The sequence below is a fragment of the Melanotaenia boesemani genome, chromosome 9 (assembly GCF_017639745.1).
Source record: "Melanotaenia boesemani isolate fMelBoe1 chromosome 9, fMelBoe1.pri, whole genome shotgun sequence".
In the NCBI taxonomy this organism is placed as follows: Eukaryota; Metazoa; Chordata; class Actinopteri; order Atheriniformes; family Melanotaeniidae; genus Melanotaenia; species Melanotaenia boesemani.
The window spans coordinates 15,000,196-15,130,963 of NC_055690.1; the positions used below are offsets into that span (position 1 = coordinate 15,000,196).

At 38.1% G+C, this 130,768-nt stretch overlaps 15 protein-coding genes across 22 annotated transcripts; 9 read left to right on the forward strand and 6 right to left on the reverse strand.

The window, feature by feature from the left end:
• Positions 1-2,199: 2,199 nt before the first annotated feature.
• On the forward strand, positions 2,200-3,129 carry LOC121646137 (odorant receptor 131-2-like). The gene has a single exon (XM_041995009.1). The coding sequence runs from the start codon at positions 2,200-2,202 to the stop codon at positions 3,127-3,129; it is 930 nt and encodes a 309-aa protein (XP_041850943.1).
• Positions 3,130-6,514: 3,385 nt separating this feature from the next.
• Positions 6,515-8,584, reverse strand: LOC121646257 (diablo homolog, mitochondrial-like). The gene is made up of 6 exons (XM_041995154.1): positions 8,296-8,584; positions 7,963-8,062; positions 7,715-7,840; positions 7,402-7,512; positions 7,180-7,276; positions 6,515-7,041 (listed from the first exon to the last, which is right to left on the reverse strand). The coding sequence occupies exons 1-6, from the start codon at positions 8,412-8,414 to the stop codon at positions 6,836-6,838; spliced, it is 759 nt and encodes a 252-aa protein (XP_041851088.1). The 5' UTR covers positions 8,415-8,584; the 3' UTR covers positions 6,515-6,835.
• Positions 8,585-12,957: 4,373 nt separating this feature from the next.
• On the forward strand, positions 12,958-13,937 carry or95a1 (odorant receptor, family 95, subfamily A, member 1). Its single transcript, XM_041995153.1, has one exon. It carries the CDS (start codon positions 12,958-12,960, stop codon positions 13,894-13,896), a length of 939 nt encoding a protein of 312 aa, XP_041851087.1. The 3' UTR covers positions 13,897-13,937.
• Positions 13,938-15,172: 1,235 nt separating this feature from the next.
• On the forward strand, positions 15,173-28,958 carry p4ha3 (prolyl 4-hydroxylase, alpha polypeptide III). Of its 2 annotated transcripts, none has more exons than XM_041995701.1 (13): positions 15,173-15,250; positions 16,996-17,150; positions 17,255-17,478; positions 19,637-19,786; positions 19,866-19,917; positions 20,212-20,369; positions 21,276-21,452; positions 23,080-23,144; positions 23,279-23,438; positions 23,529-23,591; positions 24,020-24,088; positions 25,605-25,701; positions 26,991-28,958. In XM_041995701.1, exons 2-13 carry the CDS (start codon positions 17,054-17,056, stop codon positions 27,059-27,061), a joined length of 1,383 nt encoding a protein of 460 aa, XP_041851635.1. In that variant the 5' UTR covers positions 15,173-15,250; positions 16,996-17,053; the 3' UTR covers positions 27,062-28,958. The 2 variants fall into 2 exon arrangements, with proteins under 2 accessions (XP_041851635.1, XP_041851634.1); XM_041995700.1 differs by lacking the exon at positions 15,173-15,250 and adding an exon at positions 16,524-16,716.
• Positions 28,959-30,579: 1,621 nt separating this feature from the next.
• Positions 30,580-47,814, forward strand: c2cd3 (C2 domain containing 3 centriole elongation regulator). Of its 3 annotated transcripts, none has more exons than XM_041994821.1 (33): positions 30,580-30,781; positions 31,409-31,678; positions 31,756-31,913; positions 32,299-32,477; positions 32,563-32,690; positions 32,777-32,909; positions 33,022-33,174; positions 33,254-33,401; positions 33,488-33,597; positions 33,814-34,020; positions 34,114-34,229; positions 34,339-34,457; positions 34,835-34,966; positions 35,077-35,523; positions 35,994-36,145; positions 36,695-36,938; positions 37,466-37,649; positions 37,739-37,922; positions 38,236-38,408; positions 38,494-38,629; positions 38,778-39,046; positions 39,660-39,737; positions 39,827-40,441; positions 40,545-40,889; positions 40,978-41,116; positions 41,197-41,261; positions 41,348-41,553; positions 41,645-41,775; positions 41,856-41,990; positions 42,078-42,268; positions 42,450-43,188; positions 43,305-43,413; positions 47,581-47,814. In XM_041994821.1, exons 1-33 carry the CDS (start codon positions 30,730-30,732, stop codon positions 47,719-47,721), a joined length of 6,588 nt encoding a protein of 2,195 aa, XP_041850755.1. In that variant the 5' UTR covers positions 30,580-30,729; the 3' UTR covers positions 47,722-47,814. The 3 variants fall into 3 exon arrangements, with proteins under 3 accessions (XP_041850755.1, XP_041850758.1, XP_041850756.1); XM_041994824.1 differs by having other exon boundaries at positions 40,638-40,889; XM_041994822.1 differs by having other exon boundaries at positions 33,874-34,020.
• A 595-nt stretch (positions 47,815-48,409) lies between these two features.
• Positions 48,410-52,888, forward strand: LOC121646636 (mitochondrial uncoupling protein 2-like). Of its 2 annotated transcripts, none has more exons than XM_041995750.1 (6): positions 48,410-48,887; positions 49,005-49,212; positions 50,016-50,219; positions 51,589-51,708; positions 51,783-51,963; positions 52,035-52,888. In XM_041995750.1, the coding sequence occupies exons 1-6, from the start codon at positions 48,762-48,764 to the stop codon at positions 52,144-52,146; spliced, it is 951 nt and encodes a 316-aa protein (XP_041851684.1). In that variant the 5' UTR covers positions 48,410-48,761; the 3' UTR covers positions 52,147-52,888. The 2 variants fall into 2 exon arrangements, with proteins under 2 accessions (XP_041851684.1, XP_041851685.1); XM_041995751.1 differs by having other exon boundaries at positions 48,412-48,887; positions 51,607-51,708.
• Positions 52,889-54,563: 1,675 nt separating this feature from the next.
• LOC121646252 (vacuolar protein sorting-associated protein 37A-like) lies at positions 54,564-56,579 on the reverse strand. The gene is made up of 4 exons (XM_041995148.1): positions 56,389-56,579; positions 56,129-56,300; positions 55,936-56,009; positions 54,564-55,680 (listed from the first exon to the last, which is right to left on the reverse strand). The coding sequence occupies exons 1-4, from the start codon at positions 56,494-56,496 to the stop codon at positions 55,261-55,263; spliced, it is 774 nt and encodes a 257-aa protein (XP_041851082.1). The 5' UTR covers positions 56,497-56,579; the 3' UTR covers positions 54,564-55,260.
• Positions 56,580-57,578: 999 nt separating this feature from the next.
• camkk1b (calcium/calmodulin-dependent protein kinase kinase 1, alpha b) lies at positions 57,579-66,455 on the forward strand. Its single transcript, XM_041995069.1, has 17 exons — positions 57,579-57,642; positions 59,902-60,238; positions 60,317-60,364; positions 60,436-60,489; positions 60,574-60,625; positions 60,710-60,843; positions 61,046-61,082; positions 61,170-61,191; positions 61,301-61,389; positions 62,595-62,794; positions 62,897-62,950; positions 63,031-63,104; positions 63,370-63,457; positions 63,527-63,655; positions 64,144-64,247; positions 65,643-65,693; positions 66,050-66,455. Exons 2-17 carry the CDS (start codon positions 59,984-59,986, stop codon positions 66,129-66,131), a joined length of 1,473 nt encoding a protein of 490 aa, XP_041851003.1. The 5' UTR covers positions 57,579-57,642; positions 59,902-59,983; the 3' UTR covers positions 66,132-66,455.
• Positions 66,456-77,267: 10,812 nt separating this feature from the next.
• On the reverse strand, positions 77,268-82,602 carry ywhag2 (3-monooxygenase/tryptophan 5-monooxygenase activation protein, gamma polypeptide 2). The gene is made up of 2 exons (XM_041995610.1): positions 82,348-82,602; positions 77,268-79,566 (listed from the first exon to the last, which is right to left on the reverse strand). Exons 1-2 carry the CDS (start codon positions 82,432-82,434, stop codon positions 78,910-78,912), a joined length of 744 nt encoding a protein of 247 aa, XP_041851544.1. The 5' UTR covers positions 82,435-82,602; the 3' UTR covers positions 77,268-78,909.
• A 2,661-nt stretch (positions 82,603-85,263) lies between these two features.
• On the forward strand, positions 85,264-88,279 carry si:ch211-105f12.2 (RIMS-binding protein 2-like). Its single transcript, XM_041995010.1, has 6 exons — positions 85,264-85,378; positions 85,971-86,152; positions 86,501-86,657; positions 86,991-87,112; positions 87,216-87,287; positions 87,391-88,279. The coding sequence occupies exons 1-6, from the start codon at positions 85,264-85,266 to the stop codon at positions 87,454-87,456; spliced, it is 714 nt and encodes a 237-aa protein (XP_041850944.1). The 3' UTR covers positions 87,457-88,279.
• A 2,826-nt stretch (positions 88,280-91,105) lies between these two features.
• Positions 91,106-99,295, forward strand: LOC121646624 (dehydrogenase/reductase SDR family member 11-like). 3 transcript variants are annotated; one of them, XM_041995730.1, is made up of 8 exons: positions 91,106-91,191; positions 94,154-94,311; positions 96,258-96,467; positions 97,046-97,140; positions 97,819-97,948; positions 98,661-98,753; positions 98,834-98,899; positions 99,030-99,295. In XM_041995730.1, exons 2-8 carry the CDS (start codon positions 94,180-94,182, stop codon positions 99,069-99,071), a joined length of 768 nt encoding a protein of 255 aa, XP_041851664.1. In that variant the 5' UTR covers positions 91,106-91,191; positions 94,154-94,179; the 3' UTR covers positions 99,072-99,295. The 3 variants fall into 3 exon arrangements, with proteins under 3 accessions (XP_041851664.1, XP_041851665.1, XP_041851662.1); XM_041995731.1 differs by having other exon boundaries at positions 94,166-94,311; XM_041995728.1 differs by lacking the exon at positions 91,106-91,191 and having other exon boundaries at positions 94,069-94,311.
• A 2,838-nt stretch (positions 99,296-102,133) lies between these two features.
• On the reverse strand, positions 102,134-105,476 carry proca1 (protein interacting with cyclin A1). Its single transcript, XM_041995048.1, has 4 exons — positions 104,917-105,476; positions 104,689-104,821; positions 104,096-104,230; positions 102,134-104,000 (listed from the first exon to the last, which is right to left on the reverse strand). Exons 1-4 carry the CDS (start codon positions 105,422-105,424, stop codon positions 102,320-102,322), a joined length of 2,457 nt encoding a protein of 818 aa, XP_041850982.1. The 5' UTR covers positions 105,425-105,476; the 3' UTR covers positions 102,134-102,319.
• A 4,745-nt stretch (positions 105,477-110,221) lies between these two features.
• On the forward strand, positions 110,222-113,242 carry zgc:174895 (uncharacterized protein LOC100126024 homolog). Its single transcript, XM_041995856.1, has 5 exons — positions 110,222-110,435; positions 110,567-110,660; positions 110,936-111,082; positions 112,526-112,621; positions 112,703-113,242. The coding sequence occupies exons 1-5, from the start codon at positions 110,313-110,315 to the stop codon at positions 112,843-112,845; spliced, it is 603 nt and encodes a 200-aa protein (XP_041851790.1). The 5' UTR covers positions 110,222-110,312; the 3' UTR covers positions 112,846-113,242.
• rab34a (RAB34, member RAS oncogene family a) lies at positions 112,884-117,721 on the reverse strand. Of its 2 annotated transcripts, none has more exons than XM_041995853.1 (11): positions 117,499-117,721; positions 116,229-116,325; positions 116,043-116,134; positions 115,888-115,956; positions 115,614-115,715; positions 115,459-115,523; positions 115,278-115,329; positions 115,119-115,200; positions 114,527-114,617; positions 113,760-113,867; positions 112,884-113,677 (listed from the first exon to the last, which is right to left on the reverse strand). In XM_041995853.1, the coding sequence occupies exons 2-11, from the start codon at positions 116,301-116,303 to the stop codon at positions 113,610-113,612; spliced, it is 804 nt and encodes a 267-aa protein (XP_041851787.1). In that variant the 5' UTR covers positions 116,304-116,325; positions 117,499-117,721; the 3' UTR covers positions 112,884-113,609. The 2 variants fall into 2 exon arrangements, with proteins under 2 accessions (XP_041851787.1, XP_041851788.1); XM_041995854.1 differs by having other exon boundaries at positions 115,888-115,953; positions 117,499-117,720.
• Positions 117,722-119,452: 1,731 nt separating this feature from the next.
• On the reverse strand, positions 119,453-130,587 carry tlcd1 (TLC domain containing 1). The gene is made up of 4 exons (XM_041995732.1): positions 129,943-130,587; positions 128,881-128,963; positions 123,521-123,603; positions 119,453-122,571 (listed from the first exon to the last, which is right to left on the reverse strand). Exons 1-4 carry the CDS (start codon positions 130,149-130,151, stop codon positions 122,167-122,169), a joined length of 780 nt encoding a protein of 259 aa, XP_041851666.1. The 5' UTR covers positions 130,152-130,587; the 3' UTR covers positions 119,453-122,166.
• Positions 130,588-130,768: the final 181 nt, after the last annotated feature.

The following is a 130,768-nucleotide window of genomic DNA, read 5'->3' on the forward strand; positions in this document are numbered from 1 at the left end:
TGCGGCCTAGAGTGTCCTGGTGCCAAGTGCACATGTGGGCACTCTTATGTCTGAACAAGGTGTTTGTTATGGACAATCCATGACGAGCACAGAAGTCCAACAACAAAACACCACTCGGATTCAGACCAGGGGGGCCTTTCCTCCCATTCACGCCCCTCCAGGTCTCGCTGTCATTGCCCACGTGATTACAGATTCATATCTACATTTTGGCGTGGATTATAATAAACAGTTAGTCAATAAAGTTTATTTATGCACTACCAAACAAGTAATCAGAGTAAAATAAATATATTATCAGCACGTGGTAAATAGGAAGGAAAAAGAGGAAAGTTGTTTTCCCACCTCTTTTAACAGTTTAACAACCAATAAGTCTACTTCCATCCATAAACATTCAGCAACTGAAAGTGGACCGGATTAATAATTCATTCTGACAGATCAGATCAGATGTTTATATGAAGCATTTTTATCATAATTGGACTGTCCATCTGATTAAAAGTGGTCCATATAAATGAAAGAATATCGTCAAGGACAGCAGCTTGGCGCTAATCTGCAGTATGCGTTTGTCTTCGCAGTTCAAATAACATTTGCTTCATTGTAATTTAATATTTATCAGGGTATTTATTGCAAATAACTTTAAAGTATATTATGTGGAGCAAAAAATACCAAAAATTTTAATCCTGAAGATCTTAAAAGTTTGATGTGTTCTCTGTGTCATAGAAAAAACTGTTACAGCAGGACCGACAGTGTCTAACTTCTATTCTTTGGAGTAACATTTGATGTGTCTTTTTAAGGTCTTATTTTCATCTATTCTCAGTGGTGAACCAAAATCTGGGTTGAGAAAGAAGCAGCGATGATGACACTAGAAAGCTGATGTTGCTCTTTGATGTTTTGTGTTAAACGTTGTCACATACAGCAGTCTCCTTGAAGCTTCTCAGGGAGATCAACAGATTGTTCTCGACTGAAATGTTCTACATCTTAACACTTGTACAGTGCTTCTCTTCTGCATTTGACAGAAATAATTGCATTGACCTGCATGTCTTTTTAAACATCCACTTGTGCAGCCATTGACAGCTTTTGTTAGCATTGTTGTGCATTGTCTTTTTAGAGAACCCTGTTTAAGCCATTTTTGATCTCCATAACTGTTGGATATACATCACCTCCCGGTCCTGAGTCACGCCTGCATCCATAGCCCTCATGATCAACCCGAGGAACCAAACGTCTCCTGTCTGCCTGCTCACGGTTCCTACCAGTTCACCAGAGTATTCTATTCCTGCAGTAAAACCTTTTGTTTCTCAGCCTTAGATCCTTGTCTGCTCTTTTGGTCCACAATCATGCCCTTGTGACAATAAATTTGCAGATAACATGTCTCTGTTTGGTGTTTTGCAGAAAAAGATCAATGATATTTTTTGTGCAGGTTTTGGTGGTCATTTTTCTCTGCATCATGTTGCACATTGTGACCTTTTTCAAAACAGTGTTTCCAACCCAGTGCATGCTACATCTTGTTTACTATGATGAAGCTGTCAGATGCCCCCCAGAGCTGTGTTCCACATGCAGCATTATGCACTGTATCCTCATCATTCATGGCATTAGTTCTGTTGTCTGTATTGTAATGTTCTCTGTGTTCTTTGCATCAGCCTCTCTTAGCTTCTAAAAGTAAAATAGGATGCGTTCAATGGAAATTTTAATCTTGTATGCATGGCAGTATCATTTTAATTTTTAACCTACAGTATGTTTACTGCATAATTTTAAAGAAAAGGCTCAAATTAAACTTTATACTTAAATACATCTACTGTGCTAAAAAGTATGGCAATGGATTGCCATTCATTCCTTGGTTATGTTTCAGTAAATCAAGGAGTCCAGTGATATTGTTGGTTTACTGATGGTGTTTACAGTGATGACTATGTGTTTGGTGTCCCCTGTGACTTAATGAAGCCTCCATAAAAAGTTGATGTGCAACCTTTTCTCAGATGGCTGCAAAGAGTTCAGCAGAAGATGTTAACTGTTTTGCTTTGCAAGGACGATTTGGCAAACTAGATCTCTCCTGCATTTCTGTGTAACCCATTTTGGTTTTGTGTTACATAGTATCTGAGCAATTCATTATCTTTTTTGACACAGTTCAGTCAAATTATTTAAAACTAACGTGTCTTTGAATTTAGTCAGTTTCTTTAACACTCAGATGTTTGCTAACAAGAAAACAAACATATGGCATCCAATTATTCACTAACTGCTGGTGGATTGTTAGTGAGACAGATCAACTATAGGGTGGTTTTAGTTCAGGTCTTGGTCTCAGTTTTTCTTTGCATCAACATTTTTCAAATCATAGTATTTTTCATGAAAGATTCCTTCTACACAACCATGCGCTACATCTTATTTGCTGTTATGTTGTTGTCTGATTGTCTGTGTTTAATAATAACTGATTTCCTGCTCATTTTGAGTTATTTTAGTATTACCATCCAAACATGGTGGTGTGTTCTTATCGCTATTGTTTCATCTGTGTACACTTTTGTCACACCACTTACTCTGACAGCTATGAGCCTGGAGCGCTATGTGGCCATTTGCATGCCCCTGCGGCATGCAAAGCTGTGCTCCACACGCAACACTCTTCACCTCGCTCTCATCATCCACGGCCTCAGCTCTATTCCCTGTACTGTTACTCTCTCCATTTACTTTGCATCAGCAGCTCGTGCAGTATACACTCAGGGCATAGTATGCTCTGTGGAGATCTTCATCTTGTATAGCTGGCAGAGCTACCTCAGATCAGCTATAGGCCAGTTTTACTTCTTAATTATGTGCACCATGATTATTTTCTCTTATGTTAAAATAATGAAAGTGGCCAAAGCAGCTTCAGGAAAGAATAAAAAGTCAACAGGTAAAGCACTCAGAACTGTAATTCTTCATGCTGTCCAGCTGCTGCTCAGTCTCATCCAGCTCTGGTGTCCTTTCATAGAGTCTGCAGTTCTTCAGATTGATCTAATGTTATTCATTAATGTACGATACTTTAATTACGTAACTTTCATTCTCGCTCCAAGATGTCTGAGTCCTCTCATCTATGGCCTGAGAGATGAAATGTTTTTTTGTGCACTGAAGTACTATGCTCTGTGTGGCTTATACAAGAAACAATCATCAGGTTAAAGGAAATGGATTTAATCCAATTTTTATTCCAATATCATACAAAGTTTTCATTTTTAAACAGCAAAAGCTTGCAATTAAGACAGGTTTATGGAGATGTTGATATAAAATGTTTTTTTAAGAGCTTGCTTGTGATGAATATGCTGCATACTTTTGATTACAAAATAATTAACTATACAAAACATATGAGATAATTTGTTATACTTTGAACTGTCTTAAAAAAAGTTATTATGCTTCACATAATATATCAGTGTCTAGTGCAGCTTTTGACTCATTTGCTCCATTTATTCTCTGCAAGGTTAGAAAGTTTGACATTTTCTGACTGAATGACAACATGTCTCTACGCCTCTACCACATGCACTGCTGGATATTTGGAAAACAGTATTTTTAACCTTCGGCCTTTGGAGATGAAGATGGCCTGTTTCACTTGCACTGAGTGATCCTCAGAATGCATGTTGTACATTCATGTGTGCATATATGTTTATTACTGAATATATGTTTATAGCAGTATATATGCTCATCTGCACAGTATCTTTCAACTTATCTAGACTGTTGCCCACTTTTAATCATTTTTATTAAATTATTTTATATGATTTTATCATCACAGTGTCTTTATATGGTTTTGTTTGCCTATGTTTTTTTTTTTTTTTGTACTTTTTATAGCTTCTTCTGCACTCCACTGTAATGCTTTTAAACTTTTATGTAAATTACTTTGAACTGTCTTGTACATGAAATGTGCTATACAAATAAACCTGCCTTATAACTGCAGAGTTCAGCAGAAAGCGTGTTATTTTACACACACCACTTCCAGAAAAGTTCCAACAAAATCTTGAACCTATAGTTTGTTAATGCTACCTTTTTAACAGACACTAGCACAAAGGGAATTGTTTTTATTTACCAACTCCATTGTTTATATTTTTCTACAACAATAAATGCCAGAAATGAGCAGTACACTGACCTTTATTTTGTCTACATACACAGTGTCTAATTTTTATTCTTTGGGGTAACATCTGATAGCTTTTGTTAGCTTCAAAATATAAATGGCAGATAACATGTCGCTTGTGGTTTTTTGCAGGAAAAGATCAATGATTTTTTTTCATGAAGATTTTTGTGATAATTTTTCTCTGCATAATGTTGCACATTGGGGCCTTTTTCAAAAGAGTGTTTCCACATGAGTGTATGCTACATCTTGTTTACTATGATGAAGCTGTCAAATAGTTAATGTTAATCATGTCCTGCTCATCTTGAGCTATTCCAGAATTACTATTCCAGTCTAGTTATGTACAATTCTCTATATTGTTCTGCTTCTGTGTTAGTCCTAAGTCACACTGGTTACTCTGAAAGCAATGACTGGAGCGTTATGTGGTCATTTGCATGCCCCTGGTAATGCAGAGCTGTGTTCCACATGCAGCATTATGCACTGTATCCTCATCATTCAAGGTATTAGTTCTGTTGTCTGCATTGTAATGTTCTCTGTGTTCTTTGCATCAGCCTCCCTTAGCTTCTAAAAGCAAAACAGGATATGTGCAACGGAAATTTTAATCTTGTATGCAAGTCAGGTATAATTTAAATTTTTAACATACAGTATGTTTACTGCATAATTTTAAAGAAAAAGCTCACATTATATTTATTTAAAATAAAAATGTTAATTAAATAAAATCTGATTTTTTCTTTGCATTGTTTTTTACAACCCCAACACTTAATTTATTTTTAAAAAATATTTAAATAAAATAAAAACATTTTTTTTTCTCAATCTCAAGAGGATATTTCATTTCAAATGATTAATATTTTAGGTCTTGATTGTTTGTAGGAATTAAATTGGGATTTTTAATGTCAGGGAGAGACTTTCAGGGTTGCAGTCTGTGTGCTGCATGAGGCCTAAGTCTGACCTGCAAAATTCAACAAAACAAATAAAACAAACAACCCATCATTCCACCAGTCTAAATGAGTGTAGATACAGTTGTTAGCATAAAAAAACTGATAATAATAAAATCTTTCTGTAACTGCATGTGTGTGTATCAGCAGTAACAAGGTGTCATTGTTACTAAAGGGAAGAAGAAATATAAAGAAACACAAATAAAAATGTTCAGTTATCATGCCTATATAAAACTGGGATTGATTCATATTGTAAAATCGTTTATATAAAAAAGTATCTTTCAAATTTCTATAAAACTTAAGGAAAAGGATACAACTTCCTCAGAATATGTTGGTGTAGATTCTCAGATCCAGGTCATCTTAAAAACATGAATAAAGGCAACTTGATTTCTCTTTCTAGATTCTTGAAGATGATTTATCGCTCATCCGAAAGAACAGGTGAAATAACTCCAAGCTGTTATGGCTTCCTCACAATATTTAACATCTTCAAGCATGAATATATTACAAAAGACATAAAAGCCATTGAAAGGCAATTCGAAAGGTTTAATACACAGGGAGCAAACTCACTACAGCTCAGTGTGCTAGCTTGTAGGCGGATATTTTCTTGTCATTACTGATGATTATTTCAGTTAGAATTGAAAGAACCTGTAGTGAATTAACAGGGAACAAACTCTTCTTTAACCGTTTAAGTAGTTTTTTTTTTTGTTTGTTTTTGTTTTTTTTCAGTGGTAAAACACATTACAAATATGAAGAAATAAATTAATCTTGAACCGTAAATATAAATTAAATCATTCACCTCAACTGGTGAAAATTTGCCCTTGGTGGTGATAATCTTTGATGAACAAAGCTCCAAAATCCATCTCTTACACTGAGAGAAGTATTACATTATGATAAAATGACCCTAAACTCGGCCCACTTTAACTCCTACAAAATTAAATCACACTTAATGTTAGAAAAACTCATTCAGCTCATAACTGTAGGTGCAAAAACATTCATGCTAATGAATTAAGTCTTTTAATTCTACTTTTATTTGTTTTCATCATGTTCTGTTACGCTGTGTAACTGTTTGGAGATTGTGGAGGTTTTTAAATTTTTTTTTAGTTGTTAAAGCTTAATAAGTTTTGTTTGCATGGTCCAGCCTGACCCGGTCTTTCTGTCTTTGTTCCCTTTATTAGAAATTTATCAACCATTAGAACTTAAATTAAAATGGACATGGCCAGCATTTGTCTTTTTTCTCTCTATCTTCATAATCATCTTTTCTACGAAGACCAAGATATCACAGCATTTTTAAACATGAAAAGGCAACAAACGTGAACCTACAACATACATAATCAAACACACATATTCATTCTGCTTTTCTTATTTTTTATTTATTTATTTTTTTATTTTATTTTATTTATTTTTTTTGCTGTTTTGTTTACAGTGAAAAATAACAATACAGAAAACAGTTTTATAAAAAGAAAATATCTTTGTTACAGCAACACATCATTTGTTCTTTTTTGTGTTCAGACCACTCTAAAACCTGATGTGGACAAACACCACTGACACACCACATTTACTGTGGATTCCACTGTTAAATTTGCTGCCATTAACTAATCAAATAAATAGTTTTAAATAATGATGAAATTGTAAATAATCATAAAGTGCTTTTTGGTTAAATTTCCATTTTGAAATTATATTTCCTTTCGTAAATACAAATATATACACAGTATGTACACATTACAGGCTACAAACAGAAGTCAAACTGGGAAAACAAACACTGTAGATAGATCGGTTTGCAACAGAAAACTGTTCCACTTTTACATATTTTTCTCTAACACTATTTATTTTCGCCCTAGTCTTCTCGCAGATAAGCCTCATGCACTTCACGTTCTTCACTACCCTCTAGGAAAGCAGCATACTCTGCCATCCTCTGGATCTCGTCTACTTTAGTCTCGGCCAGCTTCTTTTCAGCCTCCTCTGACCTTTTCTGTGCCTCTTGAACCTGCGACTGAGCCACCTGAATGTTTGCTGTGATGGAGATGGACGCCTGCTGGGCTCCTACAAACACAGACAGGCAGACACACATTTAGTCAAATTCCTTAGACATTACTACAGCCATTCCCCCACTTTTAGAAATACAGCCTTCAATGTTTAAAGAAGTCTGAGTAAATGATTGCAGTCATGTAATTTACTCACCTGAACTGTATGCTGCCTCAGCTGCCACTTTACACAGGTTGACAGCATTGATCCAGGTTGATTCAAAACGTTTGCATTCAGTCAGTCTCTCAGCAGCCTGTTAGATGAGACACAATTAAACAAATGACTTTCTTTCTTTTTGAAGAAGAAAATTTTCATTAGACTAATTCCTTAAAATATATTTATGACTTCTTTCCAAAAACATTTTCGTTGGACATTAACCTCTGAACGCCAGTCACTGATCGCTTGCTTCAATGACTGCTCCTCTGCAGGGCTCACTTTTCCCACAGCTGCCAAATATTGTCTTTGAAAAGCGATGCGTGAGTGCACAGCCTATTGACAAACACAAGGAGGAGAAAAAATCAGGAAAGTGCAGGACACCATCTGTTTTAACAAAACTGTTTAAATAGATTTATGTTTGACACTAGCCCAAGATCTTCTGCAATAAAATATCTTTTTAGCCATTATACTGTTTTAACTCAAGTACTGAGCAGGAAATATGTGCATATTTGTGTCACATTTAAGGAAAACAAACCTTCGAATAGTCTGTCAGGGCGTCAGTGAGAGCCAAGGTGGCCTGAGAGAGGAAAGTACTTGAGCTGTCTGTCACCACTGAGGCAGCTCTCCGGATCAGTGAGTAGTGGGAGAGGTTTTCCATTTGCTAAAATCAGAAGGAAAAAATATTTTAGCACCTCCTTCTAATTTTTCTATTTACACTCAGTTATAAAAGAAAATGTTTTTCAAGAGATGAAACATGGCAGTTGCAAATAATCATAGACTCACCCAGAGCCCATGGCCAACACTCAAAGGTGCTAAACTGGTGTATGAAGGTTTTGTCAGATCCCCAAGCTTCTGGACTCCGGGCCTCCTGCCATCAGAGCCACTGCAGAAAAATAAAAACAATATATAAGCAGGGTTATAAAGTACAAATAATGAATGATTTTTTTTTAAATAATTAAATAGCAATTTTCTTTTTGCTTTGTATTTGAGTTATAACCTTATGGCTAAAATTACAGTCATAAAATTGGACAAATCTTCAGGTAAATTAAACTTCAAGTAGCATGAAGAGAGATTATATTTGTTTATATGTATCATTGCTTTTCAGCCATAACTTACCTAATAAAGCGAACAGAGAGCGTTCCTCTCATTTGCAGCAGCGAAACGTCCGTGTGATTTTGCATAAGTCCTCCAGCAGCATGTCTTGCGCACACTGAACACTGACGAACAGCTTGCATTTTGCAGATTGTTTAGCTTTGTTTAGCACTTACAGACTGCTTTTTTTTTCTAACTGCAGGTTTTCTAAAATATCAAGCTGTTAGCTGTAACTCACTGTTTCCTTGTCTTCGTAAAATGAGAGAAATAATCTTGTTCGCAGCCAGAAAGCTTGAGGTCTGCTCAGTGAGTATCAGCTGTTACGTCCTGAGGGTATTTGTAAGGCCCCAGCTCCTTTCCATTACGTAAAAGTTATTGATCTGTTGACATGCCTGTAAAATGTACTTGTTTGGTTTTATCTGCAAAGCTCTACTGATACGTGCAGGTTAGAGAACCTGAATGTGGTAGTTTGACCCACACTCTGTTTTGCTCTGTGAGTGTGTGCATGTGCACAACAGACAGGGTCAGAGTTTGTTTGATGAAATTAAGGCAATTATTTAAGATATTTCAATTACATAGCTAAAGTAAAACGGGATTTATATAGAAATCCCTTAACTTATGAAGACTTGAAACACTTCAAGCTTCAGTTAACTTCCAGCTGATGCAACAATCCGAAAGACGTAGATCATGTGGTGCATCTTTCTACATTAAACAGCTTACACACACTTTTGGGTTTGAAGACTTTGAATCCTCAATGTGCTGCAGCTATTATCCTTGATGGACAGTAAGTGATAAGTATATTTTGAAGATGAGGCAATTTCACTGCATACTGGTGGGATTTGTGAAGGGCAGAGGTTGGAAGGGGGAGTCAAAGTTGGTCCACATCTGAAACACTTCATATGAGGTAACGGGACAGAACGGGCCTGCCTTGTGTGAGCTCTCACAAATCAAGGTGGTATCACAGTACAATTATGATAATGCATAATTAGTGCAACAAGCATGCTGTGGGATTTAAAAGTATAAAGAACTGGCACTGAATCATACTACATAATACATGCTACAATGTGACAACTCAAATAGTTGAATATCTTTGGGTCATCGTGTGTTATTTATGGCTACCTGTAAAGATGGTAAGAGGGATATATCAGATGCACATTTTATATGTCACACTTCTTTATAATGATTTGTAAAGAACACACTGGATTAGGCCGGCTTGTTTGGTAAATTTGTGAACTTCTAAAAACCTTTTAGAGTGCAGTGCATTGGCAAGATCATAGTTTCAAACTTGTAACAAGTATATCTTAATTGAAATGTAATTGAACAACATATGCACCAATCTCTACTTGAATCATACTTTTCTAATATTTTCTTACACAGAAGCAGACATTACACTTTGTACTACTCTTGTATGAAAAGTGCTTTATAAATAAAAATTTGATTGGATTTGATTTAATACATTATAGAAATTTGTTTGCTGTCTCATTGAGCTGTCATTTGTAACGCATTGTAAAAATAAATAAATATTCCTTGAGGTTTTAGTTCCGTAATGATTAATAAGCAGTTGGGAGAGAGTTCTCAGACTTTTAAATAGTACTCTTCTAACTTCTCTACAGCTATAAAATCCATCTTTATAGATTTCTTTTTTTTTTTTTTCATCAGTTGGGTGAAAAAAAAAATATTTGTCTTTTCTGTGGTATTTGTTTCATTGAAATCCCTGTTTAGGTACAGGCATGTATTTAGTCTGACAGCCAATGAATGACCTGCTTACTGAGGCTAAATTTGTCAGCGATCACAGGAGAAAGCTTTGTTTAGAAAAGATTTTTTCCACTCCCCTGTTGTGCTGATTGCTGACGCAGAATTTGCGTAAAGAGCTGATGAAACTCTCTGAGCAGCTCTCAAAGGTGGGAACTTGTTTGCCAGTCAGATGAAAACTGCAGATTACAAAACTGAGCTCAGCTTCATGTTAATGATCAACTTATCTGTTAAGGACTTGTCAGCACCTGCTCTTGAACTGTGCTAGAGATTAGACAATACTTCACTACAGCTCTGCACACTCATTCAATCAGCTCAGACCTTTCTTGATGGATTGTGTCATCCTTCTAAAACAAAACAATACCTGTGTCCATCCGTTGTTATCCCTGACCTTAGTACTGTTGTATAAGAGCATGACACTGGAACAGTGTCAGAAAAGATAATGTAGTACATCAAACACACCAGGTGCTTGGTGTTACGTCATTGTTTCTCATGGTGTTTACCATCTGCACTGATCTCCACAAACATCCAAGCAGTCGTGCAAGTGCAAACCTGAATCCTCCGGTCACAGCATTTACAGATATTGTGCTGGATGGATTTGGCTTCATCCCGGTCTGACAGCCTTCTGTCTGTTGTGTTAGCTCCTTAGCTTTTTTTAAATATGCAAGCCATAGAAGCAGGAATTAATTTAATTAACAGTTTCATTGATTTAGTGTAGTGGCTTTGTCTTCTCTAAAACTCTTTACAAGTACTAATGCAACAATAATGAGAGAGCTCACAAAATCACAAAAATGTAAAAAAGACACAACAGGACCACATCTGTAACCAGAGGAGGCAAAAAAGAGATATCGGGGTTAGAAACAGGGGCAGAAGAAGCAATAAGCTTGACACTGCAACAATGGAAAGTCTCACATTTAAATTCTAAAAATAAATTTTAAGAAAAACTTGTTATTAAAACTTGTAATTAAAAGAAAAAAAAAAGTTTTAGACAGATGTTACCTGCATATGATAATATACTGGTTGTCATCCCCTCCTATCTGCTCTTTCCTGTGAATTACCTTTAAATCAAGGCCACAAGCACCCAACAATGGAAAATAAAAGAAAAAGAAATAAGGTCTGTTTTCAGAGGTCTGCATGTTTTATTGAAAGAAAATGACTGAAACTGATTAAAAATGACTGTGATTAATAGAAATGCTTCTCCTTCCACAGTCAAGCCATGGTGCTTACCACACGCCTCTCTGCAGCTTTTAGAAAAAGACTGTAAGACAGAGTCAAATTTAACTGTTGTTTATCTGTTATTAGAAATTAAACTCTTTACTTAGCAGGGTTGCTAATTTGCTGCTCTGAGCTACAACTAAATCTACCAACCAACCAAGTTTCTCATCTCAAAACTGAATTTTGAAATAAAATATAGTGGAGAAGAAAATTAATTTTCAGTTCATTTCATGGTGAATAATCTAATCTTTCTCTGTTTATTAGAAACCTTTTTATTAATGAATATCACATATGCATTGTATAGATTAAATACTGTAAATTATTTATAGTGTTTTATTAAATATGTCATTTTTAATTACGCATTTTGATACTTTTAATGAATGAACGTCTTAATGAATGTGTAAATGTAGCCTAAATAAGTGATAGACTTCATTAATTAATGACTGTAAAATAAAATAAAATAAAATAAAATAAAATAAAATAAAATAAAATAAAATAAAATAAAATAAAATAGGACATCCATGGACTAAGTCTGAGAAACCCTACACTGACTATCTGAATCCTGCACATTGCTTTCTACAAGCTTATGAAATATGAAGCCAAATCTAATCTGGTTAAAGTGCCAAATCACATTTCTCAGTGGTTGTTAATGTTCATTGGAGGAGACAAGGCTAGAACAAGTAACCCAGCTGTGTTAAAAATGTCCGCTCAGCAGAATAAGAACAGTGCCAGAATCAATATGACAGCTCCTGCTTTAGTTAGAACTAGGTCAACGTCTCCAACACACCTTTAAACGCAAATGTTGTTGTTTTAGATCCCTGAAATCACCACTACTTTGATGAACTTTACTGATGAAGAAAATACCAAAAAATACTGTTTTTAATAATACAAGAGGAAATACTGTAAACTAGATGTACACTGAATAAAAATTGTTTCAATTTAAAATTAATATTGTTTTATATTATTATATTTTTTTGGTTTGTATTTGAATGTTTTCTTCTTATTATTTTTTTTCTTTTTTACTTACTTTTTCACTCTTCGGTTCAGTCTGGTGACTAAAACGATCCATCCCTGCCTTAGAATAAGCAGGTAATGGATGGAAGAACTTAGTTGTCAGTATGAGCTATTAAATATCGTACAGTCTGTTTAGTGTGTGATTGTTTTGAACAATACAAGTACAGAAAGTAAGAAAACAACTTGTTTTGTTTGCTTGTGTTGAACAGACAATTAAGGCTTCAAAAACAAAGTTTACATAATGTTGTTACTTATTTGTCTGCTTTGCTTCTTTCTGTGAACCCTGTGTTAGACCTTCTACCCCCTGATATCTGCAACTAATGAGAAACACAGCACTTAATGACGATAGCAATCCATCTCTGGAGAAATCACGTACATTTAAACATACGGAAATGTGACCAAATCCATCAGATAAGAAGAAAGTTTTCCCTGACACGCTGCTCGCTGCAGACATGCTTCATAATGACAAGACAAGATATCTGATTTCCTCTTTGGTGAGCATAGTATTATGAAAGTAAAAATGTGAATTAATCTTGCTTTGATGGGTGACTACATTTATTTTTGCCTGGCAATTTATTAATGTGACATGCATTTATAGATTGTATGCTGATCTTTTATTTGAGATGATTAAATTATGTCTTTGTGTTTAAATGGAGATGTAAGTTGTTTTTCTTAAGCAGATGCACTCCAGTCCACAGCTGCAATATGCAAAATCTGACTGAACTTCCTGTCAATGCAACTTCCCAAAGAAGCCTCTCTGTAATCATAAAGGTGTGTGTGGTTATCCCCTTCTTCTGCATCTTCCTCTGCTGCATTTTTGTCATGCTGTACATCTTTGCCTCTCACAGGCAGTTCATGGACAGTTCACGTTACATCCTGTTTGCACACATGCTGATTAACGACACCCTTCAGCTCCTCTCCTCTGTGATGCTCTTCCTCTTTGTTATGGGTCGAGTTAATTTTGCCATTGTGTACTGTGTCCCCATGCTCCTCATATCCACTGCCACTTTCCAGAACACACCTTTAATCTTGGCTGCCATGTCACTGGAGCGTTATGTTGCCATCTTCTATCCCCTGCACCGCCCGACTGCCTGGCGCTCAGACCGTATCTGGATCATTGTTTTATCTCTGTGGTCCATCAGCTTCGTCTTCCCCATCATTGAGTATTTACTAGGAAGGCAAGATCCTGCAGTGGATGTTTTCTCTACCCCTGTGGTTTGCAAAACTACTGCTGTCAACTCATCTCCAATCCAGAGACTGTTCAGAGCTGCTGTAAATGTGCTTTTCTTTGCAGTGGTTGCTGTTATCATCCTCTTCACCTATGTGAGAATCCTGCTGGAAACCAGGAAGCTGCGGCAGGACAAGGTGTCGGTGAACAAAGCCATGCACACCGTGCTGCTGCACGGCTTTCAGCTGCTTCTTTGCATCTTGGCCTTCACTCACCCTGTCACTGAAATTCTCATAACGATGAGCTCAAACTGGCTGGCGGAGGACAGCGCCTTTTTAAATTACTTCTGTTTCATCCTCATCCCTCGTTTCCTCAGCCCGCTCATCTACGGCTTCAGAGATCAGAGTCTCAGGGCCCACATTAGCAAAACATTCCACTCCTCCTCAAAAAAAGTCAGACCTCATGTTGGACACTGATTTAGTTCACACTCAGATATAAAGGGCACACAACAGAAGTTTGTTCTGAAACACCTGAGACCCATACCACCTCTAATCAGGTTTTCACACTGAAATTATGCTTATTTATATGTGTAAAATATGAAAAAGTGAAAACATTTATATGAATTAAAAAAAAAGACTGAGGTTCCTCAAAACTGAAAAGGTTATGAAAAATTATTAAAATTATTAAAAGGCACAACAAGTACAACAACTATTTGTTGTTTTCTGGGAAAAATTATACCACAAATCTGATTTTGCCATTTGCTCAATACTTGATTTACATGTTAGAGTTCCTAGATGCCACTGAACACATAATTAAACCTGTTAATATTGACTGTCAATAGCCTCCACATTTACAGCAACTATAAGAGTAATAATCCATGAACCTTATTCTAAGTAAAACTTGAAGCTGATGGGAGCTTGAAGAAAAAAGTACAGTTAAACTGCTTTCAATACGAGTATTTGTTATTTGTGCTACAATCTCTATAGAAAACTGATCACTTAGAAAGACAGTAAAGGCATGTGTTTACTTTATTTTCTGTATATTTTTCCACTCAGAAAAAGCACTGTGGATTTCCTTCCACATCTCTTACAATAAAACTACAGAGAATCTGTGGAAAGAAGCTGAAAACAACCCCCTAATATTGCTGTGTTTGGTGCTTCAGTCAGCTCTGTCAGGACCATTACAATATTTATATATATATATATATATATATATATATATATATATATATATATATATATATATATATATATATATCATTAAGGTAGCAGATTTCAGAAACTACTTAGTTCCTTACTGGATTTAGGTGGTATTAATGGAATTATCATAGATTTTGGGCTTTTTCCTTATTGAAATCTTCAAAAACAAGAATCTTTAAAACAAGAGAACATTTTATACCAGGTCAGCTACATTCACAATTATTAAAAATCTGTTACTAAATTGCATTTTAAATGGCCTTAAATATAGCTTAGTGTAACCTTCAGAAAGCTGTTAGAATATTACCTTCCACTTTTTCTCCTCTATATTAACTTAAATGAAACTTATTACAGAGCATGAACATATTGCATATCTAAATACTTATTCTAATCTCTATAAAGATCATATGAAAAGACCTCTTGTTGGCATGGCCCTAATTTTTTGCAGACAAGATCAACAGTTTTGTAGGTCTGAGTCTGTTAAACATAAACCAGACTGAGGCTGCAGATCTGTACCTGCAGAACAGACAAACATTTCTCTGTTTTTACTGAATTTGAGGTAAATGAAGGTTGGTGGCTGTTCTGGATCTTATCCTCTTGTACTGTCAGTAAACATGAAGGGCTGACGATGCACGTTTGATTATTAACTGTTTGTGCAATTTTAACTCTTGGTGATCCAGTTATTTAAAAGTCTAAACTTTTCTATAAGTCTTCCTTGCTGTATAAGTTTGATATGAATATCACTGGAGGTTGTTTAAGATGTTGTTTTATTGCATACTTATATAGTTTTCATGTTTAGTTTTAATTTATTTCTTGATAGATAAAAATCATGTAATAGTATCTTATAGATTGATTTTTTTGTGAAGAATTTTGAATAAACTGTCAACATTTCCATGAATTAAGCAGTTCCTACTTGTAACAGCAAGTGATTAAATATTATCTACTTTTTAGACTTCTTTATAGATTTTATGCATTAAGATTTTTAGCACCATATTGATATTTTTACATGATGAAACTACACAACTTTGGCTTAATTATTACATCACTAACCTACTTCCTTTGAACCTGAGGAAGTGCAAACATTTTACACATGAAAGATTTTCTTTTTGTTAAAAAGATATGTTTTAATAACATCTATGCTCTCTGACAATACTGAAATATGTGAAAATCCAATAAAGTCCAATAAAAAAAAATTGGTAAGGCTTTAAGCTGATCATGCTATCATATTCTCACAATAAATTAAAAATTTTCCCCTTTTATTGCATGATGTTTTCAATGTGCATTTTCTTTTTTAACGGAAGAATGTTGGCCAGTGGTTACCTGCAGTGTCATATTTTCATTTATTTAGTTAATTATTATCTAATAACTTTCTCCATATCTCAACACGAATTTAAAATAATGAACAGTGACTATAACAAGATCCACTTGACCGCAGACTTTCAGCGCTGCAGTTGGGTTGTTGTGCAGAATCTTGACCAGCAGATGTCGCTGTAAGCCCAAACTTTATTAACAAGCGCGCCTACTCTTGCGTGTTTTGAAAGCAAACAATCCACTTACACTTATAATCAAACATTCAAATACATTACTTTGGAGTTTAAATAAATAAAAAAGTCAACTAATAAACAACAGCATGCAAATGCGTAATTTATTTAAAAAGAAATTCTATATAAAATAGATGCTCTTTTAATCAGAACCAGCTTCCACACAGCTCCAAAAATCTCCTTTCAGTACAGAGTTAATTGTCGCAAACTAAAAGATCTGAATGAATACAGGATGCAGGTCAGTCCCATAAATTAGCTGTTTTCAGATCAGATCAGATGAAGGAGCCCTGCATGTCATCAGAGCTGCTCAGAGGACAGAGGGGCGTTCAGAAAGCAGAGAAAGCTGCAGAGGAAGAGGTCTCTGCTCCGCGATGAATTTTCCTGCGCTTGCTTATGTTATTTGCTGTATCGTGTTTGTTGCAGTAATTCATAAGTCTGTGGGAGAAATGTACACATCGCTGCTGAATGTAAAGCAGGCGATCAATGTTGAACGAAAACTTATCGATTACCTAAAAACTTACATTGACCACGAGTTGGAGAGACTGGAGGACATCAAGCGGTGAGTGATGGACACGCTGGGGATAGACTCAGTCCAGTTCTTTTAGGATTGTTTAGTATTTGAATTTTCAGGGGTCTTAAGACTGTAGTCTTGATTTTGCACAGGAGAAACAGTGAATAATGATGAAGGAAGTGTTCGTGCACGTCTGGCTTTGGGAACATAATGAAGAATCCTCAGCAAAAAAAAAGAAAAAAAAAAGCATAAACCTAATGTAAATTTAATTATTCTTGAATCTGTACCCTCATTTTCTAACCACATTCCCATCACAATCTCACACAGCTTTTATGCCAAAGTGTCTGACTTGCACACAGGGCTTTACAAAGGTCCCACGACTGCAATGTCTAACCCGCTGGTGGCCTTCACCCTCATCAAGCGCCTGCACTCTGAATGGCTGAACGTTGTCTACAGCAATGAAGCCCTGGAAAATGCACAAGGTTGGCTACCCATCTTCTTCCCTCACAGACACATCTGGTTGTGATATCTAAACACACTCCTCCTCACAGCTGTCACTTCCAAACCCACCAGTTCTGCTGTCCAGCCCTCAGGTCCGGTTACGAGGAGGAAGAGGCTCATCTGCCCAAAGTGGAGGACCTCCAGGGGGCTGCACAGGGACTGATGAGGCTGCAGGATGTTTATGCCCTCCAAGTTTCGAGTCTTGTGAGGGGCCGTTTCCAAAGATTAACTAATGGCGAGGCGATTGATGTCTACATGCCTGCGGTGTCTGTCTCTCTTACCGGTGATGACTGCTTTCTGGTTGGGAAGGTGATGCACAAATTGCTATTCACTTAGGACCCACTCTACAGAAAAAATCCTTTCACTCAGATATTATTTTATGATATAACCATGTGCTTTCTACAACTTTTTGTTTTTAAATATACAGCTAATATAAAACTTGTGTTGCAGCCAGTGGAAAAGGGGACATTTCACTGCAGAAAGGAAATAAATATATCATCATGTCCTGGAAGCAAACATGCTGCATGTAAAAGAGAAAAAGAAAAAACAAATTCTAATCCTAAACCCAATCTCCCCAAAAGACCATCTGTGGTGTAGCTGAAAGTTTTGCCACAGCCTGTATAGTTCCTCAACCTAAACATCATGAGATATCTGTGGATAAAAAGGGCTCAAAAAGGGCACTGCATTCAAGACAACCAAGGAACCTTACAGCATTTGAACCATTATGCAGGAAAAGCAATTATAAAAATGGTTATATAAAAGAGGAGCAGTAAAGTAACTAAATACATAAGCATGGTGCTTGAGTAAATAAAGTGTGCCAGCAATGGGTGTTTGTAACATATTTTCAGAAGAGATTTTGTAAACACATTCTGTTCAGGGTGAGTTTTCTAAGAGGAATAAGCTAAAACTCTGAATGCAAGGACAGTAAATGAAGAGATATTTGGAACTTGTATCTATGTAAGTTTCCCTCCCTGATTAATTTTCCATTCCGAAGGTCTATGGTAGTTTTATCCCAGATCTGTCAGTCACTGTGTGGTGGGAGCTCAGCCAGTCAGCCTGGAAAAAGTGGGATTCTTCCCATTGCATGTCTGGTAATCCTTTCATGTGAGCATGAATATGCTATATGACAAGTATGGAAGAAAAAAGATTTCCCCACAATACACTCTACTGTTTTTGTACAGTGGTGGTGTGTAAGGACAGGGCACTGTGGGGAATAGACATGCTCTTGTATGGAAAATACATTATCTTATTCTGCAGGAGTAAAGAGTGAGATTATCGGAGATGGCTTGTGAACAGACGTGCTGAGTTTCAGGGTGTTTGCAGTAAAGGGGCTTTTATGTGGTCGTTAAAGCGCTCTTCAAAAACAGCTGGTTTGATGATAGATGCTTGAGGCTTGTCAGTTTTTACTAAAGAGAAAGAAAGAGATGTTTGAGGTGAGAAACAGCTTGACATTTCTTAATGGCGGAGTGTTAACATTTTTAAAAGTTTATTGTTGCTTCTTCTTTTTCTTTTTTTTTACAGCTCCCAAATCAATGGTATAAAGTGAAATTTTATTTGTGGCATGTCTGCAGAAATCTGTAAGGGCAGGAGCCACATTCCACCTGTTTGTTTTTACCAAATTTATCAAATCAATTCCCTTCCAAACTGATTTCCAGCCAGTTTAAGTAGCTAGGGGATTGCAGTGAGTGTTTGTATCTTCATCCACACCAAAGCTCTTTGAGGAGTGATACAGGCTTCAGCTAAATAAGATGCTTAAGATAAATCTAAGCTGTAAGACATAAAAAGGACCAAAATCAGAGAAATGAATTCTCAGCAATCTATCAATCTAACTTTATTTATAAAGCACTTTTCGTACGAAGAAATTACATGACTCACAATGAGAAAGGAATAACAAATAACTATCAGAGTACTGAAAATTATAGAAAAGCATCTTCCAGTTCACATTTAAGTTAAGTAGCAAACTATCAAAACTTTCATTTAATTCTTGGGCTCATTATGGACCTACATTCAGCTGAAAAATGACAAGGAAACTCAAACATCGCCCAGGAACAAATATCAAAAACAGTTTCCCTCTCTAAAGGAGCAAAACTAAATAGTTAAATTAATTCAATAGACCTTCAGCCTTTAAAGTCTATTTATCAGTGTTGGCCATTCACTATGTTTCACTACTCATTTCAGCTCATTTCAGTATTCTTCTGTCCAGCCATCTGTACAAATCACTTTTTCCCATTTCCTTAGAAAGGAAAAAAATAGAAGCCACACCACGATGTAAATGATGCCAGCTGAAAAGCATGATGGAAGAAACTTGTTGGACTCTGGCTCAAAGTTGGCCTGACTGCTGTAATTGTTACTTTAACTAAACTTATCCCTATGACTCAGTGCCTAAAGGTTGTAAAAATTTGCAGGGCAGAGACCTTTGAATAGCCAAAAAATGTTACAATGGTAAAAGGAAGTGGTTTCATTGCAGGTGGCATATGAGCAGGAAGACTATTATCACTCGGTACAGTGGCTGGAGGAGTCGGTTCGTCTCTTCAGGGGAGCAGGAGGACAGTGGAGCCCTGAGAATGAAGGAACTTTAGAAGATGCTCTGGATCACTTGGCCTTCTCCCACTTTAAAGTAGGGGAGCATTTAGGGAATGCAAGTTTATAAGTTTTTTGATCAATTGCACTATGTTTAATTCCTCTCATTGATTCAGACAGGAAACGTCTCCCATGCTTTGAGCGTGTCTCACGAGTTACTGCATCACGGTAAATCTTTCACTCCCTTTTGCCTTAATCCCTTGTCTGCTGTTCTGTCTTTGCTTCAGTGACTAAGAATAACTTGTCTCTGAGACTATTTTACATGCATGTCTTCTCATTTTTTAAAAACTTATCTTTATCTTTATCTTCTATCTAGTTTTTTTCTAAGCCGTTTTTCTTCTATTTTTGTAATCTTTTATGGCATTCAGTGTAGATGGCAAAGTAAGAATTTCATTGTTTGTGGAAACTTGTTTCCTTACTGGGCAAATGACAATAAACACTTTGAATCTCGAATCATCTCAGATCCGACAAATGGACGAGTTCTGCAGAATGTTGAGAAGTATGAGAAGCTGCTGGTTGCTGCAGGTCCACCTAGGGGTGATAGGATGAGGAGACCCACCTCCACGTACTTAAGAACCAGGGAAACGTATGAAAGACTCTGTCAGACCCAAGGATCTCAGGTACTCCTCAAAATGCAGGATTCTGGATAGATGTTGTTCATGGTGCTGGTCTTCCGTACAGACAGACATAACTGCACAGGGTTGGAGAATAGTCTGGATTCACTACGTTATTACTCTGACTTGAGGGAAATTTCTCAAAAATTTAGAGGTTGTTTTCTCCCAAAGTAGAGAAGAATCTAGAAGAAGCTAAGAGAGACAGAGGAATGTAATTTGAAATATGTAGAATAATAGATTACCGTGTTTGTAATATAAGTTTAGATCCAGTGAGTCATGGGGACAATTTTCATTACACCCTTAATAAAAAAAATCTCACTTTTCTTACACCATCTCTTTATTCAGTTCCTCCTCTTTCGGAGACAAGCTCTATAAGCTGTTGACTAAATGCTAGCTTCTTCTGATTGTTCACCTTTTGGAAGCCTGCATAAAAAACTTGTAGAAATGTCAAATTACGAAGTAATTAAACAAATATTAGAAACGCTGTAGACAAAGACCCTGAATTCTGACCTTTTGTCTCACATATATTACTTTTAGCAATCACTGTTTAAATTTCCCATTTTCCCATTAGCATTTAACAGTGTCTACAATCATGCTAACATGTTTTAGACAGTGCTACATGCTAATATGCTAACATGCTGAAGTTAGCATATGATGCTGGTTTTTTTACATTAAACTTCTGCTTTACTTAGTATTTTATATACTCTATCAATTTGCTAAGTTGTTGTCATAAAATGTTTCTTTGCCCAAAAACAACTGTAATTACTCTAAACAGTTATTCTAAATTCATTCTTGCTTTTAAGCCAATGTGTGGGGAGAACCATAAAAAGAGTTATTGCATGTGAATTAAAAATAAAAAAGACCCTTGTTTGATCTTGTTAATAGACTTCAGATGTCTTTTCTTCCTGACAGCCAATGCATTTTGAAAACCCCAGACTATTCTGTGACTACTTCACCAATGACAATCATGCACTGCGGCTGCAGCCTATAAGACGGGAGGTTCTGAATCTGCAGCCGTATGTTGTCCTTTACCATGACTTCATCACGGACACAGAGGCAGAGGACATCAAGAATCTCGCCCAGCCTGGAGTAAGTGCTTGTTATCTTGGCTGAAACAACCTACACTACAGTTCAAAAGTTTGGGGTCACTTTGCCATGGGATTCAATAAGGAAGTGACCCCAAACTTTTGAACGGTAGTGAATGTGTCCCTAATTTGTCAGATATTACCCAAATGTTTTTTAAACCCATGTTTGTTCAGTTTTTCAACAAGCAGAGAAGTTTTACATACAGTTGTCTTGAATTTAGCAGAATGGAAAAGTGTAGGTTTCAGTTTGTGCACATCAACACACCCATTTAAAAAATTCTGTTTAAGAGTTTAAGAGGCCTTGTGATTATTTTGTTCCTATGAACTACATTACGTTTTTGTGACTCTAATGTACACTACCGTTCAAAAGTTTGGGGTCACTTCCTTATTGAATCCCATGGCAAAGTGACCCCAAACTTTTGAACGGTAGTGTAGATTTTTGTTGTTTCCACTTTTCAGGGTCCATGTTGTTTGAGATTACTATGTTCATGTGGTTGCTCAACAGGAAATTATTAGCTATTAGGAACTTGGATTTGGCTTTGTTGATTTTACAGATAATTATTATTTTTAAATGTTGTTAAACTTTTTTTAATTTCCTTTTGCCTCCTGGACATTTACTCAGATGATGGTTATTGAGGCTAAAATTAAATCATAATATATAAAAGCCTGTCTTAAAGCAGAGAGGTGCAAATTTCTAAGAAACTGGGTGAACTGACTGAACCCTGACCCTAAACCATCTCTGAACCTCATCTAAAAATGTCATATAACAGAAAATCTGCAGTGTGTTGTCCTCAGCACTCTCAGTCTGCTGACTCAGGTACTTCAGTGAATATTTGGTGGCCTAACTGAGCTGGTGCCTCTATAGTTTCTGTGAGGTTTTGGCTTTGTTCTGTGAGCTTTCCATTTTGCTCAGATAGAAACCCCTGTACTTATTTAATCATTATGTCAGCTTGTGGGCTGATTGAAAACAGACCTGTGGTGCTGAGCACCATGGTTTTCATTTTGCTTTGCTGGATGCACAGAGCTTTTGACTGTTTACATGTCTGTAAACAGTTTTGCCATTTCATAGCATTTCTTGATCTTTAATTTACTGATGTGTCATGTAATGAGTTATTTTATGTTTTTGTTCTATAAGGTGCCATTTTATAATGTACCATCAGGGATTTTTACTTAAAATTTATTGCAATCAAGGAAATGATTTTAAAATACTGTTTTTGGTTTAGGAAGCTTTAAATTAGTTTAAGACCTAAATACATTTCAGATCTTCTGGTACATTACAAATCTCAGACATCTCAGATCATCTAGGTTTGGTGTCTGTGAGTTGGAATTAAACACAAACAAGCTGCTTTTAGATTTTATGCATCATATATGTAGAACAAACTCCCAAAAAAAATCAGATCTGCAGCAATTCCTAATTTTTTAAAGACTTTTTTTCATTTGATACAACTGGTTTGATTAATTACTTTTACTTTACCTTATTTTTTATTTTGATTTTTCTCAATTCTGCATTAAATTTAGTTTAATGCATTTTATGTTCTCCCTAAAGCACTTTGAATTGCCTGTTTGTTAAATTGTGCATTTGCTGTTTTAACAATCACATTATTACAAAGCTTTTCTCTGTTTTTAAAAAGTTGAGGAGATCTGTGGTGGCAGCTGGAGAAAAACAAGCAACAGCAGACTATCGAATCAGCAAGAGGTAGAAGCTACTTTTAAAACCTTTAACACTACGACTACAGCTTTTTTGATAAATAAAAACATATTCAGAAAGTTAAATATGCAGCTGCAGCTTTTTGCAGAGTGTATAATAGCAATTGATCTGTATATTTATAGTGCATGGCTGAAGGGCTCAGCATGCTGCATTGTTGGAAGGCTGGACCAGAGGATCTCCATGCTAACAGGTCTAAACGTAAAGCATCCATATGGTGAATACCTCCAAGTGGTGAATTATGGAATTGGTGGCCATTACGAACCACATTTTGACCATGCTACAGTAGGTTCATATTTTTTTGGTTCCTTTTTTTCCCAACACTGATTAAATTAGTTATTTTGAAGATTTCTTTGTTTCATTTCTTTAAACCAGTCACCATCCAGTCCTGTGTTCAAGCTGAAAACTGGAAATCGTGTGGCAACCTTCATGATTTATGTGAGTGAAGTCAGTCAGCAGCTAGAAGTTCTTGGCCAGGTTCCTGTTGGCTGCTCCAAAGTCTAAATTAAAAACAAATAGATGTTGTTGTGCCTTGAATGCTGAAAGAACTGGCCCAAGAAACTCTGAGTGGGTCTGATCTCACAGCCCACATTTATATTTTGTACATGTTTTGCCCACAAAGTACTACATTTTATTTGGGTCTCTGACCTGCTGACTGCTTTTCTTCTTTTACAGATCTTAATTTTTTTCATTTAATCCTGTCTGTGTAACCCATGCTTATTTTTTAACTGATCTAATTGTTTTAGAATAAAGTAAGGAGTAAATCTGGAATAATGACCTCTAGCATGGTGCAGCAGACAGAATAGATTGTAATAATCAGAGCACAAACAGAAGACACAACTCTGAATAAACATCCTTTTCCACAGCTGAGCCCAGTGGAGGCAGGTGGTTCCACAGCCTTCATCTACGCCAACTTCAGCGTCCCTGTCGTGGAGGTAAACACACTGTGATTGTCTTTTTTGTAGCATTTTGTAGTTAATGGAGCAGCAGTGGAAGCTTTAACACTCACTTCTTGTTTCTTTGTACTGTAATATCTGAATGTCATAAAATGACAACAAACTATACAATTAAATTTTGCAGCATTACCTGTTGCATTTATATTTTATAAATTAAAAATAAATACTAATTACATATTTTTTTTATGTAATTAGTATAGCTGATTTTAAAGGATTTTCTTTTTTAGTTAATTTCTTTTTTTTATTATTAAAATCAATCTGCAGATGTCATATGTTTTCTGCAATTATTACATTTTGATGTATCTAATTATAATCAACAAATGAAGTCACGGGTTTTTACAAATGCTTGACAAATTATAAAGGCTCAGTTTTGCCAACCAACTGCTTGCATCACCACCCCAGAATGGGGATATTTTCAGGTGATAAAGCATTTTAGGCCCTGCACCCTGTGGTGGAAAGGAACAGACATCCTTTTGGACCAGCTTAAACAAAGCATTGATGATCGGCTGCTGCTAGGACCACTTTGAATGTGGTTCTGCTTCTAAACCCCATTTCCATTGTCTGGAGAGCTACCGCAAAGTTACACGATTGTGTAAACATCTGTTCCAACAATGGTTTTCTAAACTTCCATCTAATTTATTCCAAATTTCTGTACAGAAAAATAGAGCAAGGAAGCAGTTTGTCTTCTTCAGAGATCAGTTTGTCTCTTTTTCCCTCTAAACTCAATCAGCATGTTTACATGAAGCAAATTATTGTGAGTCCGACCAAAAGCTGACTTTTAAAATGAATGTAAACATGTTAATCATAGGAAATAATAGGAAAGAGAAGTTTTAAAGCATACATACAGACTGAATGATTTCCACACTTGTATGCTCAATTAGCCTCAAAGGGACCTATGTGATTTGCAAGTTCCAACTTTTTGTTGGCCTAAGTCCTAAACATGTCAGAAATTGCAAGTCATTCAGACTATGTCAACTCATGGCCACTTAAAAGATTTACACTTTTTTTTATCAGAAGTTGTTATTATGGCACCAAAAGCACTGTTACTGTGCTAGTACTTTAACTTTATAACCATGTATTTTCTTTGTGAGTCACCATAATCCCACCCCCACCCAATGATGTTAATGTAAAACTTGGTGCTGTTCATAAACCAGCTGGTTATGAGACAGTTCAAATGCAATGAACTGGTTTAATATAAATCACTGAATCCAAATCAGTGAGATTTCTTTACTCAAAAAAAAAAAAAAAACAACCTCCAAAGATTATTGTTCGTGGGAAATGCTTCTGCAGTGTAGAAATTGTCCAAGACAACAGAAAATGATCATACTGTTGTCTTTGATCGTCTTTTACAAGCAGAAGTTACAAATTTTTCTTGTCTCATGGAAAAGAAAAGCGGCTACTTTTCAATATCAAATTACTGAGAAACAATTAAAGTACTTTCTTCTTCAGTTCAAGCAATTTCTGCTGTTTTTTTTTTTTTTTTTCTCTCTCACAGAAAGCAGCCATCTTCTGGTGGAACCTGCACAGAAATGGACAGGGAGATGTTGACACTCTGCATGCTGGCTGCCCAGTGCTTATTGGGGACAAATGGGGTAAGATGCCCTTAAAGAGAATCAAAAAGTCATCATGATCTGCTTCTCACAACACTTACCCAGCATTTAGCTGTCCTGATAGGACAGGAGCTGGAGCACATCTGTGCTGCATTATACTTTTTGACATGTTGCAGAGTGCAGTTCAGACACTGGAAGCTGAACATCTGCTGCTGGTTGGCTCAGACCATCAAATGTGTCTATGGAACAGTTAAACTAACAGAGGGATATTAATCATTAGAAAGCACTTGCAGAGCTATTTAGTGAAGGTGCTGAAACAATAAACTCTGCTGGCCAAAGAAAAAAGTTGCCACCAAAGAAAAAGGTCACACACTAATATTTAGTTGGACCGTCTTTAGCTTTATTTACGACACACATTCGCTGTGGCATTGTTTCAAATAGCTTCTTCAATGTCTCAAGATTTATTTCCACGTGGTGTTGCATTCATTTTTCACCAAGATCCTGTATTGATGAAGGGAGAGTCTGACACAAAACCTTCTCCAGCACAGCCCAAAGATTCTCAGTGATGTTAAGGTCTGGACTCTGTGGTGGTCAATCTATGTGTGAAAATGATTCCTCATGCTCCCTAAAAAACCTCTTTCACAATTTGAGCCTGATGAATCCCCCACAGGCTTGTCCAGTAGGAACTAGGCATGATGGCAGCATCACCTCATCTGCTTCTCTTCTTGCCCTGATGCACCCATCACTCAGGAATTGAGTAAATTTGGACTCGTCAGACCACATGACCTTCTTCTATTGCTCCAGAGTCCAGTCTTTATGCTCCCTGGCAAATTGAAGCCTTTTTTCTCGGGTTAGCCACACAGATTAGTGGTTTTGTTATGGATACACAGCTTTTCAGTCCCAATTCCTTGAGTTCCATTTGCATTGTGTTTGTGGAAATGTTCTTAGTGTCACTATTAAACAGCCTTGGGTTCTACTGTTTTCCGTTTTGATTTCACCATCACTCATGAATTTTTTCCAATCACATTTCTTCCTTCAAGATGATAGTTCCCCATTATCCTTGCAGTTTTTAATAATATGTTGGACAGGTCTTAACCCAATTTTAGTAGTTTCTGCAATCTTTTAGATGTTGTCTCTGCTTGATGCATGCCAATGATTTGACCTTTCTTGACTAACTAACATCTTTTCAACGACCATGCAAAAGAAACAAAACAAAAAAGTATTTAATTGCAGAAAATGTGCAAGGTAGGAACATTTTTATTCAGATATTAAAACAAACTTGTGTTTTGAATTTTAGAAACAATTTCACTTTGTATGTATGTGTATTTCAGTGGCAAACAAATGGGTCCATGAGTATGGCCAAGAGTTTCAACATCGCTGCAGCCTGAATCCTGATGAATGACGGGTGAAGTTGAGCTACACAGAGTACAAGCCTTTTCAATTGTGAGGTGCACTTGTAGGCAGAGAGGAGGTGGCAGCACTGGTGAACACACAGACAGGGGAGGTGAGACACACGATGGGGTAGCCTGCATCTTGGATTGGAGCCCGGCCCCATGGAGGCTGGACTGCATGGTGGACACTGCTGCTGTGGAAATGGAGGTGGAGGCAGTCAGCCTCTGGAGGCTGAATGCTGACAGTGGAGAGTTTGTGCAGCTGCAGAGAAGCCTCTGCCTTCGCACACTGTTGGCTGTAGTAAACTGTGTGAGGTTGTTTACCTGCTGCCTTCTTAAAGCCTGACATCTGATCCAGGTCTTTTCCAGGACAGAGCACACTGGGGTGTGTCATTACAAATCAACAGCTGGGTCACAAAACTTGATTTTAAAATGCCAGGTTGACAAAGATAGTTGCTATCCTAGGATGAATCACATGCCATCTCAATTGAAATATCTTTTAAAAAGAGCTGTCTTTTAAAGCGTGATAGTGCAGCAGGGAATTGCTGATACAAGCTGATACAGAACATCTGTATCAGGTTAGATAACACAATCTTGTTTGTTGAGGTTTAAATCTGAGTCTCTTGTTTCGCCATGCTGCTGATTTTCTACAAACAGCGCAACATCGTCAGATCTCAGCTTACAGTTCATACTGAGTCAAAGGAACCACTGACTGTGAGCTGATTGGACAATGTGGTCATCTTTGTCTGTGGTAGACTTGCTTTGTTTGATGCAGTATAAGTGATGGATGGAACAAATGGAGCAAATGAGTCAGCCTCAGATTAAGCTTCAGTCACTATTCCTCATCTGTGGTCTGTTCTTCTGTGCCCTGCATTATTTCCAAGCTGTTTGAACTCTCACAACCAGCTCTGTCTGCATACTTCAACAATGTCTCAGATAACTGTTAGAGAAGCTCATAATCCATGTTAAAACAGTGAGGTGGGTCACACAGAGTGTTAAAATTCCCTATATGAGCAAGAAACAACACCAGGCCTCTCTGTACAGCACCTTTGGGGGATATCCTGCTGCTTGAATGGCAGCTATGGATTAATATTATTACCTTCACTCATAACTCCAGGTCAGAGTGTCTCTCCATTCACACACTGACACACTGACAATATATGAATGGTGAATGTTCTGGATATCTATTGCACATTCCTGCAAGCATACTTAACAGCAGGACTTTACAGTTTTCCTACAGCCAAGCAAAAGAGAATTGTGACTTTTTTGAAGCACCTTTCTTTTTTTCTTTTTTCTTTTTTTCGCAGCTGTTAATACAGATATACGATTAGATATACTATCTGTTTATTACTATAATAATTTCTCATTACTGTAGAGGAAAAAAATGTTTCAACACATTTTACCACTATTTGATTTTATGTGCTATGCAAGTCAGTTTCCTATTGGAACTGTACAGCAGAAGATTTTTTTATACAATCTGATTTGGAAGGTAATAAATTAAAAGGTCTAATAAACCAGTTTTAGGTCTATGTTTAAGCCTTAGTCTTCTTCAAAATCTGAGTGGCATTATTCTTTACTCTTGCAGCACACTCTTAGCAGCTTTCAGGGTTACCACAGCAAACATGGCTGGAACTTGTTGCTGCGCTCAAGAGTTGTTCACACTACCCAAAGCACACATGGCCAGATTATAGGTCATTCTCAGGACAATGTCAAAGACATGCAGTATTTCTACACCTTGGAAAACAGTCTATCATGTTGCTGTATTTCTAAGTAATTAATTATTTTGAGATCCTGTAGATTCTTTCTACCTTTACTGTTAGTGAGTTGCTGTACTGAAATAAAAATACATTTGTATCAATTACTGACTGATAAACCAGCTAGTAGCACAAAGCAAATAAACCAGAGGGGGGGTGGTTCCCTCTCAGGCTAAAAAAACTCAACTACTCAAACCACTGATCTGTCCAACTACCTTGGACAGATCAGTGCTTCCCTCTGCTGGTGATGTAGCAGACAGCCGGGTGGTATCCATATGATGCCAAAACATTTCTTTTTCTCACTTTCACCTAAATATGAGTGCTATTTATTTTGGCAGGTTTTTTTAAGTGAACTTTTAATGCCATTTATCTGTGATTATGTATGTGTCATAAAATGTGTCAACAGGTTTTTCTTTATTTATTCTACTTTCTGTGTCATGTATTTTTAATTTGTGACAGAAGATATCTTGGTCATGTATTGTGTAGGAATGACTTTGTGTAATGAAATTAGTGGGTGGATGGCCTTGTGTTAAATTTAATTATCTAACAAAAGTGGAAATTTATTGAAATTGCCCACTGCCTTAGACATTCTCTGTTCTTTTGACATGAATCCACATTATGCTTCTCGGATCTTGTTTCAGCTAAATTAACTAGCTTTTTGATAACTTTATTATTTTATTTTTCTTTTTAGAATAAAAAATGTTTATTGTTGAACTTATTTTGCTGTAAATTAATTTTCATGACATTTTTGTCAAGACTGTGATGGAAATAAACTAAATCCATTAATTTAAGTTAAACTTTGATTTACATTTATTGAGTAAAAAGCCATACTTTCTGACCCACTCCATTTATTCAGTAGCTACTTTTACCTATTTTAGAGTGTTGGATGTTATGAAATCATTAAATACAGTTGAATAAATATCTTTTTGTAGGTCTAGTTGTTGTATTTTACACACATATGAAATGTGATAAATCTTTTCATTGTTTCATGTTTCATTTGAATTTCTGTTTGAGGCCCAGATTGGCTAAAAAAATGTCCATTTCCTTACGAAACAACATGAAAAGTTCCAAAAAAGAGAAATGCATTTCCACAGGGAAGAGTTTTTTCTACGCTCATAAATCATTCACAGCCTCTCAAAATATATTTTGTGGTTTCTGACTATTATCAGACTAAAACTCATAGCATTCTAATAAATTAAGAATTTTATATATAAAAAATTAAGCTATTTTATTATTGTCACGTGCACTTTTATTAATTACATTTATTAAAGAGTACTCCAATAAATCTTGTGTCTATAATCGTTATATTGCTTCTTTTACGTTAGTTTTGAGGCTGTAGTTTATTGTGCTGTACAACAACAGATTATCTATATCACGGATGTGATACTGAATCATTTTGGACTTACTTTAATGCATACGATCAAACTATATTAGTTTTAGCAGGGTATATAAAATGCATTTTAGTCTTTATATACTCATTCTCATTTAGCAAATTTCTGTCAGATTCGTGCTTTACTTTTAATAAATGCACTTTAAGATTAACCTTTTTTAGGTACAAATTTAAGTAATCATGATAATCGACGACTAATTTTTCAAATCATCGTGATAGAGCTGACGAGTGCCATTTATCCAGATATAACTTGATCTTGAACCACCGCCCATGTTGAACTCAATTTCCCATAATGCCTCGACACAATGTCGCGGCAACGGAAGCGGGACAGAAGTTCCTGGTCGTACTTTGTTGCTCGGAGACAGTTTTCCGCGCTGCCGCTTCTTAGTGACAGTGCGTGTGTGTACGCCCAGTTCATTTAGCTCTGTTAAAAGGATTAATAGTTCGCTAAAGTGATAATAAACATGCCTGTTGATGGTTTAGACAGTGCTTTGGCCCGTCTGTCATTCACAGTCTGCATTGAATGAACTGAGGAATGAAGAGCAGAAAACAGAAGCCTGTTAAAGTTGGAAGCAACAAAAGAAAAGGTAAACTTAGCTTTGGTAGCTGCTAATGTTATGCTAATTATAAGTAACTGCTAATAGCAGCTGTCAGTTTCATGGTAGCCCAGTCCCATATTATTAGCTTATTTCATCCTTTCTCTCGCTGTGTGTTGCATTTGTTGCGAATGATGATATACCACAATATGCATTTATTTGTTTTAAATGTGAAATTTATACAGTACCCATATTTGAGCCACAGTTAAAAAAGTTACCATGGATGCTAACGTCAAAAGTGCAGTCAAATATATTTTATTTCGGTTTAGCTAAGTATTTGTTATTTATCATGTTTCACTAAGTTGTGTAGTTAACATACTATGTTACTGTGTTTACATATGAGTTGGACGAATCTAATTTAATTACTATGTGTTTCTTCATCATCAACGTTGATGTGAACAAAAACAAGCTAAGAGGACTTAGATGGTTTATTAAAGATGAAATCATACTGAGCACAGTAAATTGCATTGGGTAACTTTTAGCAAAAATCATGTAATGGTAATTTTTGCCAGCCAGCTGATTGTTGAAGGCCATTCCATCATAAACATACCTCTGATGCTAGAATTTCAGTGTTTTTACATGATCTTTTCTTTGTTGTATCCAAAATAACTCTTTCAGCCCCCAGTGATGTGCCCCCCTCTACCAGCCTCCCTCCTCTGGTTGAGGGCCAGCTGAGATGCTTCCTGTGTGTGACAATAAGCCGAGTGTTGTGGACAGTCCACAAGCCTCCTTCCCCAATATTTGTCAGATTGCGCTGGTGGGGAGAGTCATCCAACGGGACTCACTTCTTTCCAAGAGATGGATCACAACTCTCGCAAAAAAGTATCAAGACCACAGCTCGTTTCGCCATCCGCTGTGGCCCAAAGCAGTTCACTTCATATCTAACAGGTCACTAAGAAGACGCTAATATATTTGAATTTGCTTTGATGCAGTCTTTAAAGCTTCAACTCATTTTTGTTTAATAGATATGGGCTCTTTGGTGCTGGAAGTTTTGACAAAACCAGATCATTTACCAATAGCTCGGGCTCAAGTTGCTGGCATCTCCCGTCTGTCTCTTTCACAACCAATCAGTGGATTTTACACTCTTGTGTCTCCAACATCTGAAAAGCTTGGAGAGTTGCAGGTGAGTGGAAATTTGAATTCATCTTTAAGTTTCTGCAATTAGACTTTTAAACAAAAATGCAAAGTTTCTAATGATTCTACTTTTCTGTGTTTTCTGTGCTAAATACTTGTTGGTTACCACAAAATAAATCAAAAGCCAGCTGCAGATGTATTATGTGGCAGATTTATTTTTCCTTCAGGTTCCAAAATTGTGGCATTGACAAACAGGGTGTTTAAACTCCAGCAAATTGCTAAATGAACCCTTAAAAATGTTTAGAATGTTTATAATTGTTTATCTGCACTACTGTATGACATTTAAAAAAAAAAATCCTTCCATCTCCAGTGTGGTCCACGTCATGATTCTCTGAAGACAGTCCTCATGTTAACCTTTTGTTTTACCCCTACAGGTTTCCCTAAATTTGGAGCCTCTGACAGAAGCCTATGACAGCGTCAGCTCAGGTCCCGCTACAGATGTGAGTGTTGAGGGTCTGCAGGTCCCCACACTGACTGTTCCCACACAGCACAGACCCTGTTCAGCTGGAAGTGGAAATGAATCAGCTGGGAGCAGTGGTGGAAACACACCAAGGTTAGTAGAAATCATAATCTGATATTCTTACTGTGACTTCTTGTTTACAATAGTCAAATTATATATCCTTCTGCAACATTTTCAGAGGGAAGGACCATTTGTATTTCCAAAATGGCCAGAGGACAAGAGACAAATCCCACAACACTCAAACTGATATTAAACCTTCTACTCAGGAGTCTTGTCAGGGAAAAACAAGCAGTGATATAATCTCAGGTTAGTTGCAGCTACACGGCACAAAATGATCCTAAATGCTCAGTTTTGACATTGTCTTATGATATATCCATTTTCTATTACCTCAGTCATTTTAGAGCGAGGAAACAAGCTGAGGAATGCAATGGTGGTATCAGCTTTGAAATGTGACATGGACTCTGCTCCAGTTCTCAGAGATACTCCTCTTCCTCTCCCAAGGGACAACATTCAAAGACCTGCCAAGTCAGTGTTTCTTAAAAAAAAAAGATAATATATATTATTTTTTTTATTCATTCATTCATTCATTCATTCTAGTTACAATGACATAATGAACAGTCTTAATTTCCTCCTGCAGGTCATATCCTCCTGTTTCTGGTGCTTTTCTTCAAGATATCCTTCATGCTGATTCTGTTCTGAAGCGTTCTGATGATGTTGCTTTAGTCTCAGATTGTGACTTTGACTGTCCTGCTGACATGGACAGGAGAGCTGTGGATCTGCTTCTTGGCAGGTATGTGTACACAATTACATCTGAAGTTGACAAGAGTAATTAAATGAGCTTTTTCACAAAACTTTCTCCTCTTTTTCAGCTCTATCACATCTTCGTTGCCCCTGTTGGACATACAAGGCTTCTCCCCTGAATCTTTATCTGGCCACAGCAGTGTGTGTGGAGATAGTGAGCTCACTGACCCACTGTATGACCAGAGCTTACTGGAAAATTTGTTCTACAAAACTCCTGTGAGTTGATGACTTACTAATGTACTTGGACTTGCTTTCTACTGAGCAATTTTCCAGCAGATCATTAATAAAAGCTATTATTTTAGACCATAGATTCACAACCAGGCAACAAGAGTGAGGAACGACGAGGAGCAACACCACCAAGTCAAGATCAGCCAAACCATGAGACACAGTCTAGACACAAGATTAGTAACAGGTAACAGCCTCTACATACATTTTGAAGTCACACTGTCTATATATAAAAAAAAAAACACTTCCAATGAATACTAATAAAAGCAAATATGAAAAACACGCAAGGCACCCAGAACTTGCTAAGCAAACAATAAAAACAAGAAAATGGCCAAAATGCAGCCATAAATTACTTCTTATGTCTTTAAAAATAGATTTTAATGAAATTTTGGGCTGTGTGCAGTTCTGTTTCAGGTCAGCAGCCATCTGCAGAGGGTGCTGGTAGTAATTATCCTCCCCTTAGTGAGGAGCAGCTGGCTCAGCTGAGTTCGGTTCGACAGGCCAGAGTGACCATCAGCTCGCTGACTGTGCCTGCAGGCAGCTCAACTGCTTCACCCAGAAAAACCTTTTATAAGAGGAAACCTCCTCGACCATTAACCAGCAAAAAGTGGTGGGCAAAACTGTCAAAATGCTGTTAATTTGATCTAAAAATAACATTTGTTGTTATTTGTAACAATTTGTGACAATTTTTCTCTTTTGCCAGCACATATTTTGTTGAGTACATGTTTCCGATGAGTTCTGCCTCCAATCAGCATAATCGCAGCAAAGCTGGAGATGGAGAGGTGACCAGAGCAGTTTCTAGTAAAGTCTCAGGAGGCGGTAAGGCCTGTTCGAATAAACCTAGACCCTGTTTCTGATAGTGTTTTATGCAGGTTTTTGAGTGATGTACATGTGATGTTCCATGTTGTTGTTTTTTTGTTGTTTTTAGTGGTGAAGTTCCACCACCTCTCTGTGTTTCCTGTCCACTTCAATAGAGCCACTGTTAAAAAGTGGTGGGACACTGATCTGATTTTCAAGATTTATTTACGGAAAAGTGACCAGAAGAAGGTAAGTAGCTCTGGATTTAATATCACTCATTCCAAATATTCAAATATTGGTGAAATTTGTTGGTATAAGAATGACTTAAATCTGTTTATTTGGATCCCCCCGACCAGAGAGATTGGAGCTATTAGATTAGTTAAAACTTTATTCTGTATTGTTCTTTCAAATTAGAAGAATACTACTGCATCTGTAACCATTCGCTATTGTCACTCACATTTCATTCATTTTAACACGTGCTTAATAAGCTGCACAAGAGAAAACTTTTGCAAAAATCAAATCGGTAAAAGTTGAAGAAAACTTATTCCTTTTCCATTAACTACTTATAAATTTAGATCTAAATTCAGTAAGACTGAAGTGGTAATGACTGATGTGTCTTCTTGCAGCCTCTTGCCATTGGTAAGGCTGTTTATCAGCTGTGCTGTCTGCTGCAAAATGACCAGCTGAGTCAGTCTGTCATCTTGCCTGTGCAGAAGTTGGAGGGGAACAACAATACACAGGAGATTGGACCTCTCAAGGTATTTCAGTTTTTTTGTATTTTGTTTTATGATCCAGGAAATAAAAATTATAAGTGACCATGGTGAATGTGACTTTTGTCACTTTTTAATATCTTCTTTTTTTTTTGTAGATTTCACTAGAACTTGAATCACACAGCAAAGGTTTCTTTGAAAATAATAAAAAATTGTCTTGGAGGGACACATCACCATCAAAAACTCCCCCCAGTCCAGAGAAGAAAACCCTCACAATACCTCAACATGTTGACCCCGGCAGCAGGGAGTTATCAGCTCACTCTGTAGAGGACTCCAGGCTACATGTTCGGACTCCTCAGAAACCTTCAAAAGAACCTTTTTCTCATCCTGGTAGAACATCGCCTCTTAAATCATGGCAGCAGGTGGAGGAGGAGCCTGAGGTCCTGCTGCATGCCTTACTCATGGTGCCAGATGGGAAGAACTTCAGCTGTGGTCCCCTGCAGGCTCCAAATGTGTACTTGAACTGCAAACTGTTTTGGTGTGATGAGACGGCAAGATCTGTAGTGAGCTGGGGTCAGACGAACCCAACATTCAACTTTGTTCAGGTTAGTTCAGCTGTTCCAGTTAAAAAAAGGAAAACCTGTACTCCAAAGCTGGTCTGTCAGCTGAATATTTTTACTTAGGAAGCCATCATGATAAACTCCTACAATGCAAACTGATTTTCTGAGCTTGTCTTCTCAGCATAACGGTATGTCACAAGACTTTTTTTTTGATCAGGCATTATAAAGACGAAAATCTTTCGACTTAAAAGTTTCCTTGTTTTGTACACAATTTTTCTTTGAACTGTCAAACCTGGTTACCAGTTTTATTTTTATGTGACATTTTATCTACCTGCCACATACATTAGTGTATTTTCCTTGCTGCTCTTCGGGTCAGATGTTTCTCAAAAAGAAACCAAAGTTAATGCAAAGTATATTGTTAAAAGCTTAAAATAAACTAAAACTGAAAAAGAAAAAGAAATTTAGATCTGGGTGCATATTGACTTTTTGTTTGCTTTTTTTCTTTATTGTCTTAGGTAACACCTGTGGCTTTAACAACTAAACTTCTGGAACGAATGAAAAACAATGTGATGGTAATCGAAGTGTGGCAGAAAACTGGAAGCTCTGGGCAGGATCGACTCCTCGGTCTTGTTAAATTACCTCTACATCAGTTCTACATGTCATATAGGTAAGTCATGAAAATCATTTTTCTATTTTAACTTGAGGTTACTGGAGAAAACAAATACCAAATAAATTAGTATTTGTCAAATAGTATGAAGACTCCTGACAAATTCATCGTAAATATTCATATAATCAGTTGATTATTTGTTTGGCAAAAACTATCTGCATCTTTTATCTCAAATAACATCATTTTATACAAAGGTACAGAAAATACACTGGTTCTGACTTCTCACATGCCAGTATATTTTGTTTTTCTCACTTCTCTATAATATTTAATGGAATGTTTGCAAGCTCCTCAGATATAAGATGCTTAATGCTCGATTAAAAATTATACATCTTATTACAATAAAAGCTCTAAAAACTGCAGAAACAGTTGCATTTGATTGGAGCAGGCAAGAAGCAATCCAGGTTTAATATGCTTTTAATTACTTTGTCCTCTAGGGGGCGCTGTAGTGCACTTACCAAGTCCCACATACATTTAGTTCTTCTCATTCCGAAGAATCACCTCAAATGCACAACATGTAAATATGAATCGATATGTGTCTGTTCTCTACAGGGATCCTAAAATCACACAGCTCCTCCTGCAGGCACAGTACCCTGTTTTAGGGGTGGACTGCTACATGCCCGTCATTGATGTCTTCTCAGGTAGCTGTAAGGGAAACCTCAGGGCTGTTTTGGCTATGGGCCGATCAGAACAAATAGTGTCCCTCCAGCGCACTAGGGATGAAGAGTATGGCTCTTTGTCTCATTTTGTGAGACCAGTTCATTTGCTTGATCATCTGCCTCATTCTCAAACAAAGGTCAGTGTTAAATGTCTGCATCATTTTGTTTGTCACAGATTGTTTGTTGTAGAAAATGTCACATAATGTCACACAAAATGTCACATTTCACTATGTAACACACATGTTACATGGTGAAATCATAATGATTTGAAGAGACAACAATGGTGGATTTAAAACGTGTACACATGCCTGGTAAGATACCACATTTTTGTGTTGTTAAAAATGAATGCTAAATGGACTGTACACATCACTTTTCTAGTCATTTTGACCACTCAAAGCTCTTTTACACTGCAAACCATATTCACCCATTCATGCACACAGCACTTCTGATGAGTTATTTAGGTGTTTTTCCCTATCACACACATTCACATACCGATGAGCACATAAGAGGCAACGTGGGCTTTAGTATCCTGCCCAAGATACTTTGACATGTAGTCTCATGTCTGAGCCACAGCTGCGCTGTAATTGAGACTGCAATAAATCTACAGTCTTTGAGTACTCAGTGTCCTATTTTATGTCCTTTCACCTCTGCCTTTGTCTGTCAGGTGAAAACATCTCAAGTGGAAATGATGAGAGAGCATGTGTTCATGGTGAGAGTGGAGAAAGTCAGTGGACTGACTCCTCTGCAGTCCACAGTGTGGGGTGAGGCTGACTGCTACGTCCAGTACAGTTTCCCTTGTCAGGAGGGGGACATTGCTGCAAAGGTGGACCAAAGCCTCATTGAAAGCAGTAAGGCAATACAAGCTCAAATAAACCAGCAATCCAGGAGGTTTGTGTTCTCCCTAAACCACCTGGTAACTTTAATATTATGTTAACAGGTGTGAACCTGAAGCCATTTCGCAGCACCACCACCCTTTGTGTTCCTGACCCGGTGTTCAGTCACACAGAGACTCATGTCCTTCTGGCTCCTGAAGGAGTTCCTGTCCAGAGACTGCTGCTCAGCTCTCTGTCCAGTCAAGGCCTGACCAGTGGAGGAGGTGTCCAGTTTGAAGTATGGTGCAGGTTTGTAGTTGATATTTTCAAGGCCACCCTAGTAAAGTTTATTTTAAATGTGACATATTTCTAAGTTAAAATGCTAGTTATAAACTCAAGATACCCCTTATTTGGCTTAGTGGTATTACTCTGACCTTAGTGTTATTATTTAGCTTCAGCTGTACAAGGAGCTTCATAAGGTCCAAGGATATGATGGGAAGATGCTAGTTTTCTGAGGATGCAAAACTAGTTTTATTTGTAATTTCATTTTACAATGATCCTTTTATATGTAGCTGCAGCATGATGGTTTCTTTTGAATGATTAATATAATGTTTCTCTGTAGATATTATTATCCCAATGTCAGAGATCAGCTTGTGGCCCGCGGAATGCTCCCTCTGTCCAAACTTTGTGCCATGGTCACTATGCAGAGACAACATCCCAACGATGCTCAGATGTTCTCCTTGCCCCTGATTCCCAGGACAGACGATCCCACAGGATTTCACGCTCAGCCTTCTGGTAAACACATACACTCATGTAAAAGCAATAATAATGGACACGTTTTATTACCTGAACGTTGTGACTGATGTGATTTGTTGTTCAGGATTGCTAGATGTTTGCATTAAGTACAAACACAGGCCGGTGAGACCTGAAGGACAGTCTGGGAGAGGAGCTGCTTCCCGGATTGTGACCCTCGTGGTTCAAGTGCACAGAGCATCTGGGCTGAAGGCAGCAGCGAGGTACAGCATTACCTGACCTTTGGACTTATGTAACAAAAACTACTGAAATAAGTTAATGTCATAAGTTAGTTCTTTTCATCCTTAGACTATATGTAAATTTTTAATGTAAGGTCATTTTTTATTTGTTGCATTGCTATCTCTCGTTCAGGGTCATGTCGGAACAAGACGACAGGTTCAGCTACTTTGTCGGAGTGGGGGTGAACCCTTTTGTCACAGTCCAGCTCTCCTTCTTGCCTGAGAGTGAGAGGAGATGTACCCGCACAGCAGCCAGAACCTTCTGCCCTGAATTTGACCACCACATGGAAGTATCCTGTGATCTGCTCCTTCACATGAGTAGTGGAGAAACCTGCAGCCTGGCCGAGCAGCTGGAACAGGCATCTGCTGTCTTTAATGTCTGGAACAGAGACGATCACAAAGGTTTGAGAGGGCTTAATGCACCACATTACATTACAATAACAGTTGGGCTTGATGACTGATACTTTGATTGGAACTCTAGTTTGTTGTTTATAGAGTGGGCAGTGTTGCTTTTCTTACATTTACAGCATTTCTCATTCATTATTTGTGGGTATATTTGTATCTTCTTTTACTGTAGAGCTGCACACAGACACACATTACATCGGCCTTTCCTCCCCTTATATACAAATACACTAAACACACTGTTGCCACTTAAACATTTTGTTGCTTCCTTTAGCAGCTTTTCAAGCTGATCTAAAGACTTTTTTTAAAGAAAATCTCAAGTGAATAATCCAGCTGCCCCTTCCCACCTTACACATAGAGAAGATAAATTTGTATAAAGTTAAGAATAGCAGCAGAAAAGCCAACCAAGTAGAAACACTTGTGTGTGTTTCAGTGTTGGCTTATAAACAGTTTTCTAGTGTTCGGTATATTCAGTCAACATGAATGAGTTTGACAGAAACACTATGGGTAGCTCAGGCATGTCCTTGGTGTGTTTTCAATCTTTGAATTTTGTCAAACTTTTTATTTGTGACATTTGTTTTTGATAGTCTTTTTTTCCTGTACATTGTGACAGCAAATATTTCTAAACCTAAAGAGGTGATGTTGGGCACAGTTAAAATACCACTGGCTGATCTCATCCATAAAAGAACAGGTATGTTGTTTTAAACCAACTTTGGGATTAATCTTTTTTTTTCTTTTTATAACATTAAGTCATTGGTTTTCTTTTTCCTACACATACAGGTATTTCTGGCTGGTTTGGCTTGCATTTAACTCTTGAAAGAAGTCCTTCTCAGTACCAGCACATCTTGGTCGGTGGCCTTGAGATTTCCATCAGCTTTGCTCACCACTCAGATAGGGAAAGGATCATTAAAGCGGCTCAGGGTTTGGGCTGGGACATGCCTTACAACACTGTGACACTACAGGATGGTGAAGAATCCTGGGATGAAGGCATAAGAAAACTCTCTCTAACTTTCTCAATGCCTAAAGCTTGGATACCTGTCCACTGTTTGCTTCTTCCTGGTTTCTCTGAGCTCCAGCGCTCTACCTACTGCTACTTCAGATACAAGTTCTATGACCAGGATGCCTTCTGCTCTCAACTGAAACACCCCTGTGTTGAGGAGGGTGGTGAGGATGGCCAGGCCACAGTGAGTTTTGAAGGAAGTAGAACTGTGGAGCTGAGGATCACTCAGCCTTTAATGTGGTATCTGCGAGAGGAGAAGTTGGAGGTTCAGATGTGGGTCACTTTCACCAAGAACAAAACCACAAGGCCGAGTGACTCAGACCGACTGGTGGGCTCAGCATTTGTCGATCTGTCTACTCTTGCAAAGATGTCCAAGCAGAAGCTGACTCTTAGTGGTAAGTGATTATTAGTGACACTATCATTTTAATAAGTAATTATAGCTTTACTAAAATCATGCCAGTCTGTGCAGCAATGTGTAATAACTTCATGATTTCACAGGAGTGTACCCGCTATTCATGCGCTCAGCAGCAGATCTACAAGGTGCAGCTCTCAGGGTGCACATCACCCTGACAGAAGGTTCTGTTCCCACAGGGATGTCCACTGGACATGACATCCCAGTGGACTCTGACAGTCAGGAGGAGGACTTCATAGAAGAGGTAGAAGCAGCAGATCAAGTTTCCTCCCCCAGTACACCCAGAAAATCATTCTCACCAAGCAGACAAAAGAAAAAATCCTCCAGAGTGACTCCAGACATCGCATCTGTGCAGCATGCCGAGATGAGCTTAGATGACTCTTTTCCTGTGACTGTGGCAGTGGACCAGGCCATGCACCTCAATCTGAAAGGTTTGCATGTGACTTGATCTGTTTTTTTTTGTTTTTCTTTTTTACCAACATAATATTAAAAAATTATTATTGGTGTTTTTTCTTACAGGCTGTCCTCTAGCAGAGCGCAGTGAAGGGATGCCATGCTGTTGTGTTTCCTACGTCACTGCTGACTCTGCTGAACCAGTTACCACGGCTGTTGTATCCAACACTGACTGCCCTGTGTGGGACCACCAGCACGAATGCAGGTCCAGTTACATCACACACCTCAACTTGAGCTACTGTAACTTTCTGAAAACAATCATACATATTTGTTCTGCGCTTCCAGGCTTTCAAAGGAGCTGCTGGTTGATCCACAACAATCTCTTGTGTTCAAAGTCTGGCACAAAGGAGGTACAGGATGCTGTTTTACTTCAAAGTTTTTTACTACTTTGATGTTTTTGATCTATTTTCTCCCATGTGTTGTTTTGTGTCCACAGAATTGGAGAGAGTAATTGGATTTGCCTCCGTGGACCTGTCTCCTTTACTCTGTGGTTTCCCGTCAGTGTGTGGTTGGTACAACATCACAGACTTCAGTGGTCAGTGTCACGGCCAGATTAAAGTGTCCATCACTCCTCTGAGGGGAGTCCAAGACCTACGTGGGCTGAGAAGAAATGCAACTGAAGAAGCTGCCAAAAACTCATCAGTAAGAGTGCTGCAGTTTTATACTCGGTGTTTTACACCTGATGCCTTTTAAAAAACAATGTGAAGCAAATCAAAATGTATTTGATTACCAGGTTTTGTTCCAGACTGTTCCTCTCAACTATCAAACCACTGCCATGTACAGCAGCTTTCCCTCCCACATCAGCAGATACCCGGAGCAGCAGATCTCATCACCTATCCACACAGACACGCTGTTCTCTGAAAGGTTGTTATTCACACAATTTAATTCATGTTTGAATATTCAGTTATCACTGTGTTTATCTGTTAATAAAACTATTGTCACAGGCCTAGTGAGAGTGATCGCCATTTTGAGCACATGGACAAAGTACGGCTTTACCATCAGAGTTTACAGGGACATGCATCTCCCTCAGTAAATGAAATCAGTCCCTCCAGTTCATCAGTCTTGTTTTCAGCACTGAGGTATTCAAAATAGCCATTTTTTAAATGTATTAATATTTTTTAAACCAAAATTTAATAAGAGCTTCAAGACTGACTTTGTTTTTACAGGAAAAAGCTCAGCGAGCTTGACAACATTCAGAGGTACTTCAGTCGGAAGCTTTCTACTCCTACGTTCCCATCTCTGGCTGAGCAGGAATGTCTCGTCCAACAGGAGGAACAGAGGAACTCAGAAACTGACACGAGTCAGCTGCTTCTTAAAACCAACCAGTTAGTTGGAGAAGTCAACAACATCATCAGCGGTGAGCTTCTCTCCTAAAGGATGGTTTATTTAGTTCTTGTTAGTGATCACAAGAGCAGATATTACCAGGGCTCAATCAACAAATGCTGCTAAACTGTGTTAAAATGTTACTTCACAGATCAATAAACTGTCAAACAATAAATTTTTTATCACTGTTTTAATTAATTGCATTTTTAACTCAGGTCTACAAGGACACCACCTGGAAACAATTTCTTCTAACGCAGAGAACAGCTCAGAAACCTCACCTGTAGAACACAGCAGCCCTCAGATCATCTCTCAGAGCATCTCCAGTCCACACAGAGTGATTGACGATTCCCTGGATGTTGTATCTCCTCTGCCATCCCTCTCCACAGAGAGGTCTGAGGACCACACAGACTCAGAACCTGAGGAAGAAAAGTACAGTCAAAGCAGCAAAGTTATCGTGATTGAAGAGGAGCACGAAGACGAGACAAATGTCAGGGAGGACAGAGAAGCTGTTGATGATGAAGAGAAAGATGAGGATTACGAGGAAGTTATTGTAAAGCCAAGGCCTCTAAATGAGGTGACCTCATTAACAGACAAAACCAGTCCTTGGACCAGCATCCTGTCAGTCCCGGACCTGGTTTCTCTGGAGAGCATGGAAGATCTGAGTGAGGATGAGGATGAGAAAAGGCAGTCAGTGAACCTGGAAACCTGCAGCTCCTGTGGGAAATGTCAAGAAAGTGATCACCATCACAGCTCTAGTGGGACAGAAGTAGATGCCTCAGACTCAGAAGGAGATGGTGAAAGGACGATAAGAGCTCCAGATGAGATGCAAATAAACAAACCAGACAGCTTCAACAAAAGGTCAAGTGACCCAGCTTCATCACCAACCACGCAGCCCACCACTGACACCCACAATGGCTCAGGTACTCTGGATAATGAGGATGCACAGCTTCAACTGTATCCTTGATCTGTCCTTGCTGATTAATTTTTTCTCTGGCTGTCGTATTTCGTTTAGCTGATTTTTATGTTTCTGGTGGCCATTTTTTATGTTTCTTTTAACTTCCTGTGCAAAGCTCCACCCCTGTGGATGTCCCCAATTTCTTCCTGCCCCCTCACCAACTGGAGGCATCATTGAGAGCCATTCGTTTAGCTCCCTCTTTCTCTCATACATCCAGCAACTCGGTACGTATTTGTTATCAGCTCTACTTTTCATTTTCACTCATTCAAGGATTCAAGGATTCAAGGATTCAAGGAACTTTATTGTCATACCAGCTCACATTTACATGTTTATGGTACGAAATTAGAACTGAGGTCCCGGTTTGAGCCATAAGAAGGAGGGCAATAAGTGAAATAAAATAAGACATGAAGAAAAATAGAAATATAGGCTAAATATAAATAGAATATAAGCTAAATACAATAGAATATAAACAGCAAAATTTTTTAAATAAAAATAACAGTAAACACTAAAGAGCCCAGTTTGCATGTGCAGCCTAGATAAATATGTGCAAGTATGTATGTGCATGAGGTAGTGATAGTCCAAAGTATAACATTTCTGATATTAATATTAATGATATTGCACTTATATGGACAGCAGGTAAACATGTAAACATGTGGACAGGAACTCCCCTGGGGGGAGTAAAGTGTTTGCAGTGCAGGTCTGTTTGTCGGAGGGGGGGTGGGGTGGGGTGGGGGGGGTGGATTCAGTTGGGGTGGGGATGGGGGGGGGTGGGGGCAGGGCAGCAGGGTTTGGGCTGGTGTTCAGAGGTGGGGAAGTAGGGTGGGGTCTACAGGGCATGGCAAGAGTTCAGCAGTCTGACAGCTTCAGGGAAGAAGCTGTTCCTGAACCTGGTGGTCTTGCTCCTTATGCATCTCAGCCGCCTGCCTGAGGGGAGGGGTTGGAAAAGTCCATGTGCTGGATGGGTGGAGTCCTTCATGATGCGGAGGGCCCTCCCCCTGCATCGTGCTGTGTAGAGGTCTGAGGTGGTGGGAAGGCTGCTCCCCATAGTCCTCTGTGCAGCCTTTACCACCCTCTGCAGAGCCCTCCTCTCAGCGGCGGTGCAGTTGCCGTGCCACACAGTGATGCAGGTGCAGAGGACGCTCTCCACCGCGCAGCGGTAGAAGCTCCTCAGGACAGCGCTCCCTAGTCCGGCTCGCCGCAGCTTCCTAAGGAAGTAGAGGCGCTGGTGTGCTTTCCTGACCAGCTGGGAAGTGTTGGTGTTCCAGGTGAGGTCCTCGGTTATGTGCACACCCAGGTACCTGTAGCTGGAGACCACCTCCACAGCTACTCCTCCGATGTGCAGGGGAGGAGTAGGGCGCTTATCCTTCCTGAAGTCCACCACCATCTCCTTGGTCTTCTTCACATTGATGCAGAGGTTGTTTTCTCTGCACCACTGCACCAGGTGTTCCACCTCCTCTCTGTATTCCGACTCATCGTTGTTGTTGATGCGTCCCACAACCGCTGTATCATCTGCAAACTTCACTATATGACAGCTGGGATGTCTCGCCGAGCAGTCATATGTCAGCAGAGTGAACAGGAGGGGGCTCAGCACACAGCCCTGAGGAGAGCCAGTGCTGAGGGTGATGGAGGAGGAGGTGGAGTTATGGATCCTGACAGTCTGAGGTCTGTTGGTCAGAAAGTCCAGGACCCAGTTCCCCAGTGTGTTACTCAGACCAAGGGTGGAGAGCTTCTGGACCAGTGTCTGTGGGATGATGGTGTTGAAGGCAGAGGAGAAGTCCAGGAAGAGCAGGCGGGCGTATGAGTTTCTGCTCTCCAGGTGGGTGAGGGTTGTGTGGACCACTGATGAGATGGCGTCATCAGTGGAGCGGTTCTTTCTGTATGCGTACTGATGTGGGTCCACGGTGACGTTGATGGAGTCTTTGATGTGGGCCATAACCAGCCTCTCGAAGCACTTCATGACTACCGGGGTCAGGGCTATGGGTCGGTAGTCATTCAGGCCTGTCACTGTGGGACACTTTGGGACGGGGACAATGGTTGCAGTCTTTAGACAGGTGGGAATGGATGCCAGCGACAGTGAGGTGTTGAAGATGTCCGTCAGCACCTCAGCCAGCTGGTGTGCGCAGTCTTTCAGTACACGCCCTGGGATGTTGTCTGGGCCAGCAGCTTTGCGGGGGTTGATTCCTTTAAGAGTCTTCTTCACATCAGCAGTGGACACACAGAGGGGCGTGTCACCAGGTGGTGGTGTTAGTCTATTGCAGGGAGGGGGGGAGTCAGGGTCCTCAAAGCGAGCGTAAAACCTGTTTAGTTCGTCTGGCAGGGAGGGGTCCTTTGGACATTGTGCATCCTTGGTGTTGTAGTCTGTGATGCACTTTATGCCCATCCACATGCTCCGGGGGTCGTTGGAGGTGAGGTGACCCTGAATCTTCTGAGCGTATGCGGCTTTGGCCCTCTTGACACCCACCGTCAGATCTTTTCTCGCCGTTCTTAGTGCTGATGCCTCACCTGCCCTGAACGCAGCATCCCTGGTTTTCAGCAGAGCTCTCACCTCAGCATTCAACCAGGGTTTCTGGTTTGGATAGCAGGTAACTGTCCTGGTGGTGGTGACATCATCAGTACACTTGGAGATGAAGCCGAGGACGGAGGAGGTGTAGTCCTCCAGGTCCACCTCTCCCTCACACATAGCTGCCTCTCTGAAGACCTGCCAGTCTGTGCACTGGAAGCAGTCCTGGAGAACAGAGGCTGCATCACTGGGCCACACAGTGACAGTCTTCTTTGTTGGCCTGATCCGTCTCAGCAGGGGGCGGTAAGCTGGCGCCAGCAGGATGGAGATGTGGTCAGAGAGGCCAAGATGGGGGCGAGGAAGAGCTCTGTATGCACCACGTATGTTTGTGTACACACAGTCCAGAGTGTTGTCCCCTCGTGTGGGAATGGTGACGTGCTGGTAAAACCTGGGCAGAGTGTCCGTCAGTTTCACGTGGTTGAAGTCTCCCGCAACCACGTAAAGTGCCTCCGGGTGCGCAGTCTGCAGTGAGCTGATCGTGTCATGTTTATGCGATTTTTTGGGGGGAAAAACATGAGTTAGTCAGACCAAAACTATTTTTTTAAATATAAATATATAAACACCATAACCACAATCACAATTCTCAAAGCCAGACTAACAAACCCAGACAGTCCAGTTAGCGTTCTAATTGCTCCTTCATCTGTAAGTTCAGCTAGACTCAAACTGGCCTTGGTACTGTTAACTCTTACACAGGCTCCACTTTTCCTGTCTCAGGTTTTGACCAGTACATAATATATTGGTACTTAAAAAAAAAACAGGAGTAATCACAGGGGATAATGTAAATTATTATTTGCAAAAACAATAAAACATTCATACACTACCTTTCAAAAGTTTGGGGTCACTTTCCTATTGAATCCCATGGCAAAGAGGCCCCAAACTTTTGAACGGTAGTGTATACATCTATAAAGCTGTACACTCAACATAGTGCTGATTGTCAGCTAAACTGTTTATCACTGATTTGAGTGTAAGAGGCAGAAGGCCAGCAGGAAGATCCCCAATGCTAACAAGCTGAACGCAATCATATTGCTACAAAGCATAGCAGTGCCATACATACTTTGGTCAATGACTCCATTTCCCTCATCTACATGCATCCTGGGACAAAGATGGTGGCCTAATTAAATAGGCAGTTAGAGCTTTAACTGTATTTCCTGGGCATCAGTTTACAAATTCTTTAAAAAATAGCTGATAATAAAATACACTGAAAAGGTTATAAGAGGGAATCACGAGGAGACTATCATTTAGTGTGACATATTAGGAAGTAAGTCTAGTAATGATAATGTTATAACACCTTTAAAAATAAACACAGTGCCACATGTTTTTGCATAGTCAGCAACACCAACAGAAGTATGAAAATGAATAAAGAAGATTTCTGAAACTTTTAGGATGATTAAACTCTAAAATGTTTGAAAAGAGGGAGGATAAAGCTCATATTATCACTTCTCACTTCACAACAGTATGAAAACATTTACAGCAGTGGAAACAATGCAGATCATAACAGCTCAAAAAACAGCACAACAGCAAGAACAGCATGCTGGGAAATCATCAGATTACACCTATGACGTGTTACAGAACCGGTTGAAACCTGTTCTCTCTCTGTTGCTGATCAAAAGATTGTATGTCCTGTATTTTGTAGAAACCAACATGTTTACATGAACGATAACCAAAGAAAGGCTTGTTATGTTTGAGGTGGGACTCTGGAGTTACTGCATACCTGAACCACACAACTTCATGAAGTCACGTTTGTTCTTAGTCCTTTGTTGAAAGTACTCCATATAGTCTGTAGATCATTCATTTTCATGTTGTTGTTAAAGCTGCAGTGTGATCTTTGCAGGGCCAGAGTTCTTCAGGTCAACACAACGTCCCCTCTCGCAGAGGTCCTCCACAGCGTCCCAACATGTCACCGTCCTCCATGAGGAAAGAGACGGAGAGAATAGCGAAAATATTTGCTGCTAAATTTGATGAGTCTCATTAGACACGTCTGCCAATCAGTGGTTTTAAACCACAACAATCATGTAAATAAAAAGTGATATTTTGTATTCTTATAAATAAATTTGAAATTTTTCAACACTGGATGTCTTTTTGTGTTTTGGTGAAGCCAAAACATCTATGGCTATTTTATAATTATGAAGGAAATATACATATATATATATATATATATATATATATATATATATACATATATATATATATATATGTGTGTATATGTTTATGTATATATATGTATATATATACACACACACACATATATATATATACATATATATATGTGTGTGTGTGTGTGTGTGTGTATATATATATATGTATATATATATATATATATATGTGTGTGTGTGTGTGTGTATGTTTATGTATATATATATGTATATATACACACACATATACATAAAATCTGCAGGGTTTTCTTCTTGGATGTGAAAAACTCAAGTAAATAATCGTCCTGGCTGGAAGGGAAGAAGAAGTAATGTCTACAACAGTTCTGCATCCTCCATAAGATGTAATGCTTAAATTTGGCTTTGCACCAACCGTTCAGCTCAGTCTGGAGCATAAACAAACTTTAAGTTAATGACTAGTGTTGATACGTTGATGCTGATCTGATGACAACAAAACTGGGGGTTGTGGTTTTTTGAGCACGTGAATCCCTGCAGGCAGTCGGGCAGACAATATGTCACGTTTTAACATCCACTACTGCGTGTGTCGTGTTTGATTTGTAGGTAGGACTTTCAGGAAGAGGTTTTTAACCAGTCAGCTGGTCCACTTGCCCCCAGGTGTTAATATGCGCAGGAAGCGGCTTTATTCTGATCTCAGTTTCCATCGTTTTATCCTCAGTCGCATCATAGTTTACGACGAATTTACGCGTATGGCACAACACGAGGACTCTGCTTTCAAAGAACAAACTTCCTTACCTGAAAGCTGACGTCGACTGAAAGTCTTAATAGAGCTATGTTTGGCTGAACCCGCAGGATGAAAGCTGCTTTATTTTTCTTTGTGAGTTCATCTTGATTCTTCCTGATCATGGTTGGAGGAGCAACCTCAGATCTGGCACCAACAGCGGCTGTCAGGGTTTTTTCAGCTGGAACAGCTGGTTGTGTGGCTGATCTGGTCACTTTCCCCCTGGACACCGCCAAAGTGAGACTGCAGGTGAGAAACAATGCCAGACCCGTTGACTGATTGCATGTTTTAGATACAACCCATAACCCATGATCACATTAATTTAGGTGGAGAGATTTAATTAGGCCCATTCTTATATTACTTTAGATCCAAGGTGAATCCAAGCCCTCACTGGAAGGTCAAAGGGCAAAATACAGAGGTGTGTTTGGTACCATCATCACCATTGTGAAGACTGAGGGGCCGAGGGGCTTGTACAATGGGCTGGTGGCTGGATTGCAGAGGCAGATGAGTTTCGCCTCAGTCCGCATCGGCCTGTATGACACCATGAAGCAGCTCTACGCCTGTGGATCAGAGAGTACGTCAGTTTATCAGACTTTGTATCTTCCATTAGAGCTAATATTAAATTTCACAGCACATCCATAGAATGTCTTGTCAAGGATAGCTGCATTAGTAAATATGATCATTGCAAGTAGAATTCTTCTCTTGATCTACTTAGCTTATAATTTCTTAATTAACTGCTCAATAAAACAGCTGTGAAACCTAATATTTTGATAACTTGAAAGAAATATAAGTTAATGTAAGTTTGTTGAAGGGAGGTTCAAACACTGCCACCAAGTGTCAGAGTGTCATTATAAAGAAGAAGATAAAAAAAAAAGAACATCTCTATTCTGTAATTACCAACCAGACTCCCTCAGTGCATAGAAATGCTGGTACTTGTAAACATAGAGCTGCATGGTATTAACTTGTTTGGCAGAAAACACCTCCATGATGTAAGGTACAGGGCAGATTCCTCTCTCTAGAAAAGGATGTGTTTATGCTGCAGGCCTCCTCAGGTCCGGCTCTATCACCGTTATGTCTTTAACCCTTGTAGCAAGAGAGACTTTCCTTTCTGCAGGCTAGGTTTCCATCCTGATCTGCTTCACTTGAGATAACTGCACATACCTTCTGTAAAACCCTCCATCTTTGCCTTCATAATTATGTTTTTATTGTCCTCCACTGTTACACCACTGCTTCTAAACATTTAAATGATGTTAGATTTGAGGAAAATACAGTTTGTAACAGCTACATTTTATAGGCAGAACATTTCAAACCCAACACTGTCATTACACCCCTGTCACCTCTGTGCTGTGTGTTAACTTGTGGCTGCTTGTGTGACAGATGTTGGATTTGGCACCCGACTGTTGGCAGGCTGTACAACAGGGGCAATGGCAGTTGCTTTTGCTCAGCCCACCGATGTGGTAAAAGTCAGGTTCCAGGCTCAGATTCGGCTGCGTGAGGGCAGCAACATGAAGAGATACAGCAGCACTACTGATGCCTACAGGACCATTGCCAGAGACGAGGGCTTCAAAGGACTGTGGAAAGGTATCAGTTCACATCCGCTGTTATGACTTGACAAAACTTGCATGATCTTATTCATAACATTAGTGTTTGGATATAGTCAGTTTTTTTTCTTTATTTTTACATAAGTCTTTTTACATATGTTCTATATTTTTGTGCCTCTGGCACAAAAGTGGGTTCAGAAGTTTGGCACATGTTGAGTCTGAAGTGAGAAAATATTTACATTGGAGCCTGGAGGTGTGAAACTGGAGTAGTTTCTTTAGTTTCTTCTCACGTGTACCTGAACACCTGCTGCCTTCTAGGTAAAGTGCTGTAGATAAAAAGATAGAAAAAAGTTTTAAACAAATTTTAGATTCTTCAGTGTTATCACTTTTTGATTTTCTATTAGTTTAACCCCCTAACATCTGAATTTATTTACAATTATGTAAAAAACAAACAAACAAAAAAAGAACTATTATGTAAAAACAAAATAAATACAGGAAAGAAAAATCAGGAAAAAAAGAAAGACTAGAATAAAATGAAATACAATCAAATATAAAATAAACTAATAACAATTAATAAAAATATATAAAAATGAAATAAATAATATAAAAATACATAAATAAGAGTGAATAAAAACAACTAAATTAAATAAATTATTTAGCCAGAGGTGGTTTGTTGCAAATTTGTGACAACAGGTGTCAAAGGGTTAAAAGTCTTTACTCTTTGCTATTGCATTAACACACATTAATGCTCTAGATGAGAAAACTGCTAAAACTTCTGCTTTACAGAGATGTTTCTAATCACTCATGATCAGTTAATAAACGCATGTGGTTAGCAATACCTGGCTGCTGCTGACCCTCCTAAATCCAATGGAAACCATATGGATGTACTTAGTTTTTCACACACTGCTTCTGTAGTTTGGTTTAATTTTATTTATTTTTTAAAGAAATAATACATCATTGAAAGAAGACGTACTTTCATTTTTTATGAAAGCCAAGAATCTAATGGCTGCATTTCCTTTACTTTGCACTGCAACTCATCCCAAACCACTCCAGTGTGTTGAAGATGGATGATTAGATGCAGCATCCCCGTCACTCTGCATTTTGCTCTACAGAGCCTGGAGGTGTGTTTTGGAGCTTGCTGACAGACAAATGAGCACAGACCACATGGGATGGTCCGTAGTCATTCATCCTAACTCTTGGCCTAAATTTGGAATAATTTCTAACGTTGCAAGGTCTCCTCACACCGTCACACGTTCTCCTTCTGGACTCACACTGGCCACCCAACTCTCATCTTCTTATCGATCTCTGTCTAAACGTCATGACAGTTCTTTGATCATTTTCACTGTTTTCATTTTCTTTTTTCTTTTTGTTTTCTTTTTTTGCTGTTAATGTTTGTTATGTGAATATAGCAAAACTTGTCTCTTCAGGCTGTCTGCCAAACATAACTCGTAATGCCATCGTAAACTGCTCTGAGCTGGTGACGTATGACATGATCAAAGAGTTCATCCTGAAGAACAACTTGATGACAGGTACGTCCCATCTGTCAATCCCTCCACTGTCAATGTGGGTTTAACTACCAAACCACATGCTGTGTTTCCCACAGATGACATGCCGTGTCACTTCGCTGCAGCGTTCGCTGCTGGCTTCTGCACCACGATTGTGGCGTCTCCAGTGGATGTGGTAAAAACCCGCTACATGAACTCAGTGCTGGGCCAGTACAGTGGGGCCATAAACTGTGCCTTAATCATGCTGATGAAAGAAGGACCCTCAGCTTTCTATAAAGGGTAAGCAGTGTATTTATCTAAAACAACTGGAACAGAATCTGCCATCTGATCGCCTGATTCTTTTTTTATAGCTTCATGCCTTCATTTCTTCGTCTGGGCTCGTGGAACATTGTGATGTTTGTGAGCTACGAGCAGATTAAGAGAGCTGTGATAAGTCTTCAGCAGACCCGGGACCCTGTTTGACAGCCGCAGCTGTTGTGCCATCAACAACAGCCAACCTGTTCATCCTCACCTGTATCTCACCAAAGAGCTCTTAATCCAAAGTGATACTGAAGGGAAGACTGATGATTAGATTTAGAGTAGAATAAAGTTAATGTCAGTTTCTTACAAAAATGTGTCAAAATGTCTGCAGTGAAATCTGATGTTGAAGGGATTGTGGAGCTTCCTGTTTCTTAGCTCCATCTTCGGTTGGAGGTAAATACTTATTGTCTCCAGACCAGGCCATGATACTCATGGTACACAAAGTGAAGAAAATTTAAAAGATATATACACAATTATTAACTAATACATAGGTCAAGTTTAGCTCGGAAATATTTTGATACATTTTTTGTTATTTGAACAGTTTACAAAACATTTAAGTTACAGTTATATCATGAATAAGAACTTAAAATGAACACTCAATGTTAGCTTTATTCACATCACTGTTTTTTTTTTTTAACTTTTCTGCTTCACTCTGCTTACTGTAATCTCATATTAGAAAAAGTTCTGCTATATGTTTTACATTCAAGAATTGGTTGATGTGTTTACATGCACAGTTAAGTTGAGTTAAAGCTCGGCTGGGACATTTCATTAGACTACTGTCCTCCCAGAATACAAGTGAGGAAGAGAAATATTTGCTGAATGAAGTATATCTGGTCCTGTTAAAAAAAAAAAAAACTGGTGATAAGCCTCTGTTTAGCTTCTTTACATTGGGCTTTTTCCAGTTCACAAAACTGTTGACATTCGGATTATTTTTGATTTTACAAATGAAATACACCTTACTCCTAGTTATTCTGTTGGACCGAGTTTCTTCTTTTTCTTTCTCTTTTTGTTCTTTTGTGTACTGATTTCTTTTATTAATCCTGAGATGGGAATTATGGAGCATCTGCTGAACACAGAGTCTGTATATACACATGTATAATTTAACTTTCAACCACATTATCCTGGTGTTTAGTCAAACTTTGTGAAATTCTGTTTTGTGCAACATTACTCGCTACTGAGAAACATTAAACCCATTTAAGAGCTGGAAGCTTGCAGATATTAAACTTGTCTCCTTCAATCAGCTGTGTTTGGTTCATATTTAACTGTAAAGAAGCACAGGGAGCCCTCTCAGTTCAACCTTTAATATGTATTTATTTATCTGCTAATTCATTTTTTGAAAACTTTTTTTTTTTTTAACTTAATGTGAGTCACAAAGTCTAAACAAGCAGCTGAAAGCTCATTAATCAATTATCAAACAACATAAATGTAATAAACTGGAATTATTTCTGTGGTTAAAAGGAATCAAAATTAGTACATCAGCCAAAAATCAGCCATATTCATTCATTCCCAATAAACCGCAGTGTAACTGCTCTACAACCGGATGTTGTTGCAGGTACTCTGCAGGATAATCCTGTTTACATGACAGCCATCAGGGCAACAATATGAAGACTTAGCTCTAACCATGAGATCTGAGTCATGAAAAGGTCTTCCAGGCTAAATATGACCCAGGCTCACTTCTTAAACCAAAACTCAATATAAATATTTAACTAAATCTTTGATTTTAATTGTTTTAAAACAATGCCAATAGTATCAAAATAATAAGTTTCTCCACAAGACAGTGCAGAGACATGCGACTGAGGTGACAAGCACAAAACCGCTGACAGTTGACAGACAGGAAAATTGCCCAGTTTGAATCTTGTGGGACAAAAGAAGCTGCTGACAAAGATGTAACTGAAGTCTGTGTTGTAACAAAAGCCTGTGAACAAGCTCCACCTTGCTAATAATCTCCTGTAGCACGCATGTGGTTTCTTCATGGTTGAGTTGACATGGCAAGCTGTACGTGCCACCTGGCACCCTGGCTAACCCTGGGGTGTGATCAGGTGAGCCAAAACATAAAAACACTGAACAAGTGGTGAATTTTACTGGATTAAGTTGTGGACTTTTATCAACAGACTTGTGAGTAAATGTGAGGAGGAACAAAAGGAAAAGACAGTTGAGAGTAAGGGAAGAGCTGTTGGTGCTCCTTCGCTGACCTTGGCAGGAGTCTCTGCAAACAAATGACCGGAGGTATCGAATGTCAGTGAGCAGTTTGAGGTCACTGCAAAGGAAACACTGATGTATCCCGATCAGACTCAGCTGCTTGCAGTGGGTGACTGTGCTTGTCACCAGTTAAATAGATAAGTAATCAAAGACCATTAAAAAGATGTTAATGATGCATTTTGCTTTGATTAAATTGTGGCTGTTTCAGATAACATCCAGGATATTCTGCACTGCGGTGTTACAGTACATGTCACATATTTCTTATATCTCTTTTCCATCTGAACATCCACCTGTTACAAGAAAAGAATAAAAACCTGGTAGGATCTTGCTGTGCTAACTCTACTGGTAAAAAAAAATGTGTGCAACACATAATGGGTTCATGATTACACACTCTTTTTATTTTTGCTTAAAGTGAGTCACACAGTCAAAACAAGTGGCTGAAAGCCATTTTTTTTATTGCCTGCCTTTACTGTATACTGCTTAGATAACATTTCAGCTACACATGATGTTGCAATAGTTCCATAATATGCACACATAGCTCAATAATTTGATTCTCATGGTTCTGCTAACACAGGTTTAGATGATTCAATGTTCAAACAACACTTGCTTTTGTCACATTGTTCATTGCTTAAGCACCATTTGTCTCCTTCTGTCTCTTTAAGTGCCACATGTCCAAAAAGTCTGTTTTTATTTAGTCAGCCGATTGATCTAAAATGGCAGAAGGTACGAAATGTGCTTTATGCGGATGTTCTTAAGTAAAGGAAGAAAGGAAGGACAAAAATAAAGAAAAAAACAGTGTTCTTTAGGTGAGAATAACTCTCTTCAGACTGTGATCTTTTCACTTTACAGATTCTACATGCGCAAACAAGAATAAACCACAGTGAAGAAAAGGGGAAAGAGCTCAACAAAAAGGCAGAATATGACCTTTAATTTTGAAGGTTGTTTTCTTGGCGATAACTAATTAAACAATTCAGGATATGTTTTGAATGACACTTTTGAGTCTACAATGACACTGAGATAATTAAATATATTTTTCCGCTCAAAAATTCTTTGCTTATTAGTATTTTGGTTCAGGTTTCACTGCTGTTGATGTCTCCTCTGCTCCTTCAGCGGCTGAAGGCGAACAGGTCTTGCTGACCATCTGTGACTTCGTCTTATGTGCAGAGATTCATCATCGTCAGACCAAAACGGTGTGTGCTGGAGACACAGCGCAGCATTTATGTGACCACCAAGTGGCAGTAGAAATGGAGGGTGGAAGAAAGTGGGTAAGACTACAGCTGTGGTCAGACTGCAGACTGGATGGATCTGATCAGGAAAGCCCATGGAGAAATATTCAGGAAAAGCCTCACTGAGAGTTGTTGTTTCTTCATCTCTGGTTATCTCCTGGAGCTTATTCACCAGGACCAACCTGATGTGATGGAGCTTCCGAGAGCTGAGAAAGGAGTCCAAAAAATCTGCCAATGTAGTCTTTCCTTCTGCAAACATCTGGAATAGCAGCTGTAAGAACAGGGGGGGGGGGGGGTTGTATACATACATATATATATAAATATATATATGTATACATACATATATATATAAATATATATATATAATTTATTATATAAGTTTCACCTTTATTTATTACCCTTAAACAGAAAAAAAGCTTCTGTAATTTGTGGAAACAGCAGATTACACGTCTTGCACATTCTTTTCTTTTATTACAACAAAATAACGCAGTAAAATGACAAATGTAAAACAGAACCGTCTCCCTACCTCAAACTCCTCTTCTGAATGATTGATTCTCTGCTGGAGGCAATGTTGAGCATGATGAATGGTATTTTTTTCGGCTACAAAGGATTGAAAAAAACAAACAAAAAAACAAAAAAAAAAAATACATTCATGATGTTTATAGAAATAACTTATGAGTGCTGGTATAAACTAAACCAGTGTTTGGTTTAAAACTTACCAAGTTGCTCTTGTTTGGCTTGAGTAATGCTTCTAAGTTTTTCCACTTCTTTGTACTTCATTGCAAGTAGCATCTTTGTATCACTAAATGTAGGTTTTTGGGAGATACTGACTTTTGCCAGGTTTTGATTTGAAATTAGCATATTCTCAGCAGCCTGATGCAGCCTCTGAAACTGGAAATCACATGAAGTTAAGTCATTTTATATATATATCCTCTACTACCACGTTTAATTTTTTTTTATATATTTGTTCTTGACTAACCTTCTCGCTGCCTCGGACGATTTGGGTTATTTTTTCTTCGTTTTCCAGCAGCTCTCGCAGCTCATTGGTCGTCTGAGCACCGAGCTGCAGCTGCGCCGGGAGAGACATGACGACCGTCCGCTGCAGGTGCTCCGTTTGCCGCCTCTGTTGACACCTGCTGCGTCCTGCAGCTTGGGCAGGTAGTGCTGCATTCAAGGACGGTCGGAAACCGGCAACAATCTTGACACGAGAGAGAACTCTATTTCCGAAATATTATATTCTTGTTAAAACAAAAAAACAAAACAAACAAACAAAAAAAAAAAAGCCTGCTTGGCTACTGAAAAAAATATTTACCATTGTCATTGATGTTTTTTATGTTTATTTTATTAAGAGTTTAGAAATTATGTGATAGACTTTAGGAACACTAGTGCAAAACCCTCGCCCATGTTTTGTTTGTTAGCCGAGCCTGAAGCTAAATAATGTAAAAATTTCAAGTTGAAGGGAAGTCTAGAACTTACAGAGAACAACTGTAGACCTTTTCGTGCTTCTCTATGCCTGGGTGCATAGAGAATATTTGTAGTATATTTGTAAATGTGCCACTTAATTGGGCATTAGTGAGTCCAATGCACTGCCACTCACTGAAGGATAAATAATTGTATATATATATATATATATATATATATATAGGCTATACATACATTGTACATTAGTTTGCCTCAGTGATAAGAGCGAAAGAAAATTATACAGCTTTGTTTTGTAGAGTATTTCTATTATATAAACATGATAACATGTTATTCTATAAATATTTTTATACAATAGATCAAAACAAATAAAGAATTTCACATTCTGCTTTAAACATTTTTTTTATTGTAATCCTCTTGAATGAAAAGATAATCATGTTTACCAGCATATCTGTATTGTATCTCCTGATAACATGCATGACATTTTATGTTATTTATTCATCGTAACATTTATTTTACAAATAGGTGAATCAAACCTTCAAGCAAAAGAATGGCATTGTACAGTGCATAGTGTTGGATAGAGAATGTGTTGTTGACTGACCACAAGGTGTTACATCCAGCTCTGACCAGCCTGTCAACATGGCCACCCTCAGAATAACTCTGCCTCATCTATATGTGGCTGAGTTAATCCCTAAGACACACTGTGCTGATATAGTTGCCCGTCACTGAAAGTCCTGCAGACTGAGAGGATTTTCACCTCCTGACAACATGCAGATTCTCCAGAAAAGCAATGAAAACAGGACACCTCCACATTGTGAGTACAGAATTTCTCATGTTGCTTGTATTTTATTTGTGATAAGTTGACAGAGATTCAGATTTGTGTTAGGCTTTTAGCTGCTTGCTAAAATCTCTTGCTGATTAGTTTTATAAACACCTTTTACAATTTACATGCCACAACAGGATAGATTTTTAAATATTATGTGTGTGCATTCAACAGTTGTCCTGTAGTTTGTGTAAATGTGAATTTACAAGCCTGTTAAAGCTTTCCACTAAGTTACATAAGAGGCTTTTCAGTTCTCTGTACTGTATCTTAGGAAACAGCTAGTCCTGCACTTAGGAACCTGTATGTTATCTACCATTAGACTGTTTCTACAGGGCAAGATTAATTTATTTATTTAATTTCTGTCTATGATTCTTTTCTTGCTCATATCTCCATATTCTCTGGTTTGAGCTACTTTTTTTTAAAGTCCATTTGAGCTATTAAGGTATCCAAAAACTGTCTCATTTGATAAATATATTATAGCAGGCAAAACATTACCTGCAGACCTTACAACATATATCTAACTTGCACGAATCACAAGTTTTCTTTATTATTTAACTGACTGTTGTAACTCCTGCAATAGTTTCATCATCTTGTGTTTTCTGCCTCAGTTGGTTTACATAGACAGCAGCACTATCTGTAACATTATTGGTAAAACTTGATCTTTTCCTTGCAATGTTACATAAAAATTTGTGATGGGAAAAAGATTTATGACACTTTAGTTTAATTGTCATTTGTAACATTAAACAAAAAGATGATTTCATGGTAAGTGTGTTCTGTTTTGTGTTAACAAACAAACAATGCATTTAATGCATGTACAAATAAAGTTAAACAGTAGATACATGATGAAGTCATTAAATGTGATCTCCCAGGTTGTTGCACATATCATTTAAGTGTAATTGTAGTTTACACCAACATGACAACACAGTTCCAGTGAGATCAAGCATAAACACCTTTGTGGATGCTTTTTTTTTCTGTGTTAAATTAAAAATACCATTGGTTATGTAGCATGTACTGGTTCTTAAATTTCAAATAATTTAAGCTTCCTTGTTTGCACCACTACCATGTTGTTAGGTGTTTAAAGAAGAATATCCTGTCTCCCAGCAACCTGTCACAATGCAAACCTGCTAAGGAAAATGTGGTATCACTCTGACTCTTGACATTGAAATGCCCTGGAGTGTCTTACTCCACATTCCATGAGGTTTGAGAAGTAGAGGAAAATTTTATCACAATCTTTGACTCTTTACATTTTCTCTAATCTGGACAGTATTTACTACTTCATGCTCAGTAAAACACATATTTTTAAATCATACATTGCCACTTCTTGTCTAAAAATGTCAATTTCAGTCCTCATCCTGAAAAAAAGCAGTGGTTAGCTGCACATGTTATCCTTAGTGTGCAAAATCAGCCACAAAGTCAGGTTATTATTATGGAAATGTGCATAATGGTGATTCTTTGGGTACAAGAAGAAAAGAAGAACGCATTTCAGGCATTTCTTTTGTACAACATCTGCTAATGTAGATTTTATGATTTACACACCTTAAAATGTCAGGACGTGCTGAGGAAAATTAAAAATGGGAAAAAAAAGAGCGACTTGTTCATACATGACAGCAGCAGAGTGCAATGTTTACAACTGACTGAGCTACATCTACTTATTGTGCCCATTAAATGACCTGATAACATTCAATGGAGGACATTTACGCTAACAGGGGTATGAAGGGAACAAATCTACATATTGTTTATAATTACGGTAATAGGAGGTGGTGGTGTCATGATCTGGGATAGACTGCATTTAAAAATATATATGTATCTACCTCATGTATATAGGGGGTGTCTTTAAACATGGTATAATGTCCTACCATGTTCAGAAACAGTAGCCAACACTCTAATTTAACCACTTATTTTGCTGCTTTTCTCATTTTATGATAAATCAGCTGAAAAAATGATCAGACTTTCAGTTGGTTTAGTTACCTGTAAACAATCTTAAATGTAAAATAAAATGACTCATATTCACATAGAGGATGTAAAGGTTGACTCTCAAGCTAACTTCACCTCCAGTGAAAAAGTTCTTCTTCAGCTCTAGTGTCAGATTAATAAACCCAGAGGACAGTAATGAAACAATAGAGCGTAGATCGCCATCAAATTTAGGATTCTTGGTTTTATTTCTCAGGACGTCAGCAAGATAACACCTAGTTAGCTGGTTTTCACATCTTTGTCATCCTTTGTGTCCATTTCTGCCTTCACATCTCTCAGCTTAGTCATGCATCCTCTGGCCTTTCCACCAAACCGCCTGGAGGGCGTTCAGCTGTGAGGGAAGCAGAACCCACCACCAACCATGGACACTGACACCACTGGCAGGGCAGAGCTGGACTCGGAGGTCCACGGAGAGCTGGCTGACATGGTGGCAGCCATGGATGTGGCCGCCAGCCGCATGACACCGCCTAATGGCTACAGGTCGGGGGCTCCGAGGAGCGCCGCTGGCCAGAGAGCTCGACTAACAGACAGGAAGTTGTCTCTACAGGAGAGGGGGAGCCGCATGGCACGACAACCAACCATCGAGACCAAACGGGTGTCCATCACGGATGTGGATGTGAGGAATCTTTGACAGTTCCTTAATATACAGCTTATCATTGTTGAGATTAGTTAATTCTTCCTTTATACTTTATAGGACTGTGTCCAACTCAACCAATATAAACTGAAGAAAGAGATTGGAAAGGTAATCTAATCAAACAATATAATAAATACTGTACTTAAATGAATAAATTAAGTGTTATTGCAACACTTCAGGGTTCATATGGAGTGGTGAAGTTAGCCTACAATGAAGATGCTGAACAGTACTATGTAAGTTGAAGCTTATAGACTAAGTGAAATCATTCATGTTAGATTATCTTTATAACCATCATGCACTTTATCTACTTTATTAAGGCAATGAAAGTGGTGTCAAAGAAGAGGCTGATGAGGCAATGTGGGTTTTTGCGTGAGTAACATTAAAATGACTCCTAAGGTTTGTCCTGTTTCACTTCTGTTGTGTTTGTGTTGACGTGTGTTTGTGTACTTCCAGGCCGCCTGCCTCCTCCAGGATCAAACTCACAGCAGGACCTGTTCCAGAAAGCCACGCTGCCTCTGGAGAGGGTGTACAGGGAGATCGCCATCCTCAAGAAGCTGGACCATCATAATGTTGTTAAACTGGTGGAGGTGGGTGAGATGGCATCTCATTGAAAAGTGGAACACATGTAGGAACACACAATCAAAGATTAACAAAGTAATGTGGAGTTTTGGGCTATTTATAATTATTGAAAATAAACTACGTCACACATAAATAGGTGAAATCACCCTTTGAAAACCAAACACTAACAAACAAAAAAACAAACTTAAAACATTGTCAATGTGTCTGCAGGTACTCGATGACCCTGATGACGATGGACTTCATATGGGTAGGAAATTCCTCATCAATTTAAAGCATTAATTTTGTGTCAATACAAAAGTAATCTGTCATTAAAATCTGATATCTTGTCCTCAAGCCTTCGAATTGGTGACAAAGGGGTACGTTTTCGTACATTGTATAAGTTGGTAACTTGAACGCTGATACCACCATGAGGTGTAGTAATGTGTTTCTGTATGGTTTTACCCCCCTGCCTCTCTCGTTGGGCAGACCAGTGATGGAGGTACCAACAGACAACCCTTTAACAGAGGAGCAGGCACGCTTTTACTTCCGAGACATTGTCCTGGGAATAGAATACTGTAAGTAACAGGATTCATGACCCTTTTAAAATTCACTTTCCAGAAATAACTTTCTAGTTTTCTTTAGTTGTAAATCATACAGTCACATTTCTTGTGATGCTGATATTAGATAGTTTTTAAAAAATATGCGTGCATCATGAGCATGAACATTTTAAGCTAAGCTGTTTAAACATCAACCTGAAATCTGGCCTTTTTCTTGCCAGAAAGCATGGAAAACAGGACATTTAAAATAGAGAGATTTGTTAAAATTTCATTTTAATAGGTTTACTGTAAAATTAAACAAAAATGCATCCATGAAAAATATTTTTATCCAAGAGTGAAAATGTTTGAAGTGCAAGGTGAATAAACAAGTTGGTTTGTTTTAACAGGATAAATCAAATACAAACATCATCCACAGTTTCAAATGTAAACAGGAATGTGATGATTATGGAGAATAATGAAAATATTTAGTAGAAGTTTTAAAGAATCAGATGAGCCTGCTGAGTCAGCCTTAGATACAATACACTACAGCATGAGACAAAAAGCAGAACTTTCAGAAAACACAGCTTTTAAGATAATAAAAAAAATCTGAAACACCAACAAACCACTTTTTGGTTTTAATGTAATAATTGGTAAAATGCTGTAATTTTACTCTTTCTGTGTTTGTGGAAAAGTATTCAGCTTGTTGTTTTTTTCTAGAAATCTATTAATTTAATTGTGCCATTTTGTACCTCACGGCCAGGTTGACCCAAAGCAGGTATTAACAATTAATTACTCTTACTTTGTTTTGTTTTTTTAGCTCATGTTGATTTTGTTCACCATATTTTGTGATGCAGGACTGTCGTGCTGCAAAAGCCGCTTCTCACAAACTCAGACTCATCAGTTCTCATCAAATACAAACATTACTAAGACTCTCAAGAGAATCAAACACACACAAACCTACTGAATATGAGCGCATGTATATTTTAAATGCCCTTACATCATGCGTTATGTCTTACAAAAAACCTTGTTTTACTTTTCTATTTACAAAGTCTGTATTTGTCTGTTTACGCACATTTAGCTACAGTTTCTGTCTGTTGTGAATTCTTTGTTTTATGTTAGGAATGACAATTAAACTAAATTGCACTTGATTAAAAAAAAACTTCTGACAAAGTCTTAACTTAGAATGTTTTTAGTTAATTAAAAATAAATCAACAACTTGTCTTTTTCTCTGTGTTTGTATGTAGTGCACTACCATAAAATCATCCACAGAGACATCAAACCCTCCAACCTGCTGCTGGGAGACGATGGTCACGTCAAAATTGCAGACTTCGGCGTGAGCAATGAGTTTGAGGGGGTTGATGACCTCCTGTCAAGTACAGTGGGGACGCCGGCCTTCATGGCCCCTGAGACGATAAGTGAAAACCAGCAGAGCTTCAGTGGAAAGGTGAGACAGCCGTCAGTAAGTTATGTGTGTTTTGGGGGTGATTTGTAGTCAAACCACCAGCAGGTAACCTATGAATGATGACGCATCTCATTTGTTTACCAGGCAGTAGATGTGTGGGCGATGGGAGTCACTCTGTACTGTTTTGTGTTTGGGGAGGTAAGCATGCAGCAGAATTTATAAGAATCCCTCTCAACACTCGATTTAAATTCTAAAATCATTTGTTTGTCCCTCTCCAGTGCCCTTTTTATGATGATTATATAGTTTCCCTGCACAACAAAATCAAGGACAAACCAGTGGAGTTCCCAGAGACGTAAGTAAACACACATTCTCATTACATTAAACTGAAGGTTTGTGTACTTGTTATGTGTGCTATATATATATATACATATCTTAGTTGCACAGCTCTTATTATTTACATTCATAAAGGTCTCCTTCTTGTTGATTCTGACAGTGATAAAATGCTTTTTTATTACTTTAGCTCACATTTTTGTGTCTCATATGTAAAATATGAGACAGATAAACAAATTATTATTATTATTATTATTATTATTATTATTATTATTATTATTTAACAGGCCGGGAATAACTGCGGAGCTGAAAGATCTCATTGAAAGGATGCTGGATAAAAACCCTGCACAAAGAATCACCATACCTGAAGTAAAGGTGAGAATAAGATCAAAAAGGCGGCAGTTTCATAAAGAATGTGTTAATATGTGAATGTTGTGATTGCAGCTCCATCCATGGATGACAGAGAACGGCTCAAATCCTCTCCCTCTAGAAGAGGAGCACTGCAAGGCGGTGGAGGTCACTGAGGAGGAGGTGCAGAACAGCATCAAACTCATCCCCAGCCTTTCTACTGTGGTGAGTCGCACACTGACACTCAACTGGCTGCTAGTTTGCAGGTTTCAGCTGATAAATCTCAGATATAGTGGTTACATCTTTCAGGAGATTACTTTACCTCAAAATCATCCACAGTCTAGTTAAAGCTGCTAGTCTCAGTTTTTGATTAAATAATTAGGCTCAGATTAGCTTTTATATATCAGCCATGTAAGTTTATATTTTTTCTATGTCTCAATTAAAAAAAAAAAAGAAAAATATGCTTTTCTATTTATGAATTCAGAGAACAGAAAAATAAACTTATTGTCTGTGTGCTTTAAAATAGTAGAATTGTGATTTTTGTATTATAGGATAGAAGTAGAATAAATTATTTAATAATGTTTTATGGTATTGATTAGTGAAAAAGAAAAAACAAACATTGTCATTCCTAACTAGTCCACCAGGATTTTTTTTATACTTTCAAAACGCAAACTATACACTTAAAATCTCTCATTCTCTGATGTCCATTATAGATTCTTGTGAAGTCCATGCTTAGAAAGCGGTCTTTCAGTAATCCCTTTGAGTGTCAGGGCAGACGGGCAGAGAGGTCCATGTCTGCCCCTGGAGGTCTCCTTACGTAAGTAGCCTGCTCTGCAAATCCTGTCTGCTGCACTCTGCCAGGCTGTTAGCTCTGCGATTAGACCTCTAACAAACCAAAGCAGCAAACAGATGCTTGGATTGGAAATAAATCAGTTCCATACTTCACATGTAGAGTGTCTCTCACAGATTACATATCTAGAGCATTAATCTTTGAATACTGATGAGCTTATGGTGTATTTGTTGTGTTTTGGTCCTTAAATGAACAGCAGCACTCAGGCAGATAAAAACATTGGTCCTGGCTTGATAAGCTAAGTGGATCCTCTGCAGCATCAGTGATCGCTGCACAGCTTTTGTTTTCCATTAATAAGCTAGTTCTGTCTGTGAGGCGGCACAGCTAATTACACCTCCATGTGAAGAGATGTGGAGCCGCAGCTACATCCTCCTCCTCCTCCTCCTTTACACTTACCCAGCTGTACTGCAGCCTACAGTCTTCCACTCAGTACAACAATCCTACTGACACATGTGGCGTCTTAATGGTGAAGTTTTTTAAAAACAACTGGCAGAGATTTGATAAAACTTGAGCTAGTAGTTGTGTAATAGCTGTTTATGATGATAGAAAAAAATTCATTATTTAACCATCTGAGGGGTCATGATTAACGCTGACTTGCAGAAGATCAATGTGTTTTACATTGATCTTCTGGGAGGGATGATGTATTGTGGCATTTTGTTCCACTTCACACTTTATTGCTGTCTATATTAGAGATGATCTAAATCAAGTTTAGACTTTACAACACATTCTGATGAACCTGGAGGGTTAAAAGTAAAATCAATTTAAAAATTGGATCAGCTAAAAATAAATCTCACAATAATGAAGTCAGTCTTGTAAAATGTTATTTCATCCAGATATTCTCTTTTTTTCATAGTAACAGAGTTTATTGCAGATATCTTTAAAGCCTACCTGTAGAATCAGGTAGACCAGGTTTTGGAAATTTACCATAATGACCTGCTAATTGACTTCTGCTCTGTTTATTAGTGCTGACAAAAACCTTGTAAGAAGACACTGTTTCATTAAATGAAGCAATCATTTCTCATTATGTTAAACTCAGACAAAAATGTTCAACATTTTAGGAATAAATCTGCAGAAAACTTTGCAGCTTTGAAGAAAAGAGGGATGAAAAAAACATTTGAATCCCGAATGAAATATAACTTCCCACAATCATTTACTGCTTACCAGTACAGGAGCAGTAATGAGGTGGAGTTTTACATAAATACTATAAACTGTAAATTTTCTTTCTAATTCTTAAACAGACCTTATTCTCCCACATGTCCACTTTATCCCCCTGCAGTCTTGCAAAGATAAATATGTGTTTATGACTGTGTTGCCACTTAATGGAGTATAATCCCTGGATTCTTATATCACATCTCCTTGCAGTGGTTCTTGGGGCTTACTGGGGTCTTCGCCTCTGCCTCATCCTTCCTTGAGGTAAATTGTTAAAAAAAAGAGCATTTAGGCTGAGCTCACACGCTTCATACTTACCACAGCTCATCTGTTGTTTGCTCAACCTTAAGAGGATTTAAGATGGACAAGACAAAACAAAGCCCTCAGCTGTACCTAAAATAAAGGTCCATTGATGAGTGCTTTGTGTGGGCGTTCTCCTCTCTTGTGTCCTCTTGAGGGGGATGTGGATACAAAGCGATGAGCTGTGCTGTAAAGGACACGCACTCCATGACATTTCTAGTCTAGTGTCACCCCTTCCCTCTTCTCATTCTCCCCGTCCTCCTCATTTGCAAGCTCACTCAGTACCTTCAACAGCATGATCGAGCGTTTGTTGCCCACAGGAAAGTCAGCAGAGAGGGGAGCAGAGAAGGAGAGTTGGAGGACTTGTATGAAGACGAATCAACTCCAGAGACTACAGATTAAAGTGACATGTGAAGAGCAGCTGGGAGTGTGCAAAAAAATTCCTTGTATTCCTCCTTTGCACTCTACTTCTGTGCTCACTTACTCATTCTTTTTCACTATTGTTCAGATGTTGAGATTTATGCTTAATAAAATTATAGATTCATTGTTCTTTGAATGAAATCAAACATTGAATAGTCAGATTAGATGTCATCCTGTGCTTGTTTTCAGTTCTGTGAATTTTTCTGTTACCGCTGGCATGATCGACAGAATACAGTGAATGTAAAGTTTATTTATGGGCTCAAATTGTAAATATGCTCCATAAAGAAAATATTTTTACATTTTCTTACAGCAGTTGATAATAATAAAAGTTATAATATTCAAACAGATTGTAAGGTTTTTGTGTGTGTGTGTGTGTGTGTGTGTGTGTAAGTGTATTACTGCACCAAAACAGGTCTATAGATGGCAGCCTCTTAGAAGTCCATCTACCGTCTAATGTCTTGTTGTATATTTATTTAGAATGTCTTAGCATTTTCTTAGAGGTTTATAACATTTCAACTTAAATAGTATTCAAAATTCTGCTCTAGCTCAGGTCTAAATTTATATCCCTTTGTTTCCACACTTTTGTTTTCTTCTTATCCAAAAGCCTGATTCTGAAAGCTGAATGCACTGTAGTTATCAGACCAGAAGAGGGCAGCATCTGCTCTGACACTCTGGAGTAAATCTAATTTCACTTTGTAAAACTGGATTATGCAATTAAGATACAAGAACAGAAGCAACGTTTTTTAGGTTTTTCATGTTTTTTTTTTTTATATATATACAGGAAATATGATATATGTTCTTTTACAGGGGTAACAGATTGATTTTTTAAATCAATTTCTTTTGTTTTAGAATAAGATGTCACAGTGTTAGCCACAACAATATTATTTAACAACAATATGAGGCCAAAACCAGTGTAATTTTAAACTTTATAGCACCTAAAACACTAACTCCCATTTCCAGTTCTGTTGAAACAGATTGCAAATTCCTCTCACTATTAAGACGTTGAAGATGTTTAATTGAGCCTGAACTATTTTACAACACTCCTTTCTTTGATGCAAAAATAGATGTTTCACTTCTGCAGAGGAGGAGGCATGATGCTGCAAAACATAAACTTCCTGAGCATAAGTGCCACTGCCAGTCCCCATCACAGCATTACTCTCCTGTCCTGATCAGCACAAACTTCAGTTTTTATCACACTGAGGTGTCTCTGAGAGGCAGGAGTTACTTGGATCAAGTGGCCGAGGCTTTCTCTGGCTATTTATGCAGGAAGTTGAACAATATCTCTGATAATGTGAAACATAACAGTAGCAGCGGAAACTAGCTTTTTTCCAATATTAAAATGAATAGATCTAACGAGCCTTTGGTCCTCTTCATTCCACATGATGCTTAAACGTATGGTCGTAGTGGGAAATGTGCACGCTCCTGCTGGGGTGTGCTGCTGGAGAATTTGACCATGCCTATGATGTAATAGTAGCCATGGCGCTGAAAAAAACATCTTGTGAGTGAGAGTTTAAGATTTCTGGATAAACAATGCAAGAAAATATTGAAAAACATACCACAAACTTTAAAATTGCTTTGTATTTGTACATATTTTACAGTGAATCATATATTATGTCAGAATAAAAGAAAGAAAATTAGGAAATTAGAGTTTATGTATACAATTTGTTTATAGCCTTTAGTCTTAAAACCATTTTACTTCTTACTGTGGTACAATTACAAAACAAAACTGTTCTAAGAGTGAAATAACATGAAACCCTATTTTGCATTTCATGATTTGCTTTCCTGTAAATACGTTAAAAAGGAAATACAAATAAATCTTCAGCTCTTGCAAGCTGAAATGGTTCATTTGTATTCCTGCAGTCAGCCCATTTTTCAGCTCGCTGCAGTTATGTGACGACCAAAGAGGAGTGCTTCTGAGCAAAGATTTCTGTGGAAACAGTTGCCATGCAACAGGACAATACAGCGTTCATACAGAGTAGTAACTTCATTGTATGACTGCTCTTCTTCTTTAACTCCCACAGCTAAGCAACATCCAGCTCTTTCTCTTCTCTTTTGTCATATTCTACTGTTTGTTAAATGCATAACAGCGTCTTTATTTTAGGACTATAACTGTGGTGTCATTGTTTCATCAGTGGTCAAGGGAAACTTTGCTTCAGCATCTGCTCCCACACCCAAATTCCCTCAGTTTCCACATTTAAAGCCAGCTAGTTCAACCTCAATACTCAGCTAAACACAAACCTTGGCTCTCACTGTTAAACATCAATTGCTGTCACACTATATTTCATTCCTTCGGCCTCCGCCAGCTCCTTGACACTGGTCCCTCTCTGCCTGTTATTCACCACATCTAACCCCACTGGTCTGCTGTCAGTTGAGCTGTACATCCCCTCCAGGCTGTGAGAAGAAGTGAAAGAAAGTTTTTCTCTTTTTTTCTACTTCTTCTATGCACTGTGGGAAATCCCCTGTGCCCACATACATAATGAGTCACCAGCTCAGATATCAGGCGGCAGACCCGCAAAGAAGCCAAGGTATAATTTATCAAGCAGTTGGCACCTGGAACGTTAACTGTCAAACAGAGTTTAACTGATTAGATATGCTAAGGTCAAAGAAGATGCTTACACCAAAAGTATATAATTCTAAGAGATAAAACAATGGAAATAGAAAGAAACAGTTTTATCATTTACTGCATAATTTCCCGCCACTGTGAGGTGTCTATTAATTTAGTCAAATGTCTCATTAAGTGTAAACAGTTTCAGTGTGTGTGATTTCCTTGTGCAGAAACCCTTATGATCAGCACCCTATTAAACGAGGTGACACAGTAAACTGAGGTAGGTCACCTTTTCTGACAGAGCCGACCAAAGGATCCGTCTTCTGTATCACTAGTCATGGTAACACGGGTGTTCATCATTAAAGAGAGATGGGCAGCAGAAATTAGTTAGTTAGAGCTGATTTAATTATTTTCATTGCAGTTTAAAGGTTCAAGATAAAAAGATTCATACTGTAGATTAAACCATTATATTTCTGCATGCTTATGTTATTTTGGATGCCTGAGATTCTCCTGCAATGTGAGACCTTAAAAGAACACAGGGATTGACGTAACTAAGAGAAAGGGAGTGGGGGCTTAATTTTAGAATCCCCTTTACAAACTCATCACACAGTTACTAAAGTTATGAATAATTATATGTTGTAATTTTTTGTTTAAAAGCAGCAAATGGAATGATATCTTAACGTCTGTAGAGTTTGTGCTGCAGCCAGATAGAGAGGTGCACTGTATCCTAAAATGTTTTGGGACGCGTGCTTCCTAAAATAGCATTTTAAAACCTTCAGTTGAACGTTGTGGTACTTTTTGATAAATAATACAAAATCTAAATGCTAGTTTGAATAATTTATTTTGAGGCAGTCATGCATAACAGCTGGTTTTGTGCCAGAAAGATTCAGCAGCCTTCTTTGTCCTTTTATAACTCAATGCTGCAAAAAATGACTGAAATACTACAGTGAAATGAAATTCAAGAAAACAGCAGGTTTCAGTCTATTGCTTGTCTAATTTTATGCAATTTCCTGCATGTACTTGGCTAAGAATAAAACTGATGAATAAGGCTCTTTTAACTAGAGACATGAACTCTCACTATCCATACAGAGACACAAAGTTTCTATAGTGGAGGGGCTGTCACAGTGATGTCTCTGGTCTACTCGCTGTCTACTCTCAGGCTGCAGGGGAAGCCTATTTATAGATCTGTCTCTGTTCTCTGTCCCCTCTTTCTCTCCATCTCTCATCTCCATACCTCTAATAGGTTGACATTTCTGGAACTCTACAGCTATTATCTACTTAGCATCTTTGAGGTGCTGATCACAATGAGTTGGATCTTAAACTTCTAAAATCGGATGTGTCTACATAGGGAGCTGCTCAGAAAGAGAAAGTAGTGTGCTAATGTCTGATGCTGGTACCAAAGAACGCTGAATCAATTCAACAATAATCCAAGGTTTTGTTTCTAATATCTAATCATTAATAGGCTGCAACCTTTCAACTTCTGGTCTCAGAACATCATAATGCCATCAGTTTTTATCTTTGCACTGTTTCAGCAAAGTGTTTATTACTTAAGAGTCAGTCTTTGAACTATTTGCTTGGTGTGGCCAGAGCTGAGCTTCCAATTTTACCCCAGCGTCTGAAACCTAACCATGGTAGCCTTATGATTTCATTGACGATTAATTGGCCATCAGTTATTGTGAGATGTATGAGCCATGAGTGGTTAATGTTTTTTGGAGAAATTTGCAAACAACCAGAAATGCAGCACTGAGTCAGAATTAATGCTGTCTCACACCTGAATCGGTAATAACTGCACAGTTTAAACATGAATTACTTAAATCACTGCCATTTCTGGACTACAAAATCAAGTCTATTTTAGTCTTTCAAAATTTCAACATGTTTATGTTTTTATTTAGTGAAACTGGCACAAATTTGATATTCTCAACTATTAAATGTTCAAAAATAAAAAATACACACACACAGATTGAAAAATGTGTTTATAGCCCAATTTGCAAAGTTTTTTTTTTCTCATGATGCTACTACGTTTTCAAGTGGTAAATGTATTTGTTACAATTTGTCATGTGAGACTGCCAGTGTGCTCTAAAAGAAACTCAGTAAATGAAACTTTGACAAATGTCACACAAAGAAATCCCATAATCTGATAATAAAATGAATGAGTGAAAAATAAACATGCTAGACTACAAGAGCATGCAGTTCTATGATGCTAACAGGCACATGCTAACATGTCAAAAATGAGTTTTTACATGCTAATATTACAAGATACTGTTCATCATTTTAAGTTTTAATGTTAACTAAAAAGCACTTAATAATGTATCATTTGTAGTCAAACTATCTCACTAAATATGGCACAAAATAGCTGTTTCAAAAAGCCTTTTTCAAGGTTGGACTAATGTGGTGTTGTGGTGCACCAGTCCTGCACAAAAGTACTCTCATGGACAGGGTATTTTATGTATGTGGAATATCTAATAGAAAGCCATCCAGAATTTACCCAATTGTTTTTTTCTACATCAAAGCAGTGGACCTGTTAACATTGCTTAATGCATAATGCTAACATGGCTAACGCTGTCTTCTTATCAGCTGCTTGGTACATAATGTTTTTACACAGTAATGCCTTTAATAATGCTATAAACATAGTTTGTGTCATCCAGGTCTAAGATTATCTGAAAACATAAGACATGAAAGTCAACCAGTTGTACTATAAGTCATGTTATAATATATCAATGTATATGACATTTTGCCTACATACTGAAGCTTTGGTGAAAGCTGATAAGAGGTGAATGTAAAGACTCACAAATGTTGCTACTCTGTATTTGGTTGGAAACCACTTTCCTGGCACTACACGTGTGAAAAATGCTAAAACACTTCATAGTACATGGCTGCAATGCAGTTCGAAATGGGTCGGAGATGTGCAGCAAAGCAGCCAGTGTGCATGCTCCAATATGTTAAGATCAAAGCCAAAATGGAAGGTGAGCACAACACACCTGTTTAAGAAAGCTGTTCATCTATAGTTTGTGAAAAGGGTAAAAAAAAAAAAAAATGCTATGGAAAAAACTTGAAATGATTGTGGTTTAAAGAGGCTTTCCCTCTGAATGATGACCTTATTTTTTGTTTTAGGTCAGGTAAAGGATATCCAACTTACCTTTGCCTTGGAAGTTCTTTTTTCTTTTTCTTTTTTTGAATTGGGTTTGGTTTATAATGTTTTTTTTGCAACTTAAGTACTTATGTTTAGTTAGAGAGTTTTGCAGCATCTAATCTAAGTTTTTTACGTTGAGAAAACCATGAATACGGGGAAAATAAAGATAAGTTCATTTAATGTTATCGGCATCCTAAACCAAATAAAAAAGTCAAAAGTATTAACAAAGATGAAAAGAGAGAAGGCTGACATTGACTTGATATCTTCAAGAAACACATTTAAATAATCTGGAACACCAAAAACTGAATAAAATGGGATTTAATAACGTATACAACCCCTGGCAAAAAGTATGGAATCACCAGTCTTGGCAGAGCGCTCATGCAGTTGTTTTGTTGTGTAGAACAAAATCAGAAGACAAACATGACACACAACTCTAGTCATTCCAAATGGCAGCTTTCTGGCTTTAAGAAACAATAAAAGAAACGACGAAAAAACATTATGGTAGTCAGAAAAGGTTACTTTTACTGACCAAGCACAGCGAAAAAAATATGGAATCACTCAATTCTGAGGAAAAAAATATGGAATCAGTCTGTTTTTTTTGGGGGGGGGGCTCACCCAGTCAATTTCCTTTCCCTAAATGAGCACCTGCTTCAGATTAGGTCTGCTTGTTAGTCTGCAGTTAAAACCAAACCTGTGACCACACCTTGGAGACCTGATTCACCAAGGGGACTGGCATGAATCATGGCTCCCACACAGGAGATGTCGCTTGAAACAAAACAGAGGATAATAAAACTTCTTGAAGAAGGTAAATCTACACGCAATGTTGCCAAAGATGTGGGCTGTTCACAGTCAGCTGTGTCTAAGATATGGACCAAGTACAAGGAACATGGGAAGGTTGTTCAAGCTAAGCGCACTGGTAGACCAAGGCAGACATCCAAGCGTCAAGACAGAAAACTTAAGGAAATATGTCTTAAAAACAGAAAATGCACAACAAAACTAATGAAAAACAAATGGGAGGAAACTGGAGTCAATGTATGTGACCGCACTGTGAGGAATCGCCTAAAGGAAATGAGATTTTCATACAGGAAAGCAAAACGAAAACCATCATTGACACCTAAACAGAAAAGAACAAGACTGTGGAGGACTGGATAAAGGTTATCTTCAGTGATGAATCACGGATCTGCATTGGACAAGGTGATGATGCTGGAACTTTTGTTTGGTGCCGTTCCAATGAGATTTATGAAGAGGACTGCTTGAAGAAAACATTAAAATTTCCACAGTCCTTGATGATATGGGGCTGCATGTCAGGTAAAGGCACCGGGGAAATGACCGTTGTCACTTCCTCAATAAATGCACATGTTTACACTGACATTTTGGACAGTTTTCTTATCCCATCAATTGAAAAGATGTTTGGGGATGATGATATCATTTTCCAGGATGACAATGCATCTTGCCATAGAGCAAAAACTGTGAAGGCATTCCTTGAAGAAAGCCGCATAAAGTCAATGTCATGGCCTGCAAATAGTCCGGATCTCAATCCAATTGAGAATCTGTGGTGGAAATTGAAAAAAATGGTCCATACCAAGGCTCCAACCTGCAAAGCTGATCTGGCAGCAGCAATCAAAGAGAGTTGGCGCCAAATTGATGATGAATACTGTTCGTCACTCGTCAAATCCATGCCTCAGAGACTGAAAGCTGTTATCAAAGCCAGAGGTGGTGCAACTAAGTATTAATGGTGTTAGAATTTTGTTTTTGGTTGTGAAAACAGACTGATTCCATATTTTTTTCCTCAGAATTGAGTGATTCCATATTTTTTTCCCTGTGCTTGGTCAGTAAAAGTAACCTTTTCTGACTACCATAATGTTTTTTCGTCATTTCTTTTATTGTTTCTTAAAGCCAGAAAGTTGCCATTTGGAATGACTAGAGTTTTGTGTCATGTTTGTGATCTGATTTTGTTCTACACAACAAAACAACTGCATGAGCGCTCTGCCAAGACTGGTGATTCCATACTTTTTGCCAGGGGTTGTATTACTTGTCATACAGTGGAAATGACTGTGGAATCTCAGATCGGCAGTCGTTCAAAATCCCATACATATTTCTTAAAGGGAAACCTGGATTTAGCAGCATAGACATGAATGAAGTCACCCACTGGTTAACTGCCCTTATGAAGCCATGTCACCTTGCTGGTCTTTTTGGAATCACAAGCGACCATAGTTGCACTAGAAGGTGAAGCTGAAGAGGGATCATTGGCAGCTAAGACAAAGGTTTATTCTACAACTACTTGATGGAGCCCATCTGTTAACAAAGGTAGAAAAAAAGTGACTGCATGACTGTAGGGTGCTAAAACAAGAGAGTCATGTACAATAATAAGATAATTAAGCTGTGACAAAGCATTACAGAGACTTGTAAAATCAAACAGCATGCAGAACAACTCACCCAACTGCTGTCTTGTGGTGTTTTTTTATGATCAGACTGAGCTTAGCCATAAAAGATTTCAGAATATCATAAGTTGTCCAAAACTTATAGGAAAAAAATAAAGAACACACAAAATACACATGATCTTGATATCGCATTAGAGAAGTAAATATTTCTTGAACGGCAGTCTTGTGGAGCCAAATATTTTGGAATCAGCATCTTGCAGGCTTCAGTGGTGTTGAACTCTAACATCATCTTCATGCTTAATATAGGGATATCTTTATGTATTTTTATACAGCTAATGGTTCTTACAACCTTAAATACTAAAGTAATACCTGAGTAAAATACACAGAACCATCAAAAGTACACTGTGGAATTAATAATGTGTCCCAAAAAGATATGCAAAGCTAAGCTAACTGACTGACAATGGTGGCTTGCTATTTGACAGACATAAGAGTGGTAGGAATCCTTTTTATCTATAAAGGAAGGCAATGCATACCGAGCTGCCTTTCAACAAATTTAAAAGAGTTCATGAAATACAGAGAGCATAAAAATAACCTGCCTGTATTCACTTAAATATACACCTGGCTTACAAAGTCTATTTTTAATTCTTCCTCAAAGATACAGATTCTTTTATATCACCAGGAGCTTTTCTACAAGATGCAGTGGCAGTCTGAGGAACGAGGAATTAAACCCAATGATTTAGAGGGCACTTGCCTGCTGGTGACATGCCTCAAGGATACATTGCGCTTTGTCATCCTGACCTCTCTTCATGTGATGACAGAAAGTCCCTGAAGTGAAGCAGAAATTAACAATTTTCTGTTTCCTGTAAATAATCTTGTCTTAAAATCATCCAGTGGGAATGTACCGTATGAAGATTACTGAGGTGCATTAGTGTAATTGTATATAATCTGTTTGATGTGCAGTAAACATTGTTAATGACATTACTCCATTACAAATATTTATTTAGTTTTAAGCTAATTTGAAAGAATTTGCCTCTGAATTTAATTAGGAGATTTAATTACACATGCATGAGCTGGCACCTAAGTGTTTGAGATGTATAATGTCAACAGAATTTCCCAATATCCATAATGCCACTGTTCTAGAAAGTGTTGCAATGCATTAAAAAAACAGCATGACGATAGGTTGAAGCTGAATCCTGACACCTCCTGTGTGCTTTGAGCTTTCATTTCTTTAACAGGATGTAATAGGTGTCTGAGCAGTGCAGCAGGGAGCTGGGCTGATGGTGGGATACTTATTATAGCCCTAGCAACAGGAACAGGATTGGTGGCTGTGGAGAGTGAGCCTGTCAGCTATTGGCTGGCGAAGAGGACCTTTCAAAGCACAGAATTTCATCTCATGAAAGGTTCAGTGCAGCACGCTGCAGCAAAAGCTGCAGTTGGAGGGTGAAGGGTGGGGGGGGATCCAACAGTTTGCCACTTCAGCTTATCAATCAGTGCAACGGTGCAGCTCCCTATTTAAAATATACAGATTTGAACAGTAGCTCAGATAACCTTAATCTCTGCATGTAAAACCATAATGGGCAGGTGGATTTAAAAGCTTAGGAGATGCTGACTCTCCTGTAAATATAACATGGTGGATATTATTTTATTGCAGCGCTCCTATGCCATGATCATAAACCTGTTGTCTTCTTCAGAAGTTGTCTTTTTCTTTGATCTGTGCCCTAATTAAGTTAATGATTATCGAGGCGGTCTTTAAAAAGAACCTCATGTTAGACATTATGTGGTAGCTGTGTGAGGTAGTAGTATCTCTGCACTACTGCTAACACGACTCCATCTTGCATGTTCACACACAGACGCTCAATACATGCATCAGTGCAGGGACATACTATACATACAGTACCCACCTAGATATGGATGCAAACACTCACACACTCACATACCACACAGACCGGTCATGTGACCCATGAAGGGTTACATAAGGTTACAGCAATATCCTATATCAGAATGTGAGCAGAAATATTAAAACTTTCAGAAAGAAAATAAATGAGCTGTTGATTTTAGTATGGCACTGCACGACTAGATTGCAGACAGAAATGAAAATATAGGATAATATGATAAACAAATAACTTTAATGGGCAAGAGATGGCAACCAAAAACTCCTCAGAGCATACAGTTTGCTTGCTAAATTCCATCAGGTCAGCTCTTCTTTGATCAAATTCAAGATTCAAATCAAATCCTTTTTATTTTTTCCTCATAGCTTTGTACTTGCATGTCATGTCACAGAAACAAGGATTAACTTCCAAAATAATGAAAACTTGAAAATAAAAACACAAACCACAGAGAAAAAGAACACAAATTAATTATAAAATAATGGTAATAAAAATAAAATAACACAAAGTGTGTATTCTTGGCAATGAGTGACAGTCTCCTGACATGTTTTTTTTTCAAAAACAAACAAAAAAAGATAAGATCTCTATCCATTCAACACAAAAACTTGAAAATTAAAATAAAATAGTATATATAGGCTGCGTGAGCATTAGGTTGTCCATCAAACTCTTCATAATGTTAAAAATAAATCAAAGCAGCTGTGACATACTGTGAGCTCATGAAGGCTGACTCATGATGGTGACATAATTGGCATACATGAGCAAGGTTGTGTGACTGACCTTAAGGCTTTTGGTTTCTCTCTTAAGCCATCACATCTGAAAAAAATAAATAAATAGCAGTCCTAAATCTGCCATCCATTAAGAAAAATAAACTGCCATCCATATGAATATATTAATCTGTAGAAGTAGCAGCATAATGACGATAAATCCATTCAGCGGCTTTCTGTGCTCCTAAGCAACTTCCTGGCGTATTTACTAATCAGTCATAAACTTTTTTGAGTTGTCTATGCTTTCCCTGTAACTCTATCAATGTGCACTGGTGTTGAATATTCATATCTACGTGCTGTACAAACAGCAGACACATACTGTATACAAGTGAGGAACCACTGAAGGGAAATTATTACTTTGCACACATGCTTGCAGGAACTTAAAAAATTGACAGATAAATTCCTTTTTTTGTTTGTTAAAGATTAACTTGCAAATGAGGCATACAAAATAATGCACGCACAAAAGAAGAAAAAATAAGCACGGAGTGTACACAAAGCCTTAAAACGTTCCATGAAGTGGCTGTACTTAAAATCAAATATATTCATGGGTGACAGTACAACAATACACTAGACCACCACGGCAATGGTGCATGTATAATTTAGTCATATTCTTTTTTATTATCATAGCTATTATTTCGGTTCTTGTGCAACTGCTACATAATGACTCACATTCAAGATATTTTGTCACTCAGGAACAGCTAAAAGGTATAAAAACAAACAAAGAAAAAAAAAGTACTGTCAGAAATCAAAAATGGTCCATGTTTGTGAATTCATAACAGAAACATTGAGCCTGGAAACGTCACCATTATTAAAACTGGATAGCATGACAGAAAAATGTACTTAAATACTGTTCAAAGAACAAAATATATCATAATCATACTTCAATGTGACAAACACCAGCTGGTAAGATTAAGTGAGCACTGGTGTTTTTTTTTTTTTTTTGGTTATTTTTTATCTTGCTTATTTTTTTTTTCTTTCATTAACAAATTAAATACACATATTGCATGTCACTATAGCAACGCCCATTACAGGTCAATTTTTACGATCACCATTTTGGTATAGCAAATCGAAAAACCATAACAAAATTAAATAAATAAGAAATCAGAAATCAACATCAGACAAAGCCGGTTTTTCTCATTCATATGAATACTTAACACCCACAGTATAAGTTAATAAAGTCAAGCTACTGTATATAAATACATCACCAGCATGCACAATATTGAATAATCGATATTATTGTTGTCATCATCTTACACTGAAGAAACAGTATAGTAGGCAAGTGCATTTAATAAAACAAACACAGAAGTAAACCACAAACTCTGAAGCTGCTTTTTTTTGTCATTTTTTTATTTTAAGTCTCTGCCTTTTGTGATCTTCACCTTCCAAAAAAATCAATGGTTCCAGTGACATACAACAGACTTATCTGTAAGATGTCCAATACACTTTAGACAGAGGATGGGGAATTAATTTTGTCCATCCGGTCCTTGTTTTCTCTCCTGTGTAATTTATCCTCTTAAATTTGGGGGATTTTACCAGTTTATAACTTTCTCTGTGTTAGTGTGAGTGTAACATTAATGGCTTTCAGGGCCCTGTCTTATATATAGACTACTATTACTGGAACCAATGCAAACTAGATTTGTGAGGCATTCCCATTCAAGTATTTTCTCTCTCAAGTGACTCAAATGCATCTCTATCACGCAAAAACCTAAGTAAGCAGCTTATCTTGACAGAACAAGATCAGTTCCTATGCCAGTGTGAGGCTGCCATTTCAATCCAACAACAACCACTTCAGGCTGATTGACTGACATATCAGTGGTTTTGGCAAATGTCAAAGAGAAAATCAAGAAGACGGAGGCCCCTTTCAACTTTATATATATTTCTATATATATTTAAACTAAGATTTAACCTCCACTCTCACCTCTCTTTTGATTCTTTTCTTTTAACACATGGAAAAATAAAGAACTGCTGCTGCGGTAGTATCATCGGCAAAAGCGGCTGCCAAAGTCCACCGGCCCTTCATAATTTTTTTTTATTTTTTGAAGTGTGGTTTCTCTTTAATTGTTACCCTCCCCGCCCTCGTCATCCTGCTGGTCACTTGTCCACAGTGTCAAGTTGTCTCGGAGCAGCTGCATGATGAGAGTGGAGTCTTTGTAGGAGTCCTCGTTGAGGGTGTCGAGCTCAGCAATGGCGTCATCGAAGGCGGTCTTGGCCAGATGACAAGCCTGCTCCGGGGCGTTCTGGATCTCGTAGTAAAACACAGAGTAGTTGAGAGCTAAGCCCAGGCGGATGGGGTGGGTGGGCTGCATGTGCTCCTTGCTGATCTCGTGAGCCTCATTATAGGCCTTCTCCGATGACTCCACCACTGTGGCCCTCTTCTCTCCTGTGGCCACCTCGGCCAAGTACCGGTAGTAGTCGCCCTTCATCTTCAAGTAGAACACCTTGCTCTCGTGCTGCGTTTCGCTGCAGTTCTTGATCAGGAAGTTGTCCAGGAGGTTGAGCACGTCCTGGCACACAGCCTCCAGCTCTTTCTCAATCTTCTCCCGATAGGCCCGTACCATCTCGATTTTCTTCTCATTGCCATCAGCAGAGGTCTTCTGCTCAATGCTAGAGATGACCCTCCAAGAAGAGCGCCGGGCGCCCACCACATTTTTGTAGGCAACAGACAAGAGATTCCTCTCCTCATTGGACAGGGCCTCATTTAACTCTGTTACCTGAAAGAATAAGAGTAATAACTGTTCAATTACAAGGAGAAGTTTGTGCAGACAGAAAATCTGCCCCTAAACTTCTGTCTTTGTAAAATGGTTGCATTACAGGGAAATCATCTTGAGATTACACTTCAAGAATAATTTATCTAGAGCTTTAAGAACCACATGAATCAAATAATCAAAAAGAACACATAGATCACTTCATACAAAAAGTAATGATTAGTTGTAGGACAAAATTTGACAGCCATCCTTTTCAATCAAACAATCTGCTTAGTGTCATCTACAGCAAAGAGGATGAGCAATATTTCACTTGTCATGTGCAATTCCCAGTTTCCATGGCAATCCATTCATTTAGTGCACCAGTAGTTCCAGCTGCCACGTGTGCAGCTAATGCCAGTTAGTGAGAAATGATATACAAGATAGTTGGCAGCAGCAGGGGTGGGGAAAGGAAAGGAGGGATAGAGCTGTCTAAAATATTCCCACCAGCACTCAGGGGCAGCTGCAATGTAAGTGAAAACCATCACTGCACTGGAGGTTCACATGTCCCAGTGACCTTCTCTCTGGCTCAATCTGACCCTTTTACCTGTTTAAAACAGCACGTTGTGACATCACTCTGAGCTGGAGCGTTAAATTTAGATGTGGACAGATCCAGATGATAGCTGAGAGGTCATTAAATAGACTGTGTGTCTATAAAAAGGTTATATTACTCAGGGTTATTTGATTGGAAATGTACCCTATGCTGAAACATGGCTTTCATCAGATCAATAACAGAGATGAAAAATCTTGTTTGGGAAAAACAGAACTTTTCACCAAAATAGTGATATTTCTCATTTTTGCAAGGTGTTTGATATTCTTTGCACAAAGATGGAGCTAATAACATCACGACAAGCAGATGGGGAGTAGCCTTCACAGTGCCTGTCCAAAAAGTCTCACTCCCAGTGACTACAGACAACAACTGGGCATCATTTACAATCACATGAGGCAGATTCCTACACATTGGTTTTAAAGGGAGCAAACAGGCCATCACTCTACAACTGGACTGCAGTTGTATTAATACTATTGCAGATTGTGCAAAAATTACCTGACATTATTTCGAAATTTTAAATCAATTGCCAAGAAGAACAGGAGGTCAGTCACTTTAATTGTTATTATTCAGCAAAAAAAAAAAAAAAAAAAAAAAATCCTGGCATTGGGCTTGCAAACAATCTTTGATGATATAGGGCAATTTCTTTTTGGTTTGGGGCCATTAGTCATGCGTAACCATGGTTTGTGAGGATTTGTGACATGCATTTCTTAAATTAATAATCATTAAGAGAACCACCACCATTTCTATGTCTATTTTTCATGAAGAACATGAAGGTGACGACCTCGGGATTTTCATTTCTGGCTGCAATGGCAAGGGAATCCCTTTGATTATAGAGTGAGTATACACCCCTGCAAAAGGGCCCGGCTTGGACTGCACTGACATGGCAGATTGTTTAAAGGGAATGGAATCCCTCTTGGCTGGCACACCATCCCACCTCCTGCAACCAGAAACCCTTGATGACAAACGATCCATGGGGGCTCACTCCATCTCTCCTGGGGAGCATAATACAAAATGTTCCTCCTTGAAAGATTTTAAGTTTGGGTCTGATATCACACGCTTGGCAAAAGATTCCCAGGATGCTGCTGGTTCCAGTATGAGCTTGTGTGACACAGCAGTTTTTCTTCCTCCTTTTCTCTTTTAACCTACTAGTGGATTCAGTCTCACAATTTCTTAAGGGGCCACAGGGAAAAAGGGAAAAGAAAAGAAGGAAAAGAAGACAAAGGCTCTGTCCACAGTGGTGTCCAATAAGAGCTCAGAAAGCTAATGTGAGGCAGGCCAGCTGTGTAATCTTTGTCACATCAAATGTAACACCATTTAATCAGGGTCATTAACCTAAAATGACTTTAAATGGCTGCTAGATTTCATTCCTGACACACAAACTGTACATGCACACATAGATACAAGAGTACACATGAACATGTAAGTGAAAAAGATTGAAGAAAAAAGAAACGGCCTGGAGTTAAATCTGATCAAATTGACTCACTGCAATATGACAAGGAATATTCTAGAGAGATTCTGCTGCCTCCTACGTTTCATTAAAGGAAAGGTCTGTTCTTATAGGAGCGTTTTTCTTAAGCAGTCATGCTCAGATTATGTCTCTTGGTTTCGTTTTCTAGTATTAAAATGATTAGTTTCATTGTCTTTAAATAATTTATGTGACAAAGAGAGAAAGAGGAGGTGGAGGAGGTAGCAGTTGATAGGCTTTTTCCGAGTAGCCTCGCATGGCTCCCAGCAGCAGAGGCTCTTATAAATTCAGCATAATGGAGGAAGGGGAGGTGGGGTGGTGGTATATAGGGGGGGGGAAGCAGTTAATGCAACAGAGCAGGACCGTTATATGATGCAAGGCTCTTATTAGCTGAGAGATGAAGTCGGGGCCTGCATGCATTTCATTGTAATATCCTTTCATTGAACAGTACAGCCGACAAAAAGGCACCGCCCAAAGAGCAGACCATTTGGACTCGACTCAAAAAAAAGAGCAGTGATCTGGCGATGAACTGGCGACTAGACAATAAAGACATAAAAAAAAAAATATTTAGACAATTGGTTGTAGTGCAATTGAATACTGAGCCAGGATGAGCGCAGGTTTGCAAGAAACACTGTCGATATTGTGGGAAGAGTCTTTACGCAAACAAGTAGCAACAAAACAATATTTAAATACATCTATAAGTCATAATTATTGTCTTCATTTTTATTAGACTTACCGATTTCATAGCAGCTGCCATGTCATCATATCTCTCAGCCTGTTCAGCCAGCCTGGCTTTCTGTACCAGCTGCTCACGATCAACCATTTTTCTTATAGATATTTGGTTGCTTAGTCGAGCTGCTCTACGTGGGTTTTGTGGCTGAAATGACTAATATTTAAAATTGCAATGCAATGAAAACCTACGCGAACCTAGTGCTGCAGCTGTTCCCTGCTGTCTGACTGAGCTCCGCGCGCAGACGGGACAACCTCTCCTCTCTCCCTCCCTCCCTCCCTGCCTTCCTCCTCCCTCCTCCTCCTCATCACCACACACTCTCCATGGGCTGCGTCATCACTCGGGAAGGTGGGTGTCTGTCAATGATGTAACACTCCATACATGGGAACCAGAGGGCCAGGCCTGCAGGATGGATGGGAGCCGCGCTGGGCTAAAGGCATTGTGGGAAACTGAGTTTTTTTTGTGGCAGCTCTAGCCACCAGCATAGAATGTTCAATCAAGGGTTTTCAGTGATTTTGCTAGGGTTAGATTACCAACAACCATAAAGACACATTTAAGGTTACAAAATAGCAGAAAGTTTCCCAAACAGTTGGAGAACTTTGTTGTAACACAATTTTGTATTTTTTATTAATTTGCAAGTACAAAAAGAGAAATTAATAGAACATTACGCAGAGGTTGACAATTTAAGTGTTGTCTCAGCTCTGCTACATAACAATGAATTGGACTTTAAAATCTCCAAAGTCTACTCTGTTGAAGAAAATTCCTATAGCATGATACCACCAACACCATGAGTTATTACTGCCCATTTGCTCTGTCTGAGCTTTGATGGACAGCTCTCTGTAGGCACAGGTTTGTGAAGGTACCATCTTCTTTTTCCTTTTGTGATGGCATATTTATTTGTGCTCTGATGAATTTTCAAGGCTTTCTATATTTTTTTCATCACCCAGATTTGGCCTTCTCCACAACTTCCAGTTTAGAGAGCTCATTGGTCGTGCTTGGTGATGTCTCTTGATTATATTGCAAATGGTAAATGGTCTGTACTTGTATAGAGCTTTTATCCAAAAGGCTTTACATGTATGCCATGCAAGGCACTCAACCACGACCCATCAGAAGCAATTTTGGGTTTGGTGTCTTACTGAGGGACACCTCTGCATGAGCTCTCCGGGATCGAACCAGCAACCCTTGGGTTACAGGAAGACCACTGCCACCCCATATTGCTGACTCAGGAGCCTCTCAGAATAGCTGTACTGAGATCACGGATGCTTACTGCAAACAGGTGGACTTCATTTCACTAAATATGTGACCTCTGAAGGTAATTGATCAAACCGGATCTTACTTAGCTGCTTCATGGCAAAGGGAGGTGAAAACAATTGTCTTTTTTCCAAGCTCGATAGTTTTGTTTAGGTCTATTATATAAAAGCACCAAGAAAATTAATTTACATTACAGGTTGTAAATAAAATGGGAAAAATCCCAGTGAGGGTGAGCACTTTTCCAAGTCACAAATTTAAACTGTAATTAATTGAATTTTGATGTATGCTCATCATCTGTGGCACAACTATAAACCTGAGTCCAGCAAACATGAAACATTCATTTTCGGACACCAAGGCTACACAATCAAAATAATCAGATTACAGATTAAAGAGGCTTTGAAGGGAAATGTTAAGCTTCTCGTAATTATCTATCACACAAAAATGGTATATTTGTTTATTTATATTATGCCTGGCCCACATCTCAAATAATGTGGTGCAGAATTAGTTTGCATTTTTTAAAAAAATGCAAAATTCTGATGCATTTAAAGATGCAATTAAAAAAGACACTCAATAGAGTAGCTCACAATAATGTTGATAAATAGTTACAACTCAGGATTAAATTGTTCCAACATGCTCCAACTTATCAGACTTCAAAAGTTTATTGCAAATACAAGAATAATAAAGCCCACATTCAGATAGTTGCATAATATTTATCATTCAAGTTTTTAAATTGATGAATAACTTCTACATTATACTGATGTACTTTTACTCTTGTGTGGTTAAAAACAGGTTTTTCTTTGTAGTGTGTGTGTGTGTGTGTGTGTTTTTTTTATATATTATTTATACATTCAGCACCACACACCAACCTGTGTGTCACTGAACAGAAGTTTCTTTTGCCGTGTTCATCTGCTGTTTTGGTGTCTTGCATCATGGGCTGTTCACAGCTCCCTCTTCTGGCCAAAATGGAGACTGAGCGTGGACGTGTTTAGATGTGATGTCAGGTGTTGGTCTTACAGTTTTCAGAACAATATAGGACTGTCATTCAAGACTTGTGAGAGCAAAAGTGCAAGAAACTGCCCCAGAAAGTCAGTGAAGTGTAGGATAACTTTAATCCTGTTAAGACATTTGTACAAAATTATTCACCAAAAGCATGAACAGACTAAAAGACAGGAGGCAAAAGAAGAAACACTTTTGAGAAGAAAAACATTGAAGCTATACACTTTATATATAAGTATGTTAAATAACTTGTGAACAAACACAAAACTCAATGAAATCAAAGAAAAACAAATTATGAAATTAAATCCAGGCAATAACGTTAAAGGAAATACATTTTACAAAAACTGCAACCTGAGAAGGCCGGTTGTTGTGGTGGTCTGTAAAATTATGAACAAAGCTATATTGTCAGGACCATTTGTAATCCTTTAAAAGCTGTTGTATGATTTCTATGCATGACTTTAAAACACCCAATCTACACATGGGGAAAAAATTATTTATTTTTCCCAACAAGGCCTACATAGAGCTTTTTCAGAAAATGCATCACAAAAAAGCATTAGAGCAAAGTTAATGGAGCCAGGCCTCCTTAGTTACAAGCTTCTATCATTCAAAAATTGTAGGAGTAATTGCACTTGCATTCACATGTAACTGAAGATAGTGGAAATGTTGCTCTTGCACATGTATCCAACTTCCTGTTTTGTGTTTTTCACTGAGTGTAACAAACACTCAGGTAAATCTTACAGCTGCCCTTTCGTCTACAGGAGCAGATTAACACCTGCCAATCTGGACAGAGGTCAAGACAGGAAATGCTGATTTTCACTGACATGTAAACTGGGTTAAGTCATGTAAGGAGAAGGAGGTGGAATCAGGTTAAAAGAATATTTAACATATCTTCTCATCCAGCTTACACACTGTGATGAGACATCTTTTTTTTTTTTAATTACAGAAGAAAATAAAAAGTGTGGTGGCATTACTCTGTTTTGGATTAAAACGTGAGGCCAATTTGGTTTAAAGCTCATTTGAAGAATGACTAAAATAGCATAACATTTTTTATTTACACTCACACAACAGACACCACATGTATGTTCATGTTTCTCTTTTGTGTTGGTAAATATAAAATAATGACTTTATGCTATATAGAATTAAATCCTCAATTTCTTTGCATGTTATAGTCTTACAGTGTTGAGTCTTTGCTGAACTGATGAATCTACTTGCTACAAAGAGGATTACTGCTCCTTCTGCTTAGCTTAGTTACCTCAAATTAGGATGAAGATAAGGAGAGGTCTGCTGTCTACAGCAGCCATCTGTCTGCCAGGTGGACAGTCGACCACTGTTACTGCTGTAAATGGAGACAAGGCTTGAGTTGGATGTTTTGATATACCCAGATGAGGTGAGGGTTGCTACTCCAGAGGATCTCAGAGATTGGGAACTTGAGACTGCGAGCCAGGTGTCCATTCCCACCGTCCGGCTCTTTGTGGCACTTTACCCTTACAATCCCGCTGCCATGTCTCCTAACTATGAAACGGCTGCAGAGGAGCTGCCCTTTGTGCCTGGTCAGATTATAAAGGTAAGGACTTTCTTTTACATTTCAAGCACTGTAAAACTTTTATACTTGGGTACTTCCCTGAGACACGTGTTGTATTTCCTCATTTCAGCAGATGAAAAAGTTATTTGAAAGAACATGGTGGTGTTTCCTGTTTGTGCAGGGTTCAGGCTTGCTGAGCATGTACAAAGACATGAACTTGTCTCTTCATTTCCTGTTTCCAGCTCATTGATGTGATTTACCGCCTTTTATTCACTCAATATAGCTGCAGCTGCATCATGTAAAACAAAGAGAGAGAAACCTACATGCATATTTCTTTTTCTGCAAAACATTTCATAAAATGTTTATAACTGACTGCTGTTTATCTGTTAGGTGTTTGGAGACAAAGACGGTGACGGTTTCTATCATGGCGAATCAGGTGGTCTTTCCGGTTATGTGCCAAGTAACATGGTGGCTGAAATTCCGGTGGACGATGAGTACCTGAAGCATCTTCTCATGCAGCAGGGGTTTATCCCTGTGGACAATACAGGTATCAACCCACTCTTTCTGCAGAGCACTGTACTGTTACATACCTGGAGAATGTAACGTGAGGGTAATACACAGAAAATCAACACAGAGAAACCACGCTCTGTCTACCTCCAATAATTATGATAGCACAATTGTTAATGAAGCAGAACTCATCAGTCTCTAGCAGCTCAGAAGCCATCTGCAGGGCTGTTTGTATAAAACAATTTCATATAAAAGGTTTGCAAAAGTTTAGATCGTACAATTAAATAATTAAAATTGAATAATTAAAAGTATTAAATTGCTACATTTGTATAAAAAATTTTAAAGCTATTTTAAAGCATGTTTTGCTACACAGGTATGTCTTTAACGCCTGAACTGAGTGAAGTAGCCATTATCCCTGATGATGTGGTTGTACGAAGAATGGTGGCCTTATTTGACTATGATCCATGGGAAAGCTCACCCAACATGGACAGTGAAGTAAGCACAGCAGACAAACACAAAATTAACCACAATCATTTTCTAAAATATCATGTCTAATCTACAGTTTTACTAGAATTAAGGGGCTTTCGGTCTCTTGCAGGTTGAACTTGGCTTTCGATCAGGAGACATCATCTATGTGTTGGGAGATATGGATCAAGATGGATTTTACTATGTAAGCCATGTCTCTGCATTCAATACATAATGACTAAAAATTGATTACTGTCAGCAATCAAGCTTAACTTTTATTGAATTTAATAAAACTTTTTTACTTTTAGGGTGATCTTCATGGGCGACGAGGTTTGGTTCCATCAAATTTCCTGCAGTTGTTACCCTGGAATTAGCCAAACCCACCGCTCTAACACATTTGCTACACATGCCAAGTCTCAGACACAGTGAGGAGAAGCAGCTTTTACATGTAAAATAGTTAAAATGTGTCAAAAACTATGTGTTTTTTTTTTTATTATTATTATTATTCTTATTTTTATATGATAGCGTGGCGCTAAATCTACATTAGATTGCAAATGACACAAAAAAAAGCCGGAATCAGCACTGAGGGTCCAGCAAAGTGAAGAACTGTCATCAAGCAGTCAATTTGTCTTATAAGTTCTTTTATTGAATGTTTTCAATGAAAATTGCAAATGTTTTGGTTCAAAAATAGATACAGAAAATTCATGATTTTATCTTTAAAAAATAAAAATAAAAAACATTTGAATGAATTTTATTTTATTTATCATGCTACACTTCAGTATTCAGAGACACAATTCACAAATATATATATATATATATATATATATATATACACCTTATTGCAATGGATAGATCATTTTAGCCTTAAAAAAAATACACTTTTAGTCTCAATATTTTGCAGACCCGAGTGTATAAATATAGTTTGTCCATTTTTGCCTTATACAGTTATATGTTTTCTATAACAGGCTCATTTCTTATGTAGTCATTCATACAGGAAAACACTTTGTTTCTGAATTTTGCTGCAATTTTCATATAAAAATGTCACTGCTAAACATTTGCACAAAATATTTCACTTTGCTTTAATTGTGTCATGAAGGCATGAGCTGTAAACCAGAAACTGACAATAAACTGTTGAGTCCATACAAAGCTTACCTACTTTTATTGTCCCCACAAACAGCAAATGGTTTTAAAACTTAACAAAAAAATATATTATTTTCTACATTGTATGGAAATATCATTCTATAGTAAATGTATGATAGAATAGATTGCAAAATGAAATGACAAAAGTATAATGGTTTTAAACTTTGACATGGTCCAGCCCGTTTCTTCTTTTACTTTTCTCTGTAGCCAACAGTATACTCATCCATAAAGTAGGAAACACTACACTGTGTAGTGAAGTTTAGTAGTGCTTTCTACTTTATGGGTGACAACACTGTACATCAGTAGCATCTGGCTGCTCCGGCACAAACACTGAGGAATAACTGGTTAGTGAAAGTCAGGTTTTCACAGGTTTAACTGAATTAATTTTTTTAACTAAGAAAGAAAGACCCAAAACATTTGACAATAATGGTAAATTATGCAAATATGAAGTTTAAGTGGAAACAAACGACAAATAAAAGCAGCAATTATCAGATTTCTGTCAGGGTCTTACCAGCCTTTGGACTCCAGAGAAGAGAGAAAACCCAGAAGTGAGCGTGATCTTTTTATTAACCCTGTCTGAGCCACGTGGTTCACACAGGAAAAGCTCCTACAGTCACACACATAGACTAGACATGCAGACAAGTGTGTGTGCACACGTGCACCCACGCACACATGCACACACACTGGTGAGAAGAGCACTGATGTGAACACGTTCTTCTGACTAAAGTGAAGAATTTGTCCTTTTTTCTTTTTTTTTTTTTTTTAGATTTCTGTTAATTTGAATAAACTCTTTTGATTACAGTACATATGAAAGCTGCTGCAGGTCAGTGGGTCCCTCAAATCCTGTGTACTGAAATGTATGTTGCACTCAAGATTGTATATTTTTTCTGATTAATTTGACTAATTAGAGTGATAAGTTGACTGTTTCACAACCTAAAAGCACTTCTGAAAAGCACTAATTACAATTTTGGAAGTATTCTTAATCAGGTTGCACTCACACACAAACGCAGATATGCAAATTCAAAGCCTACACCCTTGTAGCCCTGACAGCCTTCTTCACTGCTGCTTAGCGTGACTGCATCCCTTTTAAGGGCATACTGTTAGAAGGTGACATCTGCTTTGATGTAGTTACATCCTGAAGCAGCAGCCAAGTTAATTTCAATCATTTTAGATGAGGTTGCTTGCAAATTATTTTTTGAGTTCCCATATGTGAGCAAAATTATTATGATTCCTGTCAGCATTATTCTCAAATACTACAACTGTGCAGATCTAAAACTTTGTGTTTAGATAACAGGAAGAGCTTCATCTCTCAGTAATATTTCTGAGAACTCGTTCGCGCCTGCACGTATGTGACAAGGTATGGGTGGGGGATGGTGGTGCAAGGCTTCCCTCTCCCAGCAGCCAATGTGCAATATGCTTGCAACAACAGAAACTTTGCAAACAGAGTAGAGACGGCCTGTGTCCTCCGTTGTCACGACAACCTAAACCTCAGAGTCACACCAAATGAAATAAGAGGAAGTGGGGGATGGGTGATGTGCTCAGACCGAGAAAAGATGTCCTTGTCAGAAAAAAAGAAGAAAAGAAGTAGACTGTAATGCTAAAGATAGTAAAATTACAAGAACTCAAGCCAAGCACAACATACACATACTTAAATGACTTGTGCTAATATATCTCTGTGTTTAATAACAAGGAATGAATCTCTTCCACTAGAACATGACTGTGCATCCTGCAGATTATGTCAGCACTGTTGCACCATGGGCTGTGCTTGCATTAGACATCTATTCCTGTTCAACATGGGATTATATCCACAGTGATCTTCTCTGTGACTTACGGTGGTATAGATAGCGTCAAGGTGCAAAGAAACTCAGCACCTAATGACATGAGAGGCTATAATCCTTGCATTGTCCTGATTAAATTATATTTTACCTTTGATGACTGATCTCAGATTTATTTTGCCAAAGTAAGGCAGCTATGAATGCATATATGTAAAGTAGTTTGGCTGTTTAGTGAATAAAGAAAAAGCATTAAAGTGACCTACAAGGGAACAACAGGAAACTTAATCTATCAGGTGTATGTACAAAAAATCATTATGCCAGCTTCTTTCGCCAATAACTTCCAGCTTTCTCATTACATCATGGCTACTGGCTTGTTATCAGGTTATAAATAAAATGTTAAATATCCAAAGTACTCCAAAATATGGAAATATAGTTAATGTTCATTCACTCAAAACACTGAAAATACAAAATAAAGCTGCTGTCTGTTTTGAGAATTGTCTGATTTGGTGCTGCCATCTAGTGGGTCTAAAATGAGTTGGCACTGGCAAAATTATTTTGTACAAAACGATCTCTTGCTGTATATTCAGTTATCTGCTAGAAGTCTCCCACAGTTTCCAGGACATCTGCATCATAAGTGTTTTTCTCATCATTTGATCTTAACATTAAATTCTGATTATAGCAGCTAACATCTTCACAAGTCCGTTAAATGTACCAAAAGTCAGCAGGTAAAGTAAGTTAACAGCTAATGTATCTGCTTTATTGTGTTGCAGTGGTTTTAAAAACAGTCTAAAGCACGGGTGTCAAACTCTGGTTCTCGAGGGCTGCTTTCCTGCGGGTTTTTGTTGCTTTCCTGCTCCAACACGACTGATTAAAATGAAATGGATCCAACAGTTTGTTGTCAGGTTCTTCGCAATGACCCATAAATTTCAGTTTGGGAACAACAAAAACCTGCAGGATAACAGTCCTCAAGGACCAAAGTCTGACACCACTGGCCTAAAACATTGTGTGTAAACACAATCTGTTAATCAATACCTGGAGAATTGTATGCCCACATTTTACTGGGACACAATGTTAACTGAAAATCTGCCTTATACATCTTTATATGCAGGACTACACAAATCAAAACCTGTCATGAACTGTAAGTACACGAGGAGGAAAAACCCAAAAGCAGAACTACTGCCTTGAGACAGGCAGGTATATTAAATTAAGAAACTATAGGGACTTAAATGATACTTGAACTAAAAGTAAACAAAAATTATAACAGATTGTAAAAGTACAGCCAGGGTGACATAAAGACAAAATAGGACAGGATGAATAAGAATCTAAAAATGTGCAAAGGAAGCCAAGAAGTGTTTACATAGAAGGAGCGAATGACCACATAAGTAGACGGTGAGGTAATGAGAAACTGAAGACCTGAACAGGAAGTAAAATGAGCTGAACGCACAACAGGACCAACTCTACAAAATAAAATAGAAAGAGAAAAAAACACATTAAACCAGAACACTAAATACTCACATAGGAAGGATTAACACAGACTGCTCAGAGAAATGGAACAAACTCAAACCATGAAACATAAGAAACCACAAGAAAGAAATTATGAACTCGAGATGGCACAACAGAAACACAAAGAACAGACTAAAAAATAAAACAAGACAGTGAAATCAACAAGTGCTAAACAAAAAGCAGAACCAAAACTCACAGATCACAACAGATTAAGAAGTGTGGATTAGTCAATAATTTGTTAATCGTGAGTTTTAAAGAAATAAATTAATGAAAAAAACAAACAAAAAAAAATTCTAAAAATGTTAATAAACTTGTAGAAATAAATAAGTGGTGCTAAATGTAAAAATGAAACATACATTTCTTTGATTTTCTCAACACTTTGACTTAATAATAATAATAATAATAATAATAATAATAATAATAATAATAATAATAATAATACAGCCTAGAGTGTCCTGGTCCAAAGTGCACATGTGGACACTTTTATGCCTTAACATGATGTTAATTATGGTCTATCCATGACGAGCACAGAAGTCCGATAAGAAAACCACCAAACGGATTATATTTAATTTGCCGTGTTTAGTCCTTTAAAAACACAGTTTCCACTTAATACAGTTGCATTATTGATCATAACTTAAAGTAATACTTTGTTGGTCTCAGCTGAAATCGTCTGTTTCTCAACAACTCCACCTTACCTATGGAGAAAATATTTTCTGTACAAAGAGCATTATAGTGGTTTTGGCTAATTTTTGGAAGTGGGATTAAATGTAAGTAGTTACCACGATAAAAACAAAATTACATCACATGCAGAATAACAACCATGTTGCATTATTGCTCCTAAATTACTGATTTTGGTATTTCTAAACGTTAAGTCAGTGCATCATTATTATAATGCACGCTATTATGACACACCAGGACAGGTGTGGACATATTTGATAAAAAGTTAACTTGAAGTGTCTGTTCTCCCCAGGCTTGCATGTATTTGCCTCAAAGAGACAAACTTCACAAGACAGAATAAGCAAACATTTAAAATGCACCAAAACAAAGAAGTCCAATATTGTACTGTCTACATAATTTTACCTTACCACTGAAATGACACCATGAACTTGATAAGATGATAAGATAAGGTATAAAAGGAATTTTTAGACCATATCAGCATACGTACAAGCAAATTTCTGAAGATGAAAAATCTGAATTTGTGAAAGAAGAAAAAAAAGTGTACAAAAGAATTGAATATTTGGAGTGTATGTCTAGGCTTTAACTGCAGGTTGTGTTCAGGACTATTCTGTGAATCTGTGTAATGGAAGTAAACAATTCTGGGTTTCTGTTCAGACCATTCAGATAGGGGACTTAAATGTGATGATAAAAAAGTAGAAGGCCAGGTTGATTAACATTAGACTGAGTGAAGATTTTGTTTAGCTTTATTTCTTTTCTCCTTTTGCAATTCTCCTGTTTCTAATGTTTCTTTGAGATACTTTTAAAGTTTTATGTAAAACACTTTGAGCTTTTTTGTATATAAAATGTGCTACAAATAAACTTGCCTTACTTTGATGTTCAGATTTTGTTGTTATTGATGTTTGATGCTAAAGTAATTTGTAATAAACACATGTAATAAACCCACTGGGTGTTTGCTAAAATCTAAGAGCTTTGGTACTATTAGTGAAAATGTCACTATTCTTGAATGACGATATTTGTGGCGTAAAAGTGGGAAATGACTGTAATTTGCATGTAAATAATTTACAAATCCACTTTTTTGTTTATTGATATGATATCAGGACAGTGTTCTCTCTTCCAGCATCCAATAAACGGTGGTGTCCCTTTAAATTTTCTGCTGTGCTTATGTAGAATGTAACGTTGTGCAATACAGTGTGCCCTAAAAACAGTTATGATTTCTCTGAAATAATATTTGGGGTTAAGAAGAACGTAATTGTGTATACATGAAATGTTCATTTTGACTAAGAATAACTGAATTCCAATATTTTTCTTAACTTGATTGTAAAGCTGAACAAGTCTTACAAGCATAGCATGTAAATCAAATAAAAATAATAATTAAATAGGTTAGCAGTTTTGTGTAAAAATAAAATAAAATAAAATAAAATAAAGAGGTGGAGTTTGCATGTTCTTCCGTGTATGTGTGGATTCTCTTTGGTTACTCCGGCTTCCTCCAACCGTCCAAAGACATGCATGTTAGATTAATTGATTACTCAAATTTCTCCCTAGGAGTGTGTGCGAGTGTGTATGGTTGTTTGTCCCCTATGTGTTTGCCCTGCAATGGACTGGTGAACTGTCCTGGACAATCTGTCCAGGGTGTACCCTGACTCTCACCTGTTAATGCTGGAATAGGCTCCAGCTTACTCACGACCCATAATAGATTAAGCGGTACAGAGAATGATGAATGAAAATAAAGAGGTATCTGGGTCTCTGTTTGGTGATAAATCACTTGTCCAACAAGACATACAGTAATAAACAAAGACATAATAAAGTGTCTATGGCCATAAAGAATAACACAGTTGGTCTTGAATGCAACACATTGACGTAACCTATTGCGTCTACTCGTCCGTGCTGCGTTCAGGGTCTAGTAGTCACACTGTGTTGACGCTTCAGTGCAGCCAGTCACACAATCTCCTCTTCGTCTTCGTGTTTGATCCGTCAGTGTCTCTAACAGGTGTCCCGGCTGTAATGGACCGTTGGAAGGGCAGAGTGGCTCTTGTGACCGGAGCCTCGGTTGGGATCGGGGCGGCTATAGCCAAAGAGCTGGTCCGGTACGGTATGAAAGTGGTGGGCTGCGCCAGGGACGTGGAAAAAATACAGGTTTGCTGCAAAATAAAACTTTTGTCAGTTTTCAGCTGAAATCGGAAATATTGTTCAGCTGTGGCATAAAGTACAAAAAAGTTGGTCAATATTAACTCAGGCTCCTGTGGTTTAGTTGGTTACATGCAAACAGAAAGTTTGTTGACAGTAGGGGGATAAAGGGCGAACAAGCATTTGTTTATTAATCGAAATGCACTGCTGTATGACTGGAACAGTATCTAGGTTCAATTATAAAAAGAAAGTAAAAGTTGGATAATCTTTGTTGGTAACTTCGTGTTGTCAGGATGTAAACAATAGAATAGGCATATTCAATGTTTTATTTACTTAGAGGAAACTTTTTTCTTTTTTTTTCTTTTTTTTTTTTTTAAGATTTTAGGTGTTCTTAAGTAAACTGAAATCCATAAACATGTTCCTACATTATTCATTCAATTTAGAGTTAACTGCACACAGAACGTTTTTAACTATGCTTCACAAAAATAAACAATTAAAAATTAATTTTTTTAGTACAGCTGCATCACATGACTGTCATCTGATAGCAGATATTAATGTGGTCTGTTGAGCACAGTGAAATAATTGGAGTTTTATGTAACTGACGGCTGCTTCCATTATTCTTTATTAATGAAGATGTACCGAAAAGTAAAAAGTTGTATCAAAGTTCAGAGATTTATGTCAGCTGGATATTAAAACATTATTCATTGTTTATGTTAAAGGCACTTGCAAATATTAAACCAGAGAACTGCTTTAAAGATCTAAAATTGGTCAATCAGCATTAGAAACTCAAACGACCAATGAAGGATAAAAATAAATCATATTTATGGGCTGCAAATGTCATTAAAAAGAACTCATTAAAATGTGTGGAATTAATTTCCTGGCTAGTTATCAGTCCCTATGTTTACAGATTAAATGAAGACCGTCATAACTTTTTAACTATTAACAAAAAGAACAGTAATAAATGTTGCCAGTAAAATAAAGTTTTGTTTGTATATAGATGATGGACAGAGAGCTTGTGATGAGTGATCCTGAGTGTGTCCTACTTTTTAAATACCTTTCAATCACAGCAGTAAAAACAAAATAACACAACCTCATTGAAAGAATAATGCTGTTTTATTTTTACTTTGTCATCCATGGCACCATGTTGTTTTTTTTGTTTGTTTGTTTTTTTTTTAATCTGGAATATAATCATTGATGATGGCCAGATGATGATTCTTAAGACAAAGAAGGTTTTTGTTCTATCAGAGAACTTCAAAATGTCTTTATGTCCAATTATCTTGAACTCTAACATGGATTAAATATATAGCAGGTTAATAACTTTTTTAAGTTTCTTATCCAGGTGATTACCACAGAAAGATTATTTTTCACTTTCATTAATTTTCAAGAAATAAATACAAATTATGTATTGAGTTATGAAATGCTTTCATAAACTGTACATTTTTAAGATCAGATGACTGGAAAAACCAAGCGCACCGTGACTGTGGTTCGAAGAGAGGTTAAGTAAATCCTAACAAAGGATCTTTCTTATGGCCTGGTACCCTGTGTTAAATCATATTTGCGCTACTGTCATAAAAGGGAAATTAAATCAAATATTAACATTATAAGGAAAAGATGAGGCAGTGCATTTTCATACAGAATCAGTCACTAAATGAAGATGAAAAGGTAAAAAACATCATCACCTGTGTGACTTATTATCTGCGGACAAAAACATTTTCTAAATTTAAAGTTCCAGTTCTGACAATATTTCCCTTCAAATTACACCAGATATTTATGTTAGATCATTGAAATAATTTTAAAAAGCCACTGTTTGTTTACATTTTAAGTTAAGGAATTGGTGTTAATAATTTTTTCCTTCTAAAATATACAGATTTACAGTACTTTAGTTAATATAGAAACTTTTTACTGACATGTCTGATTAAAAAAAAACTAAAACCATAAACTTTGTCTCATTGCAGAAACTGGCTGTAGAGTGTCAAAGTGCAGGCTACAGTGGTGTGTTGGTGCCTATCAAATGTGACTTGACCAATGAGGAGGAGATTCAGTCCATGTTTTCAGCCATCAAAGCTCAGCACAAAGGTGTGGATGTGTGCATCAACAACGCCGGCCTGGCTCACCCAGAGTCTCTACTGAGTGGCAAAACCCAGGGCTGGAAGAACATGCTGGATGTAAGAGTGCAGTGTTGTTTTTAAAAACCTCTGGTTGCTTTGAGATTTAAAAATAAAATCCAGCTTATTTCATTTTAATTATGTGATTTATTTAACCCAGGAAGGTACTATTTCCTCCAGAAATCAACTTAAAACTTTAGCTTTTATAAACATTTGCATGCTGCCTGCTATGGGCCGCTGCACTCATTTCTGGATTACATATTAAATCTATTCATTGATTATTTACTCACCATGTCAAGTTACTTCACACTTTACCACTGGTGACACAGGTCGGTAATCACAGATCAAAGACTTCATAAAGTAAAAAATGGTACAACATGACATAATTTTATATCAGTAAACCTTCAGCTCATCAGATAAATCAACCTCCCAACGACAGCACAAGGCAAATCGAACAATAAAAGTTAACAGAAATAGAAAACTGATTCCAAAACCTTTTTATGCTGACTTATTCAGTTTTTTTTAAATGGTCTAAAATACTTTCTTGTGCACAAACAACAATTCAAAGTAAAGTTTACTTGCTGTTTTAATCCGTATCACCCTTCCAGATATTGTCTTCGTTGTTTATGCCTTTGCAGGTTAATGTTCTGGCACTGAGTATCTGCACACGTGAAGCGTACCAATCGATGAAAGAAAGAAATGTTGACGATGGGCACATCATCAACATAAACAGGTGTAGTTTTATTTATTTATTTATTTACCAATGATGGACAGGATGGTCAAGTTTGTGAAAAGAAACTTCTGGTAGATTTAGATTTTCTTATCTGTTGGGGGTCAGGATGCGTATGGTGACAGAACAAGAACAGAACCAATCAGAGCCCAACAAGCTTTCTATAGAAAAGATTGCTACCAATCTGACAAGGACCAAACTTTGTCACCTGCTGATGAGTAAATAAAGGTGGTGGAAGAAACTCTTTGTCTTTTGGCCTCATATTTCTGTCTCAGTCAGGTTAATCATGAACCTGAGTTTTATAAAAAAAAAATATATGTATATTTCCAGCTACAGTCCTCTTTCTCTTAGTTTGCAGTTAGAAAAATCTGATTCATCAGCAAAAACAGAGCAATTACACCGAGTATTCAGCTAGACATACCAAAGTCAGGTACCGAAGCTTCAGATGTATAGAATAAATACTTGTAGGTTTAATTTGTACTTGTAAATTTCATCAGTAGTTGTATACACACACAGATAATGTACAAGCTACAAGATATATGTCTGTCTTGGCTCCATAAAAATGATTTTAAAAGTACAAGCCACCCACCATCATTGGTAATTTTCCTTGTAACATCATTCCAGTATCTGCTGGTAAATGCTGATCTAAGTTAACATCTTGAGAGATGTCTTCTGTTGCAGCATATGTGGACATCGTGTGATTCCCAATTCTATCATCCATTTCTACACGGCCACCAAATATGCTGTGACTGCCCTGACTGAGGCCCTGAGGCAGGAGCTGCAGGAAGCCAACTCTCACATCCGAGCTTCAGTAAGGTTTCATCGCTCTCTGTCTTTAACCCCTTATCAAGCGGGGTCATTTTGGCAAAAACGCCAGTAATATGACCTCTCCAAATTAGAATTACTGCTGTTATTGAACCCTCTGGATTGTAAGTACAGGCTTGGGCTCTTTGTAAAGGTAACACTCTCTAGTTTCACCCACAGCTATCAGAATCACTGTAAGTATTACTGATAAAAAGTTATACACTTTAGAACACACAGAAAAATATTTTTTTGTCCTTGCCTAACCTGTACGGACAGAATGAGACCAATCTTGATGGGAAATATTGATGTTTGACCTATAGAGAGCCCTCAAAGGTAAGGAAAGTCAACATTTAAACTTTCTGCTTTTCTGTAAAAAAGGCTTTAGTGTTAGTGCTGTGGTTGTTGCGTGTCAAATTGGTTTATATCATCGGAAAGACGAGACTTTGAGCTTTCATTTGATGTGTATATTGTGGGCATTCATAACGGAGGGGCTTGCACACATGGCTGCAATATTATTGATTAGTAGTCATGTACTGGGACCGGTATGTCTGCATCATAAGGGGTTAACAAATGCTTTCTACTCATTCATTCTGGAGTGTGTTTCATTAAATTCATCCCAGGCTGATCAGTTTAGCACAGCCCAACATATGAGCACCATCATTTACCATACAGTGAAGCTTTGTACATCTAGATTAACACATTGGTCTTTCTTGCTGCAGTGTATTTCTCCTGGTTTAGTGGAGACAGAGTTTGCTCTGCGGCTCTTCAGTGGTGATGTACAGAAAGCTGCTGGTGTTTACTCTCAGTATAAGGTAAAATATTTCTGCTTTTCCGCTGTACTCTTGATATAAATGTAAGAGTAATTAATAATTTAGCTCATCCTTTTTGACAGACACTGGAAGCACTTGATGTGGCTAATGCTGTTACTTACATCCTAAGTGCCCCTCCTCATGTGCAGGTACTTGATTTTTCTTTATTTACTTGCTTTATATAATTTTTTTATGACATAGTTTTTCATTTTATTTATTTTTTTCCTGAAATGTCAGTAGTTTCTCCAAAATTAGATAACTTTCACACCTTTCTTTCAGATTGGAGACGTTCAGATGCGAGCTGTGGAGCAAGCATCATAATGTTGCACCATGTGACAGCTGATGTCGTTTCTTGATTTAATTCTTCATTGATCACTACATTAATAAAAATCACAATTAATCACTAATCCAAGGAATTGCATGTTTTAAAAGTTTTTAAATTGTTGCCTTCTGCTTTATTATTGAAAAGAAGGAATTAACACCTGTAGGTAGAGATGACACTTTTCCTCAATGTAAAGTGGGAAATAAACATTCAGTACAAAACATTGGATTATGCAAATATTCATGTTTTTTTTGTCTCAGATTTAAAGTGCATCAGTATATATTTACTGTGATTATCACTGTCACTTTACAGAAAGAAGGGTCTGAGTTTAAATCCCAGTTGGTGCCATTCTCTGTAGTGTTAGCTTGTTCTCTCTTGGCTGCCTGGACTTGCAGATCATCTTGTTTTATTATTAAAAGTAAATTAATAAAAAAAAAAATCCTTCCAGGTTTTGCACACTAGAGGTCGCAAGCAGATTATTACATATCTATCATCTGAAAAATAACTTTGAGGCACCGTAAATTTAACCACAACCGTAGAGGAGGGGAGAAAGTCTGAGAGCTTGAAATGCATCCTTGAATGATGTTTTTACCTAAATATCCTCATATTTTTCCTTGAGGGTTATCTTTAGTTCCTTAACAAAAATGTGCAATTTCTAAAAATGGATTGTGTGTGACAATATGCTATTCTGCTTAAACCAGTCTATTTGACAAACATGCAAGAAGCTGTGATGAATGAAAAACCTGCTTTAGTCTCCATCTGTGCTTCTGGTTGTAAAGAGCTGACAGGAAAGTTTCCAGCCCACAGGAAAGCCAAGGTTAGCTGGAGACTGCCAACCACCACCCACTATCTTTCTCATGCTAATGATAGCCATTCATGCAGAGCCTACACTAGTATACATGCACAATTGTTGGCCACTTTTGGCGATACACACCGGACTTTGTAAAGGATATCACCACTTGTGCCATGTTGGAACTGATCTCAACCCAAACATAAGATGTAAGTCAAGGAAATGGGGGCAGTTTGCCATGTCCAGCGTGTTTCTAAAGGTGAGAGAAGGCTACTAAGTACAGGCTCTGAGTGAGGTACTTTGATGTATGACTCAGTATATGTGATTAAAAAGTCTATTCAAGAAAATGCAAACAGTACAGATTATTACAGAGATGCATAGATGTTAACAAAGATACATAAATGGACAAATATACAGATATGCACACACAGGTATACAATAATAGAAAAAAACTACAGAGAGACAGAATCAAAAATGGCACAAAGAAATAGAAATACATGAGCATTTCATTGCCATGTTGCTATGCTTGAGAAACCATGTCAACTCTTTAAATGTCAAATGCATGTTCTCCACCATCAGCTGATTCAACCAATTTAGGTCAGTTTCTCTCGATCAATAAACTCTGCTGTGTTAGTGAGCATAATGGGTTATTGGATTCTGTATTGGGGGATGTACGGTTGTTTGGCGGTTAGCACCATTTCCTCACAGCAAGATGGGTTATTATTACAAGCACCTGCCAGACCCAGGTATCCAGTCCATAATTCTTGCTCCTCCTTATCAAATACTGCACTAAAATCTAATAACAACTGGACTGTTGGACTTCCTGGTTATTTACGCCCCTGCTGTGTATTTATTGCACTGGTTTACTAAGTGCTGTCAACTGACAACTGTCTGCATGGGTTTGCAAATTTACTAAATGGAAAATGTTCATTGAAGATCATTTTAGTGATATTGGTGGTGATTCTTCAACCACATGACATATTAAATGCATTAGGTGTCCACTATTGCCTTTTATCCAGTAGCAGTACAGTTCTCTGAAGGTATGTCGCCCTCTAATCTCTGCAGAGCCAGGTTTCAACTTGGTTTATTGCAAAATGAATCCACAGTCTTTGGTGGATCATCATTTTAAACATGTCAAACCAGTGCTGTTAATGTTCAATTGCAGTAGATATACAATTGCTATGAGCACAATCACGAAACCAAAATGTCCTTTCAAAGGGCATACAACTGGAGATGAAATAGAGAATTTCTTCTTTTATCCCGCCACTGTCTGCTGTAAACCTTCTTTCCTTGTTAAGATAAACTTCATTTTTTATGTGTTGGATGTGAGTAAGGCTTAAATTGGATGTATTGCATTCCAAAACTTTTGCTGATGAAGTGGTCTTATGTAAGCATGTGAGCGTCAGCTGACCTGGAGGGGTTTCAGCCTCTTCCTGGCTGTTACAACCCTGGCATGTAAGTGGTGAAAGTAATGAGAACCTAATCGGTGTGGAGAATGTGACCCCTCCCTGAAACTTCTTGCAGGGGACACAACTCAGGGATCAAAGTCTGCAGTCCTTGGAAACAAAAGAGCACAGTATATAAACTTTCCTTAACCAGCTTTTTTTGCCGTATGAAATGGAAGGATCGCAGAAAAAAATTAATTCAGGTTAAGCAGGTTAGTGTTAAGCTTTTGAGGTTTAGATTAACTAATTTCTCCTTTTTTAAAAAACCTCACCTTGCATAATGTGCAGACAAACATCTTATACTGGAAAGCTGGTAACAGAGAATGATTTTAAATGTGCCAATCTGTTAGCTAGTTAGCTAGCTAATTAGAAAGCTTCCAGTCTAAGCTCATGTTTTGTCATATCAGAAGTTTTTATAATTTCAGATATCTTGATTATTTGAATAATGTATGCAAATTGTAGTGTGCAGGTGCCAGGCAATTGGTCCAATTATCAGCAGCTTGCAGCTGATTGGCCGTTTAGATTTTGCTGAAATCTATCTATCTATCTATCTATCTATCTATCTATCTATCTATCTATCTATCTATCTATCTATCTATCTATGGTAAGTCTAGGTAAGTCTGATTTTATTTTTAAAGATTACTTGAAATCTTTAAAACAGGGGCTAATATTTTAGTTTATTTAGTTTTGCATGTATAATAATATAATATAATATAATATAATATAATATAATATAATATAATATAATATAATATAATATAATATAATATAATATGTGCTTGTTTTATTACAGAACATTTGTAGAATTGGTGACACATTCATTCAGAATCATTCAGAAATTTTATTACTAACATGCAGGGCAAGATAATACAAAACATGATTTTCATGAAACAATCAAATATGATAAACGTTTTAATATCATACATAAAGTTTGTTTCTTTGATTACCAGAAGCTTGTCTGCTAAGGGTCATGAATTTCTAGCCTAGTCCTGCTGTGCCTGCATCTCATAGCTCATGAATGCCTCTTAGACTGCACACTTTTCATTCTTTTCTTCCTGTTAAATTGTGCTTTTGCTTTCTCAATGGATAATTGAAGTGGACTAATGATGGGTGCTGCTGACATAGTTATCAGAGGGTTTTCAGACCCGAGCTCTTCAATTGCAACAGCATTGAATGGTGAGGTTGCAAGTGTCACTGGCTCTGTTTGTTTAGGGACAGGAACCACGTCTCTGAGAGCAGCAGCTTTTTTTCTTGCTTTCCTCTGCTGCCTGGTTGGCTGCCGATGGAATTTTTCACTGACAGTAGGGGTGGCTGTTGTAAAAAGCCTCCATTGTGTTTGTTGTATTTCAGCAGTGCTTGCAAGGTGGTTGAGTGCAACATAAGTGTCTGGCGTTGTAAGAGCAGTGGGCATGTTTTCAGCGCTGCTGTGAGAAAAAAGTGGGTTTTCACTTGAGGGAGACACAGCTGTTTTTCTCCTTCTGTTTCTCAGTCTTCTGTCTTTTAACCTTTGCCTTTTCAGAACACTTACAGTGGAGCTGAGAGCTGTAACTTGGATTCTTTCTCTGTAAATATCCGGTCTGTGTGAAAGCTGCAGCTCTGTGGTTGGGACCGACTGTATGGTGGGAGTACCGGTGAAAGGGACTACTTTCAGGCTGTCCACAGAGGAATTTTGGTGGTCAGCAGGCACTGTGGGAGCAGCAGAGCTGAGTTTCCTCCTTTTCTTCCTCCCCTCTCTGTCTCGTCTACCCTTTGACCTGATCCTTTGGGCTTTTGGGATTACAATGGGGGCACTGGTAGAACTGTCAAAGAGTTGCTGTTCAGTGAAGCTTTGTTGCTCGGGCTGTGAAGTTGTAATGGTGGGACTAGTAACAACATTTAAATTTTCTGAAGTGTTTGTTGCAAGGTCTTCAGAAGAAAGAGTTTTATTGCTCTTTTTCCTTCTCCCCTTTCTTTTTCCTTTGGTTTTTACTTTTTGTGGAACAGCAGTCTCTGTGCTTGTTGAAAGAGTTATTTCCTCTTTCAGCACCGCAGTGTCCGACTCTACTGGCTTCTTCTGGACTGTTGAAAGTGTCATGGAGGAGACTGTTTCTTTATCTATGGCTGGTTCATCTTTCATGATGTCATTGGAGGGCTCATCTTTTACTCTGAGCTCATATTCGCTGTCATCAACTCTGTTTGTGTTTATACTTGGCCGGTTATATCTGTGTGACTTGCTGATGAAATTACTTAAAGCCAAGACTTCTTCTGCTTTGCTGCCAGAGGGTGAAACTGCAGCTCCTTCCTCTGTTTTCACACCTGTCTCTGCTTTCTGCTTTCTCTTCCTCCCCTTTCTTTTTCCTTTTTGCTTTTTGTTGATTTTCTTTTTCTTCCCCGTGTTCTTCTTCTTCTTTTTCTCTGAGCTTTGTGCCTCATCTTTACCTGAGTCGGCTGTTGAGCTTTGAGATGTGGAGACAGTAGCAAGTACCTTGATGAAGTCTTCAGCTGCAGTGACAACATTTCTAAGTGAAGGCTCTTCAGGGCCTAACCCTGTAGCCTGAGTTGAACTCTCAGGTTTCTCCCCCTCATTGCTTTTCTTGGAATCTTTTTGCTTAGACGGAGCAATCGGGAGCTCATCAATGACATCAATGCCTCCAAAGTCATATGGAACTGCTTCCTTCAACACAGCAATGGGCAGCTTCTCATATCGTTTACACCTATAGTGTAGAAGACAGAAGAGATGTTGTGAAGTTAGAAAGTAATGCAGCAAAGGTTGTTGCAAATCCCCTTAAAACAACACTGTGATACTTACAGACCATACCAGTGCCGCTCGGCACACTGCTCCTCATAGGCAAACTCAAAGCAGGGAACACCTATGACATTGAAAAATGCCTGGCCAACAACTCTGGAGGATGTGTCATTGACTTGCCTCAGACAGGCTTTTAACCTGCAGAGAAAACAAAGGGAGCACATAGACAGATCTGAAAGAGAATGTTACAAGAGCAACTGCCAGTTTTAAATGATAAACAGGTGCATATGTCTCAAAATGCATTCATATATTATATACAAAGCTATTACTCCAAAGAGAATCAAATATATTCAGCTAATGCAGAACTCATTGACTGCATCACTATTGAAAAAAGAAAACTAAATGTGAAATGGTGGGAACACTTGCAAAGTGGCACTTGTTAGTGTCATATAAATGCTTGGAATTATACCTGGATTGCTTTGGGGGAAACCTTTACCAGAATCAACAGACACCTGTTTGGTTATCTAAATTGATTTAACCTGATTTCTTATATCTTATATATGTTAATACTGGTGTAGATGTATGCAATAGAGTAACCAGTTTTCTTCAGATACACAAGACTTAACATGCTTTAATAAAATGAAATTTTTACTCACGCGTTATCACAGTCACAATGACAAATGGAGTGCCACTTGAAATTGGTGTATCCGTAGTTTGAGGAGAATGCGTGGATGACTTGAGGACAGTGGTCATGAATGCGGCAGCAGCTGTCAGTGTCTGCAAACTCTCCTGCAGACAGGACGTCGCTGTTATTAAACCAGGTAGGTATTTAGCCCATATTTACATAACAAATAACTTTATTAGCTTGAAATATTTCAACTTACCCAGCTGATTATAATCATCCGCCATGTTACCTGCACCACACCACAGAGTGCCAGGGTAAGTGAAGCCTCTTTTGGACCTTTTCAGAACCTCGCTGTCATCCCTTCTCAGCCTGCTACTGCGCGCCGATCTCTCCTTAAACTCCCGACACATCATCTTGGCCTGATCCATACGCGCAAAATGCGTTTCCATCTGCCAAGCGGCTCCCTGCTCCTTCAGCCCCAACCTGCACTCATGCATGAAAGATTTCACCTGCATCTGGTTCACTGTGACAGAGCAGTTCACGAGCTTCCCCGCGGGACTGACCACGGTGCGCACTACCTCGGCTCCGTCTGACACCTGATAGAGGAAATGATCCCCTATGATGGACATTTTTGCGCAGAAGGTACCGTTGATCATGGAGAACATCTCCTTGCTCTCCTTTTCTGCGTGCAGTGCGCGGCTCAGAAAGTCGCCTTTGACGACATTTCTGTCTAGATAAGACAGAAAGACAAAGAAGACGGACCACATGATGTGGCGAGTGGTACTTTCAGCACCACGCGTAGCGGAGACAGCTCCTCGGGGTTTTCAGGCACTCTCGCGCAGCCCTCCTACTTTTAAGGCGATGCCGAAGTGGTGCGATTATTAATGCGATGAATGGCCATACTGGGAGGAGTCAGAGAGATTACGCTTTTTAGCCTGGGCACCGTATCTTGTACTATTGCATACTGAGCAGTAATTACCAGTTCATCGTCGCACTGAAGTGAAACACGTAGATGGAGAGCAGGGGGTTAATTTGTAAGTGTTCTGAGGTTGAACCTCCAGCTTTTACTGCAGAGAAAGGAAAAAGAGGGCGATGACCGCTAATTACCTCCCAACCCCCCCAGCTCACCCCCCAGAAAGTGCAGATTTGCTTTGGGAACATGCGTGGAGGAGGCTCTCGCCTGCCCACGTTTTCCATGGTAACAAGCATGGGGTGACTGTGCCAACACAGTACACTGGCCATCTTTCAAATACCACAAAACAAGCCCTGAATTGGTGATGACCTAAATCCCAATGTAGGGACAAAGATCTTTCACTGAGGAATGTGGACAGAGGCTGAAGCTGTCTCACGCAAACTACACTGAGTGATGGAAAAGTCTCGGAGTCAGAAAAACCTTATTGTTACATGTCCAGGTATTCAGTGGTGTTGGGCAGGAGCTAACTATAGATCAACGTACATCTTTTTTTTCTTTTAGTTGATTTTATTAATATTTTCCGTATGTTTCAACATTTTCGTGTTGTAGTGTTACAATATTATTTATTTAAAGTGTATTTAATTATATTCAGTGAAAGAAAACGGATTTGTTTCCCACTACTGTAAGAAAAACTATATATGCTGAACCAAAATCTTCGAAAGGTTTCCATTCTAACACTTAAAAGTAAATCAAATTATTAGAAGAAATTCTTTACACAAATGTTCACTTTTCTTTGAATGTCTTCAATAACTTTAAATATTTGGCTGTCTACATTAGGAACTATTTCAAGGTTTTATGTGTTGAGAGTTGCATAATTTATCTTTGTTTGTTTGTTTGTTTTTTACTGTTTTTTATTATGTATATAGTAAGCTTTGTTGAAGACAAAAAACTTTTGGATTACGCATAAAGCAGCATTTGATGTATCTGTTCTTTTCACAGTTCAGGACGCATGTTCCATGTTGTGCGTAAAATGTGTATTATCTTAACCGCGTGAACCGTTCTGACAAATTAACGCCAAAATCCCATTCATAAAATAATACACAGTGAAGTCTACTGCGTTTTCTTCGAAGGAAAGAAAACCCTCTTGTCAGGTTAAGTTTCTAATCAGCCCAGTGTTATGTCACATGACTGGTCTTGCGAGCTCTAGAGGAGGAGATCCAGCCTACTCAAGGCACTGAAATCGGATTGCTGGCGGAGAGGCGGAGAGAAATGATGTAAAATCACCAGAGGCAACATTCGACCACATCTTAAAGAAGAAAAAAAAGTTTCCCATGAACTAAAGTGGTCACTGTTGAAGGGATTTGGAGCAAAAGAACAAGGCTAATAATCTTGCAGGCGCTAGAGTCAACTAACACTCTCTCTCTCTCTCTCTCTCTCTCTCTCTCTCTCTCTCTCTCTCTCACACACACACACACACACACACACACACACACACACACACACATATATACACAAGTTGAATAAATGCCTAACAGGTTGACTTGGGTTGTGTGTTTTTTAACAACATTCACACAGAGCGAACATGACTGAAAAACACTAACACAACTCCATGGATTAAATGGGATTAAGTATTTTTAAATTAAAAGACTGTTTTTGTGAGCGCACTAAAACAGAAAAGTTGCTCTTAGTGAAACGTACTACATTAATAGCTGCTGAGTAAGTATTCCTTCGTTTGCACATTATTCACGGACAGGTCAGCTGCTGAACAGCGCCCCCCGGTTGAGCTGAGGAGACAGCGTCAATCCGACGATGCACTCAATTCACCTCTGTCGTTTGCAGTAAAAAAAAAGGAAGAAAGTATAGCCTCTTTCATCTTAAAAATAGTATGTATCAGGGTAAAAAATAAATAAATCAAACATATGTGGCCTCAATAGGTCTTAAAATAAGACAAACACAACTCCAGATGAACAGCAACACATTACATCACATCATGCTCATATTTGTTTTTAGACTAATAATGTGCCTTTACTGGTTGCACAGTATCATTCAGGTGCTGATAATTAAATGCAAATGATTAACTGATCTTTAAAAAAGCAGTGAAAAGCAGTGATTTTAACAGTTTTCCGGCAACACAGCTTTCAGGAGAAAAGACAGCAATGATCTTAGAGAAGCAGTTCAAACCAATTTCAAAGTTCTGCACGCAATAAAGATTATTATAGTAATTTTTAGTATTACAGTAAATTTATTCACAGTTTTATGACTTTCTAAAGCTTGTACTCTGTGACAGTGAGCATTCAGATCAAGATTTAACATCAGGTCATTCGGTTTAAGGCACACATAAAACCAGACTGTGGGAAAGTTGCAGTGCTGTTGGCACAAAGTTCAGAACTACATCTTGAGCTCAGCTTGAATTCTGTTTCATAAAACTCAGGTGAAATTTCAGATATTAGTTTATCAAGAACAATGAAAACCCTTCCAGTGAGAACTGTGAAATATACTATGAATACAGCGAGATCAAGGGTCGAGTTTCTGCTGCAGTGAACGTGACCCTGCCTGAGCTTACACAGAAACTGATCCTCTGGTAACAGCAACTCTGGAAAGTATTTACAATAACACGTTATGGTATGCATAGGGGAAGGATTAACATTTTTATAAGAACGTGTAGTTCATTGCCCTGACTACAGTGTTTGGTGCACAGATCCAACAGAGAAGCAAGTCACATCCTGCGTGGATCTTTGTTTCATCACCGGAGAAATCCACATACAGTCATTTGGGATTTTGAAAGGTAGCCATAAAAAGAACTGTTAATTGTTTGCAGACAATCTGTGTGTCTCAGCAGAAGAAACCGATCTTTGTGATAAAAGTTCAAAGTCATATTTATCAGGTTTTCTTGTGAAAATCACATCTCTTCCTGTTAAAGCAGAGTGATTCTCCTGGGGGTCATCTGCAGGCCCTTGGCTCGTAATGGGAACACGACAAAAGAGTTCTGTGTTGGACAGCTCTGTAGCTCATACTGAAACACATTTCCCAGCTCTTTATTCAATTAATATGAAATGAGCTTTTGTCGGAACTCATCAAAGAAGTTTTTTGTTACAGTTTTGGTAGAATAAGGTTTCATGTGCCAATTAAATATAAAAAGAAATATAAAATAACTAATTAAAAAGAAATGACAAAGTAGTTTAAATTAAATTAGATCAACTTTGACACAACATGAGGTCTAATGTGTGTGTGCGTATATTTCAGCTGGAGACGCATATATTCCTGATATAGAATTTCACAGTTATACATTTCTACTGACAATTAAATCTTTCAACTATTAAACTGCCTCTCTGTTTATTTGATGTCATGTTTTTGTGGGGCATAAACAGTCAAAAGATGGAAAACAAGATGAAAACATGACATTTTTCACTATTTTCACACAGGTCAATTTTTTTAACCTTGTGATTTTAATGACCAGAATTAGACTATTAACTTGTGAAAGGGTTTCTGGTGATAAAACAGTTTAACTATTTTTTTCAACATGGATTGATGAAAGGAAGACAGATTTTTTTAAATTGTGATTTCATTGAGGAACCTGGAACAATGTTTCACATAGGAGCATTAGTTGTGTCTAAAACCTGTCATGATTGCATTTTAAACATCATCAACAAGATGTGTGAGGATATATTACTATAAAAATGGATAACCATTAATCCTGGATATTAATGGTTTGCAGTGGTGAAAACATGCAAATAAACTGATAATTAAAGTTAATCATAAAATGTCTTTACATTCTCCCAATTTGTTGCCTTATTGGATGTCATTATGCAAATACAACATTTGACATAAACCTTTTCTAAGACAATCCCTCTTAAACATTATTATTAAAGGAAACATTATTTTAGCATGTCTTGCAAATGGTGATAGTGAGGCTAAATGTGCAAGATATAAATCAATTAACACTGTTACTTTGATGGCTCTGACAGGGATTGTACAGGCAGAGAGGGATACAAAGACTAGAAAATATATCTTCCAATTTTATTTAGACAGGGAAAAAAAACAAAACAAAACAGCATAAGGAAAATAAATCCAGTTACTCAAGAAAACTCTTCCACGCTGCCTGAAGAATGTGGCACAGTCCAAATAGGCATCAACCCCATATAAGCAAATCTAATTTGTGGGTCAGACAACTTCAACAGCAATCTCCCAGGAACTATAACTCAAATCAAAACATATATTTATTAATTCAATGCAAATAAATTCACCCTAGCAAAGTCAGAAAGAAAGTCAACCTACTGGTCAAGTGTAAAATGTTATGAAAATGGTTAAGTGTGTGGTTACTTTTGATTGTGCATCCAACTTTAAACCTAAGCAAATAAAAAAAGGTTACCAGTATGGCCTTGGTTTCAGTGTTGAGCTGCTCCAAACATTACACAAACATACAACAAGCCAGCACTGAGTGCAAATAAAATTCCATGTGCAAATTCCTGCAACAAATAGATATTGTAAGCATTTGGTTGAAAAGGTTGAGACCGATCATATGAATAATTAGCTTGCTTTGTTGTAAATGAGAAATCCTGCACAAACTGCTGAGAGAATCTGTAGCCGAGTCCAGTGTCATTAACAGCCCCCTCCCACCCACCATGCACCCTACTGAAACCTGATATGAGCAGCTCTCTCATTCACAGCCCAGTTACTTCTCCACAGTTTCTCCCTCTAACCACACAGAGAAAACCACACAGAGAAGTGTTGCTGTGCTTCAAATGGATGTGTTGTCTGTTCCTTCAGACAGACAGAAAGGATGGTACCTTTCTCTGATGGCTCCAAACACAAAAGGTCCTGAGTTCGCCTGGTTGGACCCATCCAGACTCTACTGCAACTCCCAGGTATGACAAAAATGAAATCAGTGGTTTCTATCAGACTGGCAATGTTAACTAAAACAGCCAAACTTCATCTACATCTGCACAATCATGTGCACTCTGCATGTTGTGACTTCACCCTGTGCTTTTGGCTCCAGGCTCTTGCAGACTGTGTGAAAGACCTCCTCAGTCCATTCCACAGCGACACCATTGACCTGGTTGCTGGGATAGATGCAATGGGATTTATTCTTGGTGAGAAAACAAAGCAATTTATCTTGAGTGGGAGCACAAACAGAGTTCACTGCAATCACACTACAAACTAATCTCATTTAAAGGAGTAGTTACTGTGCCTGTGCACAGGCTAAGAAACATGAACCCTGAGGCAGAGGTACTAAATTTAGATATTGCCCCTCTAAACATTGCCTGTCAAACATGGCACACATGGTATCACATTAGGATTAACTACACTTCTTTTCAGGAACTTTGCTCTGTCAGAGTGAGTGACCTCTTTCTTTTTTATTTTTCAGGAGCATCTGTTGCCACCACTCTTGGAAAAGGTTTCCTGGCTTTTCGTAAAGCGGGCCATCTGTGTGTGGTCACTCAAAATCAAAACTACACAGACTATACGGGCAGAGAAAAGACAATGGAAGTAAGGCTGGATGTGCTAAAACCAGGTTAATCTTCAGTTTTCTTTGAACTAAACTGCATAATATTATCAGTGAAGTGGAGAATGTTTGCATTGCAGGATTGAGAAGATTAAATAAGTAAAGATCACACTTCCACTGTTCTGCTGTTGTATATGGTAGAAGGGATGTAGGTGCAGTTAGATTCAGGGTTTTGATGTCAAATAATGATTAGAAAGGCATACTTCTCATGTCAAAAACAGCATACCAAAACACTTGACCAGAGCTCACGCAGGACCCAACCTTATTATAACAAAAAGAAGATCTTTATTTCATGTTAAGAAAATTTCAACATTTAGCAGAAAATAAAAAATAACAAAGATTTAAGGACTTTGACTGAGCGGTGACAGTTTTATATCACATTTATAGACATCAAAAAAGCTGATTAATGGTTTCCTTAACAAGCATGACCCTCAGCAGCTTCCTTGTGATGCAGCATCATCTGGTGTTATTTAAAGGAATTACAGCTGGATATACCAAAGTCATGTTATTTGAAGTATCTCTCACGTGTGATTCTGCACCCAAACTGGCTTTAGCATATCACTTAAGAGTCCATCTTTCTTTATCATTACTTTTCTTGCACATTTGCAATATGCTTGATGTTTTCCACAGTTGAAAACGTTATATTCTGCATTTTCTGATTAATTGACAGACTGGGCCTTTCAGGAAAGAGACAGAAGGTGACGAGATGGTGTGCTGCTGGACTTACAAAACATGAAAAAGAAAGCATTCTAGTTAAACCTAAATAATCAACGGTTTAATCTGGATGCTTTAAACCTACATCCTCCTCTCTCTGCATTGGAGTAAGGGAGTAAAAAGTTAGCTCATCTTATACATATTAATTTGAAATCTATCATTACAATAAAATCCCCAAGACACAGAACTCAGGGTTTAGGTGAGCTTTATCGCAAATTATGACATATTCAGTCATTCAGACAAAACTGCTTTTCTAGGATATTCTTTATGGTATTTCACTTGGGATTTTTGATCAGGCCACTGGAACTGACCAATCACAGCAGACTGAGCTTTTCAGACAGAAATCAACAGTAACACGAGCCCCTCCCACATTAAAGACTGACCATCCCAATACGACCTATTTGAGCTCCTGCCTGCTGGGAAACACATCTGTTTTTTGCCTCTTTCATTGGCATGATGGCTCTAAACGTATTAGTCTAACTTTGACCTGCCACAGACTCAGCATCTTCCCCATTTTTTAAACAAATCAGTTTGATAAAACCTGAATGTATGTTAATCACATAGTTGCTGTTAAAATTAAAAACATGTTTTGTGCAGCCATTTCTGCACTATTCAGCATGTATATTTGTGTTTTATTGCAGATCATTTTTTATCTGGATTGCTTCTGAAAAAAAGGCTTTTGCTTATCTTTGAGGATTAGCATTAAAGTTTCTATTGGACATGTGTATCCTGCTGCAGGTTTGAGGGTGTTGTTAGTGGACCAGTGGATAGAGACTGGAGGCACGATGAAGGCTGCCATCCAGTTGGTGGAGAAGATGGGAGCAACAGTAGCAGGTCAGTCAACAAGATAACATTATGCTGTACTTCAAACACATTCAGCACTCGAGCTTTGACATTTTGCCGTGTTTGCTGCAGGTGTAGCGGCCGTCGCCATCGAGGATACTGTAGGAGGGAAGTGGATTAAAGAAAACTACAAGTTCTCTCACTGCATTCCTGAAGAGCTGCAGAGTCAAATTGATGGGAAATATCTGGACTCCTTTAAAAGCTTTAACAAGTAGACGTGATTCCTCAGGAGTTCAGAGAAGGACACCAGAGACATGGACATGAAATACTTTAATTTGCATAAACACTTTTGTAATAAAAGAATTCAACTATTTTTAGTAACTAAAACAATATGATTAATTTCTTTTATAATTTCTTACTGACATGTAAAGTAAACCAAGACATACTTCAGTGACAATAAATGGTATACTTTATATTCAAACACACTACTCTATAAAACAAATCCAATACTAATTTGTTTGTAAACAAAAAGTACCTATGAAGTATTCCCATTATACAAAATGGTCATCTGGTTAGGTCACTCACTCAATCTCTTCAATCCACTCAAATATAACTGGCCACAACATTACATAACAGACATGTGGGTGATTAACTGAAGAAAAGTATTGATTGCAAAACACACTACAGCAGCAAAACTGAAGATTTAATTCAAATTCTACACAAAGCAAACATCCACAGTCGTTCTTTGGCATCCTTGGCCGTACCACAAGTCAATTTGTGTGCAATTCCTGTGTCAATCTTTAACTCCCAGCAAGTTAAGCAACACCACAAGAATCCACACTCATCCCATGACGGAACCTCCCCAGGCCAGGAAAAACTGACTTTAAACCTGCCAGGAAATTAAACGTCAGTGTGCCGCCTCCTTCTCCAACCACAGAAATCTTTCCCTTTAAGCTGGACGGCCGCCATGATTATCAGCTGCTGGGAAAAGCCTCATTCTGAGTCTGTGCGTTTGACTTTAAAACTTCTGCATCCGTCCTTACTGACAGCAGCTGGGCTGCTTCTTCTTCGATGTGGCATGCAGACTGTTTGAAGTGCTGTTAATTCCTGAGAGGGACAAAACACTTTTTATCAAACTATGTGACAAATGTGATTGTATTTATGGTTAGTGGCAGTTTTGGCTACTCACTGACAACATCTCCTATTTGCCTTGATCCACTTTTCTCCAGTTCGGCGAGAACACTTGTCTCAAAAGCCAGTGAAGCAACTCGAAAGAAAAAATCTTTCACATTTTCTCCTGAAAGGAGTAAAAAATGTCAGGATCAGTTTAAAAAACACAACCCTCCACATGTTATTCAACATTAGCTTCTGATGCTTTTAAGCTAAGATAATAAATAAAACATCTTTTACTTAGGGACACATGCAATTCGCAAATTTTATAAAGATTACTTTCTACTTGTCTTGTTGAATAATGGAAGGAAAATCACAAAAAATCTCAAAATTTCACCAGTGTATTAATTCATTCATGGCAAATAATTTTATGTTAAAAACCCTTACAAAGCTGAGATACACAGAAATGGACCATAGGCTGGTCATATTTAAAAAAAAAAAAAACCCAAAAAAGCCCTTTCAAACCATAAATCTGAATCACCCACTGCAAAACTGGATGGAACTAAATAATTCTCCTATGGCTCTAATATTTAAGATTTCACAATTATAGGTCTTTCACAAGAAATGGAGAGAAAAATGGACAAAAACCAAAAAGAATTAGATTGGAAGCCGACCTCTGCTTTCTTACACTGGGTACACTGATCAGAAGTTGATCCTTCTGGAGCTAGAAATAAGCTTAGCGCCATTGATGGATGAATAAATATTTTTTTATGCAACTAATAACTGTTCAGGTGTGTATGACTTTGGTTTTACTGGAACTTTCTGTCTTTAAATCCACAAACTCACCCGTCAGTGATGAAACAGCCCAATACTCTGCATGGATCTCTTTTGCAAGTTTGAGAGCATCTTGTTCAATCTGAGAATACTGAGCAGCAGACTGTCAAACAAATTATAAATAATAATCACACAACAGATTCTGTATTTTCTTTACGTAAACATCAGTTGGATAACCTATCTTCATGACAGGAAGAATATGCAAAGAACAGAGTATTTGCCACTTTTGTCTGTTGAACATCTTTAGGAGCTTTTGAACTGCTGATTGGACAAAACATCAGGAAAGATAAGAGGAACAAGCCTGGCTCTGGAAAATACCAGAGCACCGAAAACAGAAAAAAATCACAAAATAGAAAAATTAGTCTCAGCACTGCTGCTTAAATTGAGCCAAAAAGTCTTAGAAAATGTTGCTGTCCTCTTCATTTCTACCTCAACCACAAGTGCTTTGGGGTCTAGTGAAGGAGGAGAAACATTCCTGAGGTTTGACCCAGGACACAGACTCTTTGTGTTGCTGGCATCAATCCAAAGAATTCATGTCCGACTCCAGTAAAAACAGCGTAAAATGCCTGAAGGCGTGTCCACTTTAAACAGCAGAAGAACTTACACTCATGTCTTTCTTTGTACCAACTAGAAACAGCTGAACAGCGGTAGGGTCGTTCTCTTTCAAAGCGTCCTCGAGCCACTGCCTGCAAACATGCAAACTCAGCCATAAATCCACTTGCCAGGACAAATTATGCACAAACAGAATTTTTTTATTGCTTACCTTGCATGACCTAAAGTGGCTATGTCACTGACATCAAACACGATTATCACAACTGAGAAAACAGAAAATATTGTTTGGGGGCATTCGCAGCTGGAATTCAGATTCAAGTCTTTTGTTTCTCCCCTCTCTGACATTTTGTTCCTTGTTAAACAATGTTGTAAATGGAAAACACATGACTTACCCTGAGCCCCTCTGTAGTACGTAGATGCAATGCACTTGAACCTTTCTTGGCCTGCAGTGTCCCACCTGCAACAGACAGAGAGAGACAAGTGAGCAAGGTCACATGAGATGATCAATTGTATTTATTCCCCTCAAAAAAATCCAGGTCAAACCTACAGCTGCAGGCTGAAAGGAACACCCAGCACCTCAAAGCGCTCCATCTCAAAGTCAACACCAATTGTTGCCTTGTAGTTCTTATCAAAGGCATCCTTGCAAAACCTAAAATAACAAAAGGACTTAAGTGTTTAAAGTGATTACATTATTGATTAAGTGTATTTCTTAGTAATCAAGCTACATTATAATTGCTGGCCACATGCCATCTGAGTTATTTATTCCCATTTTTTAATATATTCTTTTATATATTATATATTAAATGACTGAATGGGGTTACCTATTAATCAGGCAGGTTTTTCCCACAGCCAGATCACCCACCACGATGACCTTTGAGATTTTAAATCTGCTGGCAAGAGTAACAAAAAAATCAGCAAGTTAATAAGAGTCACATAAAGCAGACCACATAAATCAAAATAAGGTTTCAGTACTCGCCCCACAGTGCCGGTCCGCTGCTCCTGGCAAGCTGTCTTTACTTTATTGTTAAAATCATCCTTGGTATGGAGAGCAGCCTCTTTCCTGAAAGACTGAAGAAAGAAGGTAACTTTGAGAGGCTATAAAAATTTTTAGAAAATTTTAGAAAAAGAAGTAGCAGTAGCGGACAGCACTGAGTGTTTTTACCTGAGGGAGCTGAGCGATGATTCTGTCCCATCGAACCGGAGGAAGGACACTCATGGCTGAAACTCTGACAGACATGAGGTCTCCAGGAAAACGATCACTGGACAGAGAGAAAACCTGATGACTTATAGGAAGTTGAATGTTATCTAAATCCACCTTCTGAAATATGAATGTTTGCCTCTTTCTCAGGTTCATATTATATTTTATTGTAAATGTATTATCTTTTTATGTTTAGTGGCTTTGGTTGGTAAAAACTGAGAAAAAAATCATAAATATCAGTTTTATAGTTAAACCAAATAACTGATTGGAAAACTGAACCATTTTCATTGGAATTGTCCAGGCGGCATCTTCAGGGTCATCATTCATTGTCAGCCTGAGCTCTGGGGAACAGTTTACCTGCTCTTTCACACCTCATCATGACCTCCTCTTAGCTGCCTTTCATCACAAAATGCACCTGGTCACCAGAAATGTTTTCTTTCAATCTTCTCTTTGTGGGTATCAATTATTTTCATATTTAGAGTGTAAGGCAGCTATGAGAAGCCCAGGCAGGTTTTGAGGGTGATGGAGTATTGTAAGAGTGCTGGTCAAATTGGAGTAATTGTATAAAAGCTAAAGATAGTTTAGCTTGAACCAAATAGCACAAACGGACATAAACAAAAGCAGTTGAAAACTTGAAATTTAATCAAACCAACCACTTTCAAGTTTAGATTATTATATTTTTATATTGTCTTAGAATAATTAGAGGGATTCTGAACTAAACCAACGGAGACATAGGCTTATTGTTTTTGGCACAAGTTTCTGTTTTATATGATAGCCTGTGGATATGTTGCTCACGTTCACGTCATTTTAGATGTCATATTTTACATCCCAAGGCCACCATAACATAGACTGTACCGCAGATATGCAAATAAGTCTGTTGTCTGACACTCAGTTTGGACCCACAGTGTAGACTTCCACGAATTAGCTGCTAGACAGAAACAACGTTGTTAGCATGAAATTAAGCAGAGCCAGACATCTGTAATCTGCGCTTATCCACTTACTGTCTGATTTAATCCTATTGTTCATCAAAACCCACGCTAAAGAAAATGTGTAATTTCCTTCATTTGGTCTGGTTCCACATAGCTACAACTAAATTCTGGGGATTTTAAAACGGACGTAATATCACAAATCTCTGGAAATGTCAAAGTAACACAAAGGGAAACGCGCAGCGAAGCTGCACAAAGTAAACTTTTTAAAAGCAGCGTGTTCGAGCTGAAGAGATGTTACAAGATACCTTCGCGACTCAGGGTGGTCCACTCTGCCTTTCTTCTCTTTTCTGCTGTTATTCTTCCTCTAAAAGAAGCTTCTTGGGTCAGTCAAACGCCACGCAGATCCATTGTAAATGATGAAAATGTGAACATTTATGGCGCTGAGGCCGATCCACGGAAGTTGAGAGGAATAGTCGAGTGGCACCGCAGCTGCTGCTGACTCAGTTCCCTGGATTCATTTTTTCCTCCCACAGTTTCTCCTTCGGTCCCCTGCTGGAGGAAATGAAGAACAGTCATCTATCTATCTATCTATCTATATATCTATCTATCTATCTATCTATCTATCTATCTATCTATCTATCTATCTATCTATCTAGTATTCTTGCAGAAACGTTTTGTTTTGTGAATAAGGAGGGCCCTGTAAATGGTATTTTTTTTTCCTATAGGTTGCATCTTGTTCATGTAAACTAAATGTATAATTAATTCATAGCCAGTGAATAAGACACATGATGTCTTTATTTATTATTATTAGAAGAAGAAAGAAATAACATTACTAAAGTTGAGTATTATTGAATATGTATCTCTGATGAATACAAAATTCTAATTTTATAAATATTTGTACAAAATTGTCCAACATCTGTCCATCAGTATTGCTTATGATCCATGAAAGGATATTTATTTAAAAGTTATTCTAAAATAACCAACAACAGGACACAAACAATGTAAAATACAGAATTAAACCAAAACAACAATAACAGCATGATGAAATTCACACATTTAAGATTTTATTAATTTATAATAGTTGCATTAATATAAGTTAATATATTTTAATATGTCAATATGACACTAGTATCACAAGATTGTTTGGATATATAGCATATGTACCACAGCTGTGCAGGTTTTCCTGCCTGGTACTTGTGCCAAAGACTCTATACTCAAAGATCTTCAGCAGCTACAAGCTGGCGACACTGACATCTCACCTGATGAAGATCCCGGAGCAGCTTGTTCTTGTCTATTTTCAACCTCTGGCAAGCTTAGCATTGGATCTACACCAGTTTGCTTATCAGTCTAGCATTGGGGTGCAGCAAGCCATAATAATTCCCTCCAACACAGAACTCTCCGTTATGTGGAGAAGCCTAGTAGTACTGGAAGAATTATGTTCTTTGATTTCTTATTTATCTCTGACCAACTACAGTATGTGTAGGTGAGGACATAGGACTGCATACTGTGTCAGACACCATCTTTGGCAGTATGGGGTCTGTACAGGGAATCCTCACTCTCTATACTGCAGGTTTATCACACAACCCTTCTATCTGTCACTTCTAGAAGTTATCGTGTTGCTATCACTGCCTCATCACAGATGAGGATGGTAGATAATACAGAGAAGTCACACTTGATTTTGTGTGTTGGTATATGTGGAACCATGTCCAGATGGTACGGCATATGGAGAAAAACCAAAAAACTGTTGGTGGATTTCTGCTAGTGAACATCCATGGAACACATATCACATACATATTAACTGGACTAAACACTAAACACTACTGTACTTTACTAGGAAGGCCAGAGCGGAATTTACCGGCTGTAGAGTGAGGTCTTTTGGAGTGCAGGGGGCACTCCTGAAGACCTTTTATGACTATGGTGGCATCAGGCATTTTTTATGGGGTGTCTGCTGGAGCAGTAGCATATCAGATGAGAACATGAAGCAACTGCACAGACTGGTCAGGAAGACCTGCTCTGCTATGGGATGCCCCTTGAACCCAGCTGAGGAGGTGGGAGGAAGGAGGAAAATGGCTAAGCTGTCATCCATGTTGGAGAGCAGCTGCTACCTCCTCCAGAACACTTTTCCAGCTCTTTGCATCTCTTTACGCAACAGAAAGCTGACCCCAAGTGTGTGAATGAGCATTACTTCCATCCTCCCTGCAGCACCAGACATGCTCCCAGTAGAACACAAACACATACAATGAAAGCAAGTACAATTGATTGAATATTTAACTTTTTTTTACTATTTTATTTTCACTATTTGTATGACTTACTGTTTCTGTTCCCTTACTGTTTTGATGGTGTTGCACTGTAATTTCCTCACTAAGGTATGAAAAAGATATCTTATCCTATCTTATCTTTTATTATGACCATATACAAAAGTTTAATTAAAAAAGAATAAATATAGATAAAAAATAAATAAATAAATTGTTTATTGAGGTGTTGGCTATGACTGTAACTTCATAAAATAAGTGTGAATCCTCAAATAATTGTGTAAATAAAAGAAAATAATAATTTAAAAAATGATAAAAACATAATTACCCCCAAAATTTTGAAACACTTTTTATTCATGGTATCACTCATGATCCAAAATTTGGGGCTCACTTTTATACAAGAAGCATTTTACATTATTGTGGTCATGGTCAAATGATCTCACCTACTTAAAACTTTTCTTAAACTTGAACATCATATTGACGTATATGTATGAACTTATTCACACGTTAGTGTTGTCTGTACTTAATTTCTTAAGGCACTGTGGTAAAGGCACTGTTGCAAAGGTCAGATGGGTGTCCACTCTGTACATGTCTATGTGGATTTTCTTGGCATTCGTTAAAATAGAAACTGAAATGTTCTTGTCATTAGGTTTTCCAATGTCAATATCAGCACTGATTTAAGGAATCATAGAGACTCCACTAATGTTCAACAAATGTGTGTACTAATTTTAAAATATATTAAAAAAAAAGGAATGCACACTTTGGGACATTATTTACAAAGTTCTATACAACCATTATTTAGGAAAGATGTGGTCCCATATATCAGATGCAACATTTTTAAAAACGGGTCCCCTTTGTGAAAGTACCATCATTTTACAAACAAACAAATAAGATACACAGGTGCTAACTAATTATGTGAGACTGGGCTGCTGCCTGCTCAATAAAAGGGCATTTTCAGGGTTCAAATTGAGCAGCTGCAAGATGGCAGGTATCCAGCTTTAGTCCCACTAGAGTCACATACCAATTAATTTAACAGAAGAACTGTAAGAGGACCACAAATTATCCTACATTATATTGTGTTAGCAGTTCAGTTGGTCCTTGACAACATTCTGTTTAATGCACCAGTTCTGTCACAATCCAGTATCTCTTCAGCCACACATAGAGGCTTCATAGAGACGTCATAGAGTGGAGAACATATACACAGAAAGATATTATTAAAATCTGAGTCCATAAAATTTCAATTAGCAAAGAGAAAATAAATTTAAAACAACAACTCCCCATGCAGACATTACAGTATAAACGGCAACATACTGAATAGCAAGACTGTTTGACAAAAAGTTATCAAGTAGACAAAATGCAGTTTCCCCTTTCAAGTGAATGTATTGAAAGATTTATCCCTTCTATTTTGATCTTTCTCTCTTAAGTTTCTTATTTCTTAAGCTTATAGACATGAGTGTATATATATATATATATATATATATATATATATATATATATATATATATATATATATATATACTTTCTTTAGGGAGGATACATAAGCTAATTTAGTAAAATGTTACACAATGCTAAACTTTCTTATTAAAGCAACAGCTCCACCTTTGGGAGAATTGAATAAGGGTCATTACAACCCCTACGTCTGCAAGTTAAGGACAAACTGTACCAGCTAACTAATGTGAGGGGAAAATACTGAAGAAATATTAAATAATATTTGTGTAATAAAGTCAAAAACCAAAGGTTTTTCTAAGTGCTTTGTTCCCCTACAGAAGCTTGTTTTCTAGTGTGTCCAGTCTTTGTGCTAATCAAAACTTGCTTATAAACACAACAAAGTTACCATTGTTTTCATTTATGAAATATGCAAAATTTCATTTTTCCAAAGTAATAAATTATTACTAACATGACTTAAAAGGAGGTAAAGGTTGCTTGTTCCAAGCTCAATATTTTATAATAGGAGCCATGCAAAAACTTTCAAGTAAAAGAAATATATATATATATATATATATATATATATATATATATATATATATTCAACATACTGACAACATCTGTTAGCTGAGCCTCCGTCTGAAATAGGAAATACTATCACCTGTCATGTTAAGATTCCCCTCCGTGTGACTTACTTTCATTTACACATTAACCTCATCACTTTTTTTGTCCATGCATAAACATCTGACATTATCATGTTATTTATGTATCTAACAGGAAACAATATAAATAATTTCTTGTTCAGATAAAAGCAATAGTTTAAGATTTGAATGGAATTAAATGAAAGGTTATTACTGCATGATCACTGGAGGATATCAGCTGCTGCTTGTAGAGTCTGCTGCTAAAGTATGTGTGGTGTTGATCTTATAACCTAACGCTTGTTTTTCAGCAAAAAACCAATCCAAGCAAATTTCCCCAAATTTCTACAAAATCCTTAAAGGTTGTGATACTAAAAATCAGAATCATATGTGCTAAAAGTGGGTAACAATATAAAGGTTTTTTAACCTAGAACTGAGGTGTCGAAGTAGCGTTGTATTTCATTTCAGACCCATTAAAAACTAAAACTCTGGCTTTTGGAACATCAGTAAAAAGCAGCATCAGGTGGTGGTGGTGGTGGAGGTTCTTTGGCAGTGACACACAACAAAACTGGGAATGATCAGTAATGATCAAGAAAAGACAAAATATGTTAACCCCAAAAAACAAAAAACAAAGTACAAGCCTGTGTACCCTCCCTGGTCAATCACTGAGAAACTTCTTGGAGTTGTTGTTATGTGTCCCATTTTGTCCCACATAGGCCTTACGCCGGGGGAAGAAGTCAGCGCGGAGCAAACGGTAGAAATAAATCAAGATCATGATGTTCATCACGATCATGGTGACGAGAAAGTATCCACCACGGTCCAGCCAGGAATAGTTGTGGATGATGTACCAGGTGAGGTAGAACTGGGTGCTCAGACGAAACATGATGTAAGTGAAGAGGTTGACAAATTTGTTGATGTCGTAGATGGAGGAGGACTGAGCACCTGCTAGCTTCAGCATCAGTCTCAGGTGAAGAGTGACGCTGTTGACTTCCACAAACAGGGCAATTACAGCACCCGCTACATACAGCTGAGTGTAGAGGGCGTACAGGAAACACCAGATCACCTGAAGATAAAATACACACACATAGGGAGTTGAAGATTTTTGTATTCACATCTTGTCTCTTGCTTGTTTTGAGAACAATACATACATTTGATTTAGTTTATGAATTTGTTGTACTGCCTGACAGACAAAGAAATATGAGTTTTCCAATCCTGCAGCAACTTTCTAGGAATATTAAAGTACATTAAAGGGTTAACACTGAACCACAGCGCTGATAATTTAACATAGATTATTGTTAATTCAATAAACTGCAATTATTCTTTGCCAGGAGTATTGTATCTGTAACTCAGCTCAGCTGAGGTCATGCAATCAGCAGGTGATTTCCACTCTGGATTTATTTTTTCAAAAGAGATTTGATTTTTTTTTTTTTTTTTTTTTATTAAAATCAACAACAGTATGAGGAACTAATATCTAAGCTTTGATGCATAACAGAAAATTTAGATTTGAATAATCTTAGAATAATTGGGTATCAGTGAAATTTTAATTAGATATTTACTGATATATTTACCCTTTCATTCATTAATTGTTTAAAGAAGAATGCAAGTTTTTTCCACAAACTATATTTTACTTATATAGACATGTTGAGTGTTTTGTTGGTTTATCTTTTTATCTTCATTTATTGGTCAGAAGTGAATGGGATGTGTTACTAATGGTCACTGAAGTGGCTAATGTGCAAGTATACCATTGTCATCCATGCATATATTAGAAAACAACTTTCTCTGTAGTGACAATTATGCATGAAAGGCTTCAAATAAAAATATAGTCTGCCAATAACTTAATTTCTCTTAGTCATTTCCTGCTTTTGGCACATACACATATAAAAACATTAACTGTCTCAAATTAGTTTTCCTTTAGCTGACTGGGTGAGCCTCACATCCTTATCTCATCTAAGCCAGAAAAGCAGCTTCAACTGACTTAAACTTAAAATAAGAGCACAAGCAAGATGTCTTACCAGTGCATGATGGAGTAAGAATTCCCAAGAACCTCTTGCATGTCCTGTTAGAATAATATCACCAGCATCCTGAACAAAGTACCCTGAGAAAAAAAATTAAACATATAAGATGCTGATCAGTATTACAAGTCCTGTTAGGTTAATCCGCTAATTAAAGTGCCAGACAGAATGAAGAGACCAACACTATGAAGTAAATGAGAAGAAAAGCGATCTTGTCTACGAGCCAGACTAGGTCAAGACCTAACATCAGATTGCTTTTTACTGCAGGAGATAGCTTAGAGAAAAAACAGAATGACAGATGGATGCAGAGTTAGCCTTGTCGTTGCTATCAGTAAGTAATAACTTATTAACTCCCTTGTTCTGTGTCCTGTTTACCTTCCTTAGCTTTGTTTTTAAAATCGGTGATATGAGGGTTTATAATCATGAATAAAATCACATATAAAAAACATCAGAAATAATGTCAAGCACAGCACACAAAAAAATCTTTCCATAACACAACATTAAGTCTAAGTAGTCGTTTTTGTTCAGTTTATTCTATTTCTGCTGTCATCGGAAGGCATCAGGACACATAAAGTACAATTGTTATCATGAATTTATCATCATGTACATTCATGCAAATAACAGCAGTCTGCTCAGAGTAACTGCGCACCCCTCTATGCACGTCGGACTGGTCGTTTACATGCTCCGCCTGCTTTGCAGGAAACATCAGATTACAGTGTCACGACATACTGCTTAAAATCATTTACAGGTTTTTCAGCTTTCAGTTGAGCAATCTCTCTGTGTTTCTCAGAGATTGTCCCAATACAATAAGCTTGTTTTATCCTAAGTAGTGACGGCTTTGAATTTACACATCTTTCTTTTGAAAAAACCAATAAAATATCTACTTAAAATATATTTTACTACAGTGCACGATTTCAGAGTCATCCAGAGACATGATGAATCAGTGATGACCTAAACCTAGACAGCAGAGTGAAATGTCTTGACATCTCATTTTTTAAAAGATGTAGACTAAAGAATTCTCAGTGGTTATTAAACTGTGTCGGCCTGATTCAGCTGGAGGTATTCCAGTGACTAAGAGTCTTTTTGTGCCTCGGTATGACTGGAACACTAATGTGAGACACACAACTAGCGGCTATGTTGAAATGCTTGACTTCCAGTTGGTCTGGCCTCAATGGAGCTGATAGCTGTTTGTAGTTGTTTTGGCAGACCGCCACAGATTTGTGTCTTCATGGTAACACAAAGACCAAACCACATACAACAGAGCTCAACCAGACCACCTAGGCTTCAGGGGATTTTTTTTTTTTTTTTGGTGGCCATTGTGATAAAAAGAAGCCGCCCATTTGGCTGTTAAGAGAATCAGGTGAGAGAGGAGGAGTTGTTGGGTGCTTCTCAAGCAACTGGAAAAATGCTGCGGATAATAGGGGGAGTAGGAAGAGGAAGAGGTTCAATGCAACCCTTCTCCCACGTCAGTCTCCAGGCCTGAACTGGTTGACGGGAGGAGCAGGATAATTCCTGGTGGCCTGGGCCTGAAGTGGCCTGACTGGCATCCTTGTAAAAGAATAATAATAATAATAATAATAAAAGAAAACAGTAGAAAATTCTAAAAATAAAAATATTCACAGCGCTATACATCAGTGCAGCTGATTGACCTCCCTGGTACTGGCATCCACCCACAGACTAAATGATTTGTTCTTGTCAGTTGTCAGTAATAAACTGATGCATATTGGTAAATAGCCTTTAATTAATCAACACAAGCAAAGCACACAGAGACAGAACACCTGAGAGGACGAGGAACGTGGTGGCCCAAATAGATTCAGGGGAAAAAAAGGAAAGGGGGAGCAGAGAGGGGCCTTATGGGAAAAAAAGCATGTATGAGGAAATGTTCTGATAGTTTCAAAGTCCCCACCAGCAGCAGCAACAGACTGGTTAATTAATGTGTGATACAAGCGAAACGAGCTGTAGATTTATAACATGATGATCACAAGTTCAGCTACAATAACGACCCTGGTACTACAGCTGCAATAATGACCCTGGTACTACAGCTGCAATAATGACCCTGGTACTACAGCTGTAATATTGACCCTGGTACTACAGCTGCAATAATGACCCTGGTACTACAGCTGTAATAATGACCCTGGTACTGCAGCTGCAATAATGACCCTGGTACTACAGCTGCAATAACGACCCTGGTACTACAGCTGTAATAACGACCCTAGCACTACAGCTGTAATAACGACCCTGGTACTACAGCTGTAATAATGACCCTGGTACTACAGCTGTAATAATGACCCTGGTACTACAGCTGCAATAACGACCCTGGTACTACAGCTGCAATAACGACCCTGGTACTACAGCTGTAATAATGACCCTGGTACTACAGCTGTAATAATGACCCTGGTACTACAGCTGTAATAATGACCCTGGTACTACAGCTGCAATAATGACCCTGGTACTACAGCTGCAATAATGACCCTGGTACTACAGCTGCAATAACGACCCTGGTACTACAGCTGTAATAATGACCCTAGCACTACAGCTGTAATAACGACCCTGGTACTACAGCTGTAATAATGACCCTGGTACTACAGCTGCAATAATGACCCTGGTACTGCAGCTGCAATAACGACCCTGGAACTACAGCTGTAATAATGACCCTGGTACTACAGCTGCAATAATGACCCTGGTACTGCAGCTGTAATAACGACCCTAGCACTACAGCTGTAATAACGACCCTGGTACTACAGCTGTATTAATGACCCTGGTACTACAGCTGTATTAATGACCCTGGTACTACAGCTGCAATAATGACCCTGGTACTACAGCGGCAATAACGACCCTGGTACTACAGCTGTAATAATAATCCTAGCACTACAGCTGTAATAACAACCCTGGTACTACTGCTGTAATAACGACCCTTGTACTACAGCTGCAATAATGACCCTGATACTACAGCTGCAATAACGACCCTGGTACTACAGCTGTAATAACGACCCTAGCACTACAGCTGTAATAACAACCCTGGTACTACAGCTGTAATAACAATCCTGGTACTACAGCTGTAATAATGACCCTGGTACTGCAGCTGCAATAACAACCCTGGTACTACAGCTGTAATAACAATCCTGGTACTACAGCTGTAATAACAATCCTGGTACTACAGCTGTAATAATGACCCTGGTACTACAGCTGTAATAATGACCCTAGCACTACAGCTGTAATAACGACCCTGGTACTACAGCTGTAATAATGACCCTGGTCCTACAGCTGTAATAATGACCCTGGTACTACAGCTGCAATAATGACCCTGGTACTACAGCTGTAATAATGACCCTAGCACTACAGCTGTAATAACAACCCTGGTACTACAGCTGTAATAATGACCCTGGTAAAAAAAAAAAAAAAACTTCATTCTATTGTTGCTGTGGTTTGTTGCAATACTGTAATTTCTGCTGTTAGCTGAAACATAACGCTACAGGTTATTGTAGCCTTGGATATAAAGTAGGTCCTACATGCAATTTCCTGGTATCATTGATAAAATATTTGTTAATGATTTGTGCTGTGATAAACTGACAGGTGGATATTTTGATACTTTGGCTGGATGGTCTGTAATAAAGGTCCACATCTGTCCTTGTCAGAAACAGCTGCAAAACTGTTCCAATGAGGAACATTTTATTAGTCCATCTTAAATGCTAATGAGGAAACCTTTTACCTTAATTAATGTGTGGGTGTGTTTATCTGGTTGTAAATGATGTGACTGCAGCTTTTCATGATTGTTAGTTAAATCTTGATGTCTGAGGGTTTTGTTCAAAGCTCCACATGGAGTGTGTGTTTGTGGATGTGCTTCTGTTTACATGGTAAAGACATGGCTTATTTCACTGCATGAAATATTTGGTGGGTCGTGCTGCACCAAACATGCCTCCACATGTGGGTTGCTACAGGATAAAGTTTGGGAACCCCTCTTAAAGTTTAACAGTCTCTTATTTAAGTCTAGATGACTTTTTCATTTTGTAATGTTACATAAATCACATCAGGTGAAGTTGCTGTTGACCACTTCCTCTGCTTGCCTTTGTAGGTAATGTTGGTGTTAGTGTTTTTTTATGTACTAGCGTAAACTGGCATCTAAATGATATGCTGACAAAATGATATAGTCCTGCAGTTAATCCCCACATTACACCATCATGTAATAACGAAATATTGTTTTGATTGTTGTATTGAACCGTTTGATGAGGGTAGAGAAGAGAAAAAAACACTTGACTAGTGGTTTCTAGTTTTATGTAAATGTTGGTCTAGAATAATGAGCTTTGGTGATTAGTCCATATGCATATGCAAGAGTGAGCATATGCATGCAGTGTGAGTTGGGGTGGCCTGCATGAGTGTATGACTGCTGGTCTGACTTGGTCTCCCAGTCTGGCCCTGTCCGTCTCTCAATAATTAAAGTGATGCACAATAACTAGTCAAGATGTTATGAAGTCACAACACACAGCTTTGGCAAATTTTAGTAACAACTTTTCTAGTTAAAAAAATATATTAAGAAAATAGTATGTAGATTCAAGAATGAAAAAATCCATGTTACGGCCGCCTGCTTGCCGGCTCGGCGACCAGCAGGACTGCAGCCTGGTGACAGCTGAGCTGACTGACAGGGTGCATCATGTGGCACCGCCCCACCCCCTCACCTGGCACCTGGATTGGCCGGCTCGTTATCGGAAGGCGGGCTGTTCGTCCTTGGAGCCCTACATAACCTCATCAGCAGCATCATTCGGGGCAGCTGTGGACAGTGGGACACATGCCTGCCAGGCTGAGAGAATTGTGGACTATTGTGTGTGAATTTGGCGAGTTAAAGAATAACATTAAGGACTTTAAGTTGATGTGTGTGGTGTTCCCTACCCTGAGTGAGGTGAAGTTCATTTTGGTTTTGTTTGGTATATCCAATTCCGCCTTTGTGCGTGTTTCCCGTTTTGTGGACATTTTCTTTTGGTTATTATCCTAGTCTTTTGTGATACCCTTTAACGGGACACTTTAAGTTGATTACCCTGTTTCTTTGTGGACATTCTCTTTTGATTATTATAGTGCTTGTGTTACCCTGTAACGGGACACTTTACGTTGATTAACCATTTCGTTTTGTTTTGTGTGGCCGATACCAGAGCGGTGTCCGGACGCATTTTGTTGAAATAAATTGACTTTTCGTTTAACTCTGGTATTCGGCTCGCTTTGTGTTCCGTCCTCCTTACCCCTAGAGCTCGAGGACGTAACAATCCACTTGTGAAATTGCTCATTTTAAATGAATTATCTCTCAAAACAAAAACAGCTTCCAGAGAAATACACCTTAAAGTGTTATTCTTCCCCATGATGCATTCACATACCTGTAGAGACGCAGATAAGCAGGTAGGACAGAGGGGTGTGATGCAAGTGGATGTTGCTCAACGTCTCTGGCCAAACCACCACACTGGGGAAGGATAGACGTTATGGATAGATGGCTCTGTATTTGCTTCACTCAGACATACATGGGCTCACTCCTAGAGAGAAAAGCCTGACTAAGCAGACATTAATATCAGCTGTTATGACTTCATAACCCCACCCCCAACCAACATCCCTGCTTTATGCTGATGTTAAAATGTTTGAACATCTCATTCTATAACTTTTTTATTGTCTAGTTCCTGCATGTGTGAGCTGATTTAATGAAATATAATTACTCCTACTAGTTATTTTTCTGCATATATTATTCAATGCCACTTTTATGCTGTTTGCCAAAAGGGCCACACCTGAAAAAGAAAAGTCTTCTCGGTGTCTCCTCCTTGCATTAAATAAACTGAGACTCATTTTTGTTACTAAATTACCTACAGTCCCTATATATGACGTATAAAGCAACAAATTAAATGTGAAATTTGCTTCTTTTACACCTACTGTGCTATGAATAACCAGTAACTTTTACTTGCTCATATTTAATGCAGTAGTAAAAGTAGTAGCTTGAAAATATGACCTTGCTCCCACTTATTCATGATAAGAGATGAGTCATGAGCACAGTCCCGCCCAAGAAAACTGTTTCTCACAATGCTTTCACAAGCAGCCAGCAGGTTTTTCCAGTTGATGTAGCTACAGTTTGCTTGTGACCTAGAGTTCTGGCTGAATTAAAAAAAAACATGTTTCATATCACAACTCTTAGTTCTTGGATATAAACAGATAGTAAGAACATAGCTCTTTCTGTACAGTAGCATTTCCCTCCCCACTTAAGAATGCCATTGTCTCCCCCGTTCCTCACCCAGGCTTAACGTGCCCTTCTACTCCTGGCTGCCACAGGCTGTCACTGCTCCACACACACTCCTACACATTACACATCATGTGGACTGTGAATAGACAATGCAATCCCAGTGTGGATGGAGGGATAGATATGTGCAGCCAGACGTTTACTCTGGATGGAGACTTACCAGGTCAGGGCCCAAGTCCCAGTCAACAGGGAGTGCACCATGGAAACGGAGAGGTTCTTCCACTTCCAGGAGCGGAAGGCATCCTGTTTCACTACCTTGGGTACTGGCAGCTTCTGCAGCAGTCCGTGGGCCACCCTGAAAAGCAGAGAACACACCAGAACCGACGGGCCTGGGTGACTCTTTAGCACAGGAAGGAGAGCCTCCATCATCTCCTCCCCGCCCCGGCTGTCTCTGTGCGTTTGCTTTTATCCTATTCAGCCCCCTCCTCGTCCTTTACTCGTGACGGCCCTTTTCACGCCCCTGTCAGCCTCTCCTCGGTCCAGTGATGGACGGTTATGCGCGGTATGTGATGAGAGCGTTGTCCTGGGCAGGGGTCTACAGACAGACTAGACGCCTGCAGCTGCAGATGATTCCCTGCTTTTTAATTTCTCAAATCACCGCAGAGCTAATATCCGATTGATGCTGCCGCTTATTTTCTTTCTCTTTTATTTTCAAGTTTTCAGCGTCTGGAGTGTGAAGAAGCCTAGAAGGGGATTCCCGTAGCGACTCATTCCAGTGCGACGGTGTTTGTCTTTACGCAGAGCCGCGTAACATTACCGCCGCTCTTTTAGCCCGTCTGTCTGTGCGGAATGACGGGGAGTGGTGGAGCAGGATCGGGGGTGGGTGGTGCCGTTGTTGTTGCCTTAAACCAGGAGGGGCAGAGACAATCGGGTTACGTAAGAAACAATATCCCACAAAAGGGTTGCTGAAATGTGATTTTGGGACAATCTTGTTGAGAGAGAGAGAAATCAAATAGCCCCACAATTTCTTGTTTACGCCAGCGCTA

Excerpts from the sequence above, each read along its gene's own strand:
- camkk1b (XM_041995069.1), top strand. The coding sequence starts at position 59,984 with ATGGACACTGACACCACTGGCAGGGCAGAGCTGGACTCGGAGGTCCAC. Across the intron at positions 60,626-60,709 it reads GAGGCAATGTGGGTTTTTGC|GCCGCCTGCCTCCTCCAGGA; the intron begins GTGAGTAACATT and ends GTGTACTTCCAG. Across the intron at positions 63,458-63,526 it reads TCACCATACCTGAAGTAAAG|CTCCATCCATGGATGACAGA; the intron begins GTGAGAATAAGA and ends TTGTGATTGCAG.
- proca1 (XM_041995048.1), bottom strand. The coding sequence starts at position 105,424 with ATGTGGTCCGTCTTCTTTGTCTTTCTGTCTTATCTAGACAGAAATGTC. Across the intron at positions 104,231-104,688 it reads CATTGTGACTGTGATAACGC|GTTAAAAGCCTGTCTGAGGC; the intron begins GTGAGTAAAAAT and ends TTTTCTCTGCAG. Across the intron at positions 104,001-104,095 it reads GAGCGGCACTGGTATGGTCT|GTGTAAACGATATGAGAAGC; the intron begins GTAAGTATCACA and ends TCTACACTATAG.
- si:ch211-105f12.2 (XM_041995010.1), top strand. The coding sequence starts at position 85,264 with ATGTATCCAACTTCCTGTTTTGTGTTTTTCACTGAGTGTAACAAACAC. Across the intron at positions 85,379-85,970 it reads ACCTGCCAATCTGGACAGAG|ATGAGGTGAGGGTTGCTACT; the intron begins GTCAAGACAGGA and ends TGATATACCCAG. Across the intron at positions 87,288-87,390 it reads ATCAAGATGGATTTTACTAT|GGTGATCTTCATGGGCGACG; the intron begins GTAAGCCATGTC and ends TTTTACTTTTAG.
- LOC121646137 (XM_041995009.1), top strand. The coding sequence starts at position 2,200 with ATGGCATCCAATTATTCACTAACTGCTGGTGGATTGTTAGTGAGACAG.
- LOC121646252 (XM_041995148.1), bottom strand. The coding sequence starts at position 56,496 with ATGTCTCTCCCGGCGCAGCTGCAGCTCGGTGCTCAGACGACCAATGAG. Across the intron at positions 56,301-56,388 it reads TCGTCCGAGGCAGCGAGAAG|TTTCAGAGGCTGCATCAGGC; the intron begins GTTAGTCAAGAA and ends TGTGATTTCCAG. Across the intron at positions 55,681-55,935 it reads ATTCAGAAGAGGAGTTTGAG|CTGCTATTCCAGATGTTTGC; the intron begins GTAGGGAGACGG and ends CTGTTCTTACAG.
- LOC121646636 (XM_041995750.1), top strand. The coding sequence starts at position 48,762 with ATGGTTGGAGGAGCAACCTCAGATCTGGCACCAACAGCGGCTGTCAGG. Across the intron at positions 48,888-49,004 it reads CCGCCAAAGTGAGACTGCAG|ATCCAAGGTGAATCCAAGCC; the intron begins GTGAGAAACAAT and ends ATATTACTTTAG. Across the intron at positions 51,709-51,782 it reads GAAGAACAACTTGATGACAG|ATGACATGCCGTGTCACTTC; the intron begins GTACGTCCCATC and ends TGTTTCCCACAG.
- ywhag2 (XM_041995610.1), bottom strand. The coding sequence starts at position 82,434 with ATGGTTGATCGTGAGCAGCTGGTACAGAAAGCCAGGCTGGCTGAACAG. Across the intron at positions 79,567-82,347 it reads TGGCAGCTGCTATGAAATCG|GTAACAGAGTTAAATGAGGC; the intron begins GTAAGTCTAATA and ends TTATTCTTTCAG.
- zgc:174895 (XM_041995856.1), top strand. The coding sequence starts at position 110,313 with ATGGATGTGTTGTCTGTTCCTTCAGACAGACAGAAAGGATGGTACCTT. Across the intron at positions 110,661-110,935 it reads TGCAATGGGATTTATTCTTG|GAGCATCTGTTGCCACCACT; the intron begins GTGAGAAAACAA and ends TTTATTTTTCAG. Across the intron at positions 112,622-112,702 it reads GATGGGAGCAACAGTAGCAG|GTGTAGCGGCCGTCGCCATC; the intron begins GTCAGTCAACAA and ends TGTTTGCTGCAG.
- or95a1 (XM_041995153.1), top strand. The coding sequence starts at position 12,958 with ATGCAAAATCTGACTGAACTTCCTGTCAATGCAACTTCCCAAAGAAGC.
- p4ha3 (XM_041995700.1), top strand. The coding sequence starts at position 16,529 with ATGAATTTTCCTGCGCTTGCTTATGTTATTTGCTGTATCGTGTTTGTT. Across the intron at positions 16,717-16,995 it reads AGACTGGAGGACATCAAGCG|CTTTTATGCCAAAGTGTCTG; the intron begins GTGAGTGATGGA and ends AATCTCACACAG. Across the intron at positions 24,089-25,604 it reads TCAGCGTCCCTGTCGTGGAG|AAAGCAGCCATCTTCTGGTG; the intron begins GTAAACACACTG and ends TCTCTCTCACAG.
- tlcd1 (XM_041995732.1), bottom strand. The coding sequence starts at position 130,151 with ATGATGGAGGCTCTCCTTCCTGTGCTAAAGAGTCACCCAGGCCCGTCG. Across the intron at positions 128,964-129,942 it reads GGGACTTGGGCCCTGACCTG|TGTGGTGGTTTGGCCAGAGA; the intron begins GTAAGTCTCCAT and ends ATCCTTCCCCAG. Across the intron at positions 123,604-128,880 it reads GCTTATCTGCGTCTCTACAG|GGTACTTTGTTCAGGATGCT; the intron begins GTATGTGAATGC and ends TTTTTTTCTCAG.
- LOC121646257 (XM_041995154.1), bottom strand. The coding sequence starts at position 8,414 with ATGCAAGCTGTTCGTCAGTGTTCAGTGTGCGCAAGACATGCTGCTGGA. Across the intron at positions 7,841-7,962 it reads GTGTTGGCCATGGGCTCTGG|CAAATGGAAAACCTCTCCCA; the intron begins GTGAGTCTATGA and ends TTCTGATTTTAG. Across the intron at positions 7,513-7,714 it reads CCCTGACAGACTATTCGAAG|GCTGTGCACTCACGCATCGC; the intron begins GTTTGTTTTCCT and ends GTTTGTCAATAG.
- c2cd3 (XM_041994821.1), top strand. The coding sequence starts at position 30,730 with ATGAAGAGCAGAAAACAGAAGCCTGTTAAAGTTGGAAGCAACAAAAGA. Across the intron at positions 31,679-31,755 it reads GTTCACTTCATATCTAACAG|ATATGGGCTCTTTGGTGCTG; the intron begins GTCACTAAGAAG and ends TTTGTTTAATAG. Across the intron at positions 41,554-41,644 it reads AAGCTGCCAAAAACTCATCA|GTTTTGTTCCAGACTGTTCC; the intron begins GTAAGAGTGCTG and ends TTTGATTACCAG.
- rab34a (XM_041995853.1), bottom strand. The coding sequence starts at position 116,303 with ATGTCTGTCAGAGTTTCAGCCATGAGTGTCCTTCCTCCGGTTCGATGG. Across the intron at positions 115,716-115,887 it reads AAAACCTGCCTGATTAATAG|GTTTTGCAAGGATGCCTTTG; the intron begins GTAACCCCATTC and ends TTGTTATTTTAG. Across the intron at positions 113,678-113,759 it reads GCAAATAGGAGATGTTGTCA|GAATTAACAGCACTTCAAAC; the intron begins GTGAGTAGCCAA and ends TGTCCCTCTCAG.
- LOC121646624 (XM_041995730.1), top strand. The coding sequence starts at position 94,180 with ATGGACCGTTGGAAGGGCAGAGTGGCTCTTGTGACCGGAGCCTCGGTT. Across the intron at positions 94,312-96,257 it reads GGGACGTGGAAAAAATACAG|AAACTGGCTGTAGAGTGTCA; the intron begins GTTTGCTGCAAA and ends GTCTCATTGCAG. Across the intron at positions 98,754-98,833 it reads GTGTTTACTCTCAGTATAAG|ACACTGGAAGCACTTGATGT; the intron begins GTAAAATATTTC and ends CCTTTTTGACAG.